We start from the raw sequence: 144,179 nt of genomic DNA, 5'->3' as shown, positions 1-144,179 counted from the left end.
TCCCAAAACAAAGTTTATCCGGGGACCGTACTTGAACTGAACAAGGAAGCAAGACAGCATTCATATTTATATCGCCACACAACTACGACATGGGTGGACTTACGCTTGTGGCAAGTGGTGATTTAATGTTGCTCAGTCAATGTTTTATGGAGGTGGAAGCGCTGCGTGCGTTTTTATATGACAGCAAGCAATGTGAAATTTGCAAACTGGCGCTTCCGAAGCGCCAGAATAAAAGGCGCACTAGAAAAAAAGAAAGGCTGCCAATTCTCTAGAAGGAGATGCCAGCAGTGGGGTTCACTCGACGCGTGGGCATATCTTCCAATTATCTCAGAGCCATCCTTACCTCTTGACCATGAGATACTCAAAAGGTTCAACCCAAATATAACAAAATAAATACGTTAAATGACGCAAGGAAAACAAGCATAACAGTCACTGAACGTTAGATATCTGATGGCCCAAGCAACTGGAGATTTAATTCCACTCGATTGAGTAACTTGTGTTTAACTGCAGAAAGTGCCAAATTCGCTGCTTTGTTGCTTTATTATTTTACATTGACTGTTTAACCATGTTTACGAAATGTACTTTATTACTTGAATGTATCTTTTCTTTCATATCGCCTCACGTTAACATTGTGGTCATTGGAGAATTCATTCTTTAAAGAGAACTCGGTGACACAATAGTTGCCAACATTTCCAACTTCACCCGAAGATATCATTCACTCCCTATATGCCGCTTTTCTACGGGACCGAAGACCTTGTCACTTAGAGAGTCTGAATGAATAATATTTCGCTCGTCTTGATAATACACTCTGACGTGGTGTCATCAGTGAGATGCACTAATTAGTGCACCTTCTTGCCGGCTTCTCGCGATTTAATCGAACTAAACTTAGTGGTAGCCAGATAACGTGGATGGATGTTAGCTTTTGTGTAAAAGGAGATAAATCCTTGTCGTAGTCGTTTACATTATGCTGGGCGTTGCGTCTAGAAGGTAAGCTTAAGAAGGCATATGTTAAGAAGGCACCCAGGTGACCTGTCTGCGTCTCCCTTATGAAACAGAAAATTGACACCCACCAAAGTTGCAGCATGAATCTACAGAGGAAGCCCAAACGGGTTTCTCCAAAAGAAAGCTTTGCAGCTGACAAAAAATTGGTCCTTGTTTGCGATTCGAACCCGGGACCAATACCTTTGAGGGAGGTAGCTCTACTACAGAATAATTATTTTTGGGCTAGTCGGTCTTGCTGACGAGGAAAACTAGCGCAAAAAAAGACACTTCACGCAGGCAGAAACGACAAAGACAAGCGCCACACTCACGCGGGTGAGTGTAGTGCTTATCTACGCTTGGCTACAATCAGTGTGAATGCAGCGCTCATCTTTGTCGCTTTACCATTTGAGCTAACCAGGAGGCCAGCCGATCGCAGAGTCAGGGCGAATTAATCGACGGCTCGAATCACCGGGAGACCGACTATAGCAGATGAAATCTTAGGAAGCCCGCGAAGTGGAATGAAATTCATGAAAAGGAAAATTGAAATACACCCGAATTGTTGCGCGAAGTTACAAATTGGTTGATTTCTCAATGCGCAAAGCAGAGTGCCTCTGATAGCAAAGAGTGGATTTCAGGCTGAACGACTGCAAAGTACTCCGTGTCGAAGCAAACTTACAACGTCAGTGGACAACCCGAATTGTTAATGCACGTTGTGTAAATTGTGCCCCCATCTTAATACAACACAGCCGAAACGCCATTTTACATAAAAAAAATGAGATTAACTTGTTCTTTATTTGTGGCCATGGAAAGTACATACTTAGAGAAAGAAAGCAATGGAACGTCACATGAGTAAAAATTAATTATTGTGATGAGTGAGTGAGTGAGTGAAAGAACTTTCTACGGTCCAGAGAAGAAGCAGGGGAGACCCCGCGCTATCCGTCTAGTCTCACGTAGGGACCGCCAAGCTGAGCTTGACGGCCCGATCGCGGGCGCTCTGGACGGTCATGGTTTGGTCGTTGAGTTCGGGGCTGCCCAAGAGCGCAGCGTACTTCCACAACACATATTCCAATGTACCCTTCGAATTTCACAAGCCCGTGCGTATCCTATATCCTTGCGGTTTTTCATGCAATATACCCTGAAACGTATCCCAGTCCGGACTGCTGTGCCTGTGTAATAACGGCAAAATTAACGTAGTAATTCATTATTAACTGTCTGGCGACCTATCCACAAATGTAAAGCCGCCCTAGCGCATAAAAACAATACTACGGGCTTTGCTCTTAAACCAAAACTTTGAGGTACCAAACTCAGCGTACCAAGTTGATACGTAGGGTTTTGTGGGGTTATGCAAAACAAAGTTGATCGCACTGCTGATGTAAGCGTTCCTAGTATAGGCTGGCCAATTGTGCTGGTAAACTGAACCACTGCACCGTGTCGTAATTTTAAATAAAGAATTTATTAGAGAAGCAGCCCGTCTGACTACAATTAGACTGTAGCATACGTTTGTATCACCATACTGCAAGCAATACCTCCGGGTGCATTTTACCATAGTCGACGCTCACATTTTCTGTGGCCTGATTATTTTCCAAGATGTCAATGAGCCGACGAGCGGAAAGCGACTTTTCTTTGTTCTTTAAAATTGTCCCGAGCAGTAAGTAAAGCATACTCTACTACGTAAGCAACGTCACCACGAATTCGTTTTTTTTCTCTGTAGTTTAATTAAAGTCAATCATTACGATCACAATGCCCGGTGATAAAAAGTACGAGCTTGTACGTGGTCAAGCAAGTATTATGAAAAGGGAAAGTGGAGGAAGGAATAAATGACGTCAAGCCAAACAAAAGCGGTCATCTCAGCAACGTGCGGGTTTAGTATACTTCGTTTATCGCTCAGCGTACGCCATCAGTGTTTACATTACCGTATATTCACTGAAGATTATACCGACCGGCATAATCCCGACACGGGGAACGGATTTAGGGTCGTTCAACTTTTTCTTCCATGCCAGTGTGACACAAAGAACACGCTAACGGAAGCAGCAGAAGTGGGAGCCATGCAAAGTAAAGTCAATATGTTGACATTTGTGCTTCAGAGGCTCGTGTCATGGAACATCATTTTCCACTGCACGCTTCAGAGATTGCCGAGCCCTGTGGTGACGCACAGAAGCGCAAAACTGAAACCCATTATTGCACTGAGCAAAGATAACGCTGTTGTTTACAGCGCGTTAGGTTTAAATATCAGAGGAGCGGGATTATACACGTATCACCGAACTTGTCGGCGAAAAATAAAGAAGCGTGTTCCAGCGTTCCGCTTCACTAAAAAGGTATTAAAGCGAAGCTAGGCCCTCCACGAGTACGAATGTCCACTGTATGCGGTTTTGAATAGACGCTCTCGTATGTGTGAACTTCGGGCGTTCTGACGCTGTCACAAACAGGATAGCAAGTAGACTTGAGTACATAACCCGTTAACTAAATTGCCGGACTGTTTGTTCATCTGAGAGGAGCTCTGAGAGTCAGGTGGCAGGTTAACCAGGTTTCCGAAGTCCCAGACCATGAAACCAGAGAACACGTAGACGAATAAGGCTGTGTTTCATTGAAATGGTCGTGGGTACAATTCGGGGGTTCGACGATAACATTCTAAGAGAAGTGGAATGCAAACACACGCGTGCACTTAGCTTCACGGACGCGTTAATGGGACACAATATTAACCCGGCGCGTGGCTACCTAGTAATTCCCTGAAAGATACATGCGCAAATGTCTGTGAGACTGCACAGTATCCAAGCGTAGCTCATGTGGACGAATTGCCATGATAACAATAAAGAAATAGGGGATATTTTTATCTTAATCGGCACACGATGTCACACTATCTGGCCTCGGTTCTTGTGTTACTCACTCTGGTATTTAATTTAATTTCATTTATGGGCAAATCTGCACGACACGGTTCTTAGAATCGCTGCGCGGCCGATGAACAAGAGACGACTAAGAAGACAGAAAAGTAGAACAAGAAAATGACAGAATAATTCATTAACTCATGTTTGTATAAAAAGACATTTGTGTTGTTTACACTAAGAGCTGATACAGGGTCGATTATTATATTTTTTTCATCTTCAACAAGCAATTACTCTTCTGCAACTATGCCATGTCATTACTAAGTTTGGTATTTCGAGTATGGAGTTGTTCTACATTTCTTATATGTAAGCCAATGGAGAATAACTTTGTAACTGCAATGTCTGTTAATTGTATGTATCTATTATGCTTTAGTAGTGTTTCATATTATTCATTTTTATCTATGCTGCTTTACCCCTCTTTGTGTGCTATGCATAATGTTTTTTTGCATGTTATGTGCAAATTCCTGTGTATACTGCCTTCTGTGCGGATTGCCATGCGCCCTGAGACTGAATTTGGCCGGTGGGTGGTGGTGGTGGTGGTGGTGTTGGTGGTGATGTTGAAGCAAGCGGGGTTAGCCTGGCATACATAGCCGGCGATTGTTCCGCCTGATCCTCCTTCGAGTTGAGATCAGGGGTGTGTCACCAGGTGTCGATGAGCCCCGTGTCTCGCAGGAAGGCTATCAGCAGTCGTTGCGCTCTCTTCCTGAATGCCGCGGGCCCTCCGGGGAAAACAACGTCTTCAAGGGTCCTGAGTGTAAGACCGCTCTTTTGTAGGTTGTAGACCATCGCTTTTCTTTCTCTGTCAAACTGCGGGCATAGCCAAATGAAATGTTCGATGTCGCCAATGTCACCACAGAAAACACAGAGTGGGGAAGCTCGAAGCCCAGTCTTGAATAACCAAGCTGGGGTGTACGTGGAGTCGGTCCTGATGCGGTATGAAAGCGTCGCTTGTTCGCGTGTAAATCCATGAGTCACACAGGATTCGTGTGGATTCTTGTGCATCTGTCTAAAGTGAAGGCGGATTGCATCCTTAGGATTTTGAAAAGCTTTTGGAGCTTTCACTTTTGGGACACATGTCAGCGCTCGGCGTGCAAGGGCGTCAGCTTCCTCGTTTCCATCAATTCCTACGTGTGATGGAATCCACTGAAACCTTGTGTTAAATCCTTTGCTCGTTAGGTCGTCAATCAGTGCCAGAGACTGCCTTGTAAATTTCTCTAGAGGTAGGCCCCGACGTAATCTTTGTAATGCTGACTTGGAATCCGTCAGCACCACGACATCTCGTGCAGAAAAGGCACGTAGTTTTCGCAAAGCCGCGGTGATTGCGGCGCTTTCTACTGTTGTAGAGGAAACTACGCGATCCAGTCGGCCAGACCATGACACATCAAGGGATGGTATGCAGAATGCCGCTGCACAGCTATCTGTTTGTGCGCACACCGAACCGTCTGTGTACACTTGTAGATGGCTTTCAAACACAGTGCTCAAGTGGTCCAGCACGATAAACTTTTAAAAGCTTAATAAAGCTTTTCTCTTGTGTTTGCCTCTAACAATGTTGCTGTAAACAAAATTGTGACTGACTGATTCATTGAGTGATTTCGCTTTCATAAAGAGCGAATACAACCGCAACTGCAAGCGTTTCAATGTAACGTTTGAAGTAGTTTTTCGAAAAACATTACACGTAACGAGAATGTAGACAAATAGTTTTGAACAAGTCCATCAAGCAGGCAAGGTATTCGTGGACCATTTAGTAAAATCGCGAGCATAATGCACAATAAAGAAAAAGAATACACACGCTAATTTCTATGAAACACTACACGGCAACCCCTCGAAACACTTAAAAAAATCAATAATCACTAAATAACAAAAAAAGCTGAATAATAAGTAACCTGCATGCTACCTCGAGTTCCCTATGTTGTGCTATAAGAATACAACGGATTGAAAACATGAGGCAAATCCTGCCTAAAGGTTTCAATTTCCTTGTTTACCTTACGTCGGAGGGCGGTGGGTGGTGGCCAATTGTCCTTGTCGGTACGTGCTATTGTCGCCCGACACAACTACGACAAATCTAACCGAAGGGCTTTCTGCCGGAAATCAATCAGCTAGCGTGTCCGAAGAACGAGGGGATTCACACAAAGGCGCATTCGCGACGTATACGGCTCGCGGCCTTTCCGGAAACGAGCAGAGAAGCCGTAGGCGACACAATTAGCGTATACGTTTAGTTGCACGCGTCAGGATCGCGCTTCGGTCTCACAACTGTTCTTTGTACAGTCGATCGAAAATGAGGTGCAATAACAATCAGCATCTTTGTCAGAAAGATCTTTAAAGCGCCGTAAGAGTGAGTGGTGCAGTTTGTGTCTCTTCAGAAAGTACTGTGTCCACAACATGTATCCCAACTGCTCGCGTTAGGGTAGCGACTGGCAGCGGCAAACATGCTAGGAATCGTCGAGTGTCACCACGTTTGTGCTCCGTTTGTACTCGAACTTAATTTCCTCCAGTTATCTGCAATTCCGCCGTCCTGCTTGTCCGTCGCTCAGAATGCACCTTTGCGCATACTTGGAATTTGCGACATACAGGTATTGTTGTGCAAACCTGTATAATTCCAAACCTGTATATTGTACAGTCCCCGTGGAACTGTACGCTTTGTCTACAGATATTCCGGTGAATCATCGAAACCGGAATTATCCTTAATGTTAGTTTTATCTCAACTATACAAAGGACTCTCCAGAATGACGCCAAGTTGGAGGTAAAAATGCCCTCTTGCTTCACTTACATTTTTTATGAAACGCTCCTTTACACATTGCGAAGAAAGGAGGTTAACCGAGCGGCTCAATATTGTTAGTCATATATTAGTCTTATGATATCCTTTACACATTGAAACACAAAAGTAACTGGAACGCGCATTTATTTCGTCTCACACTTTGGGAAATAACATATCGAAACTGGTAGCATCCTGAAAGCTCATTTCAAGTGGATACGTCCTGCAAGCCCAATAGCCATTTGAAAAGCTATTTCTCTAAAAAACAACTCGGTAGAAGAATATACTTGTTCCACAAAGCTTCTCTCACTCCAACGTTCCTGCTGAGTTCCCCGCAGATCGACGAAATATCGCCTCCCGCTTGCTTTCTTACGAGGATATGTCATGGGTACGTTACGGAATAGAATTTATCGACAAATATATGTTTCTAATGAAATTGAATTTCAGGGAACAGGTTAACCTTGCTAATTTCAATAAAAGACAAGACGCTCTGATACCACATTACTTTGTTACAAAAAGGCGCTCATACTCCCACGTAATATAGCCATGTTAATCTGAAAAAGACTTAGCGCTGCTAATCATCTGCAGAGCATGTGAATGTCTTGATGCTGCGCGACTAAGAAATGCAATGTATGCTGCTTATTTTGTAATATTAGCTTACTAAAACTGTTAACATATAAAACAAATATTTATACATTCAGGGTCACGTCGTTGTACGTGAGAGCTGTCTAGCTTTGAACTATTACAAAAGACCGCACACTGCATGTTGATATACGCCTACGGTGTTGAGCAAACTATAGAACATCTACTGTGCTACTGCCCATCTTTTGAAAATGAAAGACATGACCTCTGCACAGCTCTCAATCAATTTGATGGAGAGCCGTTCACCTTGAACAAGATCTTGGGACCATGGCCTCGCATATCGCAGCTACAAAAGGCCACAAAAGCACTGCTGCGATATTTGAAAGCTACCGGATTGAGTCACCGTCTGTGATCCGGACTGAGTGACGATATCCCCAGTGGACTTTCTCTGCATCTTTTAACTTTTCCCTCCCCTTTTCTGTTTCTTCAGTATAGGATAGCCAACCGGGCTCAGTCCTGGTTAACCTCCCTGCCTTTCATTTATTATTTGCTCTCTCTCTTTGATACCGAGCAAGCCATCCCCACAAGTTGTCACCGCATGAACATGATCGCGGAAGTCACCTTAACAGATTCTCTGTAAACAACGTGGGACTTCGACTCTGATACCCAAGGCAGCCCCGCGCCACCTTATAGTTTTGTGTTGGACAACGGTCGTGATAGCCTTCCAATACATTCAACGCACGCAGCACGATCCCAAGCGCGCATGCCGGACGTGTGCCATTGAAGGGACAGATTGCCCCAGGCTGGAAGGAATACAGCAAGATTCATTCCCGCGTCGAGTATGCTCCACCTTCGAATTGAAAAGCAGGCCTGAAAGAAAAAGGAACACAACGCGTTGCATCATCTCGCGTTGAATGTCCCTCCATTTTGTTTGCGGATTTGCGGAGGAGCTCCTATATATTTTAGCTGCAGCTTTCCCGACATCTGTTACTTTCGTTCAAGCCGCTGGACAGCCAGAGCCCTGAATGCATTTTTCAGGTTGCTCGCTCTCCTGTCTGTCACAAACAGCAAAGAAAGATGAAGGGAATTCACTATTGACGACGGAGAAAGAAGCGGTGGCACAAAAAGTGCGGGGCAGGGGCAGGAGCATCAGGGGACGTACTGAAGCCTGGCGACCTCGCCTGCATTTGGTCTCCATCCTTTGCATTGAAGCAATGACAAAGTCGAGAGGGTTGCGTCAATGAGCACAACTCCGTTTACATGGATCAAATATCTTAATAGTCGGTGCATTAAGGTTTGAGATTGCGTAAAACGTACATGGCCTGAGTAAATACTGCCTGTTATGCTGCGATGGCTTTGTTGCTAAAATACACGGGTGGCGTCTTATGTTACGCTAAAGGGATACTAAGTATATATATATATATATATATATATATATATATGGGTTTGTTGTAGTAGCAAAACATAAATACTTCAGAAAGTGGATGGGAAAACGGCGTCGCGGTAGCTCAGTTGGTAAGAGCATCGAACGCGTAATGCGCAGACGAGGGTTCATACCTCATCTTCGGCCATTTATTTTTCATCTACTTTCATTTCCAAAATGTATAATTTCATTAATTCAATTAAGTCCCAGTAATTTCCCCTATGTTGTCCTTGGTGTCTGTTTGTTGGCTACTCATAATAAAATGATATATATATATATATATATATATATATATATATATATATATATATATAGTAGAAATAGTTATCTTGGAGGGAAGGTGGCGGGAATGGAAGGCCACACCCTATTCGCTGCAGCGGATGCTCGAACTAGGAAAATGACCAGTAAATTAGATAGTACAAAAATTAAGTCATGAGGCAAGTAACGCTTCCAAGATATGCGCCTCATGTAATACCCCATCTCTGGGGCCTTTGAGGTATAATAAATAAATAAATTTGGCGTAAACACATTGTTGGTCCACTTATCACATAGGTTTTTTTTCTGCAATCCCTTCCTTACACATAATGTAATAAAAACACACTGCGAAAGTCTTTCGCATATTGGGGTGGATGTATATCGCAGAAGTGTGCACTTTATATTCCACTACAACTTTAAACACCAGATAATATCATGATGTTTTATACCAGCTGTCCGAGCTATATTTGTTAGACGTGAAGAAATTTAACGCGAAGAAGCAAGCACCCTGCTTTTTTTCAGTCAAGGAGCCGCGTTCAGAAAACATGGTCATGGAAAGAAAGGGTGCTCACTTCAATGACGCAGAAAACTCCGGCCACACAAGAACCCTGCTTCGAATCAAGCTACCGCTTGTAAAAGTGATGATTTAGAGGAAAGACTGCGTGGATATTATAGTTTCATAGCCCGATTTGCGTTCTGACAGTTCTGAATAAAGTAATGCAAAACTAACTTGAAACCTAATTACAAATGTCCGGAGTGATTTCTTCGGCAAACTCTTTTGTTAAACCCGTTAAATACGAATTTCAATGTCGGCAGATGGCGAAAGTATTTAGCGAGCACATAAATGAAGCTTTCCTTCTTTTTGTATGCATGTTTGTGTTTATGAATTCGGAAAACAAGGGTACAAATAAATCTAGGACAATCCCAGTTGCAGTTTATATGCTGGTGTATATATTTTAATACTCTTGCTTTAACCAAATTGTACAGCTCAGTTTCATTGTGAAATATTTATAAGTCTGTTGCGAAGACATGGCTTTTATCTATTCTACTCTTGCATTACATTGACTATACTAACACTGAACCCCTCTGTTTGTCTCGTAAAAAGACGGTCGCTTATGTAAATAAATAAAAAAAATACTATTTACAGAACGCAACGAAAAATGTGCATCAACATGCAGCCAAACAGCTTTATTTATGGAGATAAAAAAACTCCCGCAATAAAGCGTTAACGATGTATACACCCATGAACTGAGCGAAAAACTACAGAATGAAATAAAGAGAGACTGAACGGCACGTGAGCTTCGTAGACAGACATTACATGGCTTGCAGCATTGTCGCTTCACGTGAGGGCTCAGAAGAAAATGAATGAAAGAAAGACGTGTGAGGAGCCATTGCTTTTCGAAGTTCTTGAATTCTTCGTGCATGAAACTGCGAAACTGGGATAAGAAATGACAAATCAATTTCGGTCGCTCAAGCCGCTTTCGCTTTTTCTATTGTTAACATCATACGGTGGCTCAAGCAAAGGCTCTCCACGCTAATGTCGACCTTTGCCTGACAGGCAAATACAAGTGCCCTAATCTCCCATACAATTGCCTCCGACTGGTTCTTATATTGTGTGGTATTTATACCTGTCTTGCTTCGAAAAGCCTCGCTGGCTTCGGGAGTGTGTTTTGACAAACGCGATTTGTGGCGGGAGAAGACAGATAACGGACGATAGAGGGCCCTTACTATTAGTTCCGGAACAGTGGATTTCCTCGTGGGTTGCAGGGTCACAAAATCAATCTATTTAACAGTGCCGCTGGCTTAATCCACGAGGTGTTTCCTGGGAAGTTACCTTTTTCTGCTAGTGTCATGCAAGCACTGCCACAAGTTTTTTTGTGCAGCTCAAAAAAACAAAAGTCGGGAATACTTTCCTGGCTTCTCTAGCATTACTGCTGTGCCCTAGTGTTGGTATTTGAGCCGATGCCTCATTGAGATTATCTATCGTACATTACGTTCTTTATGGCACGATAGAGGCTTGATTTAGATGCGATTCATTTCTTGCGTAAAAACGAATAATTCTGAGTAAAATTTAAACAATGAAGGCGGAGGAAAAAAGAGAAGCCTTCTACTCAGAAGGCAACCAAAAATTGCACCAGTATTTTATTAATTTATTTTTATGCGAAAGCGTGAAGTGGCCCATTGATCGAAATAGCCGGTGTCTGTAGTCTGCAGCGATGAAACGGCAGATAAATTGCAAGTGGCTCTGAGGCCACGTCACGTGCGCGCCTCGACGGAGCACAGCGGGCGAAAGGAAACACCTGCTGCCGCAATAGCACGCCAGGTGTCACGTGAGGGGAGAGGGCATCGCCGCGACGCCACGTCACCCTCAATCTCGCTCTCGCAATCCCGTGATATCAGCGTGTTCCTTGGCCGCACGACAACTCTTGCCTGCGTTCTAACTGCACCTTGGCAAGACCAAATCAAAACGTGCCAAGCATATCAACGCGCTCGCTTGCCCACCAGTAGTTCATAACTCGAAGGACTGCTCTGCTGCAGTCAATTGGACATTACTGCTTTCGCATTCGACACTCATAAGAAGCGCTTAGGTATCCTCAGATTTTTTTTATCAATGCAGTTTCAATATGTTGGCACTATGACAGGAAAAGAAAGGGTGCGATTAAATGGGGAAAGTTTTAATATGGATGGCTTCTCCCCACGTATTTAACGGTGCAGCTTATTACAGACATTATTTCTGGGCATTTTTCATGCTGTGAGAAGTTGCTCTCGTTTTCATTTACAAAGTAAACCACGCGAAGGTGCTTGATTATAATCAAAGTAGGCCATGGTCTGGCACTATGCAGGATTTAAGGCGTTGGCGTCGAGTGCACGTTAAGAAAGAATGTCGAAGTATGTTGCTTAACTAGGAATCATATCTCGTCATTGCGCTAAAAAGCTTTTCTTGCGGTAGACCTGAAGTGTCCGTTGCGTGTGTTTTGGTTTCCTGAAGGTGAAAAATTCCGCTAGCATAATTTGTCTCATTTACATATGGCAGATGGTATGTTTTCAGCAGTGTGAGTCAAATAGGCGCGAGTTGTAGTACATATTGCTGCCACAATATATTTGAAGTTACTGCGCTACCAACCATTTCAGAAACGGAAAAAATAGAATACCTTATAAGCATTAGGTAAGAAATAGATATATGTATGTTTCACAAACGTCTATGCTGAAGTAAGCAACTACGTTTCTGTGCTTTTTTGTATCCTTAATTCAGTGAATACAGATTTTACTTCCAGAAATTCATCTACAGCACTAAAATCTATAGTCGCGATATCAAGCGAATTTCGTGACAAGGCGCACGTGTGATTTATGAATATAACATTAAGGTTCTTCATTATGAAATTGATGTGAAATTGTTACGCCTCTATGAGTGAGTGAATAAACTTTATTGTGGGTCCGGCGAGGACGCGAACTCGTCACGCACCCGGCTAGTCCCACGTCGGGACCGGCAGGTCTAGCCCACCGGCCCGGTCGCGGGCACGCCGGACGGCCAGGATTTGCTTTTCTAGAGCGGGGCTACGCAGAAGCCTCTATAAAAAATTCATTGGCTATTTAGCGTTAAATGCGACAGAAATGTGTAAGCATTGCGTCGCACCTCTTTGAGATACCTGAGTCATGATTTAAGCCGCGTGCGCTACATTGCAAAGTATTATATATATATATATATATATATATATATATATATATATATATGCACACATCTAGCACGTCACCTACCTCTACCGCTACCTCTGTCACGTGGCGGGCATCCGACATTTCAAATACACTTTTGTTATCACGTTGACACTTGATTGAAAATCTATGTACAACCATGAAATCGTAAAAGCCGCCACTTCTCCTTACATATTTTGCTGGCAGTCCTTGTTCACGAATGACATGCTAGCCTTGTATAACGCTGCGAGCAGGCTGGCCATTTATTAGGAGCAACGCTCTCGGCTGTTGTTAAAGAAAATAAGTCCACCGTAGTCAGCTGGAAAATTACGCTACCACTTACTCGTACTTGCTCCTACTAATTACTCGTATTTCCCAATCGTTTTTTGTCCTACTTGTGCATCTGACCTTGGCTCGGTTCTTTTAGGATTATAAGCTACCGGACCTGGGTTAGCCCACGCTTACTCAAAACATATTAAATCTGTAAGATGTCTTGCTGCCCCAGTTCTAAGCCACATTTTTAAACACTGTCTCAAAACTGACGTCTTCTCCGAAATAGTTAAGTTGGCAAAAGAAGTGCCTGTCTTTAAGAGAGATGATCCACTTAACAACGAAAATTATAGGCCCATATCTGTGCTTCCTTTTCTCGATAAACCTTGGAAAAACTCATTGAAGTAAGGCTATTTAAATGTTTTAGTAAATTTGACGTGCTCTCTTCATGTCAGTTTCGCTTTAGGGCTGGTCTGTCCACTGATACAGCAATTGCAGGTTTCAACGAAAAAGTGAGATCGTTCTTTCATATTGGTAACATCGCAGCATCTATTTTTATTGACTTTTCAAAAGCATTTGACAGCATTGACCATTTAGTTCCTTTTTTTTTGTGAAATAGAGTACTATGGAATAACGGGTCCTGCACTGACACTATTACAAAGCTTTCTTAATAGGTTTCGCGCCGTCTCTATGAACAACTATACATCTAGTCCTACCCCTATTAATAGAGGTGTTCCACAAAGTTTGATTTTAGGTTCCTTATTATTTTAGTATATATTAGCGACTTACATCTATGCCTTAACTTTTTTTCCTGTTTACGCTGATGACACGATTATCTTTTCTTATCATTTTGATTCTGCGACTCTCGTATCTAATCTTCAGGCTGACTTAACCTCGCTCGAAGAATGGCGCAACTCTAATAGACGCCCGATTAATCCCTCCAAAACAAGTTTTAGGCTTTTTCATACACACAACAAAAAAACTGCTAACTCCTCCCTGCCTTTATGTCAAATGTGTAGCGATTCCTTTAAGTGATCATACATCATATTTAGAAGGTATAGTTGACACCCATTTGAATTTTCACCAATACAGCAATCCCCTTTGTAAAAACATTTTATATGAAGTTAGGGCTTTGGTAAAATCAGGAAAGTGCTTTAGCATAAACACTCTTAAAGCGCTGTATTTAGGCATTTATACAGTTATCTAAGCTATTCTATTATATCATGGGGATAATTCATACTCACTTCAAATTTCCACTCTGAAGGTACTGCAAAAGCAAGTCGTACGACTTATTACTTCCGCTACTCGACTGACGCCATCACATCCTATTTTCTTCCAGCTTAACCTAATACCTATCTTTGAATGATATATTTACAGCATATGTGTTTTGTTTTTAAGGTTGTTTATCGAATGCTCAAAGTTGACATTTTTTCCCAGTCGTGTTATCTAATCCCAACAAAACTAGATTTGGAGACCATAACAACCTTCTGCTGCCTAAAATACATACTAATTATGGAAAAATGAGCATTGTTTTTTAATATATTTCTTTATAGAATTCACTCACATCTGAACTGAGAAATAATGTGTATTTATTTATTTAGGCGGAAGCTAAGAATGTTTTTATATGTGAAACGGTGGCGTTCCGCTAACTTTGTTGACTGTGTGTGTTTCATGACGATTTTCGACGTAATCAATTAGGTATTTGACGCTGTCTTCGTTAAGAGTAATTAAATTCATTTTATTATTATATGTTCGCTCTATCATTTCTCTAATGTACTAAACATAGGAGGTCCCCCTTGCGGTTTATAACCTACGGACCTCCTTCTGCATATTTATCTGTATGGTACGTATACTCTTATTTTTGCCCCTAATAAAGATTTATTTATTTATTTATTTATTTGACCGACCGACCGACCGACCGACCGATTCATTGATTGATTGATTGATTGATTGATTGATTGATTGATTGATTGATTGATTGATTGATTGATTGATTGATTGATTGATTGACTGACTGACTTAGCTGCAGCACTGCTCAAATAATTTCAGTATGCCAGCAGTCAATACACATAGGCCTATCAGTCAATTCGCTCGATCAACGCACTCATAGCGCAAAGCTACAACACTTGATGAGCTGATCGATAAGCGACTAATTATGAAAAACAGCTGAGTCATTCCATGTTTAAGCCAGCTAACAAAATTTGATGCATATAATTGACAGAGGCGACACAGCGTGCACAAGGAACGATAAAAGCTGAGAAGGACTGAAAACAAACAACTTCAATTCTTGTGAGACCTTCGTCCTTCACGTAGTCAGACAGCATGTGATTTAGCACGCCCTCCGTAATATAGTGGCGCGCGCTCGGCAACCAGTTTTGGAAGCCATGCATTTAGCAAATGAGTCCTGTGGGAGTCTGCAAGGGGGAGACATATTCACGAAAAAAAGAATATTGCTAACATGAAGCATGAAGCAACAAAGTAGCATGAAGTAACATGAAGCTACAAAGAAAACCCACAGAAATTCCTGAGAAACAAAGCTTCGCCGTTGAAGAAAAATCCGCCCTGGCCCGGGAATTGAACCCTCCCGGACTAACGCCTTTCTGGGGCCGTCGCCCTATCATCCAAGCTAATCGGCAGGCTAATAGATCGCAATATGAGGGCGAATCCATCCACAGCTTGAAGCGCAGTCGAAAGCCTTCGTACCATTCATGTGAATATCGGGCGAACGACGATTTTCACCTGTCATTTAACTGCACGTCATTTAGATCGAGCCTTGCTAGTTTGCTTACGTAATGTAGCGCGCAACTTAATAATCGTTAGCGTAGCTTTGCTCTTATCGTCAATTTTCTTATGGACTGCAAGCCCCTCCATCTCTTTTTTTGGACAAAGGCAAGTCGGTTCTATCTGCTGTACCGAGGTTGCACCCAAGGACAAAACGAAAACATTCAAGGTTGCGCTATAGTAGTGCTGCCTATGCCGATGAGCGTTATAGAAATACAGCAGCGTAATCAAATTCGAATACCGAAATCTAAAGCGTCGGTTCTTCGGATATCGACGCCCTTGGGTACTCGGTGCTGCTACGAGAACGTATAGGAAAGCCAGAGGCAAGCTGCAGGTAGCGCACGCGCATCCATGTGGAAGAGGCCGCTTTTACAATTGCAAATACACGCGCGCGTAGGCGCCCCGTTTTCGCATTCTGTCTTCCTAAGCTGCGGTCGCGCGCGAATTTCTTTCGGAAGAACAGAAGGGCGCGCAGTCGTGCCCCGCGGTCCTCCCCTTCCGAGCCAACGGGACGACGCGATCTCGTTCCGCTTCGTGGAGGAAAAGGGAGTAGGAGAGATGAATGCGCGTGTGATCAGGCGCCAACAACAAGTGATCGATGCCCCGCGTGCGAGGTGCCGCGGGGATGGACGAGCTTCAGGGCGGCTACACGAATCTGTCGCGTTGTGATCGCTCAGCCATTCGTCTTCCCGCGAGCCGCTCCGTTTTTATCCCCTCTCTCCAAACAAGGTTACAAAACTATTCCCACTGCCGGTTTCTACGATTTCACGCAACCGTGAGAAGCTGACAAAACGCAGTGGCCAGATGAGACCCGGTCACACGCGGTTGCCGACTGTCGTGGCATTGTTTTCTGGTGCCCGCCATCCAGTTGTTTCAGTCGGCATGCGTATGGAAAGAGCTCAAGTATGTGCGCGGACAAATGTGAAAGAATGGCAGGTTAAAAAGCCTACTTAACTGTGCATGTGCTTGCTCGTGACACTTCTGAGCACGTATCTTTGTGCTTGTACACAGTTTTTCCCTGTGGTTCTACGTGTGTTCAAACAGGCTGTACATCACGTGGGCTTCTACTTTTCTCTTTTTGGTCTCTTTTAGTCCGCAGTAAATGGCAGATTAAACGAGCTGACCACAGCAGTTCCTATACGCATTGCCCAATCAGCTAGCGGTTCGTAAATTCTGCTGCTGGTGCGAGTAGTTCTACAGACAAGTCACTCTTCAGATAGAATTCACATGCTATATAGCAAGTCGGTTCTAAATGGATCTAAAGAAATGCGGTTGGAAACTTAGGCACAGCACAGGAAAAAAAAATATACATAAGAATTTTTTTATAGAACATGAGAGAATCTGCAAGCAAAATATCTAAATATTGAGCATGAAGGGGTGACGAGAGTTATCTATTGCGATGGTTTGGGCCATCAGCTTTGATTGAAAAGAAGTATCGACATTTCGCGAATGTCGCGCACCGCAAGCTCTGGACCGTTTCGGAACCCGAAGATCGGGTACGTACTGTAATCACCTTCGTCCTGTCTTTGAGTAGGCTGATATACATATTTCGCAGCCTCGACCACCTAAACTGAAACCAAGTTCTCTACAGACATATTACCTCTATACCTACGTAATATCATTAATACCACCTTAATACTGATAGAAAACTCTCTCTTGCCGAATTACTTGCGCCTTAGCATTGTGTTCATACCATGGAAGAAGTACAGCCATCTTACACAATACAAATTTCACTGTGCACTCTGGGCTGAAGCTATAATTGGCGCGAGAGTACTCGATCAATGTTTCAGAAGTGCGAAGGTCTGACGAGTCCGCTCAAGAGTGCCACATTTCGAACTATCTTTTCGTGATGTGCGGATAAATGTAAAGAAAACAATGTGTACTACGAAGTCCCCGGAGACTGAGGAATAGCTGAACCTGCAGGTCCCGGAGGAAAGAAACGCAGTGCAACGCATACTAGAGCACAGTGTCGTCTACCACAGTGCTGAAAGCAGAGGCATGTCGGCGTGACAGCTGTCATTGTGTCGACGTGTGGATTTTCTTGCCTCAAGTGGCGGTGACAGTGGCAGCTAGACAGAATGGCAAATATCTTGGAAGTCTCGTCAAATCTAGGACTGTGGAAGCCACGTGGTTCTTTTTGTTCTCTCGTGTTCTTTTATGTGCAGCGGGAACTGCGGAATACCTCTGACGCACAAGAAACAGAAAACCTGGAAAATGACGTGCTGTGCAATAGGACTGCTACAAGGAATGGAGGAGTGGACGAAGGTTGCAGATGTGCCATGCAGCGTGGCCTCTCAACTAAGAGATAAAAGAAAAACGCTGCTTACGGGCATAGCGACGCGATGTATGCTTAACTAGACAAGCGAGCGTACTGACTGTCCCAGTTCTACCAAAACATGCGAGAATTCCGCTCTTGACGAGGAATATGTGTTAGCATCTCGAGGTCCTGACTAGGTCACCACAGTCGCCATTGTTTCTCTTTCGTTTAATCAACTTTTAGTTAAATGCAAGACAATGAAATTAATTAAACTATTGGGTTTTACGAGCCACAACCCCGATATTATCTACAGGCGTGCCTTAGAGGGGGACTCCGGATTAAGTTTGACCACCTATGGTTCTGTAGCGCGCACCCAACGAAATGAAAAGCAAACATGTAGGATCAAGGTTGCATACCCATGTTGTTTTAAGCTTCAAAAAAAAAAAAGTTAACGTGAGAATTGCACGTGAAGCGCCAGGGTAAGCGTAACTTGTTGTGCTTCCTTTCATATTTGCCTAAACCGAAAGGCAATTATTTATTTCTACGTGCGGCAGTTGTTATTTGAAGGAAAATTACTTTCGCGAGTTTGACGGGAGTAGTTTTATTTTTTGATGCACATCCAATTGTTGTAATAATAATCACTAGAATGACTTCTGATAACACCCGTACACGTATAAAAGTTATGGTTGTTAAAATGTCCATTATTGAGTCTCCTCACTTCGTGTGTTTGTGATCGGTGTGCACACCATAATTGCCCCTCTGCCCCTCGAGTACCATACGAGGCAATCAGACAGGCTCACATCTCCAGCTTATCATTAAAGTCGGCATTCTGTATATCTCCTTATTTTGATGATCAGATATAAGGCTCTAATATAAAAGCTGTTCGCCAGAGGAACTAAGCAGCCGACAAAGATAAAATAATTTTTCAGGTTTAAGTAAATGCATATGCGCTTTTTCCCCAGTTACAACCAAATTTTATTGCATCCATTGAAAACCGAGTGGCATGACAAATTCGGCTAAAATTACTGACGTGCATGAAGCGATATCGTTTAGCTTAGCATTTCAATCGCCTGAAGTGCTGTTACAGCATAGGCGCGTTAGCTGCAGAGCTCATTGTTTCTATCTTTGTTTATAATGGCTAAGTTGGCAACCCTTTGTACATCTATGATATCTTCAAAACTGGCACGGCAATGGAAGTCAAATGTATACGACAATGTTTGTCCACTGAACAACACAGTGCTCACGGAAAAAAAATATTTGCACAATGGCTTTGACCGTCATATGTACTGACAGCCACCATAGCCCTGCTCCACTTTTAAAAATTTACTGGGCTCAGCGAATGCCTTTGATTGCGCGGCGAACGCTGTTATGAGTTCACAGGTATCACTTGTTATTCATTTCGCTTCTCCTTCCTTTTTGCTTCCCCCTTCTCTTTCGTCCAGTGTAGACTCGAAAAATGGGTGTAGCCTGGTTAACCTTCCTTTTCAAGGCGACAGCCTTAAGTGGCTCGTTGCAATGGCTTATACGTACGCGACCAACGCGTACGTCTCGGCACCAGAAGAGATGGCCAAGGGGATAATCCGCAATATTCCCCTCAGTTACACACAAGACCAGCTCTTGCACGCACTGGTGAACGTGAGGAACCCTTCCCTGGCGTACGCCAAGAGACTGGGCAGCACGACCACCGTGATACTACTGTACGAGGGCAACAGGGTCCCCGCGTGGGCGCACTTCAACAGCATCATGATGAGAGTATCCCTCTATCGGAAACAAATAGACTTCTGCAAAGAGTGCGGCAGGCTCGGGCACAGACCCGATGTGTGCCCCAGACCGGACGACAAGCTGTGCCCGGCGTGCGGTAGCAAAAACCCGGACAAAGACCACGAATGCACACCTAAATGCAAGCTCTGCGGAGAAGCTCACCCCACGGCGGACCGGACTTGCAGGGCTAAATACAAGACGCCGTACATGGTAAAACTAAGAAGATGGACAGCGAGAAGAAACGAGGAAGAACTCTTGCGAGTAGCCGGCTCACAAGACCCTGACGGCGGGGAAAGCAACCACAGACAACCATCTCCCGCACCCAGATCCAAGTCCAGGTCCAGATCCAGATCCATGTCCAGGCCGGGTGCGCGGGGACGACCGATCTCGAGGTCCAGGGACAGATCCAGATCCAGGTCTAGGCCGGGAGCGCGGGGACGACCGACCTCGAGGTCCAGGTCCAGGAACAGGGACAGGACCGGGAGTGGGTCCATATCCACCTCAAGGGGGACGAAGCCCGACACGAAGGGGAAGAATCAAGAACAGACGACACCAGCAAAGGTGAGCTGGTCAGACGTAGTGGCCAATCGCGAATCGGGAAGGTCCGGCAATACCAGTAACGATAGGGGCAGGTACGATCACATAGAGGAACGCGTGAAGGAATATCGAACGGAAAACCAGCTACTCAGACAGGAGCTAGAAAAGGCAAAAAAACAAAACAGCGAATCAGCCAAAAAAATTGACGAACTACAGAAAACACTTAATGAAATACTTACCAAAATGCAGACACAATCGTCGCCCCCGTCAGCCGCCTTCGCCTCCCTCTCCACCCCATCCACTGAAGCCATGGTGGAGGAAGTGGATATCTTAGCAGATGTAGCACACCCACTGGGCGCCAAGCGTAAAATCCCGGAGACCAAGACCAACGAACAGGTCGCTTCGGTACAGGAGGTCAAGAGACCCCGACCTAGCACAAAAAAAACTGACGTGCTTGAGGACATGCTCAACAAACTCTCTGACAAAATGGAGAAAATGTTCGAGATGCTGGCGGCGCGCATTAGTGACAGCGAGGCAGAGAGGAAGGCGCAGGCCCTAAAGTACGACAGGCGGCTCGCAGAGCTGGAGAAGAAGCTCTCGTAAAGATGGCGGGCACCAAAAAGGGAAGACTCGTCATCTGGCAGTGGAACTGCCGCAGCTTCTCAAACAAAAAAGCAACAATGACACAACACATTAAATTGACCGCAAAAAGACAAAAGCCCGACGTAATCATTCTCCAGGAAACATTCGACCACGCCAAAATTGCCGGGTACGCCACCCACAAACAACGCACAAAAGGGACGGGGAGGGACATAGTCGTGACCACATTAGTCAAAAAAGGACTGGTCGCGATCCCGAGAATTATGAGAAACATTACGGACATTAGCCACATCCTCATAGAAGTCGTGCCACGCAGCAAGAAGGAGAGCAGCACTTTCGTCCTGAACGTCTACAGCAGCCCGTCCAAAAAGGGCCTAACACACAATTTCGAAGATTTAATAAACGAAACGTTGACCATCGCCGGCGACAACAGGCTCGTCATCGGTGGAGACTTCAACGCTCCACACACGCAATGGGGATATGGACACTCGTCCAAGAAGGGAAAAAATCTGGCCGACCTCATAGAAAAGGCCGGCCTAACCCTTCTCAACGAGCCGGCTTCACACACCAGAGTGGGTGCGGGCCCCCATAGGGACACCACACCAGACCTAACGCTATGCAGGAGAGCCGGGAGAATCACCTGGGAGAACACCTTCGAGGACCTGGGGAGCGATCACAGGATACTCAGCATAGCCCTAGGAGAGGCCCGCGTCACGAAGGGAATAAAACATAAGTTCCGGCTAGTAGACTGGGACAAATTCCGCAAAATCAGAGACGAAAAAGAACAGGGACCCATAAGAAACATAGAGGAATGGAACGGAGAGCTGCTACGAGACGTAGAAAAGGCCACGACCGAGATGGAGTGGGACGACTGGGAGGCTCGACGCGAACATGAAGACGACGACAGCGGTGGTGGTCACTCTCCGCGGATGGACAGCAGGCTCGCGCACCTCGTACAAGCCAAAAAATCCATCCAGAAACGGCTGCAAGGGCAAAAACACAATAGAAATCTAAGGCGCAAAATCGCGGAACTAAACAAGACCATCGAAGCACACTGTGCCCAGTTATGCAATCAGGATTGGGACGAGGTATGCGACGCCATGGACGGCAACATCAACACGGGCAAGACGTGGAAGATCCTCAAGCACCTGCTCGACCCGTCGGGAACGAAGACAGCGGCGAAAGCGGAAATGACCAAGCTCAGACACAAGTACAAAGGAAACATCCGTGAAATGGGTGATGAAATCGTCAAGCTCTACCTTGAGAGACCTCCAGCCGTTGAACACCGGAACTACTCGGGCTCTCCCAACGAAGACCTCGACAGAGATTTCTCCCAGCAAGAAATCAAGGCGGTCCTGCAGACCATCAAGACCAAGTCGGCTCCGGGCCCCGACAAAGTGACCAACAAGATGCTCCGGAATCTGGACGACCAGGCAACGAGCCGCTTGACAGACTACATCAACGAGTGCTGGCGGAACGGCAGGATACCCGACGAATGGAAGAGGTCCGACGTGATCCTCATCCCGAAGCCGGGTAAACCCTTAGAAATACAGAACATGCGGCCGATCTCTCTCACTTCCTGCGTTGGTAAAGTGATGGAGCACGCTTGCCTGAGTAGAGTTAACGGCTACCTGGAGTCAAACGACCTGTACCACAGCAACACGATTGGCTTCAGAAGAGGGCTCTCTACACAAGACGCCATGATACAACTAAAGGAGCAAGTCATAGATACCACGGGGCGGGGCTTGAGGGCAATACTTGGACTTGATCTAAAGAAGGCCTTCGACAGGGTCAAGCACACGGCCATACTCGACAGAATCGTGCAACTCGGCCTGGGCGAACGAACGTATAATTTTATCCGAAATTTCCTTACGGGAAGAACAGCCAGAATCAGACTGGACGAGGAGGAGAGTATCCAGGTGGACATGGGCAGCGCTGGCACGCCGCAAGGGTCCGTCGTGTCACCGATGCTCTTCAACCTCGTCATGATCGGACTATCAGAAAAACTGGACCGAATAGAAGGCATTAATCACACCGTTTATGCAGACGACATTACGATTTGGACCACGAAAGACGCAAGCGAGGGCGATATGGAGAACAGGCTTCAAGGGGCGGTGGAGGCAATCGAAAATCATCTAGAGGGCACCGGACTTGAATGCTCGCCGGAAAAATCGGAATTGCTGCTCTACCGCCCCAGGAGGTTCGGCAAACCGCCCAGAGACGTAGCGGAACTACACAAAAGGGGAATCAGATTAACCACGAGGAAAGGCATGGAGATACCCATGGTCCAAAAGATTAGAGTCCTGGGTCTCTGGATCGAAGCCAGGGGAACAAACACGGAAACTATAACACGCCTGGAAAAGAAAGTCACGGCGGCCATTCGGCTAATACAGAGAGTCTCCAACAACAGGAGGGGCATTAAAGAAAGAAACGTCGTACGGCTCGTTCAGGCCTTCGCGATCAGCCACGTCGCGTACGTGGCGGCATTCGTCCACTGGAACAAGGCCGAGAAAGACAGGATCGACGCGCTCATTAGAAAAGCGTACAGAACAGCTCTGGGTCTCCCCCAATACACAAGAAACGAAAGGTTACTACAACTCGGCGTGCATAACACGCTGGAGGAGATCGCAGAAGCACAGAGAATAGCGCAACTCGAAAGACTCTCCGGAACCAAGGCGGGCAGAGAAATCATGGAAAAGATCGGCATAAACTACCACGGAATGAACGGCCCCAAGATGCAGATTCACCCAGACGTCCGAGCCGCAATTAACACGGAAAATATCCCGAAGAACATGCACCCCGTGCACAATGTCGAGAGAAGGAAATGCCGCACGAAAACGATTCTCAAAAACCACGGCGCGCGGGAGGGGGTGCTCTTCGTAGACGCCGCGCGGTACCCCCGAAACAGGGACGACAATGGTGGTGTCGGCACTGACAAAGGTAACTCCCTCTTCGCAATGGCGGTCGTATGCACGAAAGGGAAGACCGTGACTGCGGGCTCCGTAAGGACTAGATCGTCGGAGGCAGCGGAAGAAACGGCAATCGCATTGGCTATAATCAGCGGTCGGCAACAATACAGAACAATAATCAGCGACTCCAAGACGGCTATTAGGAATTTCACAAAGGGCTGGGTCTCCACCGAGGCGGCCAAAATCCTGAACCACAGAGCAGAAGACTTTAGGAACGGCACAATTACACCCAAATACCTCAAATGGATCCCGGCACATATGGGAGAAGTTACCATGAGTGCCCCTCCCAACCTCAACGAGAAGGCCCACCGAGTCGCGCGAAAACTAACCCACCGCGGCACGGCCAGTGACGGCCCAACACCCCGCAACCCCCGGGGAAGGGGGAAGGTCTGCGGCGGAGGCGATGGAGAAGACGGAGGAGGCGACGACGACGAAGTAGCGATAAAAGACGACAGGGACAGACTGGTCACGTACCACGACATACTGACACACTACACGAAACAAAGAGAAGCATACCCACAACCCCACAAACAACTCGACAGTTCTCAAGAAACAGATTGGAGAAGATTGCAAACCAGAACGTTCCGAAACCCAGTACACTTAAACAGAATAAATTCAACACAATATCCAGACGCTAGCTGCAAGCTCTGCAAACACGAACACGCAGACATGGCACACATCTTGTGGAAGTGCACACAGATCAGTTCAGTATACGTAGAGGACAACATAGAACCGGACCTTCTCGAGGAGCGATGGCTAAGCGCTCTGACTAGCTCAGAACTAAACGACCAATTATGGGCTATCCAGCGGGCCCGGGCAGCGGTGGAAAGGCTATGCCTCACCGCACACAATGCCCGGGTGGCCTGAGCCCGGGCTGGCAACCTCGCAGGTCCTTTTTCCATTAAAGTTTTTTCCGTCCGTCCGTTATACCCAAAAAAGCGGCGTGTAGTCTAGTGAGACAAAAAAGTATCATCCGCAGGAACGGCTCATATCTCTGTAAGCAAGCAAAGACGCAATGAGTGAATATGAATGACGAAACAAATGAAAGAAAGAACGAAGCAAAGAAAAAAAAGAATGAATGCAAGAACAAAGAAAGAAAGAGTAAAAGAAAGCAACACGGAAAGAAAGAGAGATCGAAAGAAAGTAACACGGAAAGAAAGAGAGAACGAAAGGAAGAACGAAGTAACCTTTAGGCAGTGCATTAAAATTAGTGGCTAGCCGGCCACAGTTACTAGACGAGGAAATCGCGTATCTGCTAATTTAACTGATAACCGCCCACCTGCAATCTCAAGTCATTATTTCCGTGCTTTAATGCCATTTATGTTTTACTATTACTTCTCTGCATATATATTCTGCGCACACGCAATAAACATACTTGTTGGAAATCAGCGCCTGTGTCGTGTACCTTTTTTCTGTCTCCCATTATTCGCGCTGTTTGCCAAAGAAGGCACTGCATTAGGTGCTCGCATGTCTCGTTGATGAGGTCGACCTATACAGTGCCATATGTTTGCTTCCCACTGTGGCTCGTCATGTCTCACAAGAAGCCTGACCCCTCCGGTCGTATAACTTAATGCATTAAGCCACGTGTGCAGCAGGCTTTCGCCTTCACGTGTTACAGGAGTGTAACTTGCTGCCGAACTTTTTTTCTCGCTCTTTCTTTATTCGTAAAGGAGCGATATATTTTTGTGTCAGCACTCTATTAAACAGTGAAGGAAACAGAGATGTGAACACAAAGAAAAATTAAGATAAATAGAAAAAAAAGAGAAAAATAAGGAAATGAGAAAGAAATGACTAGAGCGGAAAGATTATGTGTGACTAATACGTATGTGCACTTGCTTTGTGAAACTTCACAGCACACCCTGAAGTGTGATTCGACACCACCCAAGCCATTTCCAAGTTCGATCCTTTTATTACAATACAGCTTTTCTATCAAGGGGAACGAACCGCCTCGGTTGTTTCGCAATACTACATACGTCTCTGGGAGATTACCAGACCGCTTCCTTGCTGCACGGGTCAATGGCCTCACTGCGAAGAATGACCCGCGCTACGGTGCGCGTGCAGGTGTTGTCAAAGGACGGCACGGAAGCAGCGCACGCAACCGTGGTCGGTCACCTTTTGTAGAGTGCCTCCCACACTGCGGGCTAATACAGCGTTAGACATCTCGGATTTCCTACAGCACAATGCATCTTATTTAACTTCATAAAATACGCATGAAAAAAAAAGAATGTTTTCAAAGCCTGGTGCCAGATAAATGTGTTTGGTGTGTCTTCGAGAGCGTGGTATTATTAAATCACGCAATTAAGCAGGGCAACTAACTCTGTGAGTCATGAACAGTGTGAGAGGGAACATCGAATCCGTTTTTAAGCGATGATTGCTCGTGATTCCTGGATTCAAATCTGGCAATCAGATATTGCAACGATGCCTGATTCCCGTCGCGTTAACTTGGGTTTCACTGTCGTGTAAGCTTTATCGCGACTAATTTTTTTTAGCTGACTTCTTCTCTTGCCCTGTACAGTCGCTGGGCACACCACCGTTTCTTTAGCGACGTGACTCGTAACAGTATCTAACAAGTGTAGCGGAGAATATGAATGTAGCGCTGCCGGCACTGTCATGAGACTACGCAGATAGCTTTTCCTTCAAGTATTTACTTTCACTGAGCAATTTTATGCAGGGCGTCTTTGTTTGGCAACTGCGTCCTTTATAAAGCAATTTAGGCGTTCCGTATTAAATTGCCAAAGATGGTACAAGGAACCATTTCTCCTTCTGAGGTACTTGCAAGGTCGTCTCTCAAGGCATACAGAAGGAAATCTCACTTAGACGTTGCAAAGGCTCCAGCGCACGCAAGGTAAGAAGCTGAATTACAAATATTACTTCCTACTTCTCGTTGAAACCGCAGTTTATTTGCTTATTCTCTTTTATTCACACGGCGAGCGCGTTAGCTTCAAGTTGGCGCTGAGCATCGAACGATTCGTATGCTTCTTAGACTTGTCATCGCTTCTGCCAATGGTGTTTAGCTATGGTGCAAGTCCACTACGGTCGTCGCGTTAAAAATTAGGTCACTAGAGACAATAAAATCAAAGGAATTGATAAATAAATATGCGGAATAACGCAACAAGTTAAAGACGTGACCAGTAACAATGAAAATTCAGCTGTAGCCTCTTTAAGTTCTTTGGAGTGGTTCCGTTGGCGGTTCCGCAATGCACATTATTTTCCTCCTGCTAAACTTTCCTGGATTTCAGTGTAATTTATGCAGTTTCATTAAAGAAAGTTATTCATTCAGGCGGACACACTGCACAAAATTATGACCTGCAGAGCACTTCAGGTTGGGTGGGCCAGCACAGAATCATTCCTACGGTTTTTTTGCTTTTGTTAAAGAGGTTTTTCGCAGGTGAAGACAGACCAAAAATAACTCACCATCGGCAACTTTTTTTCCGCTACTTTTCAGAAATAGAAGAGACAACGATCTATTTGTACGACATAAGTTTGCGTATCTATACGTCAGGAGTCGTGGAGCTGCTTCACGAATATGCCGTGCATCCCGCGGAAGAATTTTCTCACTTCTAGTTTCTATGCCTTTTCCACACCGCGGCCACGACGGGCAAGGGTGGCTAGAAGGGGGCGCCTTCGAGGAATCCCAGACTCTGCGAAATTCCAGCGACCAAAAAATGCTGAACCCAGCAGCGCGCCCGCCTCGAAAAGGCAGAGGAGGCCTTTGCCGCATTAGGCGACACTAGCGTCTTTCCGTCCAGACTCAGTTTCCTCTCTCTACATAGTACTGCAGCCCGGAAGCTAGTTGGCTTCTTGTTCAGACGTCTGAAACAGTTACGATCGAACGCTCATGCGTTTTTAGTATCATTGATTTGGTGCCTTGCGCGTTTTTCTATTAAGGTACACGAGTCAAGTTATACCAGTCAACATTCGAGCGGCAAACACACGAACACTTGTAGCTATTAGAAGTGACGAGGCTAGTACAACAGCCCTCTTAATCGTTCCCTATAGGGCACGCACTATAGTTGGCACGCACGCACGCACGCACACACACACACGCGCACACACACACACACACGCACACACACGCACGCACAGACACACGCTCACACAAACACAAACACACACACACACACACACAAACACAAACACACACGCGCGCGCACGGACGCACGCATACACACACACACTCACACACACGCGCCCACACACGATCGCGCACGCACGCGCACATACACACACACGCACGCAAACGCACACACACACACACACGGACGGACGGACGGGCGGACGTACCCACGCACACATACACACACGCACCCACACACGCACCCACACACGCACACACGCGCACACACGCACATGTACGCGCACGCACAGACACACACTTGACTAAGGCTAGTGCATCTTTCGCATCATGCCTTCCTCATTCCGACAAACATTTCTATCACAGTTAACACAACACAATTTATACGCTTTCAGCAACAAGTATTACTCGGTAAACGTGCAAATTCAAGAACTAAAAGTGATAATCATGCTTGTGGCTTGCATGAATTCCTACGGTAATTCACGCCTGGAAAAATGGACAATATCTAAGGAACAGGGATTATTTTATCCCATATTTTACTTACAAAAACAAAAACAAATCGTAATTGTCTGCGGATCAGCCAGATTATCTAGCAAGAGCAGCTCCTACTCAAAAAATTTCCTATTTATAGCGTCGCCGCCTCAGTGTGAAGAACGTCAAATAACATACCTAAATATTGTCACCACACATACCTAAACATACATCTTTAAGCAGTGAGCATATAAGCTCCCAGCCTTGACTCTGCTATATACAACTGTGGATAACGTAATCACAGTGTTTCACAGAGCTTATCAAGCTGTCGCAATGACCCTTGGAAACTTGCGATGGCTGAGGCTCAATAAAACGAAGTTCGTTAGTGACGCGGACACAAGTGCTGACGCAAGGGAGTATACACGAACTATAAAAATAAAAGACTTAAATATGAAACAAGCCGTCACCACTTTAAGGAGCCGTTTCCAGCACTTCATGTCTTCGTAGAGTGTATACCGGTCTGTCACTTTTTCCCAGGAAATACTATTCGACACTTTTAAGCAATGTGGAGATGTAAGGTCGCGCTGAGGTAGAACACCATTAGAGAATCTTAACTTGCACATTTACTCATTTATATTTCCGGAATACTGGAATTCTGGAGCTACCGATGTGGAGCTACCAATAAGGTTATGTCGGTTACACTCCAAGACATAATTTAAGTTTACTTCGTTATATCCGACAATAATTAAAAAAATTGTGTTCGTCGTATTGAAGTGCTACACATAACCCTTAGGCTAAACGAGCAATCATGCTCGAGTGGATATTCAACGTACCACGTTCCGTGAGCAATGGTGAAGGAATAGTGTTTCCCTGCTGGCGATACCTGCAGCCAATATTGACTTGTGCAAGCGGTTTGAGCTGGCGACCCAAATCTTTTTATGAAAGAAATGCGACATGACCAACTGTTTACTAAGAGGAAATGTATATACTCTGTAGTCACGCTCACGAATAAACACACAAAGGATCGTCATACCATCCTGACTTTCATTCGAGGGAGTCTGTAGCACGCTGATACAAAATTATGTAACCTGAAAGCACTTACTTGACAGCGCATCGACATTAGCATCTTAAGTGAATAACGCTAATGTAAATGTTTGGATGGAGATGTTAAACCCCTCTAACGTACTGCAGGCGCACTAACTTGCATCTTAGGACACGGATGCGGCGACTAACTTACCCAGGCGCCGGCAGTATAACACGCAGAACTAAAGAGCAGGGGGTTGCGGGAAACCTATACTCGGCGAAATGGCCACGGCGTCTGGACGTCTCATGTCATCCGGCTTTTATTCGTTAGCTTCCAAAACGCGCATACAAGCGCCGACGCTCCGGACAGAGTGATTGCGAACCACGCCACGCAGTCCCACTCTCGCTGTTTCTTCATCGACAACGTCCTTCTCAGAGAGGCCGCCATCCAGTTCAAGGCCAGTCAACGTCCTTCCGACCGGGTTTCTTCGTTGGCGGGACGCCAGGCTCTCGCCGTGGCCCCGCCAGACCGGCGCCTTCCGCGACCCGCATTTCCCCTTCAGCCCTTCCTGCCCTCTTATATACCAGCCTCTCTATCGTCGTCGCGCAAGTGCCGCTGCTCGATGACGCTTCCACTGAGCCTCGGACGCGGTCTCTTCTACAGTTTTCTCGGCTGTTGCGTGACTCTGCGTGCGCAACTTTGCGGCCACTTCCTTTTGATTTCGGTGCCACCATTTCCCCAACGAAGCGGCCGAAATGACAAGTTGTAAAAGCGCAATTGAGAAGTGCTGACAACTAGCACCCATGAACAGAATAAATAAAAAAGAAAGCTCCTGTTCAGAGACTGAACCGACGGCTTTTCATTCTTGTGAAGGCAGCAAACTCTACCGCGCTTCGATTCCAGATCGTGTGTTCGAGCTAACGTGAATCTTTGTGGTGCTCAGAAAAACGGACACAAGAAACGAAAATATATTTGTTGACGTACCTTGACACGTACTTAGGACGCGGGAAAACTGTCAAATGCACGTAAAAACGAGTGTTTTGAGATAGGTGTACTTCCGTGTTTGCCCTCATTCCATGTGCGCTGTGCCTAAAATATATGTATCATGCATCCTTGTTGAATCCTAATCAATGTCTCCTGGTGCTTGCTCTTGCTTATATATTTAATAGTAACGATATTGTGCTATGTCAGCCGTTTTGTTTTACATTGTTTTGTATTACAACCTTGTATTGTAGTATATGTACAAGTTTATATTAATTTAGGCTGCCACTCTTGTAATACTAGCTAGATGCTTGATTATATTAGTTTCCTTAGTTCTGGGCTTGTTATGGTACCACGATGATTTTCAGTATCGGAATTGATACTGGTACCAGTTTTGTTAACGTATCATGTAGTTATGCGATGCTATTATGCGAGTTCTGCAAAGCCAAGAAGTATATTTCTTTCTTGCCTCAAGGATAAATACGCGTGTTTATTAAGCATCACTTCCAGAAGATAGATAGATACCACTACTGAACCACAAATCGTCGAGGTGTCATGCGCTCCTCAGTACATAGGTTCGCTGGGGTGCTCTGCCACGTAGGAATAGATGTGCTCTAGCTGTCATCATGAGCACGTCTGGGAGATAGCATCTGTAAGCCACCGAGGGGAATGGGGCGGGGAGATGCTGGTGGGGATAGGAAGGGAGGTAATGGTTTGTTAATTACGAAGGGACGCATTCAAACAGAGTACCAACATAAAGAATTAGATGCTGGTTTATTCCTTCAGTCAATAACAAGCGCAAAAATAATTAAAACATGTAAGCAGCAGCCACAGCTACGTCTCGGCGATCCGTGACAGTGTTATTGCCACAGGTTTAGGAGAACATTTCCAAGGTATTTGGGAGTGATTCTGTTAGGGCGGCATTGTGGTGGGTCACCAGCAGTGGCGCGTGTAGGGCGCAGCTTTTGCACAATGGCCCCGTCCACGTTCACACAAATGAACTTATCAATCAATCAATCAATCAATCAATCAATCAATCAATCAATCAATCAATCAATCAATCAATCAATCAATCAATCAATCAATCAATCAATCAATCAATCAATCAATCAATCAATCAATCAATCAAAAGCTTTATTCTATCCTCAAATATGTTCTTTTGTGGAAGACGAGGGCTCGAAAAAAGTGGATCTATCCACTTGAGAAGCTTCCAGCCCCCGTTTACATGGCATACAGTGAGAGCGTGGAAATATAAAAATGTGTGTACACGTTGAACGATGATAATTCCCTAAGGCATTCATGACAATAAATTCATCGATGCTTTATACAATTGTAACACTGCGAAAAAATCGGAAATCTGGAATAAAATTGTACATAATGTGTAGCTTTCACATAAAATAAATGGATCAATCTTTCGCAACAAAAATGCCTTGATTGCAAGATGGTGGACCCAGTTAAACTCGGACTAAGAGTCGTTAAGAAGCAAAGTTCTCGCTCTCTACGGAATAGTGGTACGTAGGCATCTGGATGTAGTGATCCCGTGTGTAGTATTAACCGAAAAAGAACGCTTTCTCAATAGGCCAGCACCTAATAATAAAATTAGATTCACTACATGCTTAAACAAGAAATCTATTAAAGTTTGTTGTGTATAAACGCCTTCTATGTACTTAGTGCTACTTTCTACGAGCCTCTCATTTGTTGTTCCTCGACAACATCGTTTTCTCTCCGGATTTAGTTAGAAGATGCGTGCATGCAAACGCTCGTAAATATTCATCATATTGCGCAGCACACCTACACAGTCTGTGGTATAAGCTATGACTTCAATATTGGGGGAGGCTACGATCCCATTTTTTGAACACACAGGAAAGAACTCGTTGCGCTTAACTCTCTCTCTCTCCATCTCTCCTCTCTCTCTGTGCAGTTGCTAGCTGTCTATAAAGTAATAGCAACCACTTTTTCTAATTATCACAGTGGACAAAAGCAACAGACAACTAAGGCAAAAATTGCTGTCTAGAAAACAATCACGCAGTAAATTTATTAAAAATGGAGCTAACCCTGGTCTCGACAACTGAAATTGCCCCCCGAGCTAGTTGCACACAATCATTTCTTAAGGTATTTCGGAACAAAGAAAACGGATCATTTGCCAGCTGGAGCAATAGACAGGAAAGAACGACAGGTCCCTAGCCAAATGCAGGGTAAAGCGTACGTTCTCAAAGCCACCTCATCTATATCCCACAGTGGGCGCAGACAAACCACGTGCCACCAGGGCATCAATGTGCTGCCGACGCCATCCTCGACCCGTATTCTAGACGCGCACCCACTTCACACGCACGTAGAATGTGCTCTTCTCTTTGCGAGAGTGCGCTGTGCGTTCTGCCTGTTTACGCGCATGATTGATTTCGCTCTCGGGAAAGCCGTAAGGATACAGCGCTAGAGTGCGAGCCATCGCCGAAGCAATTTAGAGCTTGACCGTTCTGCTTTGCCTCAAAACAAAAAGGCCCGCGCAAACAAGACGGGGTAGAAAAGGAGACAGGCAGACGACGCAGAAGTGAAGGAAACAAACACCGCGGAAAGGAAAAGGCAAAGCCATGGGCGAGGAAATCGTTCTCCTCCATCAGCGAAACAATTCGTTTTGTGTACCGCGGCATGTGGAACAGAATACCGCTAGAACGCGGAATAAAAGTTGTTGCAAACGCTTATATCGTCGTGGCCGTGCATGCATAAAAGGAAGGCAAGAAGGCTTCGTATACTGGGGCATCGATCTAGGATAGAGCATGCAGTGGTGCGAAAAAAGAAAAATTCTAGCTCCACCAGAGGGATAGCAGCCGGAACGACTTGGGACGCGTATGAGAGGCCGCTTACCACGTGTTTTGCGGGAAAGCTAGTTGCTGCATTGCTGACGCCATGAGCACGAATTCGAAAAGAGCAGGGGAGCAGACGTCGCGGAGAACCAAGATGTGATCCTCCGTACGCCAACCTGGATAGGCACAAATCGCGGAATCGTGGTGGCAAATACCAAACAAGGGCGTCGATTGTAAGGCGATCATGGAGAGAAAAAAGAGCGTGGAACGAGGCAAGTATTCGCAGCTTATGAGGAGGAGGAGGAAAATGAAGGAAAGGTAGAGAGGTCAACCAGACGCACATCCGGTTTGCTACCCTACACAGGGGAAAGGGTTTAAGGGAAGAAAAAGCTTAGAATCGCAAGGCTAAGGGGCTCTTCGAATCGCAATTCGCGTAGTCTGGATCTGTACGTTTGCCCGGTGATCGGTTGTCAAGGAATAAAAAAAAAAACATGAACGGCGAACACAAGCGTCACAAAATTTTACTTCCACTGCTTAAAAGGACGAACGCAAAGAGAGAGAGAGAGCGAGAGAAACCTTAATGAAGTAGCTTGAACTGGCCCGAAAAGTCTGTTGACAGTGCTGAATATAGTAACACACCTATCCGTAGTGCGGAGGAGAGGAAAACTGTTTTATTGAATACGTGAAAAGTGTCAGTCAGCGATCAATAGTACCAAGATGTCGTTGCATGCAGTTGGAGCAGGTTTTACAGGATTGTAACGAGTTTTCTGCGAGGTTAGAGGTTGAGCAGTTAAGGGAGTGTTTTTTGTCGTAATGTATCAATTAGAAGCTGGAAGAACTGTGGACGTCTTTTGATTTTTGCGCCATGGGATAATACAAGTACATGTTAACGTACTATGACAACATTTAGTGGACCATTACACGAGCCCGACAATCGAAATGGCGCCGACAGCACGTTGGCGAATGGCGCTCCCTTTATGGGGACAATGTGTGCGATTACTGAACCAGTGCCTTTTGCATGACACAGACTCGTGAATCTAGTACGCACGTACACATCGTTGCATAGATCTGAGAATGTTCGTGCTCAGTAGATTTCCTTACTTTCGCTTTAACACTGGCTTGCAAAAAAAGCTCACATGTAGAATGTTCTCCAGATATCATTAAACTCTCTCTCTCCCTCTCCCTCTCCCTCTCTCTCTCTCTCTCTCTCAAAATTATGTAAATTAGAATCACAACAGTCAAATACGAGCACGGGATATTCATGACTACTTAGTGCCGAGAACAATTATTGACTGAACTATACAAAAAAGCAGCAACAATTTCACAATCTGCACCAGAATGGGCGCTGAACAAAGTGTACATTCTATTGCCTTCAACGTTCTACAATTCCGTTTATATAAAGGCAGCAAGAAGCAACGGCAACGTAAGAAATGACTGTAAAAAGGAAGGATAGACACGTGCCTAAATCGTGCCCACTGATCACTGAAATATGGAAATTTAAAGAGTCCGTCCACAATTTATTTTGCGCACGACCGAGCATAGGTACATGATCCTTTCGGTGCTGAAATCGATATGAAGTATAATAGGAAAAATAATAGAGCCAATTTAAAAACCATGTACGATTTGTATTGTGTATCACAAACGGATGTGTTCGCACTGCTCTATGCTCCTGCTCGTGCCCGCTGATTTTCCGGCTTAAGCGTTCTCACTTATGCGCCCTCTCAAATTGCCACTCAGTGCGCATGCTCACACACGCATAGAAAAGCGCAATGCTCGTGCTGTTAGTCTGCGCACTCAGAGGCTGCCTTTGTTCAAGCAAGCTTCCTGTAGAACCGAGAAAGGGGAACTTGTTGTAGCTGGCGCCAAGCAAATAGACGGAGAAAGAAATTGGCCGCTGAAGACAAGAATCTAGGCGCACGAGACTAGATGAGAGGTACCAAAGAGCTTAGGCTTCATTGAACGGTGCATTAAAGGTTCCAGAAGTCACAACATTCGCGAGTTACACGTGCAAAGCATGCGTCTTTTTTTTTCTCTATCGGTTAGATTTCAAGTCTACAATGTGCCCTGTTATTTACCGCGCATGCTCACAATCCTTTTTCAAGCAATTTGAGCCCCCCCTCCCCCTTTTTTTTGGCTTTTGTTTAGTTGGTTTAGTCAACGTAGACCGAAAACGCAAAACAAGACGCATAAAAAAGGCTGCCTCTCTTACCCAAACTGAGGCCACGCTGCGCAACAGCCCGTAACAGCCCCTTGTCGCTGAAGTATAATTGCGGATACTACGAAAAGGTGGGGCTTGATGGAGCCAACAATCTGCCTTACGTTGAAGAACTCTGTTTCTTGCTGCAGCCGTTGAAAACAAGCAGAAGTGGAAGCGCTTCTATAGCCGCTTGAAACCGGGAAAGAGGTTCACGCCTTCCGTAAAGTGAACTAGTTGTCACTTTTTGTTCGATCTCCTAAGAATTTGTACGTTGTACTGAAATGTAAAAAATAAATAATTTGTCATTTCTGGCTGAAATTGAAACACGCGTCTCACGTCGCAGAGTATTTCAGCCAATCAGGTGGCAGTTCGCACCGCATCTTTCACTGAGCTTTCCTCCTTTTTTACTGCAGATCACGTGCAGGGTAGCATATCAGTTACTCAAATCTTTATAGCCTTCTTGACTTACCTCTCGACTCTTTCTGATTCTCACACATCATGTTATAATCAGTAATTTTGATTAGTAATCAGTAATTTCCTCATGAGTAATCTGTAGCGAATATTTAACGTCATCAGCGACATTATAAGTGGAAGTTACATCGGGTATCGAACAATGTGGAACGCGATTATGTCAATGGGCGCATACCTACATCATATGCCCTTCCACGTCTGAGCGCCTTCACAGATACACTTTTTGCACCAGTCAGCGGCGCTGCAGCCCGTTTTGTAGCTTCATATATAACATCAGATTTTGTTTTAATAAAGTGCATATTCTTTCAGTATGATGGAAGCTGGGGCACTCAGGCTGAATGCGACGCCATACAACTGACGTCAGTAGACATGGAATTTCACCGGCGTTCTTTTACGAAAATCTTCGCAGATGCAATGCTACAAAATGAAAACTGCCTAAAGCCCTGTCCCCTGCGTTTTGCCTGCTACATAATGCTAGTGTAATATAACAGCACCAATTCCTTCTAAACAGAATAATAAGTTAAGAAAGAGCACCGTCTTCTTTCTTTACTTCTGTATTTAAGCTTTACTGCATGTCCATGAGCCATGCGGCTTCCGCACGTAAACTCCTGCTCTTCTACGCTCGTAACAAGCGTGGTCGATCGGTCAGCTGGAGCCTGAGCTTCGAAGCGGGTGCACTTTAATTGGATTCTCGTTCGACTCTACGTAAAACTGTCCTCTCTAAAGGATCTTCGCTAAGTTTTCTGGTTTTATGAACCGAAAACTGCGTGCTATAAGCATAGCATCCAATGGTTGTCCTTGGCTCTACTTTCGTTTTACTGCTGTCGCAACATTTCCTGCTTTTCTTTTGTGTCTTCCTGAAAAATACAGAATGCCGCAAGGCATGGTGCACAATGTCTTGATTGACTAAATATGAAATGGAAATATTGGAAATGAGTGACACGTCAGCGAACTCCCTCACGTTAAATTTCCTACAATTCTTTTGTTGCATTCATAAATGTTTCATTCATGTGCTCCTTGGTGTGGGCTTTTGATTTGTCTTACCTACATTTCTATGTTAATTTTTGCTATTTGCTATTGGCGACATGCAATTTGGATTTGCTACTCGTTTTATATTATGTACAGCTACTGTCGCGCTCTGTATGAGCTACAATGCGAAAGAGCATCAAACCGGTCTCACGTTGTAGCTCATGGACAGTGCAATAGTACATTCTCATATAATATACCACTATTTTCGCTTTTATTTTCATTTCTGCCTTTCTCGTTATTTTTTCCTTTTTAATTTTTTTTGTGGCGCTTTTTTTGTGCCAGTAAAGAGGGGCCCACGGCTTCATGCCGCTGTAATTTATGGGAGAATTTACCGCTCGGCTTCCCATACCGTGTAAAGTGATACTTGATGTGAATAAAGTTAAAGCTCAAGTCGGCTATCCCAGACTCGCATAAACCGGCGAGTCTGATTTCAGTGAGCCGGAGTTTAAGTCAACCTTAAGTTAAATATTTTGCGAGTGAGCCTGAGTTCTGTTTATTTTGCCCACAACTGCAACAACTATATAGTATGTCGCCATCCCTGTACAGAGTAGCATGCCACCGGTTGTATACGCGCCGGCAAAAATCTGTTTTTGTAATAAATATCTTCTCACTCTCTCTCTCTCTCATGATGAAGTGAAAGGTGTGAAACAAGTGAAACATGATAAGTGGAGTGAAGTGATTTGTATCCAAACGCGGGGCAGGTAACTAAAATAAAAAAAAGCGCAAGAATAAATTATATCCCATTCCTCATAGTCCGACATATATATTGCAAAGAACAGTTATATAAAAGTGCATTCATACAAAAATGAATGCAGTTAAAGTAGGAATTACAAAAAATAAACATTTGTTATTTATTCAAAAGGTAAATATATTTCTGCGAATATAAAAAAAATTGCCTAAATTAGGTAAATAAGTTCCACTTTATCTTCATTTTGATGTGCACAACTTTCTTTCTGTATGACGTAGTAATGCATTTTGGGAATTTTAACTACGTACATGGAGAGACCTTAGCACTGTTGGACTCCCTCTAAGTAGTCGAGAGTTATTTAGCACGAACGTATAGCTTTATGAAACCTTTGATTCGTAGCTGTTAGGCCAAAAGCTTATGCTAGTGCTTTCTTTTAATCGAGGCGGTACAATATTTTACTATTTTAATGTATTTGAGTCAGGTAACCTTGGTGCACCATGTTTATTTACGCTGTTTTGTTTGTGTGTATGTGTGTTACGAAGGTGAATGGCGTCGTGGTCAGTGTAACAAATTTCGAGAACTTGTGTAAAACAGTCACTTTTTTAGTGTCTATTGTTGAGTATAGGACAACTTCCAAGCAACCTGCCAGTCGTAACTGCAGCATGGCATTTGAAGTGACCTGAAAATTTCAAGCTTCCTTACACAATATTTTACACCATTCAGTTTTTTTTCTATAAAATAACCTTAAGACCATAGGCGCGGAAGCATTTACTATGTTAAAAGCTTCATGTTTTTCAGGCTCGTAGTCTTTCTGAAAGTCCCGCACGGAAAAAAAATCAACTCTGAGGCGGAAGCTTCTGCTACATTTGCTGCATGAGCGAAATAACAGAGCACCACCGACAAGATTTGAGGGATTTCATTTTCCCTGTACATTTGCAGTGCTGATGCATTTCTAAGCTTAATGTCATTTTTAAAAAAGATCTCCTGTGGCAGATAGCATAATTCTTGATCTTGAGCTGAATTAATTGAAGAGGCGGACACCACTCGCGCGAGAAATCGAAACGCATATTAAAGTGATTAAAAATTTTAACCAATTATCTTATTAATTAATTACTTTGCGGCGCATATTGCAATTTACAAATTGTACCCGGTGAGCTTGCAAGACGTATCTACTTGAAAGGAATTTCGAGGACAACACCAGTTTGGAGATATTATTTCCCAAAATAGGGAACAAAACATATAGCCGTTTCAGTTATTTCCTACTTCAATGTGGGAAGGAGCGCTTTGTTAAAAAAGTCATGCATAAAAAAAGAGAGCGTTCTTACGGATTATTTGATGACGCATATCTTCCAACTGGCGCCAATCTGGAAATTCAAGTGGATACGCCTTGCAAGTTCACCACCTACAATTCGTAACTTGCAATATTGGCCATAAAGTAATAATTTAAAATATAATTAGTGGGTTGTTATTAATTAGTTGAGCATCTGCTTAGATTTATCGTGCAAGTATTGTACACGTCTATCTGAATAGTCCAGCTCAAGGACTAGAATTATGTTATTTCAACAGGCTATCTTTTTGAAAAATTCATAAAGCTTAAAAAAAAGGTCACTCGTATGGTGGCTGTGTATCCTGTGGGCTTCTGTGTAAACCGCGTGGCGTTGTCGTTGGGACGTTGCCGATGGCATTTACGTTGTCGATACGTTAGACGTACTTTTACTTTGAATGCAATTACACTTCAGGCGCGTTTCTACCGTCGGCGTCACCGTCGCCGTGAGGTTCCGTATGAATTGCAAGGGGAATGAAATCGTCACCACGCGCCGTATACTGTATGTGCGAGCGAAAGCGTGCGAGGATCAGCCGGCGCTCGCGGTTCAATCTCGCCCACGCAAGGGAGGAAAGCGGGGAGGAAGCGCGCCGCCTCCGTCGCGCGCAAGGCTTTGGGGAAAGGGTACGGGGAAGAGGGGGAGGGCGGCCGCTCGCGTACAGCCGTGCCGCTGTATCTTGAAAGCCATCTGCGACCAGTACAGAGTCCACGCTGCGCTGGTTTCGCGGCTTAGTTCGCATCGATGCGAGCGGTAGCCCGAAGGTTCATTCGCTCGCTGCTGCTTTAAGAGCTTTGAGAGCGAGTTTTCGTGGTCATCGAGTGAGATGTGTTCATGTTTGCCTGTGCGCGCGTGACACCATGCTTGTTAATTGAGTTAGTATGCCTATGTTTACAACATTATACGGCCAATAAAACTACTACGCTTCTATAGAACTACTATCAGTGCTTCGCCTTTCGGGCGAAACTGCCACTATTTTTTACCAACTATCTTATTCTTTCTGCATCTTCTATTGTGGGTATCTGTCATGTTTGAAGCTTATCATCGTCGTTGTCGTGTGCGCCTCGGTTGTGCCGCCGACACTGTTTTCGCGAGCATGACAACAAAGAATTGCACGCATACAGTGCATTCTTGACAAGAACAATTTCTACCCGATGAATATAATATAATCCACGTCCACTATAATGTTACTCGTTCCGGCGTCCAAAATACTTGCACAGAGGGCACTACTGTCGGAATCTGTGTGGAACGCAATGCGTTGCATTGACTTTTGATACGTTTAGCGCAAGTGCTACGTTTTTGTTTCCTTGTTTAAAAGAAGTCGCAGTTGCGCCCGAAAGGCGAAGCATCGATTGCGATAGCAAATTAGTAGACAGATATGCTTACTACCTAAATTAACAAGCATGCCAAGTATGGTGTTAGGAGCGCACAAGTAAATATGAACACATCTCACTCAATGACCGCAGAAACACGCTTTCAAAGCGATTGACTGAGGAAGCGCGGCAGCAGCCGCGACCGAATTGACCTTCGTGTTGCCTCTCGCTTCAATGCAAACTAAGCAGCGAAAACACAAGCGTGCACGCAGCTATCGGCAGTCGGCGCCCTGTGTACTCACCGCAGATCGCTTTCAAGATAGGGCCTGCGGGGCCGCGCCATACGCTGCAGCCGATGGAGTTGAACGCCCCCCCCCCCTCCCCCACTTTCCCATCCCCTCCCCTGGTGCCTTGCGCGCGACGGAAGACGGCGCGCATTCTCCCCGCTTTCCTCCCTTTTGCGCGCCAGATTGAGCCGCTATCGTCGGCTAACCCTTGCATGCTTTCACTGGAATATTCAGCATACTGCACGCGTCGACGAGGCTATGGCCTTTGGACTTGATACGGAACATCACGGTGACGGCGACGCCAGAAATGCGCCTGGAGTGTCCATACAATTGCTATAGCAATAAATAAACTTGCGCGAGAGCTCAGTGGTTATCACACTCGGCTCCCAAATGCACACTGCTTCATTGCCATGTATATGCTCGTGCAGGTGGAGGCGGTTGTGGAGAAGCTTTCTTTTTAGTTATGCTGTAGCAAAAGCGAAGCTGGGGATGACCAGATGCCTTAACGCCGACAAAGATCGTCGTTGTGTTCCGTCGACGATGGCAACGGTCGTCGTCAGTGTAACGAATTGGTCAGACAAGGCAAAGTCAATTACGAGAACTTAAGGGCAGTGGCAGCAATAACTTGATATTTCCTACAAATGTTTTCTTACCGACTCCTGGAGAACATTATAACTACTTTTACTGGTGCTGAATCATCGGTTAAGCAAGGAAGAAACCAGGAGGAAGAAATCGTTACGATAGTACAAAGAGTAGTGCCTTGCTGCTTGAGGCCCAAGCTGCTTGCCTGAGTATATAAAAAAAAACATACAGAAGCAAATATTCACCGCAGGATGTGGTATGAGTCTGCTGCTGGGAAATTCTGGAGACTGATTAGCACACATCACAAGGGAATGCCAAGATATTCACACTGCAAGACCCGTAGGTAACGTAAGCACTGGGATTAAAAGAAAAAAGCTCGAAGGATTAACTGGCTAGGAGTCTAGATAAACAAGAGACGTTTAGAGTGTAGGGGGAGAAAGGCAGGGAAGATATTTATAAAACCGGAGTCGTTACAGGCATAGGTAACTACGCAGTATAGAGATACAAGTCTTAATGAAGAAAGAAAAGATCAAGGAGAGACAGGCAGAATGTTAGCCTGCAATATGTACAGTAAAGCCTGATTTGATTAAGCATCATAGGTCACTACATATTTGTCATCGCCTCGTTTACAAGGAGATGCCAATAAATATTATAAAATCATCATTATAAGCAAACACGTCTCGCTCTGGTATCCCGATATCTGAAAAAAATTTTTGTAAGGAGTATTTGCTTTAGCTTCTAACTTTATTTAATGTAGAAATGATGCAGCAGTTAAGACACAAACAGACTATTACTTAAATAACCATGTGAGCCGAAATGAAACATGATGGGAAGATCTTCAGCTTCCTATGTGCGATATATCTGGCAGAGCATTGCCACTGTGCGATACAACAACGCTGAAGCAATGCACGAAGCGTTCGAAATAAGCTTGTAAAAGTGAGGACTTCATTCTGATTGGCGATTTAGAAAGAAGTGATAAATGCCCGCAGTAGAAAGTTGTGCTCCCAATTTAACACATTATTTTATCATCACAATCTCGCCCAGCCCCCCTCCCACCTACAAACAAATGACAAGATATAGTGCGAAAAACGTGTTTGCATTTGTAGAAGCAGCGCATTTAATGTAGTTGTTATCCGAAGAATAATTTAAAAAGGGAATTATAAGACACAATTCCGCAGGTTGCGGAATTGTTTACAGCGAAGCTGTTAAGGGCCACTTTCTCCACTATTGTGTCCGCGTGTAGGAAAAAATCCCGAGGATAGTGCAATGGCGGGCCGACCCGTGGTGGAGGTGAAGCAGGCGTTAAGCACTCCCCATTTGTGAGCCGATCCAAAAGACAGTGCAATACCGGGCCGACCCGCGGTGGAGGTGCAGTTCGCCATTAGGGGCCCACATACAGAGCATCGCTGGTCATTCTTCTTCACAGAGTGGAAGGGCACTGAGTTTTTGTTATGATATCATTGTTGATTATGGTTTACTGCACATGATATGATGACACGCATTTTTTGGTATTCAAGTATAGTCTCCAAATGCAAGCTTGCCGGGTTAAACTCATTATATTTACTTCATCGGAGAAAACAATTCAGCGATTGTTACGCCGTTTGCGCTTCGCATGGCTCAGCTGGTGTCCTCTTGACCCGTGTGTAATGGATACAGGCTGGCCATCAGTGATAAGTTCGCCTAACGAGATAACAACTAGCGAGATAACTAACGGTTAACTCTATCTAAGAAGGCGCTCGTGAATATGGCGTGCAATAAAACAAGGCCTTGCATTTCAGTCATTGGAAGATCGCCGCGTCATTGCTCTTTTATGTCTGTTTCACAGGCTCATTTATGGTAATAAATTTGATTGTTTGCCACTTCATGCTCCTGTGCGCACATCTCGACGGATTCACAAAGCACTTAGTTTCATGCGCATTCATGGTGAAACGCAAGCATTTAACTCATCACTACTACCTAGAGCTATTGCACATTGGAACGGTGTTCCGGATCGCATTTCATCCATAACTAATTGTGAAGAATTCTGCGATAACCTGATTTCGTTGCGTGGTAATATTGTATAACGATGTTGCACTTAGCTATTTTTTTATCATTTAAATACTGTTGCCCCCCTTACTCAATGCCCTTCAATGGTCTGTAAGGTATTGTGAATAAATAAATAAATTTGTCACGATTATCATTAATCTTAGCATTGAAAAGGATTGCGGGTAACTTCATTTCGCCATCACGATTGAATCTTGAAGGAGGACAGAAGTCGCCTTTTGTTTAATGGAGAATAACTAGCGAGAACTGCAATCGGCCATTATGTGCCACGTGTCGTAATTGTTACTTCCTAATCCAACAAACCAAATGCGTACTGCATTTGTTCTACGTTGGAACATTCGGAAATATAGATTCAAGTCCTTTTCATCGTTGTTTATAATAAAAACAATAGCGACTTGGTAGATTTAGTTTACTTTTACCGATGACAAAATTTGAAGTAGCCAAATACACAAGGAGAGTACCAACACCTACAAAACGCTAGGGTTCCCATTGATTAATTGATTGACTGTTTTAACCGTTTAAAAACACTGTATTAGTTGTTGGGAAAGCCGTTACAGAGGTCTTGAAATAATTTTGACCTTCCGCATTTTTTTAATGTGTGTCTTCATGAAAGTATAGGAGGCGTCCTTTGCATTGCGCCTACATCGTATTATAGGCACCGTGACCCTGAATCGTACTCGCGACGTCGTGTTTAACAGTAAATCGCGGTAGCGATTGAGTTAACGCGGCGGTTCGCTAGAGCTTTGTTCGTCCTACTCACGTTTTCATCTCACCGGACTTTTCTCCTTCGAAATCGCCTCGCATGGTCGCGTGCGGGAAAAACAAGAGAGCAAGAAAAAAAACACAGAAAAAAGAAAATGCCAAGGAGTAGGGGGGGGCTGGCGAGCGAGAGAAGCCGAGCGTCCCGTTTTCGGCCGGCTTGTTGCCGCTGCGTCGAACCCAACCGCCGCTACCGCACGCCGGCGCCACTGGCGCCGACGCCAACGCGCCTGACCCGCGTCTCGGGCTCTTCGGAACCCGCGACGACTTGGGCGTCCCGAGCGCGCCACACGCGCCGGAACCGGGAGCGGAGAGCGTACTGGCCCGGCCCGCCTTTTTTCTCCTTCGCTCCCCCGCCGGCCACACTCCCGTTGCCGCTGCGCCGTTTCGGGAGAAAAGGAACGCCGCCGGGAAGAGAGGCGAAAACGAAGCGGTCGCTGCGCGGCTTGAAGCGCGCGCGCTCTTCGACACACCCGCCGGCGTTGTCCACGCGTGGAGCCCGCTCGGAGACGTGAGCTTCGGTGGCACCGGAGAGAGCGAAAGAAAACAAATAGAGTGCTGTTTGTAATGATTAGACCGGACTACTGCTTCGGGACTGCCCGTCGGCGCGTGCCCACGTTGGGGGGATTTCTCTGCTGCCGGCTGCTGTGGATAACCGCCCTCGTCGAAGGTGAGTCAGACGCACGAGGGGGCAGCGTGGTCCGACGGGTGTTGCCGGGTGGTTTAATGTGCCCGTCGTGGACAGTGTTGAGTCTGGTTTGCCCCTGGTTCGCACTGGGCCATTACGCGCAGATAACGTCACTGTCGTCTCGCCCACTGGCGCGCCTTTAGCCAGGCACAAACAATTCGCATCGAGATATACGTGAAGGGGACATTCGTCGCAACGGGAAAAACACTTCAGTGCTCTCAGATTACCCGGGGGTACTGGAATAAGATATCTGGCAGAATTAAGGCGCTTAAACTGCGCGGAAGTCAGGAAGAAGATAGTGAAACACTCAAATATACTGTACATAACAATACTGCAATTATATAGTGCGGCGCAAAATTACACGGTCTGATAAGATGAGCAGCATTGCAGAAATTCAGTACGTTTGTTTGAAGTAGAACAGGAGTAATTGGACATCTCTGGTAGCTGCCTTGTTGTGCAGCACGCGTGATCAAAACGCTCAATAAAGTACTCGTGAAGCAAATCGAAATACATGTTTTACCCATGAGACATATAAAAGTGGCATAGTACACCTGCTATAGACGTGTCTGATTACAACCATTACTCGGTGTCGCCACACCGCTCAAGATGAAGTCACCACTTGAAGCAAGAGTGGACGGAAAAAATAGTTAGATGGCACTGTAAATTGGAAGCTCCTCTTGTAGGTCTGGGTGGTCAACTCAGACTACGAGATGCGTTGTTAGAAGTGCAGTACATTGCCCTGCCCTTTCATAGATCTCGAGGCTATTCTTGCGTAAACAAAGACACTCTTCTTATTGGTGCTATATACCGTTTGGCTGCTCCTAACAGAAGAACGTTAACTGGGGCTGAAAGACCAGCGTCTAAAGATTTCAAGGCGCAAGTGCTTTACCTACAGCATCACTGCACATAGGGTGGTGAAAGGCTTTTGTATATTTCACTACACGTTAATTAGGTTTTTTTCAGTATTTCAGCCATTTTTACTAAGACCTGTCATTTCATTATGGTCTTACGAATTAGACATGCGGTGTTTATGTCGCGCTAGACCAAGAAAAACTGAATTTCCTGTGCAGGATGCTCAACATTTGCCTCGCACCAGTAGAATGTGATGGTGTCCAATGGCAGTATGCAAATGCAAAATTGGCGTCCTTGTTTTGGAATCAGAACCTCTTCCACATATTGCATGAATTACACTGGCGATGAGACGCGCTTAGTCTTGAAACTACGGTAAAGAGTTAGTCAAGGAGAACCTATCATGCAATTTTCCAGTATGTGATGAGTGTAAGTATAAGCACCTCGTCAGGAAAAGAAAGCAACCGGTGCAGTTTACACCTGAAGTATCATAGACAGCTCAGGCAACAACTTAATCTTTTTTTAAATAAACTTAGTAAGCACATCCTGCTTTTTGCGAAGGTGTCCACTACTATATGCAAGAGCAGAATGGAAATGTTTGTGGCTAGAATATTCTGGTCAAGGGTAAAAACGGACCCCGACCAATAACATTAAAAGAAAAGAAACCAAGACGTTTCGGCTCCCATACGGGGGCCTTGTTATGGCCTTGTTATACAAGGCCATAACTCCCCGTATGGGAGCTGAAACGTCTTGGTTTCTTTTCTTTTAATGTTTTCGATCGGCGTCCATTTTTACCCTTCACTATGAGCAATCCCAACCAGACGAGCTTTTGTCGAACTCTTGATTTCATTAAAATATTCTGTATCAGAAGTATACGTTTAAGATAGCATAAGCATAAGATGGTAGCGCTTGCAAAAGGCACGTTTAAGAGGAAACGACAATGGTTTGCTTCTTGTAGTTTTTCTGGCTTCAAAATCCACTCACATTTCTAGTTTACTAACTGGGTGTGGTTTTCATTAAGCTGTGTGTCCTCTGTCCAACACACGACGAGGGTGTTTGGGCAGGTGGTTCTAGAACCACGTGCCTACTAGCTGCTTCTCCGGTTCGGTTCTGCTTTCTGCAAGACAATTCCACACATAGGTGATACTTCGAGTACATGGCCATGGTTCGGTAACTTCTAGAAGGGTACGTCATATATTCATGAAATACTTTTCGTTTCTATTTATTTCATGTTTCATTAACTTTCTTTTGTGCCTCATGTTTTCGGCAGTTTATTTCACTTACAGCTTTATTTCTCAGTTCTCAGACCTCCGGTCTCATTTTTGGGCTATTCGTCAAACATATAGCAATGCGTTTCAGTATTATTTTGTGCTCAGAAGTGGTGCCTTCTGTCATATCAAAAATCGAAACACCATGAGGAATAAGAAGTTGTACCTGCGTTTATTGATGTGTTTCTTTTGAGTCTTTAAATGACAAATAAAATTTGCACTGCATTCTTCAATGTTGCTAAACTAAATACCAAACCTATTCAAATAAGTTTAGAATTTAACGCAGCTGTAACAAGTAAGCGTAACAAATCATTTATCACTTTGGTAACATAGCAGCTGCCAAGCAGGCACTTTAGAACCATCTGCATGCACAGAACAATGGCGCGGTTCATCGCACATCATTGCTTAGACACCTTCGCATTTTTAAAATTTGTGGTTGCACCAGAAACAAATAAGCAAGTGAGCTTAACAAAGATTACATTAGCTCAAAACACTCTAAGCATAACCTCATTAACGAACTTATCTATATTGCCAGATAAAATGGGTAAATCCTTGAGTTTAATTTTTACTTTCAGGTTGCATGTGATGGCTCATAGTGTTCAAAGTATTCAATGAAGTTAATTCAGAATACCTAGCCCTAATGTTGCTTGGTAACATTCCACATTTTTTAAGGATACCAATGACACTTCGTTGAAGTAATAATGAGATCCATTGTAACAGAGATTTTAAGGCATGAATCCCCGTTCAATTTTTCGAATATCTGCGCGCCATACAATGAGGCCATGCCTACTAAATTATTTCTCAACACTGCAGCGCCACTTACATAGTATTCTGTAACACCGTTGGCCTAGGTTGACTTTCTCTACGATGATTACATTCATTGCTCTAGTAATCGGGAAAAATAGCCGTTACGGAAATTAACGGAAATGAAACACGAACCATTTCGGGCTGTCTTCACATTGCCATAATATGGCACTGAAAGACAAGAAATACGGTAATTTAGGAACGTAACACCCCTATCGATTCGACAGAGAACTTCTACATGTTGATAATATTTATTATTCACAACGCGAATACAGCACAGAATTACGCACCTAAAAAGCCGGCCATTCGGTATAAAAAACGTTGTTATTTTCGCTGCTCCGGACGCTTTCCCCCCGCTTTTTTTTTTTTTGACGCGGAAGATTTTCTCTCACTGTCGCACATGCGCAGCACGTGTGCAATGTAGCGACCGCATGCGTTAAACCAGTTGGTAAGCGGGCAAAAACAGATACACAATCTGTCACACGCATACCTGCAGCAAGGATGGCTATTTTAATCGTTCACTACCGACTTTACACTCCTTCGCATTGCAGTAGATGCGCGTTTATTATGTCATTTACAAATCGAGCAGACGGATGTGATGGAGTGTAGGATAACCTATCCGGTAAGACATAGAACACACAGAACAGGAAAACATGAACCCACGAGCTTGTGTCGAGCATATATCGACGCAGCTGGAGCGGTTGCCCATGAACAGTTGTTTCCAGTCGTATCCGACGGCTGAAGCCCTGTAGCCAGTTACCTAGCCTTTCACCAAGCACAAAAATGCAAACTCACTGGCGTTGGTTCAGAAGGCGCGTCATCAAAAATCGGGGATCAGCCCAGCGAAGTGCGTGCGAGCCATCGCCCGGCCGTCTTCACAGATGCTTCGCCAATCAAGCGTGTTCGGCGCTTTCGAAGCTGCCCGGCTCAGCAATATTTCACCTCCGCAGTGTACGGGAGCTCTGCTGCAGCTGACACAAGTGAAGCTACGTTGTTCAAGGGAACGATAGAGTAAGCCAGCTAGTCGGAGAGCGCCTCTGGCGATTCGCCGCCGCATCTAATAATGAGCGGAACTGGAGGTAACGAAAAACCAGGAAAGTTCTTGCCCGCAAGCTGGCTTTTTCTGCGACACCGAAGCGTTAGAAGAAGCCACCTAGTGCACATCTTGTCGAATCCCGGAAGAAAGTTACGTGTAGAAAAGGGACGGTAAAGGAATAACGACCGAGTTTTCGGCTTACTAGCCAAATATCGCCCAGCTTTCTGCCCTCTTTTCGTCTCACTCACTTGAGCATCTTTCCTCAGTGCAATATCGACCGCGAACACGTTCGAAGAAGCGGCGACTCAGCCGTAAGCGTTGGCCATAGCTCCGCCAATGCGATTCGCACCTCGGTGAGCCGATAAGCCGCCTGATGCCGAGGCGAATTGAACTCCCGGCTAATTGAGCTCCCACGAGGGCTCCGGTGGTTGGGGAGGCGGCGAACCACAGGGCTTCGTTTGTTTGGACTCCCTCCGCGAAACAGGAAGAGTTCGTGGGTTTCCGCCACCAGCGTTTGTTTCTTCGTTTCTGCACGCTTCAGGCCACTTTGGCTAACACACAATCAGCTATAAGCAAAAGGAAACAAAGAGGCCATGTCAAATGGTTGCAAGCAGGCATGAAAGTAGTTGTCGCAAAGCGGAGAATAACAGTACAAGGTGGCGCTTGGCTTTGTTTCTATATATCCCCAACGTGCAGTTATTGAGTTGTATACCGCTAAGGCACTTCCTTTTTCAGTTCTTTACTCTCTTGTTTTAAGAACATCGGAAGCCATCTACCAATACGGACGCAGTGGCACCGTGAATCATTTACAAGAGTTGACCGAATGATTCAAATGAAAATGCTTACAGAATTCATAGCCTTCATGCGTGAATTGTTTACTACTCTCTGCATCTAACGCCTCGCGGCTAGCATTACTCGTGCACTGCTGCGAATGCCTTTCTGACAGCCGCGGCTGCTCGAAAAGAGTGAGCCATGTTATTATAAACCATGTCCCTACTATCGCTATTACTCATTTATCCGCATTCGGAGTGATGCTGCTGGTTCTTTCCATGCTTGTTTTCGCGCTTTAACGCGACGTGATTCACGATAATTGCCTCCGTCATGTTGGGAAAGTTGCTATTGCGAACGCGCTATAGCGAGCTCTCTGTGAGAGTAATCATTTTAGAGCACCAAAGACTAACATACTGACGTGAAGCTTTTATCGTTGCAACGTGATGCAGCCCGTCTACATTGTAAAACGTAAATTGTCAACATTGTACAGGCGCACGCACTTAGAATGCACTTCTAACACTTTAGAGAATGCACTTTAGAGAATGTAAGCGTCAAGTTAAAAATACGTTTACGTCATTTTAAAGCAGCTGCTGATTTAGAAGAGTAGGTACACGCAGAGATAGGCAGCTTAATGCACGGACAACAGAACAACACAGAAACAAGCGTTCTTCTTTAAATCCAGCGGATGTCTTCGTTATTTCTTTCTCCTTTATTTTCTTTGCTGGGTATAGGTACTGCAAGGCCCTGCAGACCAAATTGTGGACGGCAGTACAGTAGTATTTTTTCTTTCATAATAAATATTTCACAGCTCTAAGCAAAACTTTCGTCATGAGCGCTAAGGACTGTACAGTCGCAAGCAATGAAAAAAAAAAATGCAGTGCTTAAAGTTTTCCACCGGCATCATCCTTCGTTACACACTGTCAAAGACTGATATGGATCGTCAGTGTGTGCTGTACTTTCACCACCAGCTACATGCGCGTCTAGTTCATCAAATCTCTTGACGCTCTTCTGCTAGAAGACAGCGCCTTGTTCACACTGTCAGAGAAGCCCCTCGGCATTCCTGCGGGTGGGTAAGAGTTTCTCTTGCGGAAAACTCAAAATATCGTCTGCGCTAGAGCCACGCATTTTCACTTGGAAAAGACACCACAAAAAACGCGTTCCTAATTCTTAACAACGTTTTGCACTCCGGCACTTGAGAGACTTAGAAACTGCGCAGATATTATTGACGTTTAAACCATGTCAGTGATCTGTCAACACCCAGAGGGCGCTTTTCTCCATGATTCCATTTAAGTGAAAGCACCAAAGGTAGTTTTAGCTTCCAAGAAACAAAAACAAATCAGTACAAGCTACCGCTTCTCGTTATTTTGACAAGGCTTCGTGAACATTGGGAGAGCATTTTCCCGAGAAGTTCCACGCAGAAGTCTTGAATAAGATGGTGCTAAAAATAGCCTCATCGCACGGAAAACCAGAAATATAATGTAATTAGTCAGTTATTTCTTGCTGCTTTCACAAAAAGAACGAATTGCGAAAGTTGTTTACAAAATATGTATTCAAAAAGATAAATATAAAGCACATGCCCATATCGAAGCAGATATTATAGCTTACCTGAGTATCCCAGGTGTGCGCCTTTATTTATGCACAATATTTCGAACTTATTAAGGTATTCAGGAAACCGTTATTACCTCAGATTTCTGTGAGTTTTATACAAAGACGAGAAGCGTGCAAGAATCATTGATTTCAGGTTTCCTGGGGTACTGAAGGTATGTCTGCCATGAAATTTTGCGTGATACAGCGTAAACCTTTTACAATGCTGCAATTGCAACTCACGGAAAAAAAAGAGAAAACAAAAGAAAACAAGGACTAACACACAATTTGTTTATGCAGTAGGTAATTATCACATATTACCAAACATACATGAAAAGAGGGAGGGGGGTTGTAGGAACACAGAGACTTCTATTGATCAACAGTTGGCGACCAACGGTAGCAGCTGCGAGGCAACGTTTCGACAAACAAGGCGACTTGCCTTCCTCTCGATCACATTGACCTGTCGAAGAGAGTTGTCGAAACGTCTGCTTCGTGCTGGCGCTTTTCCTTGTTCGCCGGCTGTTGATCAAGTCTAGCCTAACTGAGTCGTATGAAGTGCGAAATTACCAGTGCGAGAGAAACTCCAATAAATTTAAACAAGAACAACGACCAGAAAAAAATACATTATGGGTAATTTGTGTACAAATAAAAAAGCTACATCTCAGGTGCGCGCTACGCAAGTGTAGATAAGTATATCCACACTAAATTGATTTATAAACTGCTGATTTGTAGGGAACGAGCCAGATTGGTCCCCCAGTTTTGCCATCCTAACGTCTCACAACGCGTGAAAAAAAAAAAAAATAAAACAACTAGTTGGCGATTTTCAGCGCCGCAGCATGTGACTCGGGTGGAGAAGTAATAGTATGGAGAGTAAACTGATCAACGCACGTGCAGTTAACCATACGCGAGTTGCCCTACAGCGGTGACAGCAGTCGGAACTGCACGGTGATAGCAGTGGTCATGGGGTGTCTCAGCAGATGTCATTATTTGAGCTACGCGTACATACATCGCGCGGTCACTGTTGCCACACGGTCACTACGTTGATGGGGGGATGCCATCTAGAGTGCACTCGACGATTGAAAGGAAATAAGTGACATATACAGGAGTTCCCTAGATAATACTTGAAAAATCGTTCTCCTCTCACATGTTCTCTTTTCTTGTACTATCTTAAGTCCAGTGAGAATAGAGAAAATGAGTTTTCTTGTATAACAAGCAGGTTATTCATTTAATATTGGTTTCCGCTGTTGCACCACCGTAGGCTGAAAAATAAGTAAGAGAGGAGGAATCGCCTTTGTTTCCGCCTTTTCACATCTGACAACATTTTTGACGTTGCCGTGGTTTCGGTTCCGACACCAGCACTTGGGACCAAGGGCCCTTAGAAACAGCCTGCGCGTCTACTGCACATCGTATTCCTATATAATCTCACCTAAGACGTCTTCAGGCATGTTTTACAGCGAGAGCTGTTATGTGCTCACTCGTCTGCTCTCTTTGATGTCCACCGGTGCCGCCGGTGTCTACCACCGTCCATCACCCTAATTCCTAGATATTTTCCGAGAAAACTACGAAGAAAGAAAAATTCCCAATCTGCCACGGGGACTCGAACTTACAACTAACCGATAGGCAGTCCAGCATTGTCGCTCTCAGTCACTCTGCCTATTCTCACAGCAATGGAGAATACTGATTCTGGAGAGCACGATCACGCCAGCAGCTGCCAATGATTGGCTAACACACTCTCATTATCTGTGTACTGGGCAGAGCTGGCGTCTGCACCTTCTTCGTGTTGTTATTGTTCTCCCGGGCAGCTGTGGCGCACAGCCACAGCGGGGGATCGACCATGAATCGGGTGGTTAAATTATATATATATATATATATATATATATATATATATATATATATATATATATATATATACAAACAAGGGAGATAACAATTTGATCGCTGGAGCTTAAGAAGTAAAATTTATGTATGCGGTAGAAAAGCAATCAGAAGAAATCCGTGCCTAAGAATCTAATAAACAAAATAAATAAATAAATAAATAAATAAATAAATAAATGCTATGGCGAGGAGGGAGGACGATCAGTCTAACATGGTAATCGATTGGTTTCAATTAGGTAGTTTTGGATCGTCAAGCAAACGTTACTGTGGCTATATATATATATATATATATATATATATATATATATATATATATATATATATATATACGCTTTGCTACTCAGGCTCGACAATATGCATTTTGGCATGGCAACACTGCGCTGAAACACACATTATTTGCGGAATGTAGCCAAGAGGGATGTACACTGCCGCTAGTATGGCTCAACGTGTGATCAGTCTCTTACTCAAGTTGGTGTGCCCAAGATTAAAGCAGCCGCAGCACATCGTAAATACATATTTGCGTGCCACCCATTTCAAAGTAAAAGCCCTTTAAAAGTAATTTAGTGCGCTAATGTACATCTAGAAAGACCACTAAAATCTTACGTGCTAGGGGATAGGGTGTACCTTACAAAAAAAAAAAAAAAAAAAAAAACAGATGGCAGATGATGAATGCTCTTATTATCGGCACAAGTACCATCGCGGAGCGTATCATGACAACGAGACACTTTTACAAAGAGGCATGCTGACTGATGCGGCGCACTTACCAGTGAAGTCACTATGCATACTGTGTAAACCACGCATAAATTCCGCATCAAGAATATACCGTGAAATTTCATTCTCTTTACACCTAACATTTCTTAAGAAATGAGCCATCCACATTTCACTCTCATTCGTCGTATCGACGGGCCAGCCGCGGTTGCCTCAAGATCCTTCAATCTTGCCCTCAAGCAGCGTTGAAGGCGAGCTATGCTTCAGCGTACTCAAGCGCGGTGCTGCTGAAGTAAAAAGGAAACTGTTTATGGAAAGGAAACTGTTTTATGGCCGGCAATTCGCAGCCCCGACGTGTCGACGGCGGGAGAGATACGCGCACCGCCGCCTGACTGCCGGACGCTCCTTCTTTCCGCGCAGGCGCGAGGCCCATTTGAAAACGAGCCACCACCGACGGCATCAACAAGACATCTGTGTGCTTGTGGCCCCCGTTGACTGTTCGAGGCTCAAGCCTTTTTCACTTTCCCATGGTGCTCTGCAGTTCGCCCCCGTTTTCCCTCCTTCCTTTTCACTTATTATCGCCCGTGTGCTTTTTGCAGGCCTCTCTCAGAAATAGTGATGAAATATGTATATAAAGAAGACGATAAGGGCTTTTCAAATGTATCGCTGAAGAGCAGCTCATTCTGAGTGCGAAAAATCAATGTCCCCGTGCTGGTGCCCTCGGGCACTGCCAGCGTCCACTATGCTAGCTTGTTCGCTGTCGCTTGACTCGCGTCGAAATTGTCAATGCAATGCGCATGTGTACACTTTGATAAGGGTGTGTATGTGTGCGTGCGCAAGCAAGCGTGTGTGTGTGTGTGTGTGTGTGTGTGTGTGTGTGTGTGTGTGTGTGTGTGTGTGTGTGTGTGTGTGTGTGTGTGTGTGTGTGTGTGTGTGTGTGTGTGTGTGTGTGTGTGTGTGTGTGTGTGTGTGTGTGTGTGTGTGTGTGTGTGTGTGCGTGCGTGCGTGCGTGCGTGCGTGCGTGCGTGCGTGCGTGCGTGCGTGTGTGTGTGTGTGTGTGTGTGTGTGTGTGTGTGTGTGTGTGTGTGTGTGTGTGTGTGTGTGTGTGTGTGTGTGTGTGTATGTTAACTGCGCTACATCGCGAACCATGCTATGAAAACAATAAGTGATAATGTATTCAGTGGGTGCATTAAAAATTGAATTATGAGGTTTTACGTGCCAAAACCACTCTCTGATTATGAGGCACGCCGTAGTGGAGGGCTCCGGAAATTTCGACGACCTGGGGTTCTTTAACGTGCACTTAAATCTAAGTACACGGGTGTTTTCGCATTTAGCCCCCATCAAAATGCGGCCGCCGTGGCCGGGATTCAATCCCGCGACCTCGTGCTCAGCAGCCCAACACCATAGCTACTGAGCAACCAAGGCGGGTAGCGGGTGCATGTGTCCATGTTCAATGTATGTTTCCGGTTGCTCAGCGGATCGCATCAAGTGACAAACGTAACAGAAGACGGGGTCTTATTTTCGCACTGCCTGTATTTCATTTGAGATCTTAGACATTATATACAGAATAAATATATATGAACCCCTTTGTAAGCTTCTAAATGAAGCAACTTGAATAATTCTGTATAATATTTCCAGTCGCCCCCTGAGTAGTACAATTGACAGATAACGTGCCCCTGGAATCTTCGCAGTTGACGTGCAAATTTCATCGAAAGAATTTAATATAAATTCAAAACGGAACAACTGAAGTATAATTGAAGCCGTACGTCTTGATGACTGTCCACTTATAGCCGCAAAATGTGCACTGTGTTTATTGCTCTGATGTACTCGTATATATGGACAACCTTATGGAAGGCAAACAGAGATCTTCAGTTACCCTAGCCTGTCCGTAAAGTTCGGTAAAAGGTTGCCCTGAACAAAAATAAGATAAATAAAAACCAATGCACTATCTAGCAGCCAAAAGATGGAAACAGATTTTTCGAGAATCCGCCGGCTCTTACGGTATCATCACCAGGATATGCAGACATTTTCTTTAGTGTTTCTTTAATTTCTCTAGAGCTTTCAATTGAAATGCCCTTTTCGGTTCATTTTCTCAATATTTTACCGTTGCGCATTAAATACAACCATTCGCAACGATACCTTTACGTCGCATATTAACGCCTTCAAGGAGTTTCTTAAAGAAATCACCGACGATTACGATACTCCCTAATGCGAAATTTGAGCGCAGCTATATACGTGTTTTCATTTCGCGATATATTGGCTAGCGTGGACTATCTGTGTCATGCGGCAGGTTCTACACGGAGCGAAGTGCGGCGCGACTGCCTTTCCAATCGGGAGATCGTGAGCGGCAGCGCGTGGCTGACGCGTGGTGTGACGCCTAACACAGCAGCCCGCGCAGACAGACCTCCGCTCATGCAGCGCTTTGGTGAGCAGACTACGCGTAGAGTGCCTCGATGCGTGCGCCTCTGCGAACGGAGCGGAAGCGAGTGACCGCATCGGGGCCCCCTAAGGACACGCGCTTCTCTGGTGCCATCTCGTAGCCATCGTCGCCATTTTACGTCTTGCGCGGCACTACGCCTTTTTTCTCACGCTTTCGCCATACTTTCCTCCTCTGCTTGCCGATTCTTCATTCCGCTGCACTCTTCTCCTCAGCTCTCATCCTCGCGCTCTCTTCGCTGTCGCTATCTTTCATAGCCTGCTGTGCCCCGCGTTCGCTTTCATCTTTCGCTGTGCTCGTTGGCTCGGCGACGAGGTACGACGTCGACGTTCGCCACAGGAACGGCCGCCTAAAAGTTGTGCTTTAAATATCTGCATTGTTGTGTTAGGTCACAGAAGATAGCGCTGTGGGACGGTATATCTATATCAGCTCCGAGTTTCAGATACCGTAGCATCTTGACTTCAACTGGCGTGAAAGGCATCGTTACGTTTTCGGCACCTAAAACTTCCACTGTCATTTTTCAGGCCTCTACTTACGAATATGTAGGTCAAATGGGCGTTACAAACTGCATTTTCACAAAGCTAAAGAAAGCTCCCAAGAAAAAAAGGATCTAACTTCATGAGGTGCATTCCGGAAAGTTGTAAAATCACGTGGCCAATTCATACGAGAACGCACAGTGCGTGTGTGACATTGTCGGACGTCGCATTTTACGGAATCCAGGTTTCGGAATTATTTTCGATAACACACACACACACACACGCACACGCACACGCGCACACACGCACACGCGCACACGCGCACACACCCACACACACGCACACACACACACACACACACACACACACACACACACACACACACACACACACACACACACACACACACACACACGCACACACACACGCACGCACACACGCACACACACACACACACACACGCACACGCACACGCACACGCACGCACACACACACACACACACACACACACACACACACACACACACACACACATCAGGGACATAAACGATGTGTTTGGCCTTTCTCTCAAAACCTCAAAACAAAAGACATCAAATGAACAATATGGGACAGAACAGACTTTGCCGTCCATTTTCTTCTGCTTGTTGCAATACGAAACCGACAAAGTATATTAAAGCTTTGGCTAAAAGCTTTGTGTTTTCACTACAGTGGAACTATGAAGACGGTGAAACAGAAATCGAACGCTATATCGAACCCGCGCGTAGGTGTCGTTCTAATACAAGCGCCGAAGCTCCACCCTCATAGACTCGACCAAATTAGACGCATAAAGTTGTGCACGGATTAGTTAACCAGTTCGTAGTGCACTTTATCGAGTGAAAACAATAGGCTTACAGTACAATGCTCATCCCCTTGCCAGCGTCCTAGCTGTGACCAGGTGAGATCTATTTTGCATGGTGCTCGAAATGTGTGCGTAGCCGCATTGTGGCGTCTAAAAACAATATACTGATAACATGGCCCAAACAGGCTATTTATTGCAAAGGTGTGTTCTCAGCGATTTTAACCGCTGGTAAACGGGAGCTTCAATTATGAACTGGTTAACGATGACATGGCAGTCAGCAGTACAAGGTGCAGAGCGCAGAGGCAGAACGGTTCCCTTCCAGTGCCAGCCAGCGAGATAGTAGCAGGGGGCAAAGGTTGCCGCGCGGAGGACTTGCAATTCGAGACGGTGAAGAGATTACGCTGCTCAAATGCCGATTTTCTTAGCCCGACACAATGAGGCGTGCAGAAGCGGTCGGGTACGAAGCAATTTTAACAGACACGCTGAGCTTCTAAACGCTCCATCCTTATAATAAGAGCTTACAGGAGAAGCCTGGCCTCCGTGATTACGGCAGAAAGAACATGTTTAGCGAGACGCAGAGAAATGGAATTTCATGCACATAGACATACAAAAGGAAGACTCGTTGGATTAAGCTCCGGAAGAGGAAATGTGAGCCTCTTCATGCACGTAAGGCGTGCAGCGCTTCATCGAACCCATGCGAAGAATTTCAACTCGACCCCGTCGCGTGGCGCAAATTCAAAGCTTTTCCAACGCTCTGAAAGCGTTCGCACGCGTCGATGAGTGCATGTACATTGCCTTTTTTTTTTTTTAGTTTACATTACTTGTTGTGTTGGCTGAAAATTCTTTTCACGCAAGAACAAAGCTACAAATGACCGAGAAAAATGACACGATCTTTGTATAATCACTTCCTCACCCCAAGCAAGTCAGTGACCCATTCACATTAGTATGAAATGTCATCATCAGCATCGCCACCAAATAAAGCCATTATTAAGACCCCTGAATAATTGAGGTTTCCTGCATAAACTTGAATGCATTGACGTATGAGACGAGACACAAACGATGGAGAATAAAAAATAAAGCTAAGAAAGAACAGCTTTTCTACACTGTGTCTTACTCAGACGAAGCTTTCACATTTCTTCAGAAGAAAAAGCTATCAGCGAATGCATTGCTAAAGTCCTTGCAGCAGATTTCGCGAATATATTCGCACTTTCCCATCCAGTCCTCAGTCAATGTCTTTCCCTTGGCCGCTAACCTGCGGTGGCGATGTGGTCAATGCTATTCCCATTTTGCAGTAATTACTTCTGTCTCGCAGAATGGAACAAAATAACTCGTCTGCAGTCTGCAGAGTTGAGCAGACACTATAGCGTAATTAATCCCTTCGCAACAACATTTTATTCAGCCAAATCAGACTCGCTATAGGCGTAAGTCTTCGTTTTTCTGATGCAAATACTTGCATAAAGGATGCGGATCACTGGAATCATGCTCATGCCATGGAAAAATAAATGTAGTAGTATTTTGTACAAGGAAATAATCTGATTATACTAATCATCACCATCAAAATTTAAGCCCTTTCGTGGCCAATCATCAGCATGGTGTACTTTGAGCTTACATGTTGACAATACAACCGGAGTTTATTTGCGTCGTCCTCTGAGCTGAAATTAGAAATCGCCGCCAAGCAGCGTAAAAAGAACGAACAATTAATTACATAATAAACTTACGTTGACCCGCAGCACTAATTAATTTTTCTAAGGCCTTCAAAAATAACAAAAGTGGAACACGACAGCGTAGAAACCTGCCCCTTAGTTATGTAGAATACATTGCGACCCGTCGGTGGGTATACCAATGAAGAATGGGAGTACCACAAAATACAAAACGATGAGAAATGTGTCACTCTGGTGAATATGGGTTCGCAAAAAAAAAAGAAGGAAATGTTGCTGGAATTTGGATCTCCTGACTCGTCTTTATACTCTTACACGTTTTACCACTGTTCAAGAAGACTAGTGCTACCTATAGTGTCCGAATCGCTTCTCACCTCTCGATTCGCGAGACAACAAGGTAACGCTAAACGTCCACTACCAGCTAAGAAAGAACAGTGATGACGTCTTTCTAGAAGCCGGCCGCAATGTAGTAGATCTCTTACTCTTTTTTTTTTTTTTTGAAGCCGTTCCTGCTGAAAGTGGAAACGGCAAAGCGCACTCTTGAAGACGGAATAATTTAAAAAAATAAAAAGGGGCACTAGCTGTACGTTAAATCAGCGTGTCAAGGAAAACAGGCGGGAAGGAGAACACGACAAAGCATAGTGACCCGCTGGTAGCGCACTCAGGATGATGAATGGTGGGGCGGTCACATCGTCGCTGACTCACTCCCCCTCGAAGGCATTGATCACTTGTTGGCTCGGGCCTGCGCAATAATTCCTCAGCGTTCACCGTAGCCGCGTCCAAGGCGGCAGTTGCACTTTGCGGGGGGAGAGAGGCTTCCTCGTTTTCCCAAATCGCCGCATGGGAAAAGGCGCGCGTATCCCGGCTTCTTCTAGAGAAAATTTAAAGACAAAGAATAAAACAAAATTAGAACTGGGTGCAGTGATGGAAAAGGAAGGCGGTAGTCCCTCGTGTCTCGATTTGCATTGGAAACTGGGCTTGCTGCGTCTTGATGAGCTTCTGCCGTTTTCCCAGCGCTGCCCTCGGGCTCCATATTTGGCCCGCACAGGCACAGCTCGCTAGTAGACATCAGCAGTGACAGCTTTCAGTCAAATTCAAAATTTATTCCAGATTCCTAGTTTTCTCCTGCCATCTGCTTACTGTTTGTACCTCGTACTTGGCATTTCGTATCAGGCTTCGTATTTGTTTATTTTGTCTTATTGTTGTCTAGCTAATGTAATGTGTATACTTTCCTGGTACTTTCGGGCTATTTATTATGTGATTTTTCTTTTCGATTGAGTAGAATCAGTTTCTGTTTTAGTTTTCCCCACTTTTGCGAAAAGGGTGTTGCAGCAATATACAATCCTGTAGCCAGAGAGCGCGATACACAATAATAATTCCAAAAGGTGGGTACATGTGAACGGTATGAACGCTGGGCATCACTCTAATGCCCCTATTTAGAGCTTTATCCCCACACAACTACTTAAGCAGCTCTTCTAACAGGTGTCTGACAAGGCTGAAGCTGTTTGACATATGCAATATGTCAATGAATGCTTTTATACATGCGCAAGTTCATCTGTCCTGTTTTCATTTTGCGCTTAAGCAAGGCACTCATTTTACGCCCAGGCGCCATGAAACACTTGCCGTGGCTGAGAGTATGTGTAAAAATTTCTTGTTCTGAGATTCGTATCACTAGACATTGATGTCCTACTTTCCCGCTTCGACGACACTGTTATCCTGCATTATTTCGCTTAATGCAAACTGGACCAAAATGCATACAGGTTACGCAAAGAGCGATAACTACAAAGTCGATACCAGCAGTGGAAGTCCAAATATTTAATAAATACCTGTTTATTTCTGCCCGCGATGTAAGCTTTGTTTCGAGATGCCACGCTTACTCGCATCTGCTCTCCTGATGCACGTGGCAAATAATTCTGACGCTGTCAGCACCTAAACGTCCATATTTTGCGGCATCAAAGCTTAGAAAATCTGCACCAATTCAGGATTATTTAGCCTGCTTTCTTGTCCTTTCAATTAGTTACTAACGCACTAATGCACTAATTTTTCTATGGTAAAAAGAGTACCTCGCGTATACCGTGATAAACTGAGTTTTCAGTGGCTACGTCTTATATTTATTCTAGGCTACTGGCTTCGGATGTATAGAGGGTAGCAAAGACACTACCGGACATCTGCGAGTCGCAACAATAGCATAACCTGCATTTAAAGAAGCTGATTTTGCAGCGTCATTCCACGGCACATCCCTTCCATTTCTTTGACCGGTGATCCTCTTCGGTGTCAATCGCTACAGCGTCAGCGAAGGGCTGTCTTGAGGGATGCGCCTAGCCCAACTAAAGGGAGAAAGGAAATGAAGTCTAGCAGTGAAAGGTCGCCCGGTCCCCTATCGGGGAGTGCATGAAAAATGTATACGGGAACCGGAATGAAACATGAGCACGAGATGCTTCAAAATTTCTTTTCTTTCAGCCCAGGCACTAAGCCTTACCCGGGCTCAAGTCTGCGCGGATGCTGCTCAAGCAACAGCCGCCGCCTACACTGTTTAGCTCTTTGGGGAAGGAAATGCGAGGGTGGGGGGAGAGGGGGGGTGAGGCCTTTGCAGCCGACCCATCGTAGCAATCCGAACAGCATCATCCCGTTGTTCTGCTTCAACGACGTGTTTTCAATGTCCGAGCGAACGCCAGAAAAGCCGCGGAAATGCGCAACAAAAATATAATTTCATCCCACGACGCCGCGCAGTGTCTCAAAGCAGTGTCACTGCGGATCCATGTTTCTGTCCAGTAAGGCGACACAGGAAGCAGGAAAGAAAGGAAGAGTACTTAATCGCAAATTTTTATTCTGCCTTCATGAAATGTCCGAAACAAATCTATCGAGTGGCTGTTTCTTTCTTCGTTTCTTTTTTCTATTTTTTTTTGCAGTAGTACGAGTTTGAAACACGATAATTTTTTTTCCTTGGGATGTCGTTTCGTCCAGCCGACGGCGTAATCAACGATCACGCTATATTTGACCAAGTGCAGTAGACATAGCAAGAACGCTGAAAATACTACCTCGACATCAGGAAGCCGCCACCCGATACATTTAGAAATGACAAAATGCACGCGCTTCCTTGCGACGCACTGATGACACTTCCGCAATCGACTTTAGTTACGGGACGTGTTCTTTGCTGTTTGAAAGGTAAAAAAAAAGCAAAGCTGGGCTTATTTTCGCACAACCATCAGCTCGGAAGTAAAGCCTGTATCAGTGCTCTGACACTTTCAAAATATACGGGAGATTCGGCACGGCTATCTCTCATTAAATCCATGACCCGTAGTGATAAGCAGCCTCGGAAGATGCGGCCCACGGTTAGTATTTTCACTTTGTCAAGAACTCGTCCGACAGGCTTTGTTAACTCTTGCAGTAAACTAGACTTCTAGAATGTCTTTGTCGCGTCACTTCCGTGAATTTCCTTTTTCATAACTGCACGAAGGCCACGTGAATGTTGTTCTGACTCACGAACCACATTACTACTTAATACAAGGAGAATAGAATAAGCTTGGGCGAATAAGTTTTAAACTATTGGCAGGCATAAAGTGGGGACGGGAATTACCTTCGTGCGATGGAACATTTACCGCATTACGCAATGTGTGTGGTCTCCCTTCTGCTTATAGCAAGACGTATGTACGGAGACAAAAAAAGAAATACTTATATTTACTGTGACACACTTAAGGCGAAGTATCTAGTACCATCAGTATAACTATTGTACGTGTTCAGTGACATTGATTTCCCCTAAACTAATATTTTTATTCATGCCTCTAGGACAACAAATTTACAATGAATAAACAAGATTGCGAAGCAGCTTGCGCACAGCAATCACAGACGCGTACTTAGCCTTTACTTAAATACTCTTAGGGCCTTTTGGGCGTTGTAGAGAGGAGCGCTTATGCATTATAATTTTTATGAAGGGGAGAATATCAATATTTCATAGGCTCGAACCGGATGTATATACCTGTAGAGTAGTGTCAATGAAAGAACTTTCAATATCAAGCTTGATGGACTAATTCTGCTTAATTTTATTGCCTAAACAACAGTTAAAGCTCTTAGGCATCTTTTTAGTGAGAACCGCTCACTTCTAAAAGAGTTCCAAAATGCTTGCGAACAAGCGAAGCCTATCGAAGGCTGCTTGTACCACGCATGTCAGAAAATTTATTGATTAATAATTTGTTGCTTATCACAAAACGTAATTTCAAGCCACTTCATAAAATATTTCAATCGAATATAAACACTATCCCACCATTGCAAAATGGCAGGTACTTATAGTTTAACAAACCCGCGTCTTGTTTATGTCTGACACAAAATAGGACAATTTTTTAAAGTGATCATTTGATTTCACCTTCTCGCGTAAGATATGGAGAACAAGTGCGGTGTCCTTGCGCTCATCAGAAAAGTAAAAATGCTTTATTCATGATATATTCTGTAAGCGTTACAACGTAACAGACCCTAGCAGATGTAATGCATGCCACACACATGCATATGCACTCGGAAGAATCAATGTTGCAAGGACCACAGAGAAAATAAAGTAAAAAATATTATTCGTTTCATCACTGCTTGTCACACTATTTCACACAAGATTAAGCAAAATGGCAAACACGAACTTCGCTTTCTTTTAATTGATGCAGAAACCATCGTAAATGATTATTTAAGCAAGGGATTGCTCGAGCCTACTGTCGACGGGCGTATAACACGTTATCTTCCCTTGACGATGTTCTCTTTTGTCCGCCTAGCACTAGGCACGAAAGTCGCACAATCGTCACTTCCGACTTGGTGCTAAACCACGTGACCTCGCACGACTGGCTTGCAGTATCGGTAATCTTCGCTTTGTACCAGGAAGGATTGCTAGTTACTTTGGTATCTGCTTTAGTCAACAGGAGGTTTCTGCAAATGCCACCACAGCGTTTCGGGAAAGCACCCCAATGCTATACGCTCTGCAAAGTGGTGTGTTGGAACGAAATGTTTTTCGTGCTGCTTCAAGTTTCGTTCCACTGAAAAACGCTCCGCTCCGGTTCTTCTCCGCAACGAAAAAAAAAAGTCATCTATAATAGTTCAGAACTATTTTGGTTGGCATGCAAAAAGTTTCGAAGCGAAGTAACGATAAAAACATAATATTTATTTCTCCCAATAAGGGAATTATCACTTTTGAGATCATGCTCAGTGCCACGAGCCAAGGCACTGAGCACAGAAGCAGCCCGTCATCGAGTGTACTCTCCGAAATGCGAGGCCGCTGTTCTGATAAAACGAACTTAAACGAACATAAGCGAAAGAGAAAAGAAAGCGATGCACCCGTAGAAAATGAAGCGATAAGTTTTTCAGTGCGCAAGCCCTGGGTTTTGCTACTATGCCGATCTGCTTGTGCACCAAGTGGCAGGCTTAGATTAGTGCACTGCTCGACCGGCTATCACTCGCGCTATCCCTGCCTGAGATACGCGCTAATTGTGGCGTTGCCTGACGTCGGTTGTTTCGGATCGCCATCTTTTCCCTTGAATCGAGAACCGATCAAAAATATTTCAATTTCGCTCCGAAACGAAATAATGAGCAATGTTTCGGTTAAGTATTCGTATTGGTCAAAAATATGATTGTTTTCTTTCTCATTTTTTGTCTTTCTTTCCATTTCATTCCGACATACTCGCCCAAATTACTGCTCGTCGCCCGCGAGTTCTGTTACACTCAGTGATAAACCGCCTGACCTTTGCATGCGCTTCAACTGGGGAGAAGGAGAGCAGCGGAGAACAAGGAATACGTTGTCTCCGCGCCACGTGACGTTAGGCGTGGAAAGACGAAAAATGAATCCCAGTTTCTCGCTTAGTGGTGACTTCGTTCGGTCAGATTCAGAAAAGTGCTATTGTAGCCAAAGAAATTTATTCGCTTTAAAATGCAGACGTTATTCTTCAAACTATACTTGCAAATATAGTGTAATGCCGAAAAGTAGCCCGATTCATAAGGAGGAAAAAATAGAAGAGGAAAAGAGAGAGAGAGAACTAAACTTTTATTTTCCGAAACGGTAAACCGAGCCAGAACCCGGTTCACCCTAGGTGGGAGGATAAAGCGATAAAAAAAAGAACAGCCTTACGTGGATTCTACGCTATACGGGACTGAATGTTATGAGAACCATTCTGTAGGAAATTAACTATCAAACAGTGTAAAAATTTTTATACCCTTCACGGTGTTTTCTTGTCGCACTGGTAACATCCATATCGTTAGCGCCCACAAAAATTTATGGAGGACGACAACGGAGCTATATTTAGACGTGCGATGACAAAACACGTAGTTGAAAACTATGTAATCATTCGTACAGCCTTAGGCGCACAGAAATATCCGACAGGAGAGTTTCATATCTCTCCCTGTGAAGTTCTCTTGTCGAATATTTGTGTGCGCCCAAGGCTGTCGCAAAATGTGTAGTTTTGAACTACGCGCGTACATTACTGCGACCAGCTACATCTCCAATATCAGCTACTCCAGTTTTATGCGCAAACGGAAATAGACTATTGTAATCCTTATAGCTCCATCGTTATTTGATGGGGTAGCAGTGACAGATGATTGTTAACGCAGTCACCTTCAAGGAAGAAGTACTTTGCAAGTATAACTTGTAGGGAAGTCTAAGATACACTAAAGCGTCAGTGACACCATGTTGGACAGAAGAGATAAAATCTCAGCGTACGATAATAAAACTTCACCCCTTCAAAGCGAATGGTTACTAAAGGATGACACCCTAACAATGCAGCAATAAAATTCAGCCTATGCAGTTAGCTATCTGTAATTTGAATACTAATAATAACGTGTTTCATAAAATTTCTGACAAGTACTTGTTAAAAAAGTGCAACTGTTGCCTTTCTTAGGAGAGTTTCGTTATCGGCATAGAACACGAGCAGCTGTAGTCTGTATGAACATAGCTACGTAAGTTTTACTTCTGTACCGGGCGTGGCTGTTACGAACTAAGTGCTGGTTGTAGGGACAGAAGCTGTTAACAGTAGTATTAGCAATCGTCAATACTACAGAATACAGTTTGTGTTTGCAAGGTGCACCTCGAAATTAATAAAAAATAAAGCTAAAGCAGTGCCCAGTGAATGTGTCGGCCAAGCCCTTCCGCGCTCGGTGTTCCTCTTGTTGGGTGCCCTGGCTGTCGCAGCATCGTTGTCAATCTCACGTTCGACTTTCTTCGGGAAGACGGGGACAGCTGGACGTGGAATCCAGGACCCAGCTGGTGTGACCGTTACAAATAGTTGCGGCGAAAGCCTCTTTCCTGCGGAAAACGCACTGAAACGACGTCGGGAGATTGTTCCCCATCTTGCGGCCGCTTTCTTCAAGGAATTTGTCTTTAAATGGCGTCTTTCAAAGAACTTTGAGGACATGACCACCATGCCAGTTACCGGTTCTTCTCCCCATCCCCCCTTCTTTCAATCCTCGGTTGTCATTATCTTGATGCCACTGTCGAACACTTAGAACATTAGGGTAGATATCTCCATTTCATCTATTTTTCTTACGTGTTCATTTATCAAAGCGATCGTGTTTTTGGAAAAGGAAAATGACGACCCCTCATGATTTACGCCCTGCGCTTACCATTCGAAGAAGTGTTATGTCGACGCTCTAGCCGTGTCTTTTATTTAGTATCTGCATGCTCTTTGCCTCTTATTTGTATGTAGGTGTATGAAAGAAATATATTTGTTGTAATTGTTTATTTTACCTGTTTAGAGGTATATCACAGGATCCGGTCGGAGCATTGAGTGATGGGGAATCATATAACAATTACATGATGACGATGAACAAAAACAAACAAAAATAACGGTAAGCACAAAAGAAAGCCATCATTATACATTCTCAGCTCGTAAACTGTGCATACAAATGCTCACGATAAAAGTTCACGGTTAGCGATTGAAACAACGCTATATGGAAGCTCGTACCGAAGTACGATGACTTGTGGCGAAGCCGAAGAATTAAAAGCTTTACTTTTATCAAACGTGCGTTTGCTACTGAGGTGATGACAAAGGCGCCTGCATGTGCGTAATGGTTGTCAAGTAAACATAATATAGTAACGGAACGACAACTACTTAACGTCTGACCTGGACTGTCTAGCTTAATTTTGTTATACTAGAATGGTGGTCATAGTTACATGAAATGAATCGAGCGGTTATATTTTGTACGGCTTCCAGCATTGAAAATTATTTTTTGATGAGGCGACCAGATGGACGAAGCAAATTCAAGGTGTCGGCCGGCAAAGGTTCAATAGACCATTTTGCGTGCATGAGCGAGGAATGGGGTGAACCTCAACGTAATTAATCAAGTGTTTGTGTCGATTTAGCACATATGTTAGTGATATGTAATTTCCATGAAAGGGCGGATGTGAGATGCAAGCCTAACTAGTTAAATGAAACCGAACGAGGCAGTGAAACGCTAGTTATTGAATAAGTGAAGTTTGAAAGTGGCAAGAAAATTGTTTTGCACTTAGTCGAGTTCAGCGTAATTAGCAAGTTACCACACCAGGTATAGACATGGCCAAGATCCTTTTGGAAGACGAGGGGGTCATCATGACTTTGAGTAGTGCGGTATATGATGCAGTCGTCAGCAAATAGTCGCACGCAAGAGGAAATTTTCGGAGGTAGACCATTAATGTAAATTAGAAAATGTAAAGGGCCTAGCAAGCTGCCCTGCGGTACACCGGATGTGACGTCAGAAAAAGAAGATGCAAAGTTATTGGCGATTGTGACCTACTTGTGAAACAATAGAAAGTGACGAAGCCAAGGTAGCGTTAGTAAGTCTAAACTAAGAGAAGATAGCTTTGTAATGAGGCGGCAGAGAGCAACACGATCAAATGCTTTTAAGTAGTCAAGAAAGATGCAATCAGTGTGAAGAGTATTATTCATGTTAAAGTACAAGTCAGAGGCGAATTACAGCAAATGCGTAGCGCCCGAAAAAGATTTTCATAACCCATGATGATTAAGAATTCAGGTAGTTCTATAAAAAAAAGAAAAAAAAAACCGAACCCCGGATCTGCGAAAGTGCATGCGCAGCTAAGCTGTTGAAAACCACCACTACAACTGCTGAGGCTTTACGGCCTTAGATTAATGGCAGTAGTGCTATTTTAGCGTAATGGTAGGAATAGGAGTAATAGTAATTTTGACAACACGCCGTCGCCCGTAATGGTGCTGCAACAACATTGAAATCAGTTGCTAGGCTCGTAATTTTATATACGAAAGGCTAGAGACGTCGCACCTCATATCGCAAGCTATTATATATATCGCATATTCCACCTCGCGCCTGCAAATTTGCTAATTTCATCACCCCACCTAGTTTCCTGCTGTCCTCAACTAAACTTTCCTTCCTTTACCACTCATTTCGTAACTGTAATGGTGCACCGGTTATCTAACCTGTGCATTACATGGCCTATTCTTTCTTTTAATGTCAGCCAGGATATCGGCCTTGTCCGTTTGCTCTCTTATCCGTACTGCTCTCTTCCTGTCCCTTAACGTTACGCCTAACATTTTTTGTCCCATCGCTCTTTGCGCGGTCCTTAACTTGTTATGGACATTCTTTCTTAACCTCCAAGTTTCTGCCCATGTGCTAGCAACGGAAACTGACTGCCAAACCTGAATTCTTCTTCCCATGCCAACCTACTGAAAATTATATCCGTCTTTTGTATATTAATCTTCAACGCCACTATTACACTTTCTCGGTTAAGGTCTTCAATCATTTGCTGTTTTCATCCGCAATGTTGCTGAGCAGGACAACGCCATTTGTAAACCCAAGGTTGCTGAGATATTCGCAGTTGATCTTCACTCCTAAGCATTCCCAGTTTAATAGCTTGAATACTTCTTCCAAGCACGCCGTGAATAGCATTGGAGAGATTGAGTCTTCTTGTCTGACCAGTTTCTTGATAAGTAACTTTCTACTTATCCTGTGGAGAATCAAGGCAGCTGTGCAATCTTTGTAGATACTTCCCAAAATATATAGCCAAAACCATATAGAGAGCTTGATTATATGGCTTTCATAGATTACGAAAAGGCAAGACATGCAGGTCACGACAAATACGTCAAGTTTCAGTTTACGAGCGCCTCCACTAAGCCTAAATTCTTACTGTCCTAAATCGCGCGACTTCTTAAATTTTTTTAAAAGTCAACAGTGCAAGTTGCAAGCAGCTAGCGCTTAGACGTAGCAGGGTTTTCATTTCTCTTTATTTTCTGCTATGTAAGACCAGCCCAGCAGACATGCATTGGCAGATGCCACGACATATATCTATACGTCCAGAACGTTCCTTCACCGTTCGTCAACGTAGACATTGCTGGGTCCTTTTTACTATCTATATCGTGTTTGCCTACTTACAGTATCGAAAGCGCCTGCCCATCCAAGAAGCAGGAAGGCACCAGGCGACACTTTGCGGGGCGAGAATCGTCGCGTAGCGGCTGCGAAGGGGATCGCCACAAAAGACGCCCGAGGAGTAAACAGAAAGGTTGCCATAGCTCGATCGCTGATGAGCTTTTGATGGGAGCTTACGAGCGTCCCGCATGACAGCGGTAGCATTGGGCCAAGAAATAACGCGACACGACAAGGCGTGCAGCAGCAAAGGCAAAGCGTGCCGTGTGTATTGATTCAGAAACCTTTCGGGGGGAGTGGGGGGCTACACGAGAACAGGCTGGGTGGAGAGTCTCGAGGCAGGCGACAAACAGCAAGTGAGAACGCTATGCTGAAGAGCAACGGCGATGGATTCGGTAGGCAAGGCAAAGGGCTCATCGTGCGGCTCACACGTCTTGGTATCGCAGACGCGCCCTGTAGAAGTGACAGTTGTTGGTGTCGTTCACATACATGTCGTGCCCTTTCTTTCCTGTTCGTAATGTTCACGTAGGGAGATAAAACATTACCGCCAGCTGCTGGGCGAGGAGGAGTGGTTATTTGCGAGGTGACGGCAGCCTTTTCGTTGCGGTACTGCACTACTGCGGCCGGAACTAATTAGGCACTTGTGACTGACATTCTTTTCTGCGTCTTTGGCCACTATTGTCAAAATTATTTGCAATTCCTTCATAATGCTAGAGCTCCGCACGTGGTGTTGTCGAAGCATTTACCCGAGGTCGGGGTTTTGATTTCCGGTCGCAGCGGCCGTATATAAAATGGAAGGGTTGCCAAAACGAGATTGCAGTGAAACTTTGCAGCGCGACAACGAAATCAAAGTAATGCTAATTAATCCGGATTATTTGACTAAGACGAAATACATCATATAGTAAGTGAATGTTTGGGGCGTACAACGTCATTATGAGTTAATTCATGTTGATGTGCACATTTTTATTATCTCTTTCTTCTAACATATCTCCCGTTCTTCACTCGCTATTCTTTTTTCTATGTACATTTTCGCTTCTAGAACTGGCACGCATTGTGCCCCTCCTTGTGGCAGTTGCCAGCTAGCTATCTTCCTATTCTCTGTGATTGCTTTTACGAGTGCAAACCAAACAATAATAATACAGTTTATTCGACAGGCTAGGACTAGCTCCATTGTTAACCGTGGAATCCCAATAAACGCATTGGAGTCACGCAAATGATATGATAAATATTATACAGATGGATACAACAACGAAAACATACCATACCTTCTGGGCAGTACCATACGTACTTCTTTATTCGTGTGAATACGTATAATTCATGCCACCAGCGAAATTGGAGAGCAGCGATGTGGTTTCTCCCCTGATATTTCAAGCCCTCAATCCTGGAGATTAGTTGCATGTTAATAAAGTTGGAATGCATAAACATAAAGCCCACATAAACCCCTCATACCCGGAAACTCTTAAACAGTGACAGTGGCAGCGACAACGAAATTTCGATTAAGCTGTGTTCGAGTTATCTTTTAGTTCGTCTTAGCCTATGAAAGCTTGAAGCTTGTGTATTGCATGTGCTCTGTCTTCGCTCTGAAACTTTTATTACAAATCATCATCATCATCATCATCATCATCATCATAATCATCTTCGTCGTCGTCGTCATCGCCGTACTTTATGTCCACTGCAGGACGAAGGCCTCCCCCTGCGATCTCCAATTACCCCTGTCATGCGCCAACCGATTCCAACCACCGTCTGCGAATTTTTTTAATTTACTCCCCCCACCTAGTATTCTGTCGTCCTCGACTGCGTTTCCCTACTCTGGCACCCCTTCTGTAATCTTAATGGTCCACCCATAGGAGCCGACTACGGAGAGGGGCTTCGGGGCTCGAACCCCCTCCGGATTTTTCCGGGGGGAGGGGGGCTGAGCTCCTTCCCCCCAACCAACGTGTCATTGCCAGAGTTTTGTAACCCACATCATTTGAGGTTTGTTTTGAATTGCCTCGACTTTTTCACTTACAGAGAGAGAGAGAGGAAAGGGGAAAGGCAGGGAGGTTAACCAGAGAAAAAGATCCGGTTGGCTACCCTACGCTGGGGAGAGAGGGGAGGGGGAGGTAAAGTGGTAACAAAGTAGAGATAAGGAAAGGAAGGAGCATAGACACACAATCACAATCGGTCACTGTCACCAAATACTGTCATCGCACAGCACAGTGACACTTGCAGCGCTATCAACATCTGTTCAGGCTACAGCCGCCTGTCCAATTCTGTCGCCCTCAAAAACCGCAACAGTGCCCTCGTCGCCCTCTGCTGCGATGGCTTATGATGGCGGTATTTTAAAATAAGTTCCTCTGTGAGAGGTCTTTGGTCAAAGCGCGCTATCGCGGTTGCGAGTGATTGTCTCTGTAAATTATATCGAGGACAGTCACAAAGAAGGTGTTGAAAAGTCTCCTCGTTACCACAGTCCTCACACGAGGCGTCGTCGGCCCACCCAATTCGGTAAGCAAAAGACTTGGTGAAAGCCACCCCTAGCCATAGTCGACAAAGTAGGGTGGCTTCGCGACGGCAGAGTCCAGCTGGAATACAAAGGCGTAGAGAGGAGTCAAGATTGTGGAGTCGGTAATCGTGAAAACTTCCAGCGTTTTATTGTGGCTAATAGCTTACTGAATCATTGTAGGCATGAACTCGTGCACGTATTTTAATTCATACATTGCTTTATTTCTGCAAATCCTGACAATAGGAGAACAAGCGCACAAGTACCAGCGATGGCTGCCACATCCGTATTTTCTCACTTCAACGTTGTCTTAAATTTCTACCATTACCACCATGCAGATGCACAGTATATTTAAATATGTACACTGGCAAATTTAATTATATTTTGAAAGAGAAGGAGGTAGCCAATTAACAAATATTTCTAAAGGTATAGATAGCCTAAGCCTAGAGAATGAATATGTTGTGGTATGTTCTCCTCGCTTGAAAATGCATTGCGGGCATTTTTGACCCTGAAAAAAATCTGTAGACTTTAGTGACCCCTTAAAATTATGAGGTTTTACGTGCCAAAACCACTTTCTGATTATGAGGCACGCCGTAGTGGTGGCCTCCGGAAATTTCGACCACCTGGGGATCTTTAACGTGCGCCTAAATCTAAGTACACGGGTGTTTTCGCATTTCGCCTCCATCGAAATGCGGCCGCCATGGCCGGGATTCGATCCCGCGATCTCGTGCTCAGCAGCCCAACACCATAGCCACTGAGCAACCACGGCGGGTTTAGTGACCCCTTCGGCAGAGTCTTTATCAGCGGCGTGTGAAATGCACGTAAATGATATGTGTCTCAGTGACGCTCCTCTCTCTAACTGTAAATAATCTAAAAAAATGCCGCTGAATCACTGGACTTTGTGAGCAACATCATGTGCACAGATGAAGCCAATTTTCCCCAAAATGCCAGGTAAATTTGCATAATGCCCACTATTGAAGTGACTGCAATGTACACTGGGCAAAGCGCAATCGGCACCAGTACCAGTGGTCCTTCAATGTGTGGCGTGTAATTTACGCCGGTAGTATAATCATCCCAACTTCTTCGATCACACGCTGACTGGACAGCGTTACCCGGACGAAATCCTTGAACGAGTGGTGGATTAGTTTTTAAGCCAACTCCCACGGTCACGTTTTCTACTTCTGTGGCATTAGCAAGATGGAGCACCGGCACACAGCAGCAGCCGAGCACGAAACTGGCTGGATGCGACTTTTCATGCTCAATACCTTGGAAGGTACGGGATTATAAACTGGCTGGCTAGGTCACCTGACCTCTCTCTACTCGATTTCTTTCTTTGGGGTTATGTGAAAGATCCTGCTTACATGATCGAGACAGACGTCAGATTAGCTCAAGACAAGTATAATGGATGTCTGCCGTAGAATTCGAGCGTCGGTAATCAAGAAAGCCACTGAAGATGTGATGAAGCGGACTCACCACTGCTTCGCTGCAGAAGAAGACCTATTCGAACACGTCCTCTATGCAGCTGGTGTTCAACGGTGCTTACAAATTCATAGATAATAAGGGCACACGGAAATTTGATGTATTTTTTGTTTGTTTTTTGTTCAGGCGTCCCGACTGCTAATTGGGCTCATTTAGATGTGGTTGGAGAAGTATGGGAGAGGCCTTTGCCCTGCAGTGGGCGTAACTAGGCTGATGATGATGATAATGATGATGATGATGATGATGATGATGATGATGATGATGATTTAATTTTTGAACGCATCAGTTTTACATTTTATCTACAGATGGGTCGCTTGCCGGTGTCTTTATTTTGCTTTTATTTTATGCCATGAACCTGTTCTTGCAGCGCATGAAAATGCAGCGCACTCTCATGAAAATTAAAACCGTCCCCTTAATGTGGCTTTGGTCCGAAGCAAGTTTCTGGTGCGAAATATCTCTGCGCGCGCTCTCTGTCGACGCGGTGCGAGCAAAGCCGGGAAATTGAAACATGCTATGCCTCTTGGAAAATGGAATGGAAAAACTTTATTTCTCTATATGTCAGAGAGATTGGCGGTGGGCCGGTGTCTTCATGTCTTGTGTCCTGGCCGCTTCACAAGGTCGGCGCCCCTATTCCAGGGCACCGCTGAGTCTTGCTGCCTCGCAGGCGTGCTGCACAATTGCCCGTTGGGCTGCGAGCTCGCTGCTGGTGAGCAGACCCTGCCATTGTTCCGCACTTGGGTTATTTACTTTATGGAATGCGAAATTACGCTTGCATTCCCACGTGATGTGATATAACGTGGGGGTTGTCCCGCACCACGGAAATGTATCCCTGCACTGGGTAGGGAACATTTTGTGTAATGTGTGCAGGTTGAAGAACGTACCTGTTTGTAGTCTTCGCCACCTTACTGCCTCATGTTGTGTGAGCGATGTGTGGGGTGGGGGGTATTTAAGTCTCCTTCCTCTGTAGTGGTTAAGTATTTCTGCATACGTCGGCTCCACCGTTAAGGGGGCCTCTAGGGTTTCCGACTGCCCTGCTCGGTGCGTGAGTTCGCGAACTAGGCGGTCCACCCTTGAGTTGCCCTCTATCCCGGTGTGTGCCGGTATCCAGAAGATCCTATGTTTTATGTTTTTGTTAGGAGGCTCTGCTTTGAGGAGGATTCTCAGTGCTTCCTTACTAACTCTGCCTTGTATGTAGTTCCTGCATGTTGCTTTGGAGTCAGTTAGAATTATCAGAGATTTGTTCCTGCGGTAACCTTCAGCCGCCGCTAGAGCTACGGCGACTTCCTTCCCCTCCGTTACCGCGCAGTTTCTCAGGGTCGCGCAGCTAATTGGTTCTCCCGTGTGGTTTACCACTGCTGCCGCGACTCTAAACATTCCAGTGTTGCGGTCCCATGGGTATACGGCCGCGTCTGTGTATACTGTGTTTTCTAGTGCGGCTAGGTTTCGTTCCACGAAATCTGCTCGTGCCTGCCTTCTGGCGGCGTGGAGATTCGGGTCCATGTTTCTCGATAGCTGGCTAATCTCCAGTGTCTGGCGAACGCTGTCTGGGATGCTAGCTGCCCGATCCTCTATTCCGTCTCTGTTATGCCCTATTCTTTTTAGGAGCTTGCGGCCGGTGGCAGTCTGCCGGAGCCTGGCGATCTGTGCAATGAGCTGCGCTTCCGCGAGTTCTTCGAAGGTGTTGCTTAGGCCCATCTGTAGCAGTTTATCGTTGGGCGTGTTTCTAGGCAGATGTAGCGCCGTCTTATATGCTTTCCTTAGTAGCGTTTCCGTCTGTTCTTTTTCGTGCTTGGTCATGTTGTGGTACGGGAGCGAGTACGTGACTCTGCTGACCACTAGGCTTGTGACCAGCTTGATTGTGTCTTCTTCTCTCATTCCGCTTCTTCTTTGAGATACCCTCGTTATCATTCGGCTTACTTCTGTCGATTTTTTGCCTCTTACATTCCCTTTCGAGTTTCGTGCGTGGTCAGAGAGGCGCTTCGGCCGCGTTATCAAAGGGCCTTTTTATCAATGCGATCAGTCGGCTTTGAGAGACTGATAGCAAGTGTGACGTAGAGAGGAAGGAATAGCTGCAAAGCCGCGAAACCTGCTGTTGGTGCTCCTTCCGTACCACTATCAAGGTGACGTGCTGTCTCTTCGGCTTTGCGACAGGCAGTGCAGTTGCTATCAGCTTATTTAAGGGCACTGCTTTATGATGCGGGTGGGAGAGGACTCAGGCTGTGGAACTGAACTGTCTCCTAATATGAGGTCTTGTAAATTCTCATATAGGGCCGTCACTTCAGTGAACAATTCTTCGCGGTCACACGGAGTCTCTTCAAGCGCAAGAATATATATATATATATATATATATATATATATATATATATATATATATATATATATATATATATATATATATATATATATATATATATTATGGGGTTCGGACACCAGCCCCCTTCCCCCACCCCCCCGGAAAGATCAAAACGTTCCGCTTATGGGCCCCCGGTTATCTAAACTACGCATTACGTGACCTGCCCAGGTCTATTTTTTATCTCAATGTCAATTAGAATGTTGGCAATCCCAGTTTGCTCTGTGATCCGCACCACTTTCTTGCTGTCATTACCCTTACGCCTAACATCCTTCGTTGCATCGCTGCTTGCGCGGTCCTTAACTTCTTTTCGAGCTTCTTCGTCAATCTCCGAATTTCTGCCCTACATGTTAGCACCAATAGAATTCATTTATACTACACCTTTCTTTTTAATGATAATGGTAAGCTTCCAGTCAGGAGATGACAATGTCTACCCTATACGCTCCAACCCATTTTTATTCTTCTGTAAGTTTTCTTCTCATGATCAGGGTTCCCTGAGTAATTGACCTAGGTAAACGTACTCCTTGACAGACTCTAGTGGCTGACTGGCGATTGCGAACTCTTGTTCCTTTGCTCGGCTATTTACCATTATCTTTATCTTCTGCATAATAATATTCAACCCCACTCTTACACTCTCTCTGTTAAGGTCCTCAATCATTTGTTGTAGCTCGTCCCCCATGTTGCTGAACAGGGCCGTGTCATCAGAAAATTGAAGGTTGCTGAGATATTCGCCGTTGATCGTCACTCCTAAGCATTTCCAGTTTAATAGCTTGAATACTTCTTCCAAGCACGCCATGAATAGCATTGAAGATATTGTGTCTCCTTGTCTGACCCATTTTTATAGCTATCTCCCTACTTTTCTTGTGGAAAATTAAGGTAGCTGTAGAATCATAATTTAAAATCAGTACAGCTGTCCAGGAACAATACTCGTGTATGTGTCGTGGCTTCAGGTTAATTTTTCCTGCCCTTGTTGAATGTAATGTTCTCTCACTTGCAAGGGACCACTTGTGTAAGATTTGTATTTGGCAGGTAAGCATTAGTTTTTCAATAACTTTTATGCATAATCATAGGCAGTTAAATTTTATTATCTATAAAGACTGTAATGGGCCTGATCACGGTTGAATGATAGGTTCCGGAGCATTTGTATTCATGAGCGGTGGAGTTGTTTTCACAGTTTATGGAGGCTGGGAGGGCAAACATTGTGCAGACAATGCTGTTAACCCTTATGTTAGAAACTTATGCGCAAGTTGATGTAACACATGCAAGTATCTTTTCTATTGTCGTGCATTTTAAGTCTACTCTGTTAAGCCTTTTACCGCGTGTAAACGGAACCTTAGATGCACGCGTTCCCTTGCCTGCAGTACGACCACATGGCACACAGGTTCGATGAATTCTTTATTGGCAATCCACTGATTTCACTCGGAAGACAGCGAAAGGCATTCGAGCAAACTAAGAGAGGCGGGAAAACGAACAACCGCACATGACTTCTGGAGTCAGGGCAGTTAAGTCCGAATAGATTAAAACCGGAAGTTAATAAAAGTAAGCAAGCCAATAAAGAGAGCCTTTTTGTCCTTTACTCAATCTGCTTATCTCCCATGTCCAAACAATTAAAACAGCATTGCATTTATAAATTTATGTTCCTGTCCTCTCATCAGTAGCAAAACAAAAGAAAGAAAAAGAAAAAAAGAGGGAAAAGAAAAGAGGGAGAACAAAACGTGCATGAGCTTTTTCTTATGGTTATATGTTTCTGACTGTCCTTTTTTATGCCCGTGCGTGTACTCTAAGGATTAAATAGGCAACGTAAACGACAACATGAGTAAGCAAGTAAGCGAGAACGTTGCGTTGTTTGCCTAACAACTTTCTTTCCTGTCCTGTCCTGTCTTCTTACATGTGATTGTCTAGAAAGCGCAACCAATGTTTCCTATTACAATGAACCAACTTGCCCAACAACGCATCCTGCTAAACTTTCTTTTCGACTACCTCTTTACAACATTACAATCTAGGATAGGAATAAACTTTATTTGTCCAACGGTTATTGATGTTGGTGCCCGGGGCTAAGAGCGCTCAATATTGCTGTTCTTCCGAAATACGAGCAACAGAAGAGAATAAGACGTGCATTAAATTATCAGAGCGTAAAATTTATGTTTCGATACAAACTCTAGAAATCTGTCTCGAAGTTAATAGAACATTTTTAAGCATAACAATAAGCAAATGTGGAATAGCTGATCATAGGAGAGGTGAATTCCAGGGTATGACTTCTTTTTAAAGCGCTGTGTTAAACTGGTCGTGTCGTTACTGCTTTAAAGACATTAAATATGCCAGGATAATCCTCTCAACAGCCATTCAGATTAGCTATCGGTGAATTATTTAAAACGCTGATTTCCTTCCGGAAATTTTGTGTGAATGTATCATATGTACCGATTACATTGATAGCATTATGCAGCTTTATGATACTGTAGAGGTACTATACTGACAATCTTATTTTTTTGTTTATTTATGTTACCCTCAAAGCCATACGGAAGTAAAGAGGGGTTGCACGGCAATAAGAAAGAAAAGAACAATGACAGCAGTAAATTAGTGTATGACAAAGAAAGGCGCGTAATTATGCAATGTACAATAATTATACAATATTATCAGTGATTCGTAAGAAAGTACAAAAAATACAAAAAATGGAAATGGGCAACCGTTCCAACACAAAATTTCACCTAGTTACACAATACTAACTGAAGTACCATGAACTATAGTTGGTTATCCTTGATAGTTATGATGTCCTCGAGATGTTGGTTCCAATCTAAAATTCTCCGAGGCAAAAAAGACCGCTAAGATGACCTAGTGTTACAAGATGCGATGCCAACTTTAAGACAGTGGTCGACCCGATAGGAGAAATTCTGAGGTCTACAAAGCAAACGTATTATGCAGTGAGCAAAACATTAAAAAGTTTCCCCAAGGGCTTTTAAACCGTCATGTATTTGCTTTATAGTTAAGATTAACATCCTTGAAATTCTAGTCCACGTCGCTCATTAGCCACGCACTGGTACACTGACCAGCTCAAACATTCAAAAAAAGAAAAGAAAACTTCACCACAGCTCAAAAAAAGCTGTTTCTTTGCAGTTGGGGATTCAATCTTTCTGTTTTAACGCACCGAACAAACGAGTAACAAGAGCAATTTTTTTTTCTGCTTCTGTTTTTTTAGGCCGGTGTTATTTATTATACGTGCATATTTTGTCTGTGGCATTCGCACAATTTAGCGTACGGCCCAGTTGCATTAACTAAATATAGTACTCCACCTTGGGCAAATGCAGATGCAAATTAAGAATGAACAATCGAAACAGGTGAACATAGAGAATGAAATGGAACGATGGCGGATATAATTGAAACACTAAGTACGAGATTAAATGAATCGCAGGAGATAAACAGTTTAGGAAAAGGATCACCGAGATGTAAACATTTTGCTAAACGCTTTCGCGCAGTTTGTGTCAAACTGGGTTTTTTAGGGCTCTGCTAACGTTCTAGTGAGCGGGCGAGATAGAGACACTGCATCGGCGGGAGATTATTTTCACTTTTCAAAGGTTCTTTATAGAGTGCTGCTATAAAAGAGCGTTAAGTGAAAAGTTAAGCTTAAATTGGGACGCAATTATTGCGGAGTATTGATTATGCACTTGTTACTGAAACCCGAGGCAGAGTAAACGAAAATCTAGTGCTCACGAATTGCATAATGGGGGCACTACCATTCATTGTGCCTGCAGAGGGATTGGTTGGTTTATTGTTTGACTTATCGGCCTATCGACTGATTGACTTATTGAAGCATTGTTTTACAGGAAATGTTGGAAACTCATTTCGTTTGTTTTTTGTACAAGAGATAACCGTTGGATAAACAAATAATCAGATGCGATAGATATGGTGTACGTTAACTCCATCACCTGCTAGTCAAGATGTGTAGGTTCGGAACGCTCTTAAGACATTTGAACATGTCGTTAAATTTCAAGCAATGAAACTCAGAGAGCTAGAAAATCAATATAGAAGGTCAAACCTAATTATAGACGGATTGCCTGAAGGTCCTGATCAAACAGAAGCCGATCTGAAGAAAAAGTTGTTTCTGATATTTTTAAATATACACTGAGCGTGAGCTGTGCATCGATCGGACGCACTCGGACCGTAAAGATAGGCTTCAACAGGAGGGCGTGTTGCTGTGCTCATTAAAAGTAACGTCGAATCAACCTTATTGGGCGATATTACTGATATTGGTGGCTTATGTATTAAGCTCTCCTGCTTATCTTGTACGAGTTATATAGACCCCCTGATATATCTGCTGATTACTTGAGAAGATTAGAAGCTCATATGACACGATACTTAAAATCTAAAATATTAATCATTGGTGATTTTAACCTACCCGGTGTTTACTTGAATGGACTACAGGCCCTTGAAAGTTATAACAGTAATCTTAACATTTTTTCTAACATTATGCTAGCACACAGCTTAATCCATGTTGTTCGTGAGCCAAATCAAGATCAGGGAGCATGTAAATCAGTTTTAAATTTAGTATTTCTTCCAATAAACTTTTCTAATTTTACTGTTTATGTATAGCAGTGGCTGTCCGACCACCACTTTGTTAGTGTTGTCTTGTCACTTAGCTCCCACACTAAGCAAACGAAGTCATTCTGCTTATTAAGGATCATTCACGTGCTGATGACGCTAGCATTTTGGAACACATAGATAGTTGCCTTGTTGATTTCAATAACAATGACGTCGATAGTCATTGGTGTCAGTTTCGAGATATCTGCCTTCGTTGTTTAGATTCTTTTGTGCCGAATAAAAAGAAAAGATTTCATAAGCAGACGCCCTGGATAACACGTAACCCCATACGACGAGGTGCAAGCTTAAGCGTTAAAAAAGCGACATGCGCAGTCACCTTCAGTGAGTGCACAGCGTGATCAGGTAATGCACGCTCTACGAACATCAAAAGATAATTATTTTCAAACGGTATTGCCAAACTTCAAAACAGATGACTCAACGAAGTTCTGGACCTTCATAAGTGAGCAAAAGAAACCTGTCACGCAGCTTAAATTTCATGGTCATATAACTTCAGACTCAAGAGAAATTGCATATTTTAGCACATATGTTCATAGTCGGTTCTCGCGAGCTATCCCCTGCCCGTCCACGGTTTCTGCTTCAACATCTGACGTATTATTTATATCATATCCCGGTGTACTATCGCTTTTGGTAAATCTGAATGTCAAAAAGTCATCAGGTTGTGGTAATATTTCTAACACCTTTCTCAAGCGATATGCAGAAACTGTTATATTTTCTTGTTAAATAATTTCGTACGTCGATGGAAACTGGCAAATTACCGGATCCTGAATCATTCCTGTATTTAGGAAAATACACCCTCTTCTTGTACAAAATTATCGTCCTATTTTTATAATATCAGCTTTTTTTGAATTAATTGAACATTTCACTGCTAAACAAATGAACGAGTTTCTCGAAAAAAACTCAACTTTAACACGTCACCAGCATGGTTTCAGAAAAGGATGACCAACGGTAAGCCAGCTAATTATGGTGATCTACTCAATAATGGCTCTCTTAGATTTTAGCAAAGCATTCGACCGCGTACCTCATGATTCACTGATAACAAAATTTAAAAATACCATGCTTCCACCTATTATTATATATTGGATTACTGATTACTCGTGCAATCGTAAACAGTATGTTGTGACTGACGGACAACAGTCGGACTGTCTGCTGGTAACATCGGGAGTACCGCAAGGTAAAGTGCTTGGACTGTTACATTGCATTTTGTACAATAATGATCTTGTGAATGCAGTTGACTCAAACATTAACATCAGACTATTCACTGACGATTGCGTTTTGTACAGAGGTATAACTTCCCATAACGATCAACTTGAACTTAACAACTGAACATTTCAGATTGGTGCAGCATGAGGGGAATGCTTCTGAACAGGGAAAAAAGTGTTATATTGCGTATTACACGTAAAATAAACCCACTAATGCACACTTATGAGCTAGGTTCGTAAGTCTTACAAGAGGTTACTAATTACAAATACTTGGGAGTCACAATACGTATCCGCATCAGCATTTCGTAAACGCTGTCTACTCTGGCATAGATTAAGAAACGCCCCGGCTAGTGCAAAAGTTCTTCGCTAAAAATGCTTTATTCGGCCGATACTTGAGTACGCATGTATAGTCTGGGATCTCTACAGTGAAGTTAACATTGAAAAACTAGAAAGAATACAAAGAAAGGCATTTCGATTTATTTTTTTCTAAATTTTCGCAGGATGATTCTCCCACGGAACTTATGGTAACAAGTGGTATACATTTACTAGCTTTACGAAGAAAAAAATGCGCCTTGACTTCTTATTAGCACTTATTAGTAATACATTAATCATTGAGCCATCAATATATATTAAACTCTTAACAACTATACACACCAGGAATCACTAAGATCACACATTAACCCCATGTTTTGTGCGTTTCCGAACTCGATTCCGTCCCCAATTGTACCTACTACTGATGGACATATGTTACTTTTTTTTTCTGTCTATGGAAATGCTTCTGTACAGACCCTGCTTGGACCTGTGCAAGGTTCGCAGTATTGTATGAATAAATAAAGAATAATTTTTAACAGAATCTTGTCCCAACTTCAGCTTCAAGCAAATATTAATTAAGGTTGAACTTACATAAGAAAACGTCACTTCAGCGTTGCAACACATGGCATAACAGAAAAATAGAGAACGTCTTGTTCTTATCATATTGCTTAGAATAAGATTGAACCTATAATTAACAATAATCTGACGCTAATATTTTTCCGGTTTTGACAATAAATTCGCATTTTGATAAAGAAAGAAAAGATATCTAACATGACATGTGCTATACGGCTGTATATAGCGGCGAAGTTATTCAGTGGCCAAGGCAGAAATCTGAAATAGTTGGTTTGAGCATTGTGATATGATTACAGCGCTAGAAAACGTGCAGACCACATGAAGACAAGTCAAGTTCTCTCAAGATCAGATGGTTTGATGAATATCATCTCAACAGAGCAGTTGATGTTCAATTCACGCCTAATCATATTGTGGTGTGTCCGTCTTCTAATGCTGGAAATAAGTTAGAATTATGCAGTGGCTTTTATATGTATCCACGTCTCCATTCCGCGGGTCGGCTATACTGGCTTAGTGCGCAGCGCTGACGCCCTTCAATGGAACACCAGCAATCTGCCTCATCCTTACCATATGGCTTGGCTTACTTGCAGTAAGAGTGTTGTGGTGGCAGAGCCTTCCTTACAAACCCCTAAGCAAATAAAAACAATTGTCCAGCTGGACGAGTTCCATTTGATTTGAACAGAACATTTTTACGCCAATTTAGCTTGCTCTGGACAAGGAGGATAGCAAGAGAAGAGATTGAAATAATATTGATGAATGTTATTTTACCGTAGTGCCAATACAGCGCAGGTTCACGATAAGCTCCTTCGGCGCTGTGTTCAAAAGTGTAACTTTTTGCTTAATGAAGATATTTATTCCAAAATGTCTGTCGTATTTTTAAAGTGAAGCTGGTAACCGCTTGTTAGTCGGCATTTTTCGTGTCCGCGTCTGGGGGCAAAAATGTGGGCCGATCTCGGAAGCAGTGCAATACCTGGCCGACCCGCGGCAGAGGTGAGGCAGGCTTCAAACGCTCTGAAAAGTGAAGTGAAAAGTGCGTATATTCTTTGGAATCACGCATACAACATGCAGAGCAGCATTCGTTTTAACAAAGGACACGCACACAACAAGCATCCAAACACACATAACTGGTGATAAGTCGCTCAGTCGCTCAGGTAAGCACGCAGCGCTCCGCTCCCCGCATTCGTTTCCAGGTGAAGATTATTGTTGCGCGCGCAAGCTGCCGTGGTGACGTATACGTATATATATATATATATATATATATATATATATATATATATATATATATATATATATATATTGGATTGAACACAATTGCTAGCAATCTTTAAACGGATATTGTTATATATTGCTGCAGTATTTCTCTTTCCGTCTGATTTCTAACAGTAATAATTATCTTGGGACAACAAATTATATCATCGCGTTAGTTCTTCTTTAATTAGATACCTCATTCTGCCGCTTATGCTACTTCACGACCTACTGAAGTTGAATGTCTTTACGGAAGGAAAGGTCCTATTATGGGATTGTTTGGCGTCGCAAGTCATTAAGAAGTGACTTCGAAGTAAGAACTGCGCGCAGTGCAACCACTAGGGCTAGTGTGGACACATCACTGGAGTCAGATCGATGTCTTCTTGAGGATGTCTCACAAAACACGGTAGTTCCTCATAAACCCACACATTTTATGGCTGCTTGCGGTTTACAAAAGGTGGCTTAACAGTTAAAATAAAGGGTTTACTACACTTACTATCATCCCGCAGCAACGTCAACACAGCGTCCCTCTTGAAGCACGGCGTCATTATAATGAAAGATACCAATGAGCTTCTGCCCCAATCACCAGCTACTTTCCTTTATCTCGTGGTACTATTCAAGCCTCTTTCTTCACGATCGTTCTTGAATCTCGAAAACTCAATAATCCTCCCTTTCTCGGAATCCATTGTAGTCCGTTCGCACAGCGGGCGCAACTGTACGGGCCAGCTTTGCGTGACGAAAGAACCAACTCGCAACAAGGGAATAAAAAGACGACGACGACGACGACGACGAAGGGCAGGACCGAAACGACCAACAGTCGCAGGCGCAATGACTAGCGGCCCCTACCCGGGTCGGGAGCAGCCGATTCCCGAAGCGGGACGTCGGGAACGATAAAGAACAAGACCAAGAAATAAGGAAGGCGCAAACAGTTGGCACGCGGGCCCTCGCGTCCTTTTCGTGCGCGGGAAGGGAGGGGGGGCAAGCTGCGCCGCTGCCAATCGAGAAACGGGCTCGGACGAGTGCGAGAGGGGGTGCTTCGTCTTTCTTTCGGCTTCGCCTTGTAGCGGCATCTTCTTGGCGCCAGCGCCACCACTACTGGCGCCGCGAACCACAATGAAGCCCCTCCGCTGGAACGCTCGGCCACAGCCTCCGCACTTCCCGCCGCCCGAACGGCGCCCTTGCAAGAAAGAGGGAGAGAGCGCCGGCCCCGTTCGGTCGGCGGGACGCAACAGCGCCGACCCGTTTTTACGCCGCGACCCGTCACGGCGCCGAAACTTTGGCTAACAGACTCCGGCCGTCTGGTATGACTTCTTTTTTTTTACTTTCAATTAGGTTTCGTGCAAAGTTTCGGCACACTTTGGCGAGCCTTGTAGGCAGTAGGGCTGGCGAAAGCGTTCGAAAAGACACTCTGGACAAAAACAAAAGAAACACGGGACTTAAAATATTGAAGGCGAAAAGCGCAGAACAGAGAAGAAATGTAAGTTTATGGCCCGCTATACAAAGCTAAAAGGATTACGCGGACTTTCCAAGAACAAACAATGATTACAACATATAGGCTGTTGTCTGTCGCAGTAATAAAGTTGATACAGAAACAGGAGATACGCAGTTCGGGATAACGTGCAAGTAGATCGAATGATGCACTGGACGATACGCATGTATAGTGCGGTTTACTGTGAGGTATAATATGGAAGCCCGTGACCTACGCTTCGTGTACCCATATCTACGAGTGACCACATGCCGAGGGTGGGCATTGAGGGCATTCACAGAACGTTCGCACATCTTGCTGTGAGTGTTCTCCATCCTCTTTGGGCGAAGTCGAGTGTGCGTTAAAGGAACTGCTTAGCGTTTACGGTAAAGTCTGATCCTCAGGCCTGCCTTGATCGAAACTTGAGTCAAAGCTCGCCTGTTGCTTTCCCTATTGGACCGTGGGCGGTGCGCAGTTTCCACAATCAGCGTGGGACTGCAATGCTAAAGAGGGAGAGATTTTCAGCATAGCGGAATATTCTGTTTGCTGTCCTGCGCTAAGGAGTGGGTGAGTGATATTATGTAGGTTACCAGCATTCGGCCTCAGCCTGGACGTATGGCTTACTTGCAGTAAGAGTACCGTGGTGGCTGAGCTTTCTTTACAAATTCACGAGCAAAGAAACAAATGTTCCTCTCGAAGAGACATACTCGAAAATACGCTAATGTAAGGTTGAGTAGCACGTAGTACTGCCCAGCTAGGGCAATCAGAACACATGCTGGAAATAAACAACACGATAACTTTGTAAACTTTCGCTCAGGCCAGTTCTTCCAGGAAGAATGGAAGAGCCATTTGTAACGATTTCTGTCCTACAGTGGCGCTAGTTTGTAGACGTTGTGGACATCTTTCGCAAAGTCGGTTATTGACGCAAGGTCCTTAGTGTCGTAGTAGGGAAATTTCATTACAGTGCTCCTCCACACAACTTCCGCTTAGATTAAGATCTCATCACCTATTATAGTTGACACAGATACCGTTGAACTAAGTGCACACGTATTGAGGTATCCCCCAGTTCAACCACACTACATCTAAAAAAGGCAGTGGCATAGCGATATAACCGGTGCGTAAGTAGACACGGAACGCAAGAAGAAGCGACAACTAAAATAGCTGACTTCTGACGCGTTTCTTACAAAGAAGCATGAATATATAACATCTCGTACGTGATCACTACCTGTCCCCGCTGCTATCCCCGCTGCTATCGCCGCTGCCGTATTGTTTCTGTTTCAGAGACGCTGCGTAAGAAGTCGCAAAATTGTGACTTCCGTCCTCATACACGAGCAACTGTTCGCAGGAAGACAGCGGTAATCCTTTACATTTACGCTATCTCGCACGAACTCAATAAAATAGGCCAAGCGGTGGTAGTTCCTGTCTTTCCCGCGCCCCCAAATTATCGCATTCCTGCATTAGAACTAACCTTGTGAGCAGACAATCGAACTTATGCAATGCTACGCACAGAAAGAAGCTGGTCGACTGCTCAAGAGGTGTTATCTATAGCATACCCCTTTCTTGCGAGCAGCACTACGTGGGACGGAAGGGCAGATGCCTAAATGTGAGATTGCAGGAGCATAGCCAGAAATTGCAAAAAGGGAGAGAGATCTTTCTTGGAATACATTGCTATCAATGCAGATGTCCAGGTTCTGACAAGACATGAATACTAGCTAGAAATTCACATGACAATACGAGACTTACCACTGATGCAGCGGCTATTGCAGGTGGCAACTGTATCAGTAAACGTTCCATAGCGTTTACGCATTAAGAATTTGCCCATTTAGGGTCATCAGTACGTGGGGAGCCGCCTAACGCTTTAATGTGTTCTTGTTGATTTGTGGTTGTCTTGATAGCTTGCACAAATATGTGTGGCTGTGATCACGTTCGCGAGGTTATATATTTATGCTTCTTTCTAATAAACGCCAGTTGGAAGTCAGCGCTTATCTTTGTCGCTTCTTTTTGTGTTCCGTGTCTACTTCCGCGCTGGTTATATGATTATGGGGTATCAACCAGCACGTTTGCACACCTTGCTTCAGTAGCATAGCAACAGTTTAGCCGCCAATAGAATCTGATTCCCTCCTCGTTAGAGTTTCACTGTGTAAAACGTTCTTGTGCGAGCGAAGTAGGCGCGCTTATTTCTTATTAGTAAAAGCTTGTTTTTCTAACGGATGCAGTGACCTTTTTATACCGAACCAGTCTTTATGTGTCAGTTTCTGTTGTTGCAAACTAGTCGGCATAAATGGGTTGCCGTACATGCAGTACAACTTCGTCACTTAAGCATGTATCTTATTCTCAAGATTTCACTAGAAACCAGTATTACGGCACTGCAAATACCAGATGCGACATTCTCTTATCAGCTACAGCACACCAAAGCTAGTTGATGTTATTTCGCACAAAGCTGATACATCAACATAAGGGTTGAAACATTGTCTAGCGCTCCAAAAATCCGCTAAGAAAATATTGCCTTTATTAAGTTTCAATCACTCTTCGTGCAAACTAATCCCCAGAGCAGGTGTCGTGGAAAAATACGATGCTGTTTTCTGATAAGTCTCATGATTAACGTTTACCTACACAAATGTCTTTGTTCTTCCACTGCTAAATAGCGAAGCCTTGATAAACTGTGATTTTACCATGATTCATAACTTTTAACTCAATAGTTTACAGTTATGATTTCTTTATTGCCGCTAGCTTCAATGGGTTGTACTTTAAGCGCACACGTCGGTCGCATTGCTTCATGGCATGACACATAGAAGTAGCGCCTTCAATCCAAAGTAAAAAAAACAGCTCTTTACATATTTTCGCTGATCTGTATCCGGCATGTGTCACCGCCCATACCACAGGGTTTTGCCACGGCGATTTGAACGATGTGTTCAAGTCAAACCACAGTATTTCAGCCATAGGAAGACGTGATGAACGAAATATACACTCGTCTCAAAAGATTTGACCTTGCCGTAACTGTTTTGACTCCACGAAACATCTTTACGCGCATGCTTTACAAAGCATGCGGTGTAGCTGAATTTCCTATGGTGCATACGCACAAAGAAGTTTTAATTGAGGAAAAAAAAGTCTACACATTTTCTGTGGATAGGGACCAGTGAATGTAAAAATTCCTAAAAGCTTCGCAAAAATGCCACCCGCAATGCTCAGATTTATGTAACAGGATCTGTTCTTCTCATTTGAGAATCAATGGTTCTGGGGTCTTGATAACATTACTTCTTAAAAGGGAGCACGGGCTAGAGAAACAAATTGAAAAGTTATTACTTTTCTTGCTGATCCTGAAGTATAACGAAAAACTGATGAAAAAAGAAATAATTTGCTATGTGTGCTCTTCAATGTTCCTTCAAGCTCATAAAAATCGGCTGCAATAATCTAAGCATATAAGAATGAAGAGTACATTATGCGTTCCGTTCTTACGCGAGCTTTCGCGCTCTGGAATAATTTGAACACCTAGGGGTTCTTCTTATCGTGCACTCAAAGCTCGCTACACCAGCGTTCTTGTTTTCCGCTGCCGTCAAGATGCAGCTATCGTGGCTGGGAATCAAATACCCGAGTACGTGTTCCGCGTATTCGACTTATCGTAGAAATCCTTCGTAAAATTTCTAGCTTCCCCAATTGATCCCATAGCTTTCTAACAGCAGCTGCGTTATTCGAACAGTATTACAGCTACCCTTTTCACTCTTGCATAAGCCAAGTCTCCTCCACACAACTAGCCCCTACCGTGGCAAACGTGGCCGTAAGACAGCTGCATTCGCAACACTAACCCTTAGCGACAGCGCCGGCAAGCAGGGCAGCCACCACGCCATGTCTACAAATGCAGGGTCACGGCGTCGCGTAGTAGGGGCGAGGGAAGGAGAGGCGCAAGATCGTCGGCAAGCCGTTTCCCCGTCCCAGTTTAATGGTGGCGGCGTCCGCCCGCGTACACCTTGGCGATATTAAAACCGCCCTTGGAGCACACGCACACCAAATGTTACAGCCAACACGGAGAGTCGCAGAAAGCTGTGCAGGAGAGGAGAGAGGAGGGGGGTAGGGGTGGCAGGGAAGGGGCACGCTTAATCATGGCCGCTGTCAGCAAACGCCAACGTCGGCGCTGGACATGGGTGCAATTAGGTGGCTCCATTTCTTAGCCGACTAATAAGACCTCCCGGCGGCGGCGGCGCCTCAATTTGCGGTTGCAAACGAGGGCCGAGCTAGCACTGATGGGCGCGCGACGCACCGCGTTCGTAACCTGCACCGTCGGTCGCAGTTCATCTCGGAGCAGCGCGTGCCGCTCGCGTCGGTTTGATAGCGCGGAGTCCCCTTTGTGGCTCGGTGTCTTGTGCGAGAAACGATGACGTCGGGAAGATGCTGACGCATTAATTAGTTCCACCGACCGAGTTCTGCCCCGCCGCCTTACCGGTTTCTTGGTTCAATAATACCGCGGCCAGCCATCGCTTATCTATAACTCCTCCATCACCTATCCAGCGCTCCGCGGCCAGATCATTTTGTGGCCACTAATCATGCTATCTACCAGGAACGAGTTGCGGCCTCGAAGACGAACTGACCGCAGAGAATTGGTAGGGAGCAGTCCCCTAATTTGTGGCAACCACATGAACAGGCAGCTGTTCCGATGTTTTGATCGGCACGAACCATTTCGGCGATTATGAAACATGCTCTACATACTAAATCCGCCCTAGCTGCGTTTAGAGTAGGCAATGCACGTTAGAGATTGCAGAAGTGTACTAAAACGAGATGTTTGGCTTACGCTGATATTTCTTTCCACTGGAAATTGCTTACGAAGGCTTGCATATTCAAATTACGCATTTGATGATAAAAGATACTATAGCGGTATGATCTGAAGCTTCGGGGATACTTGTTCCTTTGATCACGAAAGCAGCAAACATGAAAAAAAAGGATACCATATTGTTTATATCTCCAAGCCCAACATACTCCTCAAATACTTTGCAAAAAGGCGACTGCATCTTATTGTGCCTATCAGTTTCTAGTTTAAAAAGAAGAATGTTTAGTTTTGCAAGACATTTACACACATATGTGCGTATGTTCAGAAGGAGTTACGATCAGATAAACAAACAGACAAAGAAACTAAAAAATAAAGCGTAGGAGAAGTATGCACTGTGATTTTTATTTGGAGTTACCTAGACGGTCCACGCCCCACCAGCGCCCCCCCAGGCCCGCGCCCCGCAAAAAGCCACGAGTGCCGTCTCCGCTGCCTTCTTATCGGGCAGCCGCCTTCCCGGCAGTCTCCGCGCGAGTTCTTACGATACCGCGATCGATGCGCATGCTCCATGCGACGAGTGCCGTTGTGGCGCGCGTTTCAAAGGCTTCCCCCGTGCGCGCTGCAGAGAGGGCCAAGGGCCCGACAGAGTATAGAAACAATAATCTAGAATCCACATCTTCCGCACTGCGCGTGCAGTGTTTCACCGTTAAGATACCGCGGCGCCATCTTCCCGCCCACGTTCGTGGGTACTTGCGTACGTGTACTGCATCTAGCCCTGGGAGTGTTACCAGCGCAACTCACGGCCATGACAGCGATGTTAGAACAACCTTTTAAACGCGGGCGTCCCATGGTATGTGAACTTAGAAGCTGTAGCAACTGGTGAATAAACCTTCGTATTGTGATTAATTTCGTTCTCCATTTCCATTTTTTTCCCAGCCCCCTTGCGTCTCCCCCAGTGTAGAGTAGCAAGCCAGGTGTGACCTGGGCAACTTCTTCCCTGTGTTTTATTTTATTTTCTGTCTCCCTCTGTCGTATACTACCTCACGGTATTAAGGCTGCCAAATTCAAGGCCCTCGGTATGCAATGCGCGGGAAGAATAAATATAATTGGAGGGGGGTGGGGGCGGGGGTTACAACTATAGAAGCAAACAGACAATGAAACCAGAGAAGGCATGGGTGATATTAACTGGCGCAACAATATAGAACTCCGACTCAATGGAGATTACTCAGAATGGGGTCATCGGCACCAACGTAGTTAACACTATTAACAGTTAAGACTATTAAACTAGTTAAGATGAGTCCACCTTCCTATTGCAACATTGTTTCCATCCGTAGGAAACCGAAATCATTCGTAAACTGCTCTTGCTGCCGTGCAAACAGCGAGCATTTAGGTAACGGCGCTTATGTTACAATACATTTCCTGGTATAAGTGAAAGTATTTTTATCGAACAACCTTTTTATGAGTCCCATACGTCCGACTTCTAATAGTCTCTTAATGATTATAGTTGTTGTTTATATGATATCTCGTGAAATATATATATATTATATATATATATATATATATATATATATAAACGAGAAGAAAGGGGGTTAACCGAGGGGCCCGATTTTTAGTAGTCATATCATAAGAAGCCATGCGATTGGCACGTTAGCTTCTTCTGATATGACTATATATATATATATATATATATATACATATATATGAAGCCGCAATTACAAGTAACAACTGCGGCTCCTTTACCAAGTCGGGTTGAAAAAATAGCAACCTGCGCTTCAAACTTTTCCACGCATAATCGGTTCTCAGCCATCTGCCTTAACTGATGCATGCAAGCTGCGGAATTACTTTTGCTCCAGCGGCTTCCCCGTGAGCAACCTGCCTCAGTAGCTCAGTGGTTAGCGCGTTACGCTGGTGAGGTAGAGGTCACGGGTTTGATCCTGGGCGCGGCAGCTGTCTTTGGGTGCACGTTAAGCCCCCCGTGCACTTGCTGTGCCTTTGGGTGCTCGCTAAAGAACCGCAGGTAGTCACAGTAATTAATCCGGGGCCCCCGCTACGGCATCCATCATAATCAGATTATGCTTTTGGCACGTGAAGCTCCGCGCATTTAGTTTTTCTCCCGTGGGCTTACGCAAAAGACAGTGCAGCCAATCCTGTGCACACTTTGCGAATGGTGACACAAAACAGGTGCGTTGAGAGGTCACCCGGTAGTGGCGCACGAGAGAAATTACTCGAAGCCTTGCCACGGAAGCACCATGTTCCTGGACAGTGTCAAACCTATATATTCCACTGCCTCATAGGAGAAACAAACAGACTATCGGCTCCACTGTTTATTACGTGAAATTAGCGGTTTTGCTGGCACCACTAAACTGAGCACAGCGCGACATGGGGAAGGGGGCAGGGGAGCGATACTATACGAGGGGTGGCAGACAAGTAATGAGACTGGCAACGCTGGGAGCAATCCCCCCCCCCAACGCTGGAGTCCTCTCCCTTCACATAGTTTGTGTATCAGACACTCCCAGACGCTCAGTGAAAGTGCCAATCTCGTGTGGTAAACACACGACCCTAGAGAGCGTGATAAGTGAAGCTGTGTTTTTGTATAGCGCTACAAAAATGGAACAGCGAAATTTGGAGCAATGGTGCGCCACAAAATTTTTTGTCAGAACTGGTGAACGCGCGAGTCCAAGGGAGCGTAACCAAGGAGCTGAAGGCAATTCCAGTTGAAGCCTTCTGGCACTGTTACGGTGAGTGAAAACAACGCCTCCGCCGTAGTATAGCTGCCCAAGGATACCATTTTGATGGGGATAACATTTATGTGCAAAAATAAAACAAATTTTGTTCAAAAGAATCAGTCTCATTACTTTCCTGCCATACCTCATATGTCCGAGGAAACGAAGCAGCGTTCTGTAATGGCCTACCCGGAAATGTTATGAACCGTGTTTTATAATGTTTCATTACAGTGGAAGCTATGACGTGTTCTGTGGCACTCGGGATTGCGATCAATATCGACCGGGCGAAGCTTTGACGCAAAAAGTTGTGGGTGAAAGGACACATGCAAAAACGATCGCTTGCCATGATTTGAATGCTCGGTAAAGAAACGCAGGCGGTAAAAATTAATCCAAACTCCTCTACTATGCCGTCTTTTAGAAGCCACTGTGACGGTTTAGGAACTTTAAACTCGACAATTTGTCAGACTCGTCTCCAATATTAGGCGTGCGGGGTAATGAGTTGTTCTCGAAGCAATTGTCACACTACTGCAAATACTTTATGGTCTAAACACGGGGAGGCTTACCAACCGCGCTCGAAACATTCCGCGGTACGCGCGGAACTTCCCGCATTGGCTGTTTAGGAGCGTTCTAAACAAATAAAAAGAAAAATACGCAGATTTAATTCGCTATGGGAGTCCATACAGTGCGATGAAATTTGCAGGTGGCGGGATATTCAGTGCCGTTTGGGGTCCCACAAACTCTTACCAGATGGGCGAACGTATTTGTGTAAGGGGAATTATGCGGGCGCGTTTGTTGGCGCCAGCAGCGAACAACAATAGCAAGGCTGACGACGATCGTATGATGGTGCTGGAATGATTTCTACTCCGGTCGTTCGACGAGAGTTCACGACATGCCGATTCTTGAGTCTTACATAGTCGTAAGTCCTGGACGTGCGTAAGCGAGGGAAGCATGAATGGTGACGTCATCTACGACGAAGTGCTATAAAAATCGTGAGGCCTATATCTGTGTTATGTTGTGAAGGTTAAAACTGCAAATATGGTTAACTCGTCCTCCGATGAAGACGCCAAGTTCTACGTGGGCCGACCATGAAAGTGGTACAACGCCACACAGCTTCTACGTAGCTTTACCGAGGGAAGGACCGGGTAATGTGGGCCGAACCCGAAGGTGGTGCAGTCCAACAAGACGTTTCGAAGCGCTAGCTATCACGAGAAAAGAATGCGAAAAAGTGTCTAAAAGAACTAATTTGCCTTGGTACAGGATAACTAAACATGCATACGATGGTGGCCTAGTGGTTAGAGCCTCGGGCTACCGTTCTGGAAGTCAGAGATTCAATCTCTCCGCCGGCCGCGCATTTCTGTTTATTCACGAGGTCCGAAAAGAGGCAAGACAGGAACCGATATACCCATTTCCAGCAATATGCTTAGAATTAGACAAATATTTTCTCAACAACGCCACCACCACCACCACCACCACCACCACCACCAACAACAACAACAACAACAACAACAATACTACTACTACTACTACTGCTACTACTACTACTAATAATAATAATAATAATAACAATAATAATAATAATAATATTGTAGATACCACCAACTGTGACACTCTGTGTAAGTGGTAAACCGGCAAGGCGAAACGAAGAATTTCGATATATTATGCATAGCGGACTTCGGCAAACAATGCGCGCCAACGACCGCCAATCGAAACGGCTGGAAAACAATGCACAGCGCCACCGCCGACCATGGCATTTCAACCTTCGAGTGCCATGTAGCTCTATCGCGAGAGTGGCCCGCGGATTCTCTTTTTGCGCGCTTGTGCTCTCGCACGAACGTGATGCGAAACGTGGCGCCTGTCGAAGAGCTGCCTGGCGTTGGAACGAGAGGCGTGTTGTTGCAGCTTAGCGGTTAGAGCATTGAGCTGTTGTGCTGAGAGAACGAGATTCGATCCCCTCGTCAGATATGTAATCATTTTACATCTTTCCTCTTTGCGAGTGATTCGGCAATACATAAGCAGGCACATTCAGCAAAGTCGGTAGTGGTGTGATAAAAAAGCTTTACTTTGCTTTAATAATAATAATGTAATATAACGATGGAATCAATAACGCAGCAGCAGTACCTTCAATTTACGAAAGTCACAACACCGCTGCAACAACTTCCCAGTATTTCCGATTGGTTTCTTCATAACCTCTGCTTGTTTGGTGGTTAGTATTTACAGAGGCAGTGGTTCTCAACCTCCTAAGCAGCGAGGTAAGAGCTTTAATGTCGTTAAAGCTAAAACATGACTGTGCCATAGTTGCTCAACGATAAGCGCCTCTTAGGTGTTGAAGGTGCACCTATAGATGCACGAACGAATAGCGCAAGTCCGAGACGGGGCTCGTGGACGTTGTCCCTCCATGGTGCCCAAGCGAGCAGTTCGATTAAAAAGGCAGGAGTGGACGCCATGTGCCAGACCCTTTCTTGCTCACCAGGACGTTTCAACAAAATGAGCCGCGTCATCACTAATTCAGCTCTTCGGCAGCGGCAGCACCAGCGCGGCAATTCTCGTTAACCCCCCGCCGTCGTCTCTTTCTGCGCTTTCTTTTTTTCTTTTGTGTTCGCGTGCCGCTCACTAAAACAAACAGTATTATACATCGCACGAAGCCACGAAAAAAATGTGCGTGAAGCGGGCGATGGCGGTTCTGCACAGGCCTGGGTTTTTGGCCCTTTTGTCTGATGTATTTGTTAGCTTCGCTTTAGTAATCTTTTTTTTTCTTCCTTCCCCAATTATCACTGTCTACCAAGTAAAGCAATGACATCAACTATTCAATATTGAACACAGAACCGCAATTCGGTGCTCCTGACTATCACCCAATGGACTTGTGCAACTTAAACTCGTTTCGAAGGCAAACTAATGACGCAAAATACCTGATAACAAATATGCAAACAAGACGGCGGCAGGAAGGAACATGGGGACCTGAAATCATCTGCAATGGTCAATCAAGAAACGTCTCCGGGTCTCTGAGATCAACATTTTGACAAGGGTATTTTTCTTCGACAAAGCAGCAAATGCTTTCCCTTGACAGCGTTTCATAGCTCACTTTCCCCCACCCAAAATGGCTGAGGGGAACAAGAGGTGCGTATAAAGTAGGAAGAGCGCAGTCGAAGTTTTCAAAACTTATGGGGTCGGGGAGCAGTGAGTTTGAGGGGGCGAGATGAAATTAAGCTGTAGGTTCTTTTTTAAGGCAGTCTTCCAAATCGACTATTTGAGACGTCGGCTCCATAGACATATATTGTTCGACTACTGTTGATTGCTGATGAAAAATAGGGTTCTCTCGATCGATGTTCTTTAAATATTGTTGAATGAAGCCGTCCCGTAATATAAAGCTGGTAGAGTGCGTTTGCTACGTACTTTCTGTAAACTGCCTGTCATGACGTGTGAATCGCTGCCAGGTCATGAACAGCAACTCACCGCGACAATGTACAGTGTGGCCTGGGTTCACGGCATATGACTGTGCTTAGTGGAGCTGGCACCTTTCCTTACAATTGTGCAATGCGTTGACATAGCTTCAGTCGGTGTTTACCACTGGAGCCCCAGCAGAGTGAGAGCGGGGAATTAGAGTGCTCCCTTGAGCAGTAGACCACACTTCGCATATTTAAAATTCGACTAAATTCATTATTATGCCATAAAGAAATGAAGTTCCGTACATCACAAAGAAGATAAACTCACAACTTGCTTATCTAAACAACAAAAGTTTCTTGCGTCTAAATACTAAGTAGATGTAGATCAGCGCTCATTATGTAGATCAGCGCTCGTCTGTTTCTTCGTGTTCCTCATCCTTCGTCTCGTTTTCTTTGCGCTGATAAATGCTTGCTTCAAGATACTTTAATCCTTCTCTCACGGCAACTCGGACCTCGTTGGTTCAAGAACGTGTCGGTGCCCAGAATGACGGCTCTTGCTCCGCCACAATAAAGGGGCATTCAACAAGCTTTGGAATCTTTGGCAGTCGACTCCTACAACGAACGAGAGAAATAGACAAATTAGATGGAAAAGACAGGGATGACAACCAGAAGAGAGGCATGTGGTTTGCTAGCCTACACTGGAAAGGGGTATAGGGGGAAGAAAGATGAGTCTACTAACAGATAAAGAAAGCAAACGCGTGATAGGAAGAAAGCGAGGGGGCGGTGAACACGGGAATATCAGAGTCTCTCTTACCCTTGAGCATCCCTACCTCTACCTCTTTCAATCGAACGTTGTAAATGCGATGAAGTCTTGAATACGTTTTCATGGATTGCAATGCAAAACAACACGTATAGGGCCCAAAACTCGTGTATGTACTTAGTGTTCTACATGATTCAAAGTATAACAACGCTACCTTTCACTAGGACAAAACCGAAGAACAGAGAAGGACAAGTGCTGTTTTGTCCTCTTCAAAAATTTGGGCCCACTCTCTGACGTTACTTAGTATTTTACGGGGAGAACCTTCTGAAGTATGAACACTGTACGTATTCGTTTCATTACTCGATTATAACGTTCGAATTGATTCCTTTCTTGTTGTCCACCGCTCTCGACAGTACGATCCTTGTCATGAAATAGGCGGAGCTCGAAAACGAAAACATTTGGAATAGAAGCATTACTTTGTCCTTGAGTTGGTTGACACGATTCAAGTTGCGGGATTGAACGAGAAAAACGAAAGAGGGAGGTGACACTGCCAGCACTTAGTTCCGTTCGGCACTATTTTATGGCAGAGCTTGAAATTGCATCTGGCACAGCAGAACCACTCTTTAGCTCCAAGCCCTTTGCAAGGGGCCCCTCTCACCAGGCTATGTAGCAAATTTTAGCCATACGCTGGAAGTTGTTACGTGCCCTGTAGGAGTGTTCTACCGTAAGAATTTTTTCAAATTAGTTCATTAATAGCAGACATAGAAATATTTGAAGTGCCCGAACCCACAATTTGAGGAGGCGAGCGTCACCGCCAACATAACACTCTCTCCACTTGCGCCGTCTAGCCTCCGCAAGCGAAATTCCTTCCCTGCGTTCTCCCATGCCGGAGCGGGAAGATCGCGTGACGAATACATCATGAGCCCCACCTCTTTTTTTTTTTGCAGCTTAAGCTGTTATGGGCTCATTCTAATAGCCGTTTCAGTTGGCGATGCTGTCTGCCGCCGCTGGTGTCCATCGCAGCTATCGGGGGGAATGAGAAAAAGAATCACCGTTCCCACCGGGACTTAACCGATGCCCGTTGCGCGGAAGTTAGCTACTCTATCACTGAGGCACGCTAGTTCTTGCTAGCTCGAAGTGGAAAAATGCCCTTTGCACGCGTCCTCGCGTGCGAGGAGAAACGCGATGTGAGATGTGTGCCACGTAGCGTCGATACGTGTACAGTTTGCATTGCAGTTGCATAATACTACACCAGGTGGCACGCCTTGCAGCAATTGCATAGACAGCGATACCAGATAAATAGAATGGTCTCGAGCATGAAAAAGAAGATTAAGGAGATGTATTCAAATCTTAGTATGAAAAACATGTATGGCAGGCCTGGTTTAAACCATGCAGTCTGGGTAATTGTTTGTCACCGCACCCTTTCAAAGCGGATGCCAATAAACAATCCTCATAATTATCATGATTAGCAGCATATCGCGCCAACTGTTTGTATACGAGAAGTCGCAGTTTCGCCCGAAAGGCGAAGCATCGATTGCGATAGCATATTAGTAAACCGCTATAAGATGTAAGGATAGTAGTTTTACGGACAGTAATGACTTGTAAACATGTACTAACTAAACCACCAAGCATTGTGTCAGCACCCACAGGAAAACATGAACACATCACACTCAATAACCTCGGACACTCGCTGTCAAAACAATAGCGTCAGGAAGCGTGGCAGCACCACCGAGCGAAGCGACTTTCGTGCTGTCTATGGCTTCAACGCAAACTGAACGGCGAGAACACGGCACACACAAAGCTACGAGCCGTCGGCCCGCCTAGACTGTGCTCCCAAAGCAGATCGCTTTAAAATAATGATCAATTAAAGATTGCTTTCGAATAAATCATCATCATCTTCATCAACAGAATCGTACTCTACCACGGTTCAAGGGATGGGACATATGCGCCGCGTACTCTGAATACCTGTGTTTACTCTTCCGTGCAAGTTATAGCGCTTTCTCATAAGACACGAATCTTCTAGGGCGTGCTGCCGAAAATGGAGCTCATATGGAAGCACTCCTGCGGCTTGCGTTGCGACTGTGCTGCATATGCCAAGCAGGCCTGTGACCTTTTTCCTCTTCCTCGCGTTTTTGCTGAGCGTTGTACTACTGGTGGCGGTCTCGCGTGCGAAACGGGTGCGTTTGTCTGGTTTCACGCAGCGAAACATTTTGCGCGCTCTGCACGAGAACACCTCATTAGCGGTAGAAGTCAGTGTCCCAGTCATAAGCCCTAAGGCAGACGTGAGAGGATGAAAGAGCATGATCGCGGCGCTGGAATGCGGTAGAAAATGATATAATTTCGTTCTGTACGCGCGCGACTGCACGACGTGGCAACAAGCTGACGAAACGAAAGTACATATCTCTTGCTTGCAGAAAAAACGTGCAGACATTTAGTTTGTACTTTATTATTATTTCTCTGAACTTTATTTCGTCTATTGAAGCAACAGATTAAACAAATAACTGACGTTACCTTGAACAGTCCTTGAAGTAGCGTGCCACTGTGAGTGAAGTCACAGCACTACGGTGCACGTAGGCGCACTTTTGCGATTGATGTCGACTCTCCGGCTGGGAGCGCGGCACCCAAGAGGAGAAGGGCAAAGGTCGTTCCGTTTGAAATTGAAGCTCTTTCCTCCACTCGTATAGATGTAATACTTAGGCGACACGATCGTTAGCGCACGCTGTATGCACTGCGCCTGTCAGCTCAAAATGGTCAGACCTGGTGAGCAAGTAATTTCACGCAGCGAAAAGCGGGAAAAGACTACAAACCTTTTGCTCATAACACACTGCTTGCTGCCTTTGCTTCGGAAAAACAAGTGACACTCCTCCGACATGCTTCTTCGCGTACTGTATTTTATTGTACTTATTTTTCTATCAGGCAATTTGCCACTCTGGGATAAAATAAAGGCTACCGTGCAGCCATAGTCGCCGCTGTGCCATGTTCATTGAAAGGTTTTTGGAAGTTTCAATAATCTTCCGCAAGAAAAACGTCAATGAAAATTACCTCGCAAATCTGCCACGCACCAATGACTACGCTGGCTTCACGCAATTAGTGTCGCGTTTGCAATAATTAATTTTCTGTCGCCGGCAGGCACCTCAATTTTCTCCTTCCCAACGCCAAGCAGGAAGGCATGTAAGAACGTTTATCGAATATAAAGCGACTGATATCACCAGCAGCAACGCGACGACCTACATCGCGAGCTTATTTATTTTCAATAGTACCGCTCACACGGCGACGTCCCGCTTCGTTGGGAACACATGCGTTTAGAAAATGCGGGTGTTGGTGGCAAGATGGAGCGGTGTGAGAATTGACAAATGCGACCACAAAGTAGCTGACTAATTGGACAATTCATGGAGTGTTCGCTTAAAGAGTATCTGAGAGAAAAGAACCGTGCGCCGCTAAGGTCGTGTTTTTTTTGTTATATTGTGTTTATAACGTATTCTTGCAGCGTAGTGGTGCTGGCACCACTGAAAATTTGCTCATCAATTTTTCTAGAATGTAATGTTTTGAGAAGAGCCTAATACTTTTGCTGAAAGCAAGGAAGCGAAATAACACAAGCTTCTAACAGTTCATCCAAAATCATCGCTAAGTCCTTTGCTGCTATGAGCCGGTATGTTCCCGTTGCCAACCGGAATTGGAAAATTTTTTAATGCCACCATCACTAAGCTGAGAGAAAAAACATGCCACAACCCCCATGCTGCAAAATATACAATCGATTCATCAAGTGCTGGTTTTCATCTTAATCTGTGCTAGTCATTTGCCAATTGTTTTCCATTATTTTATCTCAATATTGTCAATAATACACATTTCATCATTTTCTAAACGACTTATATGTTCTATCAAACACTGTTCGTGTTTTACCTGCATCGCTACATTGAGCTTTTGATTCAGTATATGCAAAATTTTGATCGCAGCATCATGACTTGTTTGTCAGCTTTAATTTTTGTAGGCTGTCAGTGTTTTAGCTTCAGCATTAGTCAATCTTTTTTTACTGTTGTCCGAGATACAATAATGTATCTACAGTATCTGTTAGTATTTCTAGAAAGTACCTGATGTAACTTGAGTCTCTGCTTGCTGCATATCATTTCCATTTCTTCATTTTTACTGATACGAAGGTACGAGGGCAAATCAGAAAGTATTTGCCCCTATTTTTATTTGCCAAAATAAAGTCGACACAGGTAATTACAAACATAGGTACTATTGTACGTACCTTACACTATTTTTTCACATCCTAACCACACCAGTTGAGACATATTTTCCATCGCAGCACTGAATTTGATATGCCCCTGTTGTCAGTCAGCGATGCACGCAGCTTTCCCGAACGCTCATTGTCATGCAAGTCTTCACGGCCTTTTGCGGACTCACAATACCACCACCTCACACTTCTCAAAGCGAGACACCTTTCCCACACGTGGGCTGCATTTCCCTGCAGATTTCGATGGGCGTTCGTCCCTTGCTCCACAGAAAACGAGTCACACTTCGTAGCTCGTACGCCGTGTACGTGTGAAGCACAACCACCATCTCCGCATGGATGGACGGAAGGTAGGAGCGTCCCCTTTGAAACAGGGTGATGGCAGTTGCCACCATGCGCAATTTTTTATTTTTGTTTAACTGTGTTGTAAGTTATTAAAATTCGCCATTTTCTTTAAATACGTCTTCCTACACTTTTAATTTTGGGTCAGCTCTCTGCTTTTGAGCCACCAATCTTCCAATCACTTTTCCAACAACTGACAGCAGCGCCGTGCCACGGAGCTACCGGCAGATAAGGCCGGGCCGGTCCAAGAGAGGTCCACCTCTGGTAATGGATATGTTGACTTCGCATTTACAGCCGTAACTTGGCTAAGGAAATGGGGGCAACAACTTTATATGCAAGTTTTCTTATAGCATTACTTCTAGTTGCGTCAGCTTGCTGGCACTGTTTGATGTAGTGTCCTTGCATTATATTTGTGTGTTTTATGTGCATCGGCACTATCTGTGGAGCAGCCAAACCACCCGCCATGGTATCGCAATAGCTATGACGTTAGGCTGCAGAGCATTAGGTCACGGGTTCGATTCCGGTCAGGCAGTCACATTCCGATGGGTTCGGAATGAAACCGACGCTCGTCCACCATGCACTGGGTGCAAGATAAGGACCCATGATGATAAAAATCATTACGGACCTCGCCCTCTACGGCATGCCTTATAATCAGATCCTTACTATGGCGACTAACACTCCAGCTTTCTTCCTTTTTTTCAGCCACTCCTTCTGGCTTCTTGGCACAATAGCTGCTCGTCCCTTTGTAATAAAAAACGTATAAACTAAGTGAAACAAGTGATTCCGAGGAGCTATGGTCATAATAGTTAAGAAAGCGCGTCCATCATGGCAACGTCGTCATTATCATCATTATTAACTTATTTTATTTCCACTGCAGGACAAAGACCTCTCCCTGCGATCTCCAAATACCCCTGTCCTGCGCGAACCAATTCCAGCTCGCGCCTGTGAATTTCTTAATTACGTCACCCCACCTAGTCTTCTGCCATCCTCGACTGCGCTTCCCTTCTTTTGGCACCTATTCTGTAACCCTAATGGTCCACCGGTTATCTAACCTACGCATTACATGACCTGCAAAGCTCCATTTCTTTCTCTTAATTTCAATTAGAATATCGGATATTCGTGTTTGCTCTCTGGTCCTCAGTGCTCTCTTCCTGTCTCTTTAACGTTACGCCTAACATTCTTCGTTCCAGCGCTCTCTGCGTGGTCCTTAACTTCTTTTCGACCTTCTTTGTCAGTCTCCAAGTTTCTGCCCCATATGTCAGCACTGGTAGAATGGATTCATTGTACACCTTTCTTTTTAATGATAATGGTAAGCTTCAAGTCAGAATCTGTCAATGTCTGCCGAATGCGCTCCAACTCATGTTTAGTCTTCTGTAAGTTTCCTTCTCATGAACAGGGTTCCATGTGAGTAATTGACCTAGGTAAACGTACTCCTTCAGAGACTCTAGAGGATGACTGGCGATCCTGAACTCTTCTTACCTTACCCGGCTATTGATCATCTTTGTTTTCTGCATAATAATCTTCAACCACACTCCTATACTCTCTCTGTTAAGGTCCTCAATCATTTGTTGTAATTCATCCCCAGCGTTGCTGCACATGACAATGTCATCTGCAAATCGAAGGTTGCAGAGATATACGCCGTTGATTGTTACTCCTAAGGCATCCCAGTTTAATAGATTGACTACTTCTTCCAAGCACGCAGTGAATAGCATGAGAGAGATTGTGTCTCCTTGTCTGATCCCTTTCTTTATATGTATTTTCCTACTTTTCTTGTGGGGAAATGAGAAAGCTGTGGAATATCTGCAGATAGTTTCCAAGATATTTGCGTAAGCGTCCTGTATCCCTTGATTTCTTAAAACCTCTATGACTGCTGGTATCTCTACTGAATCAAATGCCATTTCGTAATCTATGAAAGCCATATAGAGAGGCTGATTGTACTCTGTGGATTTCTCGATTACCTGATCGATGACATAGATGTGATCCATTGTAGCATATCCCTTCCTGAAACCTGCATGTTCCCTTGGTTGACTAAAGTCCAGTGTTGCCCTTATTCTACTGGAGATTATCTTGGTGAATATTTGATATAATATTGGAAGTAAGCTAATGGGCCTATAATTTTTCACTTCTTTAACGTATCCCTTCTTGTGGATTAATAAAATGTTGGGTTCTTCCATTTCTCTGGGACCCTTGAAGTCGAAGACAGTTCCTGTAAAGGGCCGCTAGTTTTTCAAGCATGGCGTCTCCTCCATCTTCGATTAAATCGCCTGGTAGTCCACCTTTTCCTGCCACTTTTCCTCGTTTCATGTCTTGCAAGGCCCTTCTAATTTCATCGTTAGTTATAGAAGGAGCCTCTGTAACCTGTTCATTACTACTTCAAATAGAGGTATTATGGCAGATTTGGGTACTCTACAAGTCAGTATAGAATTATTGCGCCGCTTTTACTATATCTTCGAGGTTGCTCATGATATTACCTTGCGTATCTTTCAGTGCATCAATCTTGGTTTGTCCGATGCCAATTTTCCTTCTCACTGATTTAAGGCTGCGTCTATTTTTTACTGTTTCCTCAGTCTTTCTCACGTTATAATTTCGAATATCCCTTATTTTATCCTTGATTAGTTTTGACGGTTCCGCGAATTGAATTTGATCTCTTGAGTTGGGCACTTTCATTCTTTGTCATTTCTTTATTAGGTCGTTTGTTACGTGGGAGAGCTTATCTACTGGTTTCCTTGGCGCCTTATCTCCCACTTCAATTGCTGCTTCTGAAGCCAGCCTAGTTATGGTTTCCTTCATTGCATCTATGTTATCTTCATCTATCTCTTCTAAGGCTGCATATCGGTTCGCAAGTGCCAACCTGAATTGATCTGCTTTCACCCTTACTGCGTCTAGGTTGGCCTAATTCTTCTGGACCAATTTTACTATTTCTCTCTTCAAATTGAAGTGAATCCTAGCCCTCACTAACCTATGATCACTGCACTTTACCCTACCTAACACTTCTACATCCTGCACTATGCTGGGATCGACACAAAGTATGAAATCAATTTCGTTTCTTGTTTCACCATCAGGGCTTTTACAGGTCAACTTTTTGTTCCAACGTTTCCTGAAAAAGGTGTTCATTATTCGCAGCTTATTCCTTTTCGCGAATCTACCAACATCTCCCCTCGAGTGCTCCTAGAATGCAAGCCGTAGTTGCCAATTGCTTGTTCACCAGCCTGCTTTTTTCTCACTTTTGCATTGAAGTCGTCCATGACTACAGTATACTGGATTTGCACTTTTGGCATCGCTAATGCAACACCTTCATAAAACTGTTGTATTTCTTCATCATCGTGACTGGAGGTCGGAGCGTAGGTTTGTACTACCTTTATGCTATACCTCCTATTCAGCTTTATTACGACTACTGCTACCCTCTCATGACTGCTGTAGAATTCGTCAATGTTGCCCGCTATGTCTTTATGGATTAGGAATGCTACTCCGAGCTGCTTCTTATATGGTAGTCCTCTATACCAGAGGATGTGGCCATATGTCAACAGTGTATAAGCCTCACCAGTTCTTCTAACCTAATGCCAGTGATATCCCAAACTACGCCTGACAGTCCTTCAAAGAGTCCTGCTAGGCTAGCTTCACTCGAGAGGGTTCGGGTGTTAAACGTTGCAAGGGTCAGTTTCCATTGGCGGCCTGTCCGGGGTGTTAATGGCCCAATAACATGACGAGAATATTCTTGCGCTCCTAAGGGACTAATATAGTGGCCATAAGAAGGCTTGAAGTTTTTCTATCAAACAGTCGCCGCAGATTCTTTTTCTTCTTCTGCATTTCTAGATTCACAACACCGCATATAAAGAAAACACGCCACTTAGCTCTCTCGGTCATTACCGATCTGGTAAACTGAAGCCTCTTCAGCCTAACATGAAGCAACGCCAGATAAAAAACAAAGAAAGAAATACAGAAAAACCGCAAGCTAAACTGCTTTAAAGAGAAGCGAAGGCTGGATATCCCCGTAGACGCCCTCTTTTTCAACACATCGTCGGCTTCACAGGTGATCGGGCTGTATTTGAGGCTTGTACGCGACGCGAGGGACGGCACCACACTCGGCGACGCGGTCGCACATGCTCGCTCGAGACTGCAGCGCACAAAACAAAGCCATAAGAAGCAGCAGCAGCACGACAATGACGAGAGCTCGCACATCCGGGCAGGCCAGGTGGGCCGAGCGCGTCATGACGACGCCCGGCGAATCCCGCGCCGGACCCCGAGGACATGGGCGGGGTCCGGCGCTTCGTCGAGCCGCCTTGCGAAACGCTGGGCGAGGAAAAAGAAAGGGGGGTGCGGGGGGGGGGGGGGGAGCGCGGCTCCTTGTTCTCTACTCCGCGGCCGCGCCTCCCAGGCTGACGCGGAACAACGCTTCGAGCACACGCGCCGACAACGATGCCATCGAGCAACGCTATCAAGTCAGGTTGTCGCCGACAACCCGGCACGGGCCTTGCTCCACCGGCACCTGAAACCCTCGCAGCCCCAACGCACCGCTGCACCTTTCCCCTCCTGTTCCCTTTCTCGTCTCCTTCTTAGCATTCTATCAGGGATGCCAGAGTGATTCGGGCCGACGAGCGATAGCCATGCGAAGGTATGCTCTAACAAGCATCTCCAGATGTAAAAATTGCTCGGACTCTTTTTCTTTCCCTCTTCCCCTTCCCTTACGTAGAGTAGCAGGCCAGATGCTCCATTATCCGGCCGACCTCTCTACATTTTCCAGTTATTAAAATACTTCATCGTTCTTGCTCGGAGGCAAAAAGGGAAGGAGAAGACCGAAAGACCGACCAATCGAAAAATTTTGTCGAAAAACTATGTGTAGGCTGTCCTTAACGTGTTCCAGCTAGAAACATATCTTTTTCACGAAGGTGCGAGAATGGTGTCTCTGCTTTTAAATCGTGCAATTATGAAAAAGAAACACATCGTACGGTAGACTGCACAGAGTGGTCTGTTGGTGCTAATAAAGAACTGCAGAAAGGACGAGGTACTTGGGTGAGGAGAAAAATAATAATCAAATCTGTCAGCGCACTGACAGGGATGTGTTGAGGAGAGAACAAAAACAACAATAGCAACATTCCTTGTAGTTAGCTGCTCCCGTGACAACCGCTGCCGATAAACCTCTAGCTGATAAATTGAATTCGCCTGTTTATGCAAGATACAACTCCTGTGCCTTCTCCAACGAGTCACAGCGTTGCACAGTAGAATAATTTGTCTTTATCGGTGGAACAGTCCGTTAGAATGTAATGACTTCTGTGACCGCAAGGAATATTAATAGAACATTCGACCTCAGCTTTGCACCTTGTTGAAAACACAGCAGAACTCTATACCTTTAGTCGCGCTTGTAGAAGTTTATATCGCTGTCTCTTTTCGTAATTGTTTACTTGGCCTGATGGCGTAGTGATACGGCGTAATTGTGTCATACCTTTAGACGCAGTTGCCTAAAGATTCCTTGCAATCCTTGATGTGTTCCGACAGTCTCTTACATGACACTTGCACCAGGTAGGAATGCCTCTTTGCTATAGTTGATATGTTTTTGCGTTGAAGATTTTCTTAGAAGATTTTATCAAGATACTCAGAAATGTTTAGTGGATTAAGAGTTTTGAATGCCGTTTCAATGATGTCATTTTGTTGTTGTTTTTCTGCAAGAAATGAGAACGGTATACGCTTCCTGTTTCGTCATTTATTCCGCGGGCCAGAACTTCCAAATATGAAAATATGATTCGTCCATGCGCTATGCAACTTCATACGCTTTAATATCTTGTCATTCACAAGAACCCAAAACGCTGAGAGACACCGCCTCTTCATCGAGCAAGATATGGATAAATTTTATACCATTTTCTGCATCTTCATATCACCCTATCGTTATAGATGGTTCTACTTTCTTCGCCAGCAGTGCTGCGTAAGGCTTTGCTTGTAGCATGGTCCAACGTTCCATAGAAGCATCGCCTGTCTTGCCATATTCGTTTTATACCAATGTCGCAAAGCTTCCCACATGATTAAACGTAGCACTCACAGCTCGCGGAATTTTAGCATTCGATGAAGGTTCCGTTGTGCCAGGTCGAAGCTAGGAAAAACTGACAACTTCACGGCGCCATGAACTATACATTGCTGCAGTTGCTGCATTGCTTCCAACTGTAAGCAATGCAATAGGTTGGACGCGAACGCAGTAAGCCACTTACTTGCTCACCCTGATATTTTTCCTTCGTTCACAATGTGCCGCGCTAGGGTGTGGTGCTCTAGTATTCATCGGGGCGAGAAGCTTTCGGAACAAAGCGTCAGAAAATCCTAGAGCGCGTGCGCTATTGACCGCAAGCTGCATGCTGCGGTTGGTGTCTCAATACTTCCAAGGGGATGTTTCTTCACTCCGGAGAAGGCCGCACGCTTCCATAGATGGCATGGTGACGCGCAGGAATAAGCAGCACATAAGTTTGAGCCGATGGGGTGGGTGTTCCCTGCTGCCTCGTGAGCGATGCCTGAGTGATGCGAAGGAACAGGCGTGACTTCATACCATACGACTCAAAGAAGGGGGAGCGACGAGGATAGTCCGATGGATGTGCAGACGCTACAATGCCCGACGCTCCTAGGAGGGTAACGCGGGCAAGCTGGTGAGCTCTGCCACGGTGTGGCAGTGTAGTGTGGTCATGTTATTCATATTATCTTGGTGCGATATGATAAGTGCGCAGTGATGGCTGATGTCATGGGGGGTCGTTAGGTGTCAGATCGGTGACGTCTGTCCGCCTCCATGCAGTCAATCAAAATTATAGGAAGAAGTGTTCTCCTCCGAGATAAAGAGACTGCGGCGCCCTCCTTGTCGGAGCCGGGACATGTTTTCACTGCAAATGAGGCGCTTCGGCTTTCTGTGTAACATATTCACAGCCCTTCCTCGCCGTCGCCACGTGCCACGGCAAGCAGAAGTAGCCACAGCTGGGCCAAAGGCGCTGAACACGAAACTTGAAATTAACGCTCTTAAATTATCGCTTTTGTACCTATATAGTTACAATAAATATGTTTGCGCCAAGCGTAGAGGGTCATCCGTATGCGTGTGCGAAGTTTCATGTGTCAGCGTTGAGCCGCTCGATGAAATCGAAATTGTGTTCGCTGTTCGAAAGAGCGTTTTAAGGTCTCTGAAAGTAGTATGAGAATTCACTGCGGCGCCCTCAAGACACTGACGTCAGCATTGCTCCAGCATAGTTCTATAAATGACTAGTTTATCCCTTGAACGAGAAGAAAGGGGTTAACCGAGGGGCCCGATTTTCATTAGTCATATAATAGGAAGCCAGCAAACAAAGACACCAATGACAACACAGGGCAAATTACTTGTGCTGACTAATTGCAATAAAGAAATAATAAATTAATGTAATTGAAAGTGGGTGAAAAGACAACTCGCCGCAGGTGGCGAACGATCCCACGTATTCGCATTACGCGAAGACCTCGCACGCGTAATGCGAAAATGTGGGATCATTCCCCACCTGCGACAAGTTGTTTTTTCATCAACTTTCAATTCCATAAATAATTATCTATTTATTTCAATGAGTCTATACAAGTAATTTCCCCTGAGTTGTCATTGGTGAGTTTATCCCATGGCTTATTGACCAGGCTATCCACTATAAGCTTAGTAGCTAACAAGCAGCAAGCATTTGAGCCCCGGGCTAGCGCCAAGAACTCAAAAGAGCACAAATATGATTGTTCACTACAAATTTGCTGCTGCTTCCTGCTGCTTGCTTCCTACTGTTGTTGTTGTGATGAATAGCTCACACAATGGCCAGCCCTCATGTAACGAATTGACTTGAATGTAGCCCTATATGTACAACCCTTTCAGACGTGCCGGTGACCGGCTCTGTTCTCCAGGTAATTACGCGACGAAACAAGAAACGCTACCTAAACATCCTCAGCGCAACAAGTAAGCCTTCAAGCTCATAATTCTTTTACTGAGTCAGAGCATTCTGTGCCTTCTTTCTCGCAGTTTGGCGCGTGTTCTCTGTCAGCTTCTTGCCGATTAAAGTGAGCTAGTGCTAAACATAGTAAAATAGCAAACTGGGCAGATTCCGGAGATGGCGTGATTAAAAGTGCAGTAATCCTGAAGACAGTGGTGGTGGTAGTGGTCGCGGCGGTGGGTTGTAGCAACAGGCGGGTTTAGCCTGGTGATCAAGGTCAGCAATTTCTCTGCCTGAGCGTCTCTTACAATATCACTGTGGTGTTTCACCCCATGTCCATCAAACCAGCCTCTCTTAAGAATGGAATAAGGAGACGAAGTTTCTTTGCTGGCTATAACTGATCCTTCGGGGAACACAAGGGGTTGCAGGCACGCAAGCGGCACGTTCTTTTGTTTGCAGATTCTGTAGTAGAGCGTCCCTTTCATGTTGGCATTTCGGGCACGCCCACAGAAAATGTTCAGTGTCTGCTGTCTCGTCGAATGCCGTACAGTTAAGAAAATTGATACGCCCGGTCTTGCATAACGGATGGAAACAACTTTACTGTAAATCCGGCATAGTTTAACGACCCGGACTCAAGTCTCCCATGAGGGGACTTCGAGGCCTTGTCACATCGCCGCCTCTCGGGCCCGCTGGACTGCCCAATCTTGTGCCTTGATATAACTGTCACTAATACATCGGTAACACAGTTCAGAAAACGGGTCCAAACTGTGTTGGTGACACATCGGTTTTCCTTTACGAGGCTGAGCTGAAGTTTCTATTGCGCCTACTCTGATAAGACTTTTTACTCCATGTTGCCTTGTACGCGTGCGCGATCGCAGTGTTTTGGAGGGCTATATATGTCGAGTGTTTTCACCCTCATTAAACAGGTGAAGTAACCCGTGGTTTCGTCGTCTTTCTTGTGTGTGTTGTTTTGGCGCAAAAGATTTTTAGTGTGTGTTGAATCTGCTTAACCCTTTGCTACGTGGGCAATAAATCTGTAATTGCTCCTACCTTTCCCGCAGGCATATCGTGTCTTCGGTTACTAGAGATGTCGGCACCATCCGCGGCGATCCACGGCCGCGGCATGTGGCTCAACTGCAGCTTCGACCTCGAGTCCGATGAGCTGTACTCGGTCAAGTGGTACAAGAACGACACCGAGTTCTACCGGTACATCCCCCGGGACAGACCGCCCGCGCAGAACTACGACCTGCCGGGTGTGGTGGTCGACGTGAGTTATCGTCACCCGACGTTGCTCCTCATCTTGCATGCTTGAGCCTTTCTTTCCAGATGAGTGCAACATAGAGGCAGGAGTAAAGTCATTTCACGTTTTTTTTAGTGCTCAGCTGTACGATATTTTACTATGATCGATCATTTATGGGCGCACAAGCATTCGTGCATCTACGATGTGTAGAATTTTGACTTTCAGTCATACATTTCGAGGAGCTGACCAGACCGACAGCCAGGCTGTCATTTCCGGCTTTTTTTATCAAAGTAAAATCTCGCTCTGAATAATTCGTGGTGCCTTAAACGTTTACCTGTATTCAGTGCTATAAAGTCAATAATATTTTTTCGCACAGCATCGCCATGAAAGCATATGCGTGACGCTTTTTTTAGCACCACTGCGTGGCGAACAAAAAAGAAAAAGAAACGAAGAAGCTCACTTTTCCCTTCCACAGATGTCCCGGTCTCGTGAGGGTCACGTGTTCATTTCATCAGTGAACTTGTCCACCGAGGGGAACTACCGCTGTGAGGCGTCGGCAGAGGCGCCTTCCTTCCAGACTGTAGTCCAAGAGAAGGAAGTCAAGGTCTTCGGTGAGTGCAAAGACCCGGCCTCGGGTTTTTTTTTTTTGAACAGTAAGACAGAAAATAGTAATTAGCGTTTTCCTGATATTCTCTGTGAAAGAGTCGCTGCAATATGCGACATTTAACAGTAACGTTTGCTATCTAGGTGGGAAGTCTGCAATTGAGTGTTGAGTTCTGCCGAGTCGGAGGCTAGAAAAACAGGCACATACCTCTATTTTTCATTGAATGCGTAGACTGCGCAGACATTCAAGTTTTTTAAGCTAAAAACATGTGTTAAATCTAGTCCAGCGACCGTGGACGACGGTACGAATTATCATTTCAGAAGCCTGTGACGCACCTGCTAAAGTTCTGCGTGTGCTCATAGTCGCGTAGGTATGCAAATTTATAAGCTAGTACTAAGAACTGGTTACTTCTATTTTTCGTCTGAATTTAAACTGACAAAACGATAATGGAAGCAGTCCACTCACGAAAGTTGAAAAGTCATCTATGCAGGAGAGAGATACAAGCTTTAATGATATGGTTGATGTGTTAGCCTGGCTGATCACCTGACATGCTATTCTATGCTGGGTGACGGTTATGATATGCACAGTGAAAAACACCTAAACAGCACATACAGTCACACACACACGCACACACGAGGCGCATAAAGAGAGGATTGTGGTGATCTATATACGAAACATTCCCACTTTTTAAATCTTTATTGTTTTTACTTGCCTGTTTGCCTCAAGGTAACCATTGTCATTCCCTCCCTTTCTTTAATTTCCCTCACTTTCTTTTCACGTGAGTGCTAAGCCCCTTGATGGAAAGCCATGATTCAGCGAGAATTGTCGGCTGCAGTTTGTTTCTAAATAGCAAGTCAGAATAACTAATGTTCTGCCTACTTTTTTTTTCGACGTCGTCGCTGTTTCGTAAGGCTTTGGCGCATTCCAACTGTTGGCGTCTTCCATATTTCTTTGCAAGTCATTTTATAATGACGACGTTTACTTGCGCCTCTACAAAGCAAAACGAATTCCTCTATCTAGCACCGCGTGAGCTTATGGCCATATACTATACCAATGTCGAAAGAGAAATAGAAGCCAGAGTTCTCACTTTATGGGAAGCAAACTGACTACCCGCGTCGCGGATTTTGCACACAGAATGTTTGAATTAGTATTTTAGCTTGACGCGCATGAACACGTGTGATTACGCTGCGTGTTCAGCGAATAAGTACCTGAATCACTCATGAAGATATTTCCAGGTACCAGGAGACGATGACGCGTTTCTCCTTTTCGTGAAGTAAGCTGGTATCAGTTTCTTTTACATACATGCAGCGGTGGCTTTGCGTTTGCCAAACGACTCTTCTATTGACTGCATGCATAGGCACACTTGAAGAGGACAGCGCCCGAAAATGTGCTGACACCCTGCTGCACTTCTAGCTGTCTATGGCTTTAAAGATCGAAGACAATTCTTCAGACTGTATTGAGCTTTTGGATTTCAGACTTGCTACGGGAACCCAATGACCTAAGGGCTCCACGACAACTCTAATCTCCCTGTTGTAATGTTTTTTAAAATATTTTTAGCAAACTTTGTACCATGTTACTTCGAATCAGAATATCCACTGGAAAGTGTTCTCTTCCTGCATCAATTTCGTTTTCAATATCCGATTTTCTATTTTCCTTCAGAGGTACTTTCGAGGTTTTCGCTTTAGTTCTATGCTTGCCTTGCTCAGAGAGGAAAAAAAATTGTGGATCCTCCGCTACCAGTGATATGAATCGGCGTAGCCTCCCTGTTTGAAGTCATACGTCCGGAATAGGGTGGGCAACATCGCTTCCATTTGAGTAAATATGCGGCTTAGGTTCGAAATTGTGTTCTTTTCGGCGCCACAACAATATAGACTTTGTGGAAATGTAAAGAAATACCCGGCTCTATCTCGGCTGTGTTTATCTATATTGTTGCTTCTTACACTACTCTAGAATTATTTTTTTTTGCGTTAGTCTGTTTGTTTCGAATTATGTTCTTTTTTTGCGTTCTCTTAGAGCGTACCCTAAAAGCTCAAATTTAGGCCGCCTGAGCATGACGTTACGCCCGGAAGAAAACCTGTTGGAGAGAAATAAAAAACGCGTTCGGCACACCTTGGTGTTAAAGACGTTCTTTTGAAGTCAGGGATTGAGTACAACCAGAGTAGATTATACTTTTTGGTACCACTATTCCACTAATGTATGAAAATATAGCACTGAAGTTTTTGAAACTGTTACCGAGCACACTTTTTATTCCACCTCTTTCTTCCTGACCGAATGCTGTGTTTGCTTCTTTCATATTTAGATTCCAACTCTTCTGTCAACATTGATTCAAACTAACAGAGTGTTTAAATATTGAGGAAGATAGATGAGTGTCTCAATATGAATAAGATGATGGCGACACTTTGCGTGTCTCAGCGAGACATCAAGCACCACGACAATTTTTGTGCCGAACATACTCTTTATTTTCAACTCCATATTATTGTTCCTGGTTACTTTTGTCAGTTTCCCGTCGCACTTTTACTCTTTATCTAACTATTGCAGCGACCCCTTTTATGTAATTTCCTTGACCAGCAATCATAGAGGTAACGAAAGTGAAGCAAAGTTAAAAAAAAATGGCAGTATCAAAAGTAGCAGGTAACGAAGCAGCATTGCTGCTAGTGAAAGCCATATGTTTTTGTTACCTGCCCTGCCATTTCCTGAAGAGCGCGCTGGACCAACGCATGTCAGAGCGCTTCATGAAGTCTACTGCCAAGCGAACACGCATGGTGCCAATTTACAAAACTCGCTCTTGAAAATACTGGCTCCGTATTCGACCAGAAATAAAGGTTTACCAGCTGCCCTTGCTTGTCAAGTTTGTCACACCTTTTTGCATTCAATGTACTTGCAGATGCACGCACCTGTTCTAATCGTGTGGCATATGGCGCAGTGACATCTTTCAAATGTTCACAACTTTTTATTTGGTGGCTTCATCATTTTCGGGTCGGGAACTAACGCCTAAGCAACGGAATTTTCAAACATTTAAACCTTATAATATACTGGAAAATCCTAACACTACGTCTTTCTCCCTCACGCGTTTCCCGCTCACTGTAAGTGCATGTTCCATGCAGAGTTATCAGGCAACCACTTGTATACCGACGTCAGCACCGGTCTCTCCCGTATAGTATCAGCCTAGTTTCGCCGCATGTGTATGTGCCACCGCATCTGTTGGGACCGCTGCTACTAGTCGTGCTATGCAATCTCAGAGACATCGCGGTTGGACGAGGAAGTCGATGGACGCGCTACAGCTGTGGCCTACTTGCTCGCGCTTAGGCGCCACGAATTCTCACACTAGGGCCGAATGCGGGGTCTGGATTACTTTGAGAAGGACCCCGAACAATGGAAAAGTTGTGCCAGCAGGCTCCGGCCATGCCCGGAACAGTATGCTCTAACGCTCTCGAACGTTCCAAACGTTATCATTTTGCTGGGAGGTTGTAGTTTAGAGAAGTTCGTGACAGTTGCAAAATCATAAAGCTCCGAGTGTGTAACATTTTGTGCATCTAGTCAGCGCTTGCGTTTATCAAAATATTTTCGAGTTAAAAATGCTTTACGAAGATTGAGTTGCACAGGCCTGCTAACATCAGGGCGAAGATTTTGTCCCGTTATCTTATCGTCCTGTAGTGCCGGAAAGTTTTTTTCGTGGCTGGATTTTTCTCTTTCTTTGTCAACCTGCATCTTCGGTAGTTGGACGTGGTTTCTACTTTAGCTGCAGTTCTAATCTATGCTCCGTTCAGTCTCCATCCAGCTCCTTAAGGGCCACGGTCCCCAAATCTCTCACGATCCATCATGATCGCAGGAATGGGTCGGCCGATAAAAAGGCGAGCACCTGTTTCTCATCATCAAAATAAATGACATAAGGCAATCAAACTAGCATGAAAAATGTTCTACTTCATTTTCATAAGCTGCGACAGAAATTCGAAGTAGACTTATAAAAATGCAAATATGTGTCTTTTCTTTTTTTTTTTTCTGAGCATGATGTCGCTTTCAGAAAAGCAAGGAGCCGGGAAAGAGCGACGAAGGCGCTGAGAACAATTTAGGCAGGCAAACAAACAAAAATAAATTTCGTGGTACATGTATCCTTAGAAGTTTGGATTCCGCCTGTGCCCTTAAACGTAGATTTTCTGAAGCGAAGGAATTATGCATCATGCATTTTTGTTACGTGCAAGCCCCTTGAAATTTGTGTAAGCAGTGTCCTGGTAAGCGTACAGTGATAGTGCCGCGGCGCAAGAGTTTTTAGACGGATTGTATATGCAGTTTATTTGTTTCTGTTTGCATTCAGAAAAAATTTTTCAATTGTCGCTTATGACAGATAGCGCGTCGAACTTACATGAAGCCGTGTACTTGAAAAGATTTTCGCTACTTGCGCGACAAATCCAATGTGTAATAAAGTAATCAGCAAGATCATATTGCATAACTTCTTTAATACTGTACTTCAGGTGACGTGCTGCAATTTTGCGAATTGAAGTGAAATGGTGTACACTTAGCCGAAATCCTCACATTATAGGCCTTGCCTCAACGTCTCCCGCCCCCCTCCCCCCCCACCACCAAAGTTAAAGGGAAAATATCAGCGTTCCACATTTTCCCTAAGGCCTCCCCTCGCATGCTGCATAATTTTCTGCACATTTAGAATGAAAGAATTCCGCTTTGAGATGTCATCGAGTGCAGCCTTTTGTGAACTCACTCAGATTTCGGCTATCAAGAAGAAAATCAACTTGCCCGAAATCGTAATAAGAATCTCACCGCTTGCTTGAACTTCAATGCATCGACTCCAGCACTAAAAAGAAAATTCATTTTCTATTTATTTACGTTTGCATATTTTTCTTTGCTTTCGTTGGACATCCTAATATGAAGAAAGCAAGTAGTTCGTTTTTTGTTCTAGCTTTTAATACATACACTAAGCACAGTACACGCTCCCAACAGCTGCTTTTTGTTTTGAGATGTCCGAGGTGGTATACAATACGGCACCTGCTCGGGGAACATCCGGGCGCGTTTTCTTCGCACTCTTGTGCTTGCTAGCGTCAACCGGGCGTGAAATGAGCTCGCGCTTCGTGTTTACCTTGCTGCTTACGCTTCCAGCTAAAGCCTTCGTAAAGTGTGTGAAAGAGAGAACGCTCTTCGCACCGATGGGAGTTTTATTTTTAATTCATCCGTACTCTTTCGGTGCTAACAAACGTGCTTGGTCCCGACACCACACGCAACGAGAGGCTCGGACTGTGCCGGCTCAGGAGATGCACAGGCAGCGCTTCACTGACAATACGCATGCCAGCAGTTGCACGTTTGTGCACCTCTCAGCGCAGATTGCAGGCAAAGTGGAATCCTGTACCCCATTTTGCTTTCCTGTATGATCCTCGCAGTTCTTATTTACTCTAACTGCTGTATTCTTGATCAAAAATAACGGACTTTCCCATGTTTTTAACCTTCCAAAGCATCTATCGGACTTTACTTCTCGCGATTTCTTTTTCGGGTTTCTTCATCCAATTTCTGTAGAATGCGTCATATCTTCTTACCGATTTAGCCTTTATGCGTTTTGTTGTTTGGCCTAGTTTCGGATAATGCTATGCGTGAAGGGTATCGTAGGAGTCGTCGAAGAACAAATTGCTCCGTATTTTCTCCGGAATGTTTTCACCATAATATCAGCCTCGATTGCGTTACAAAACACGTGTCTGGTTGTGGTAAACAGTCACTATGTGCACTCGTCGAATTGCTCAGTGTGCATATCAGCGCTTTCGCATGCACACGTTGGTGTGTTGTTTCGCTTTATTTTATTTTTATTACTTTAACGGGGAAGGAGGCGGGAGGTTGTTTTTGTCATCTTTTATTACGCTGAAATAGTCCACATCAAATGCGTTCTACGAGAAATGACAAGCACAAGCGCCTGTGCTGTAGTTTCTCGTAGTACACATTTCGTGTGCGCCGTTTTAACATAAATAAATACTGACTCGTCAGTACTACAAGCCGAGTACTGATGCTCTAAGGGATGGAGGCAATTCATGCTCGTGTGGAGTAGCGTGTAAGTCCCGTGCATTACCTAACCTCTCCAGTTGCAATAAACAATCTCTCTCTCCCTGTTTATGTCTCTGTAACGCCGTACTTCACATCTTCATTTCGTAATTTCTTACACCGCAAACATGTAGAAGGGAGGATGCGACTCGATGGTTTATTTTTAATCCTAAGAGAACCGTTAGCGATGATAGTGCAACTGAGACGTACATTAAACGATAATTTCACGACTGCGGTTAGTTCAGCCACCTAGCTTCTGTGATCAGTACGAGCAAGCAGAAAAGCTAATGCGGTCATTGCACTTCCAGCCTGGGGCCGCCCATTTGTAACAAGATTTTGGGAGTACTTTAGAAACACGCATTCGGGCAACATTCGAAAGCTTGCTATGTTCTTATCACCCTGCAATCGTTGTGAACGCTAGGTTCTCTGGACGATGACTTTGCACCGTGCCTATCTGTCTGCCCCCACATTTCCTGACGCCGAGTCATTTATCATCCGCTTCAGTTTTCGCAGCCGCCGCAGACTGACTCTGAGAGTCGTTGTGGTTAGCGGTGCGGTCATTTGAATATGTCCATTTTTCTGGCCTCTCCGCAAATTTGCTTCATTTCGCTGCACGAATCATTACCACGCAGTACCACACATATAGCGAGACACCGAAGAGAGAAGCGCAGGTCAAGCGCGCACATAAAAACAAGAAAAAAGAAAGTAGCACAAGTGCATTCAAAGCTACAGTTCAGTTCTGGTGCGGGCACGCGAATTCTTGCTCGCGGAGATTGCCCGGAACTTCGCCGCTATGACCGCTCGGCTTTTGCGCATTCATTTTTGTTTATTATAACTGAACGCTTTGCCGGGAGTGATTCCGCTGGCGTTATTTGATTATTCGGGGGGGGGGGGGGGGTGCCGCAGAAAAGCACGGCTGCGGAAAAACCAAGAAAGTTGAAATGCGTCCTCGTATTCCCCAAGAAAAATGAAAGAAAATTCGCTTTTGGATGAATACCGGAAGTATAGCCGCCGAGTATGAAAAAAGTACGCAAATCTTCAGCTTCACTCTTCTTTCCTTTCCCTTGCACACCCTTTTCCACATTTCTTTCATCAATGCCGCAGAAGACCTCTCGACCCAGAAAAGTTGTCTTTATTTTTCTTTTCTTCCTTAGCACAAGGGCGACGTTCAAAGCTGCCGCCCTGGTCCTCTTCCGTCCTAATAACTGCTGATTTTTGCATGTCACTTTGGCGCTCAGTACGTCGGTTGTCTCCACCCTCTCTCTCACTCTCTTATAACGGAATTCACGTTTGTACTACATCTCCTGGATCCCGGAATTTGCATCTGAACGCAAGACCACGCTGCTACGACAAAGTTCGGCACCCGTGGAAAGAAAAAGAATAAAGCGAAATTCCAGTGCACTCGTATATGTGCTCTTCTAGCACTCTTCCGGGCTAAGTCGCTCGAACGAGTTTTCTTGGACGGGCACTTTGCTTAATCGCGATCGCGAAACTTAATGTAGCGTGTGGAAATTGAGTTTTGAGCCGCTGCGCTTTACATGTACTTTTATCATTGTTCCTTGTTTTGTTGCTCAATGGTGTGAAGTTTGCGTTCGGCAGCTCACTTCTTCGCTGCCTTTTATTTTCATGTTCGAGTGCATCATGCCCACGTGATAGACTAAGCTTGTCTTTTCATAGAACTATGCTCCTACCGTTGTCCATTCAGTCAGCAATAAATGCACTAACATTTCGGAGCGAACTTTCTTACCCATCGCTAATATTTAAACTTGCAGCAGAGATAAAAATTTTTAAAGAAAATAAACAGTAGTGAAAGCTGAATATCTATGGCTTCTCATGGTAGCCCAGAATAGACGTTGATGCTTGAATCTGTATATTATACTAGGAATAAAATGTTAAAGTATTGGACGAGCCCGTTCAAACCTGAGTGCTGGGTAGGATGATCATGCCATGGGAAGTTCATTGTTGATGGAGGCAGACACGCTACCGTATAGTGAACCGAGCTTCACGCTAGTCGAAACTTTCTATGTACACATTCAACTTTGCTTTCACATGGACACATAATAAGTTACAGCAAATCGCTTTCGGGTATTCTACTGCTGGCGAGGCACATTGCAATACTAACAGATTACCGAGGGATTCCGCGAGAGACTGCCAATAGCTCGGATATCGTTATAATACTGGTCTTGTGGAGAACAAAACTGGCAGCAACAATGGCGCTCACGTATTCTAGAATGAGAAAGGAACGCGAACATTGCTGCAACTTTTGAGCTTTTCTGTCCTCAGTTAGCGATCCTAAAGGTGTGATGTGTAGTACCATGTATGCGCAGCCTAATGTTCTTTTTTTTATTATGCATACTATACCCAAAACAGATACACGTGAATTGTTTGGACCCATAACCAGAAGGCTCCCCCTTCATCCTTTTGTCTACCGCTTCCTGGGAAGGGTAGCAAAGCGGGCGTGTGTCTGGCGGGCATCTCTGCATTTCCCTTTTTGTCTAATTCTCAATATTTCTCCTTTTTTTTTTTGCTACAGTGATCCCCGAGCGTCCACCAACCATACGAGGTACGCGAGCCAAATACGGTGTCGGGGAGCGTGTTGATGTCTCTTGCCGAGCCCCGTACTCACTTCCGACCGCCAAGCTGGTCTGGCTCGTCAATGAACAAGAGGTAGGTGGCAAAATAGGTGCGCGCCTCTGCTAGTGGTGCATATCACAAGAATTCTTAGCTCAAATCTTCCTAAAAACGCGATTCACTGAGAAAGAGAGAGAAATGAACTTTTTTGATTGACCAGGCTTCTTCGTCTTGAGCCCAAAGGTGGGTGTCCTACTCAGTCCAGATAGCCGTGGCTCGCTGCCACCACCCGAGCCCCGTTCACCCTATTCACCAACTGCAGCTCGTTTCCAGGGTCTTGCGTCACCAGCAGAGCCTTCCGATGGTTGCGTTGAATGAATGAATGAATGAATGAATGAATGAATGAATGAAATCAATGAAAATGAATTAAGTGGCTGCGGTAAATGAATGCGATTGAGTTTAGACAGACAGACAGACAGACAGACAGACAGACAGACAGACAGACAGACAGACAGACAGACAGACAGACAGACAGACAGACAGACAGGGGAACAGACAGACAGACAGACAGACAGACAGACAGACAGACAGACAGACAGACAGACAGACAGACAGACAGACAGACAGAGAGACAGACAGACAGACAGACAGACAGACAGACAAGCAAGCGACTGAAAGCACAGACACAATAAGTAAGCATGATGCGAAGAGCCGGCCTTGCAATGGCCGAATTGTATAGCAAAAATTGCGAGAGAAAGTGATCTGTTTTACAGGGGAACAAAAATGTTCGGGAATGTAGCTTTTTTTAAAAGTGAGCGTTTGCGGTCACGAAACGTTGTGAAACTATGGATGGATGGACACAGCTTTATTGAACGTCCGGCAAGGTTTAACGCGACCCGCGCTTAGGTCTCCCGCGGGAGAACGTCAAGACAGACAGACAGACAGACAGACAGACAGACAGACAGACAGACAGACAGACAGACAGACAGACAGACAGACAGACAGACAGACAGACAGACAGACAGACAGACAGACAGACAGACAGACAGACAGACAGACAGACAGACAGACAGACAGACAGACAGACAGACAGACAGACAGACAGACAGACAGACAGACAGACAGACAGACAGACAGACAGACAGACAGACAGACAGACAGACAGACAGACAGACAGACAGACAGACAGACAGACAGACAGACAGACAGACAGACAGACAGACAGACAGACAGACAGACAGACAGACAGACAGACAGACAGACAGACAGACAGACAGACAGACAGACAGACAGACAGACAGACAGACAGACAGACAGACAGACAGACAGACAGACAGACAGACAGACAGACAGACAGACAGACAGACAGACAGACAGACAGACAGACAGACAGACAGACAGACAGACAGACAGACAGACAGACAGACAGACAGACAGACAGACAGACAGACAGACAGACAGACAGACAGACAGACAGACAGACAGACAGACAGACAGACAGACAGACAGACAGACAGACAGACAGACAGACAGACAGACAGACAGACAGACAGACAGACAGACAGACAGACAGACAGACAGACAGACAGACAGACAGACAGACAGACAGACAGACAGACAGACAGACAGACAGACAGACAGACAGACAGACAGACAGACAGACAGACAGACAGACAGACAGACAGACAGACAGACAGACAGACAGACAGACAGACAGACAGACAGACAGACAGACAGACAGACAGACAGACAGACAGACAGACAGACAGACAGACAGACAGACAGACAGACAGACAGACAGACAGACAGACAGACAGACAGACAGACAGACAGACAGACAGACAGACAGACAGACAGACAGACAGACAGACAGACAGACAGACAGACAGACAGACAGACAGACAGACAGACAGACAGACAGACAGACAGACAGACAGACAGACAGACAGACAGACAGACAGACAGACAGACAGACAGACAGACAGACAGACAGACAGACAGACAGACAGACAGACAGACAGACAGACAGACAGACAGACAGACAGACAGACAGACAGACAGACAGACAGACAGACAGACAGACAGACAGACAGACAGACAGACAGACAGACAGACAGACAGACAGACAGACAGACAGACAGACAGACAGACAGACAGACAGACAGACAGACAGACAGACAGACAGACAGACAGACAGACAGACAAGCAAGCGACTGAAAGCACAGACACAATAAGTAAGCATGATGCGAAGAGCCGGCCTTGCAATGGCCGAATTGTATAGCAAAAATTGCGAGAGAAAGTGATCTGTTTTACAGGGGAACAGACAGACAGACAGACAGACAGACAGACAGACAGACAGACAGACAGACAGACAGACAGACAGACAGACAGACAGACAGACAGACAGACAGACAGACAGACAGACAGACAGACAGACAGACAGACAGACAGACAGACAGACAGACAGACAGACAGACAGACAGACAGACAGACAGACAGACAGACAGACAGACAGACAGACAGACAGACAGACAGACAGACAGACAGACAGACAGACAGACAGACAGACAGACAGACAGACAGACAGACAGACAGACAGACAGACAGACAGACAGACAGACAGACAGACAGACAGACAGACAGACAGACAGACAGACAGACAGACAGACAGACAGACAGACAGACAGACAGACAGACAGACAGACAGACAGACAGACAGACAGACAGACAGACAGACAGACAGACAGACAGACAGACAGACAGACAGACAGACAGACAGACAGACAGACAGACAGACAGACAGACAGACAGACAGACAGACAGACAGACAGACAGACAGACAGACAGACAGACAGACAGACAGACAGACAGACAGACAGACAGACAGACAGACAGACAGACAGATAGATAGATAGATAGATAGATAGATAGATAGATAGATAGATAGATAGATAGATAGATAGATAGATAGATAGATAGATAGATAGATAGATAGATAGATAGATAGATAGATAGATAGATAGATAGATAGATAGATAGATAGATAGATAGATAGATAGATAGATAGATAGATAGATAGATAGATAGATAGATAGATAGATAGATAGACAGACAGACAGACAGACAGACAGACAGACAGACAGACAGACAGACAGACAGATAGACAGACAGATAGATAGATAGATAGATAGATAGATAGATAGATAGATAGATAGATAGATAGATAGATAGATAGATAGATAGATAGATAGATAGATAGATAGATAGATAGATAGATAGATAGATAGAAATTACAAGGTCGCACAAGTTATACAAGAGCAAGTCCTAAGCGGTATCACTGGCCCTAAGCAGTTGAAACCGTTTAAAAGCTTCATAAGTAAAATATATTGGCCGCCATGCGACTGACATATTGCTTGACTTCAACCGCACGAAAAGAAATTCTCCACCTAGCACAATACTAAAAATTATGTGATGTATTGTAACAGAGGAGAGGTAACTAAGCTCTTCCAACCCGCAAGGAATAACTACAAAAGCAGCTATCATGAACCTTCCGTTGGACGGAGTGAAAAGCCGATCGGTTGCATCTAAGAACATGAATGACATTTCGCTGCTCACTTTTTTCGCTACGGAGGGAAGCTATGGTTCTAAATCGCAGCCGTATTTTGAGACATAGCGAGCATTTCCGTTCTTTTGTCGCCTACGCCTCAGCACATGCGTGCACCGGTGGTCGTCGCAGGTTCCGTTCACGGACGTGCGCGAGCTGGAGACCCTGTACGACTCCGAAGGGCTGCAGAGTTCGGGCACAGCGCTCTCGTTCACCCTGCGACCGCACCACATGGCGGGAAGCTGGCTGCGACTGAAGTGTGTGAGCGTCATCTCCGAGGTGTACCTCACGTCCAGCGAAGAGCTCATTGTCGGTGACACGGTGCCATCTATACCGTACCCAGGTAAGAGATGAAGACCCTCACTAGCATCTCGGTGGCGCACAGTGTGGAACGTTGGAGAGTTTTCATGGCAGATGATGATCGCACGAGTAATTGCAGATTCTTCCGGATACGAAATAACGTTTCTTCTGACGTGTGCGCCAAATAAACCAACTGCAAGTCCATCAGGCGTGAAGCGATTGTGGCACTTTTCAATGGTTTTATTCAGCAGCACTTCGAAATTATTCAGCTTAGCCATCTGGACTGTTCACGTAGTTAAACTACGCTCTTTGTGAGTTCCGAGAAAATCTTAAAGACAAAGCGCGAATCTCTTTTGTTAAGTGTTAACTACGCACATGTAAGAGTTACCTTCATATATTTGTTTTACCATGATTCAGAATCTGCAAAGCCAGCCGCGCAGGCATTGTGTATACTGTTTTTACGGGTTATCATAATAGTTAGAAATGTTTCGCTGCAACATTCTGCAATAAACCTTCATTTATTTTGTCTGCACCATCACATGCTTCCTGGGAATGATGACCGCAGAAACGAGCCCTGACAGCCCAGTTATCGAAGGCGGCCAGCATAAGTACCGGATCAACGACCTCGTCAATTTGACCTGCCGGTCTGCAGAGTACGACACACCGCCGGAGCTCACGTGGTTCATAAACGACAAAGAGGTCAGTTCAACCTCAGACGTTACATTTCTGTTATGTCTGGCAGATGAATTAAATTTAAGAACATCCACTGTGCAAGCAAACATGTTTTACGCTGGGAGATGTTCGGGAAGCATTAAAAAAATATAAGCTGCATATCTGTAACGCTATCGTCACGAACTGTGCATGTAACCCTCTCTTTACAGAGAAATCAAGGAGAGGAAAAGTAAAATTCCGCAGTTGGCTAGTTGGTTCGGCATAATTAACACTGTTGCACAGAGCGGCGAAGAGACTAGACTTAAGCGAGAAAACAACACACGACACCAGACGAGCTTCCGTTTTACTACCCTATCCTAGCCCTCTGCAGTCCATTTCATGACGAATGCTAATGGCGTTAATAGCACGGTTAGTTAACATATTTAACTTGATTTAAATTACATAGAGTATGGAACAGCATAGAATTTCATGGATAGGTTCCAACCTATAGTCCCGTATATTCCTCGACATTTACTGATAGACGAAAGACAGCTTCCAGGGACGGACTTTGACACTATAGGGGTGGTGCTCAAACTTGTCGCGCTACGGATTCATATGAACACTGCAAACTTCATTCTGCTTCATATGAACAAGTTCTGTCCGCTTTCGCACTTTTCATGCAATAAGCGAATTCGCCATCTGAGTTTGTTGAAGATACTTCGCTGGCCATGATTTGTGCTATTAGCTCGATCCACGAAGAGTTCTGACCAGCCGGGGAGGTGCAGTAGCTTCGATGTTGCGGTGCTGAGCCCGAGGGCGCGGGATGAAATGCGGGCCATGGCGGCTGCATTTGGACCATGTAGGCGAGATGTAAATACGTCCACGCACCGTGCGCTGGATGCACGGTCAAGAACCCGAGGCGGTGAAAATTAATCCGGAGTCCCCCACTACAGCATAACTCATAATCATATCGTGGCTACGGTATGTAAAAGCGAATAATTTTAAACAGTTCTATCTGGCTTCTACTGGAGTGCTACTAAGTCAAAAATTAGGGTTGCTTACCATTCTTTATTCATTTGGTAGTTATTTCGCCATACCCTTCTGCTATTATGATCTAATTTGATGACATTGTTCATAATGTAGAAACATTATTTCCGCATCGCATGTTAGATGGTTTATCACAAGATCTCACAGACTCTTCCAGCAAACATCATTATTGCTACAGATGCTTCAGGGTATGAAGTGTAGGGGACACTACTCATAGAGCCCCGCGGAAGGAGAATAGACTGGACTAGCGATATCAGGCATATAGGCTCGACGATGGTAACCGCGACACCAACGCAGTCACCTGATAAGTAAATGGCAATTCTTTGTGGGCCTTCTGATCCTTCAAAAGAAACGCAAGGTGTTCGTATTTCTTGCACAACTCTTGAGTGGACTTTCTCTGTACGGTCACTGATTTTATACCTATGTATTGATTGAGTTAATGGAACTGAGTGCTTGCCTTGTGCGAATTAAATCCACAAATTACATCGGCTGTGATAATTACTGAGTCTTCACCTTTGTGTTCTGTTACTGCTTCTGGTGACGATCATGTTGTGCAGACGGAAATTCAGTGATACCTGAGAAGCGTACGTTTAGTTTGGGTAACTGGCAATGAAGGAGTATTTCTTAACTAAATTGCAGATTTTTTTAGCTAAGGCTTTCAAAGGCAGACTATTTCAGCCCTAGTATCCTTCTTCCTTGTGTGATGGCAGTTCGGTTTGGTAGGCGTGTCATCATGCAAGCAGTGTCAGACTTCGTAGTGACTAACTCTACCGCTTACTGACATCTTTTATACCTCTGCGCAGAGAATTTCGCCAAACACGGAAACTCGAAGTGTCCATCACGAGGCTGAGCTGTCGTATACCGACGCTAAATTTCTAACAACGCAGGTCCGGACTGGTTTCCTCACTTTTGTACTCATCTTATGGCAAAGCAGAGACAACAGATCATTTTTTTTCTTGTAATCATTTCCTTAAAGTAAGATATCTCAGAACTCCACTGCGCAGTCTTAAAAATTAGATTATCGGGTTTAACGCGCCAAAACCACTTTCTGATTATGAGGCACGCCGTAGTGGAGACTCCGGAAATTTCAACCACCTGAGGTTCTTTCACGTGCACCTAAATCTAAGTACACGGGTGTTTTCGCATTTCGCCCCCATCGAAATGCGGCCGCCGTGGGCGGGATTCAATCCCGCGACCTCGTGCTCAGCAGCCCAACACCATAGCCACTGAGCAACCACGGCGGGTGACTGCGCAGTCTTCGTTTCGATTTTTATGTGTCCGTAATTCTATTTTTTGGAGCTTCTGTATTTGGTATTCAGCAAAATAAAGGCAGTCCAGCAAATAAAGGCTTGGCAATCCAAAATTAACCTATTGAATTCAATCGATAATCCTGCTACATGATACCTCTTCATTCTTTTTTTAATTCCGCGTTTTCTGTTAACTTCCTTTTCGCTATTTCCTTTCGCACACTAGAATTTTCATCCAACTTAAATTTGTTCATTCCCCTCTTATTGTCCATTTCTCTTAACCACTAAATTTGTGGCCAATTTGGTATGCGTCACAATCATTCTTGACAACAACAAAGTCTGCGCTTGGTTGTTATACACTCAGTCCACACCGAATGCGGGATTATTAATAATCGCCACTTCTTGCTGCGCTCGCGCGGAGGTGATGCTATCCAGTCAGTCTTCCACATGCCACCGGCGAGCTGCCCGCACACGCACGCACACACGCACACGCACACACGCACACACACACACACACACACACACACACACACACACACACACACACACACACACACACACACACACACACACACACACACACACACACAGCCTCTACTTGATACTCCACTCTGAGCTAGGTAATGTTACAAATTACGATTCTCATGTCTGGCACTGCACAATACTCATTGTAACTGTAATCATGCGTTTGTGTGTACCTCTATATATCTATGTATTTTTGACCCTTGAATTGTTACGTTCTGTTTTGTCCACCCACTGCTGTCCGACCCATGACCGGAGTGCAGGCCTCTTCAGGTTGCATGCATTGCCTGTCTCCTTTTACCTAACTTTCTTGGTCTGTCGCACTGCTTTGTATACATGGCTGAATAAAGTCAACGTAAAAGTAAAAGTAAAAGAAAATGACGCAAGAGTTGCTACTCGCAGGCCCGTCCCGAGTACTTGGTGAGGTACGAGCTGCAGAGATACCCGAGGTACGCCGGGTCACTGGGCTTACGCTTCAGGGTACGACCAGAGCACTTCGAGGAGGAACGCATGCACCTGCGCTGTACGGTCACCTTATCGCACGTCCTCAACACCAGCAGCGCAGAAGCCAGCATCAAGAACAAGCACCGAACCATGTCGGGACTCAGGGCACCCACGGACGATGGTGTGTTTTTTTGCATAATCTGTTTTAACTTACGCTCTTTCTCAAGTCTCTTGGCAACCGAGGCAGCTGTCAAAGTTTCCGGGGTAAAAAAACTTGGTATTAAATATATTAACTTATTTTGTGTACTGCAGCGCTACGTGAGCAATTACAGCAGTAGCATTGTTTAAGGTATCGAAAATACGAAAAGGAAGGAGAAAAGGTATAAGATTAGCAGGTTGACAAAAAAGCAAGGAAAGAAACAGAAGGAACAGGCACAATAATACGATTTGAAAGAACATCCTTCCAGATGATGAATTAACTGCTCAATCGGTCTAAAAGCTCATTCAGTTGTAACCCACGGAGATTGGCAAGATTTGCATTATTGACAGCGTTCCCGCAAGAGAGCAAAATAAAACACCGGGGTGAAAATTGCAGGAGATTGAGAAAATTTTGTGTACATACTTATAAAATCCACAAACGTTATGTATTTAGGTTCTGAAAGTCACTGTAAAATGCCCAAGCTCAATAAAGCGAATAACTAGCGTTTTATCAGCTGTTTTAGCGGATGTATAAGCAAGTACTCTACTTCAAAGGCAACACCTACATGTATGGAACTCAGCTGGTACATAAGGTTGCTCTTCAGGATCAACAGCTGTAAAGCAAAGAAGGCCGATTTAGTAGTGGTTTATCTGAACATGGCGGACCGCAGTCAACAAAGATTGAAGGAGTGCACCGCAGATACAAGCAGCAGCCGGCAAACCAGAACGCCTGATATTATGCCATGCTAAAGTAGGCGGGGTCAAGATGATACAACTAAACAGCGTGCTCTTTTCGGGCATCATTGTTCGTCATGGCTGCGAGGAAAACAGTCGCGCCCGTGTAACAAAAGATCAGGAGGACTGTCTGTGTATCTGTTTCTTTCTACGTCCTCGTCCAGTCGCGCTTATACACTCTACCAAGGAGGACTGCGTCATTTTTTTTTACGGTGCGGTGCGCACACCGTAGTTCTGCGAGCTAAGAGGAAACGCAGGTAGTTTTAGGAGAGTTGCACACCAGTGTAGCTGTTTTAGGTAGCTACTTACTAAAGGTTACCACATCTGGTAGTGTTTGGTTCTGTTGATGTAAAAACATGCGAAATATTGGTATTTGATGTTTTAGGCGTTGTAAAGCGCACAACTTGTTTTCTGCAATATAGTATTGAGCATTTGAAAGGGGGCATAGTTATGATGACTTTCCACATCAGTGACTTTTGATGCGCTTTACTGCGAACTCAACATTTCAGCATAATTATACACTACTCATGCTTGTCAGTGGTCATGTACGCCCTCATGCATATTTACCAAAATATCCGCGTTCGCTGCACTGACGCGCAGGTTGAGGCTGCTTAATACACGTGCACTTTCTATACCGTGCCTTTTCGCGAGTTCACATAATAACCAGATAACCTTACAAAAACGTGGGCAGGATCGCTGGAGACGTGTGACATGCATCATGTTCATCCCGCTTGAAATACAGTAAGATGACGGTATGTTTCCTTCATTGGAAATTTGAGTGCTGGATACTAGACAAAAACGACCTTGATATAGAGAGCTTGATCAACATAAACGATAGCATCACAAATGCTAGCATGTATACATGGAGGGAGGGGCCTTCGTCAACGAGTTCAATGTACTTTTAGCCCCTTCATTCCAGACAGTAAATAAATAAATAAATAAATAGCTTATTAATTAATTAATTTGAGACTTAATTGCTTTACTTTGCATTTTCTACATTCACTTTAGATAAGGGATACATTAAATGTACAATGCACCGTACTTAACACTTGTCAATTACTTGTACAACTACGTTTTAAATTACGTAAAATCGTAGAACGCACCCAAGGTACGTGGCTATTTCTCTTTCACCTCTACTCGCGTTCTCATTACGTCAGTCTCAGAACTTATACGAGCATTCAATCATGTTACGTTGAGTTTTTTCGCTATATAAAACCACCAAACTGTTTCTTTTTTCTTGCTCTCTGAAGAATTGCAAATGCATTGAATCATTATCAACAATTTCAAGTTGTCTTCAATGGTCGGACAGCTGTTGACGAAAAGTTGACTGCTTCGAAAAATAGAAAAATAAGATTCGAAAGGCGCCACCTCACATGCGTTGTTTTCTTTCTCGGATTCACGCCCTTCTTCAGATAAAGATGGGCCGAAAGAAATAAAATTCTACTACATAGTAGACATAAATTATTACTTTGCGCCTTGCCACATTTGCTGACTGAGCTTGCGTGACATGATTTTAGAGGTAAACTGAGTGCTTTGTTGAGAACGACACGGCTATTACCTCCAGAATGCAAATCGTAATGACGTTTTCTCTTTCGTGCTTCCTCCCCTCCTCCCACGTCTGTTTCCCTCCCGGACTCCATAATGTGCGCAGCGACCAACGAAGGGATGTCCGTGCTGGCTCCCTTCCTGTCCAGCCTACTCATCTGCTTCGCCCTCCTGGAGCTATGATGGACATCGCTGCGATGGCTGGATTCGAGATGTACAAGCAGCAACTCGCCGCGTGCAATAGCCCTGGTTCTTCTTCTGCTGAGACCTTGCGGGTTTCCCTATACGACCGTTTCATGCCTCTCCATTCGAGCCAACTAGTATGGGACGCAGCCCACAAGGGTGCGCCGTCTGTCGTGATGAAATGCTACCATGCGCCACCGAGTGCGGGAATCGTACGTTTTGCGTGCGCGAGGCCACGTCATGTTGGAAGTCAGTTGCATAATGCCAGTATCGTATCTCTCATTTTCCAATTCCTGACGCTCAAAGATTGGAAGAACTTGGGCTACCGTTACGAGTAACGCAACACGCTGCGCAAATGGTCCAGTCCTAAAGAACATTACGTTCAAGAGTCAACGGTAAAGCGGACGCCGACCAAAAACATTAAAAGAAAAGGAAACCAGGACATTTCGGCTGCCATACGGGGGCCTTGTTCACAATCTTCACTGTGAGCAAGGCCCCCGTGTGGGACCCGGTACGTCCTGGTTTCCCTTTCGTTTTATGTTTTTGGTCAGCGTCCGTTTTATCCTTGACTTTGAGCAATACTGACCAGACGAGTTTTCGCCGAACTCTTGATTTCACTAGGTTCAATATTTTGCTAGAATGTTATAGAAGCGGCGCTGTAAGCTTTAACACTATGGTAGTACAAAAAAAGTCGTAAATTATCTGAACAGGGATGTCAGAGTTGGATGCGTTATGGTTTCTTCCTGAATATGCGAAAATATATGACGTACAATACAGGTGGTTCAAAAAGTGCGCGCACGTAATATTCACCCATGAATCGCAACAACGCATCGTTATAAAATTTAGGTCTCTAAAATTTGCAGCTTGGGGACATTGCAGCTTGCAATCTAGTTGCTATGAAAGTCTCAGTAAAGTATTTGGACGGCTACTTCAATTTGCTTCACATGAAATAAAATGCAACACTTCAGTGACCCCAAAACACACAGGTGAAACATCGACATGCTCCGCTTCGCGGACATTCAATGAGGGCGATAACGTGTTCAACACACAGCTGCATTATTATCGCATGGCTTAATGTCATTGAAAAGCACAATAAACCATCCCCGTGATAGCTAATGGCGGTAAGATTGTGTTAACACGACAAATGGAAGCTAAAGTGTGGGGTCCTGGGTACCACCTAGCTCCTGCGGCCACCTAGCTCCTGCGGTTCTGATTATTCTTCATTTACAGTTTCAAATCCAATGTGTCATGCCACGAAAGGAATGAATTATTGACTTTTTGTAGCTTTCGAAAGCCAGAATGAGTATCCTTTAATATAAAAACGTTTACTCACTTGTACATTCAACCAGATACAGCCTGCGGCGCTACAGCAGCCTCGGGTTCTACTGTTTCACATAGCAGGTCGAAAGGGTGTCGTGTGACACAGTCAGCTCTGCTCATTCAGGAGGAAGGCCTATCTCAAACAAAAACTCCGCGCTTCAGTCTGAATACATTGGGACTGCAAAAATGCGTTCCCTGCATCTGAATTCCTGCGTCATTTTGGATGAAGATTGTTTAAAAAATAGTTTAGAGGCTTACAAAAATGCCACGCTAACTTGTGTTCAATATCTTCCGGACGTTTCTATTCAAACGTCATGTAAAGAATAACTACCTCGGCAGGAAGGACATGTGTGGAAAGTGAATTCGTTGCGTCTGCTGGAGCCTCCAAACTGGTTCAAATTAATGCCGTGACAATTGCAGCATGGCCAGAATTATGACGCTCGCTGCGGAAAATTTACAAGATAACATTTCAGGTAAAAAGAAATATTGTTTGACGTTCTGACGTGAAACAATTTCTGACCGGTTGTATTGTTGAATTGTGTGACAGGCAGGAAGACAGACTACACCAAATAGATAGCTGTCCTTACAAAAGGATTAGCAAAACGAGAACAAGGTGAAAGCAGGAGCCAACATTTCGACAAGTGGACTTGCTTTCTTCCGCCTTGACGAAGACAAATCCACTTGTCGAAACGTTGTCTCCCGCTTTCACCTTGTTCTAGTTTTGCTCATTGTCTTCAATTTCCATCTCCCGCCTTCGCCATGTTGTCCTTACAAGGGGGAAATTATCTTCTGTTGTATTTTGCGCAGGGTTAAGTAAACACGGTCAAGTCTACTTTAAGCTGTTCCCCGGGGAACCATCTCTGCGTCCCCATGAATTTAGAGGGCAGTGCCTAAGGAGATGCTTCTTCTTACACCATGTTTCTCCCCTTTTCGATCACAATAACGCTGAGACGGTAAAGCTACCAGCCTGCTACGGAAGGCTAGTTCCGCCTGAATACTGTAACGCTCGCCGTAAAAGGCATGTATGCCGAGCCGCTGCTTAGAGTGTCGCGCTACGTGTGTGCTTTCGAAGTGTTTTCAAATCAACAAGAGTGATTGCACGACATTGAACGAGAAAAGCGCAAGTAAATACTGCGAAGCCCGATGCCGTGTACTCTGTGTTTGCAGCTTGCTTTGTTTTCCTTGATTGTCTCAGGATTTTGTGCCATCAGCACAAAATTTTCATTCAAATTTATCCCGTGCCCCGACACAAGCAGAGAATCTGATTCGGAAAGAAGCGATGAGGTAGCAGAAGCTGTTAGCGTTATAAGGATGTACGGAGAGAATGCATTAGCGTGTATGTGATTATGTAAATATGGTTACGAAAAATTAAGAACTGTCCTTCTCACAAATATCGCATCATTTTGTGGTTTCTCTGTTTGAAAACTACATGCCAAACGTAAGAGCCCGACGACGATTGTTGCGAGACGATGTTGCCAAGTATTACACAGCGAGTTATTTTTGTTAAGAAACTGCGCTCCTTTCCTTTTCCGTCTGAAGGATCTGTGCTTTCCCTCACTTACGCGAAAGCGTTTTCATTTCATTTGATTGACCTTGTAAATTTAGAAAGGCGGAATGACTCCTCGCTAAATTACAGCTTTAAGATTGAAATTTTATTTGCGTGTCTTATCTTTCACGTTTGTATGCTGTGTGGGTGCCTGTACAAGTGTAAAAATGCGTCATTACGTCTGAACAATAAACAAATAAGCTGTTATGTTTCTCCAGCGTCTATACGAATATTTGTCGTCTTTCGGCTCTGTGTTTTTTATACTGGGACACTCTTGCACATCTCGCTTGTTAGAAAGCAGTGTCACGGATAAGTGAAGGAAGCATAGTCACTGTTGGTTTATTCAAAGCCGTTGGCCACGAGATTTTTCTGTTTACAAATTCATGCATAATTTGCGTAACATGTCAGTGTTGAGACAAAGGACCGCATCACATGAAGCTCACAAGACAAGTGCTGCAAATAAATTGCGTTCCTTTACAGGGAAAAGTTTACGAGGGTATTAATGAAAATTGCAACAGAATGGAGCAACACATTTGTTCATAGAGCATTAACAACATCCATCTTATGTGCTTCGAGTGCTGTGTCCGTTATTCTAAGACGTCAATTTTTGTTCCATAATTCTTGGAAACAACTTGCCTAAGCTTTTAAAGATACCCTAGGAAAGCATAACACTTTAACACCTAAGAACGTTTTTTTATTGTTTATCTGATGTTCATCGAGGGAATGAGTTGGAGGAAAATACCGTCGCAAGTGGTGACAACACAGAAATTGGTCAACACAGCAGTAGGCCTAAATTTAGGCCTCCTAATTTCAAAGCCGCAAGAAGACGGCTGCAGAGGGTGTTCTCTCTGCGAACCGAAAAGCCGTGGCATTCAACGAAATGGCTCCTAGCCACTCCCTCCTCCAGCGGGCACCATTACTGGCGCGTGCAGCTGGCGCCACCAGCGCCGCGCAGTGGTGGGATCCTGCGACGACGGCGAAGGCTTTAAACAATCATCGCGGCTTGTTAAAGACAAAACCGCGACAGTCTTTTAGCTGCAAAAGAGGTGCCCTCTGGTTCGCTCCTTCGCGTTCTCCCTACGGCACAATTTCGAGCCAACTGCCCTCCCCACCATCTTTTTTTTTCTTTTGCCCCATTTCCTTTTCCTTCCTTTCGATATCAGGCTCTCTGGACACTGGAGCTTTCTTTTCATTGCCGAGTGGCCGAGAAAGAAAACCTGAAAACAGCGACAGTGGCGTGCAGGCCTGTTTAGCGAGACCACTTTTTTTTTTGTTCAACTCTCGCTCACTGCGCAGCCTGTGAGCGCAGTATTGTCGTCATCATTGTCGCCTTCGTCGGCCTCTGCGGGTTTCTTATTAGACACCCTTGCACGGAAGGGAATGGGTGATGTGCTTCAGGGCCAGAGCGAGCGCGTCTTTTCAGCTCGAAAAGTCGACCGACAACTATGACGAAATAGGCAGTAGAACAAGGAGAGAAGGTTAGAGGAGAAGGGAGGAGGGAAAGGGGAGATGTCAATTGGAGAGGCAGGAGAGACTTCGGAACATACCAGAGGTTCTCCGAAAAAGGCAGTTATCGACGAGAAGAAAAGTACGTAAGTGCTAGTGCCTCCGTGTAACTGTCGGAAAAGGAGCGAGGGAGCAAAATGTCATTTGCATACTTCCCCGGTCCTCCGAGGTTATTCGGTGGCAGGAACCTGAAAAAAAAAACACAGGAAAAAAAAAAAGAAAAAAACGAGGACGTGCGGGGGGGACAAAGTAGCACGCAGAACATTTTCCTACGAAGCTACTGCTGCACCACCTCTTTATATGTTCACACAGTGTGGCTTCGAGATATTCAAGCTTTCTATTGCAGCGTGATAATAGCAAAAAGTAAGCTAACTAATGCTACTAACGCCCTTCTTCGGCGGAGCATTCTCTTCGGTGGCAGACAGAGCTGAATAGACGATAGTCGGAGCGTGGTTCACGGGGGCGGATCCTCCGCATTGTCAGAGCGAGCCGATGGCGCCGCTGCATCGCTCGTACCAAATCACCTCGGCTGGGTTTTTATGGGGCCCCTGAGAAATCTCCGCTGCTGCCGTTGTGCCGCTCCGGCCTTCGACTCTGCGTTTCCTTTCTGCTTATCGTCTTGCCTCGCTCGCGCGCTCATTCGCTGCCGTACGGGTCGAGTTCATCTGCGAAGATCGCGCAAGTTTGTCCATATGTAGTGTGAACAGGCGTGTTTAAATGTACACTCTCTATTTCTTTTGTCCTTGGTATATGCCTTTCGCAGTAACTGGTGGTTTCTTAGTTAAGCTTTACACTTGAAAAAGCGCAGTATGTCCACTCTTTCATGCTGTCTGAACTAGTGTTCTTACTGCCTAAAGTTCGAGGAGAACGAGGCTGTGCCATGCAAGCGCTGTCCACAGGCGTGAGACATAGGTAGGCTGCCACGCTTAAGGAAATTCTAATAGCGTACGTGTAAGGCATTTGACAAGTTAACGCACCGCTTGTGATACGACGCGTTCCAAATTAGCGCATGCCACATCGAGGCTTTGCCGGCAGTGGCGCCATATCGCACCACGTGTTTGAAACAAAGTCTTCGTGCTTGGGCATGCGCAGGCGGTGAGCGTCACCGCCTGCGCGTCAGGCCTTTCCGATTAAAAAATAGTGATCCGCACAGCTCGAAGCCATCAGGTAATGACTGGTATTTATTTATTATTGCTTGACAATCTTCACTTCTACATATCCGACCATCCGCTCGATATCTGAACCCCACAAAGCACATCATATGATCTCTCTACGTTGAGTTTGACACCTCCAAATTCTTATTTAAGTGCGGGCAACACGACGCAAAACCCATAGTAGCGCTTTTCATATGCCGGATCAACTTTTCATTTGTTGATCGTTCAGCAAACAAATCCATAAATTAGGAATTTCGATAATAACATTCTACGCACTTAACATTTTATTTGTAGTATCTTTCTACGAATGTACTCTCCATGGTCATGAAGTAAAGGTGAACAAGTTCTATTTTTTCTTGACGTGGAATGATGTACAGGTCTTGTGGGTCTAAATAGATGGATTTGAGCTACCAGCTCTTCTGTTATCTTGGGAAGATTGCTTTACCCTCTTTTACCATGGATCTTGCACACTGTTATGCCGAAAGAGACGTCTACTTAAGGTTATGTCGCTCCATGGCATACATCAAATAGACACACAAAAAAATAGACAAGAGAGAAGGTGTCCACCTAGTGGACATGTTCATTTCGTCTTCGGCAGATGTTCTTATTGGCTGGGCTCGGGTACACGTCAGAAGTAGACAGGCGCCCCCTGCCAATCGGCATTTTAGCAACAGACGAAATGGACATGTCCACTAGGTGGACACTTACCGAATTCCCCGCAGGTTGCGAGCACGGCTGTGGAAGAGGGGGCGAGGATGTAAGATATTTTTCTGAAGACGGTACTGAAATGCACCTACGAGGCAAACACGACACACACAGAAGGCGAAAAAAACTAAGCCAGGACTGTTGGCTGGCGCATTGACACACCCTGCTTTTTGTAAACGACTGCGGCTCTATTTGTTCATTAAATTATGGGATTTTACGTGCCAAAACCACTCTCTGATTATGAGGCATGCCGTAGTGGGGGACTCTGGAAATTTGGGATACCTGGGGTTCTTTAACGTGCACCTAAATCTAAGTACATGGGTGTTTTCACATTCGCCCCCCATCGAAATGCGGCCGCCGTGGCCGGGATTCGATCTCGCAAACTCGTGCTTAGCAGCCCACCACCATAGCCACTAAGCAACCACGGCTAGTCACAGCTCAATTTGTAGCAGGTAAACTACATACAGGTTGTTTCAGCGAACAGTACATTTTTTTTTAATTTGCCTGTGGCAGATAGCAGAATTCCAGTCTATTAGCTGGTCTACTCGAAGAAGCGGACGTTACGTGCACAATATTTCGAATGCCTAATCGACTAATTAACAGAAATTCACTCATTACGTTTTTAATTAATTACCTTATGGCACATATAGCTGTTTACAAATTCTAGCGGGTGAGACGGCAAGGCACATGCACTTGAAAAGAATTGTGTCGATGACACCATTTACAAGATATCGCCGCCAAACTTGTAGTAAAATTGCACTGTTGTTCCACTATTTTTTTCAACGAAAGGTCGTTTTATGTAGTGAAGCACAAAACTAACTGAACTACCAATGCATTTCTCCGCAATGTTTCGAATAAATATCTCGAAACTGCGGTCATCCTAAGAATTCGGCCCAAGTGGACCTCCCTCGGCAACTACCCGGTTAGAATTTGTAAATTGCAACATGTGCCATAAGGTAATTTGTTAACCCGGCCACGGCGGCCGCATTTCGATGGGGGCGAAATGCGAAAACACCCGTGTACTTAGATTTAGGTGCACGTTAAAGAACCCCAGGTGGTCGAAATTTCCGGAGTCCTCCACTACGGCGTGCCTCATAATCAGAAAGTGGTTTTGGCACGTAAAACCCCATAATTTATTTTAAGGTAATTTGTTAATTTGTCGATTATGCATTTCAATTTTTTTTTTTGCAAGCAATGTCCGCCTCCTCGCGTAGACTAGCTCATGGACGAGGATCGTGCTATCTGCCACAGCCAATTAAAGAAAAGTTATGAAAGAGTTCGCTGAAACACTCGGTATGTTCATTATTGTAGGCTGCATGCACAAGGCACCGTTCTAGTGCACGCTACTCGTACGCAGCATTTCGTGCAGATACTGCACTTTTATTGCGATGGCAATTGCAAGGACGCTCGAGACACATTTGCGCCGTCGCCGTGCTGTCACAATATCGAATTCCACGCGCAGCCTGCGCGCGGAAGTTCGAAAAGTCTCCAAGGAGCGCAGCACGTCTGGCCGCAAAAGCGATGACGCCAAGCGGATGCACCATCGCGCTCCGCCCAGTAAGCCCTACCAGAGCCAGGACGCCATTTTGGCTGCAGCGGCCAGCGTTAGCCATTTGCGCTCACTCATTATCGTATCCTGTTGAGCGCGCGCGTGCAAACCCCACCGTGGTGCACACACTGGTCTGAGTGCAACGGACAGTTAACGTCACGCTAAATCTGCTTAATCTTTTCTTTTGGCGCTTCGAACGCCGACAGTCTTCCTTCGGTCTCATCTCGCGCACGATCGAGGCGCCCACGCCTGCAACGCCCCTGGCGGTGCTCGTCATCACGGCAGCTTTCCGAGACGCCTTCATCGCAACGCTAAAAATTACTGTCGCTTTCCGCGGTTCACCTTCGGTCGAAATTGACAATTTTTGTGTTTTTAAAAAATTCCTAGGCAAGTGGAGCTTTGACAAAGTTTTACCGTTAGCATAAATGAAGCACGTGCACCTGAGGTCTTAACGAAACCGCTGACCCACGAGAAATTGTTTCACTAAAATGCGCAGTTTGAAGGCTGAACTCACAATAAAGAAAAGGCTTGTATAAAACCCTCGAGGCGTTTTTAGCGTGCTAGCAGCTAGAAAAAAGGAAGACCAAGTTGAAATATAACGTATAATTTTTGTGGGCACCTGTGTGACCCGTGCGGAAGGGGGGGGGGGGGGGGAGGTGCGGGAGGAGTGATATGCATTTCGTGCATTTCAAGCTAGGTTGATTGCGTGTGTTATCTCTCTCTCAACTTTTTTTTTTTTTTTTTTTTTGCTACGTCTGCCCTAATACGCTTAGAGCACAATTGTGCTCCATTAGCGGCAATATTTGCTTGAAGGAACACAGAAACACAGACGTAACGCAGCACAGCCTGAACATTCATCGCCACATGTCCTGTAGACGGAATAAAAAAAAAATGCATTCCTGCCGTCTAAGCCAAGCAATCACCGCAGCTCAAGAACGATGAATTGAGGATGAGCCGCACAGCAGAGACCATACGATGGAACATAAACCCGGCAAATGAAAACAACTGGAAATTTGCAGGCTGCTCGTCCTGTCAGAAACACATTCTCCATCTCGTTCAGCTTGCGCTGAAAGTGCGGCTTGCATAGAAGCATCAAATGTGAAAAACTGCAGTAGCAGACTCGCTGGCCGTAGAGTAGTGTTTGAACGTCTTTTTCTTTTTTTCTTTTTTTAGTCTGCTCTGTTGGTTGTTATGTGCTCGCTGTGATCGACATTTGAAGTAGAAATGAATCATGTCGCACGTAAACTCTATATATGTTGGTATTTTCCTACAAAAAGTATTTCATGCTCTGATGCACAGAGGAGTGAATTAGAATTTTGAGAATATGAGTTATGATATACTAAAAAAAACTCTTTGGATGCCGCCGGGTAATCAAAAAGTGGCGAACCCCTAGAACACCCATGGTACCTACATCGCTTTCCATTCGGGGAACTCTTTGCCTCGAACTGCTTTTTCCAGCTTCCTTTAGAACCTCAGAATTATGAAGCCAGTCATGTTGCTGAAAGACAGACATGCAAACGTGAACACGAAGAAAAACAGACAAGACAAGAGAAAGGGAAGTGGAGGGTCGCACAGTGGCGGAAAAGAAAGAAGACGCAAATGTTATGTGCACATGCTCAAGGTAAAATAGTTTGAACCAGTCATTCGTGGACACATCGGGCACTCGCAAAAGACAAATGTTTACGTGTGGTGCTATTAATCGCATGACTTCAACACCTCGTCGTTGTGATAGTTTCATTGGTGTCTCGACATTCCTCACCCTTCTTAGGCACAATCGCTACCGCGAAACCTAATTAAGTGTTACGAAAGCGTTGTTGAGTAACAAAAAACTATCACTTCCCGACGTTTGGTTTAGAATTCCCTATGATAACAGCATTATTCAGATGAACCTACATTGTTCTGTAGCACATACGTAACGACAAGGCTGTCGGTGTCGAATACCTTTAGTACGAAGAGACCTTTAAAAAATTATCTCCGATTAGGACACAGCGATATGTGTAATCACCGGTGTACCAGGATTTGAGCACACTGTGAAAAGCATATTGTGTTACCTTGTCAAACGTCCTTACAAATCATGCATAGACATTGTTACAGTTTCACATTCTAAAGGCTGAGTAACATCCTACTTTCAGCAGCGTTTACTACAAACACTAATTTCAGGAAAAGATGCTTACGTGTTAGATACAATAACAACCAAAATGTTTGCGGCCAGGAATATTAGACATATATTTGCATTTCTTGCAGACCGTCTCCTTCTCCACGTAGCTATCTCTTCGATTTTTCTGCATTGACCATGCAACCACATATATAGCTTGCCTTGCTACCTTCAAGCTGACCAGACATCCGTTCACTGTGCGGCTTCACCAAAACCAACAAATTCTCCTCTCAAAGCCTTAATAGAAAGTAACTCAAGGCCAAAATGCGAACATGTTAGCTAGATGATTACTTCCTAACTATCTACAGCGCTTGTAGAGAATATCTAACAGCCGTCGCAGAATCGACCTCGCCCGTATAGGGCAATGCTTAAGAAAGTCACTTGTCGTTTGTTAACGTGCTTCAGTTCTTGAACAACCCTATTTTTTACCTGATTCATATCGAAGAAGCTTTTCTCAACTAAAACTACTCAGACATGGTGCTTCGCTTTGTTAGCCTCAGTCATATTAAGTAGCAACAAGAAGTGTCCCACAGAGACTTGGAAAATCCTATTCTGAATGCAGGGCTAGCGGCCCGAGTCATTCCATTTGCTCACTAAGAACCCGTAACGCAAATAAGTGATTGGAATGTTCTGCGTCGAAAGTAGTATTCAGCGCGGAGGTATGGGGAGCAGAGCGAAGAATAAGATAACTAAATAAAACGTATAAAGCAGAGATAGGGAAGCGGAGCGAATAGGATGGCGATAATAAAGACGCGCGAAGCATTCCCGGGCGACTGGTCGTAAAAGCGGTTACTCGCAGAGGGGCGACGCTCAAAAGGTGTCTCCGTCGTCACTCTACTAATAAAATGGTCAATAAAGAGTCCACATCCTCGATACTCTCTTTTTATCTCACCCTACACGCCTTTGCTTTCTACATTGCTTCTGTCTGCAGATGCGAATGCAAAACGCCAAAGTACGCAAAGTAAGAATGTCAAAGGAAAACGCCTTGAGTAATACACGCCTTGTTCTTTCCCAAGCTTTAACCTTGTAACGCCCACGATAGTTCCACGTCAGGGAAAATTAGAACAGTTTGCTCTCCTTTATTTTTGGTCAGGGAGAGTAAGCTTGTACAAAAAATTATGCGTGGCCCTGCTATCGCAAACACCAGAGACCAGCGGAACTGGGGGAAGGCCAGCAAAGTAGTGCGAAACCACAAACTTAGTCCACAAACCACAAAAGTTTGTGCGAAACCACAAACTTTTGCTGGGCTTCCCCCAGTTCCGCTGGTCTCTGGTGTCTGTGATAGCAGAGCCACGTTTAATTTTTTTCCACTGCGAGAAAGAGGGCCGCCGAAGCGAGCGCGCGGGTTTTATCGGAGAGCAATGACGTCACACGACCTGTGTCCCCGCAGCGCCGCTCCTTCTCCCCCGCTAGGCTTCACCCACCCTCGCGGCGTCGCTATGCTGCGCGATGCTATTTTGATACTCTGCTTTCACTCTCTCTCAGCTATCTCTCCCTTAGCTAGGCGAAGCTGCGGACGTCAAGAGAAACCCAGCGAGGTTCTAAGAGCTCCACTGTAAAAAAGAAAGAAAGATCGTCATCATCAGCAGCACAAGCACCCTGCCTACGCCCACTGCAGGGCAAAGGCCTCTCCCATACTTCTCCAACTACCCCGGTCATGTGCTAATTGTGGCCATGTTGTCCCTGCAAACTTCTTAATCTCATAGGCCCGCCTAACTTTCTGCCGCCCCCTGCTACGCTTCCCTTCTCTTGGAATCCAGTCAGTAACCCTTAATTACCATCAATTATCTTCCCTCCTCATTACGTGTCCTGCCCATGCCCATTTATTTTTCTTAATTTCAACTAAAATGTCATTAACTCACGTTTGTTCCCTCACCCAATCTGCTCTTTCTTATCCCTTAACTTTACACCCATCCTTGTTTCCATAGCTCGTTGCGTCGTCCTCAATTTAAGTAGAGCGTAAGCCACCGTTTAAGTAAGCCACCACATTTCTTCCCCGTAGGTGAGTAAGACACAGCTGTTATACACTTTTCTTTTGAGGGATAATGGCGACCTGCTGTTCATGATCTGAGAATCCCTGCCAAACGCAGCCCAGCCCAGATAGTGCAATTTAATTTGAGTTAAAAGCAATTATTATAGTAATATATTAGTAATTGATCTACTAAACTATCCAAAACTTGGGGGGAGGGGAGGAGAATTGACTCCAGTGATATGCTGGAGTGAATTCGCTACGACACGTTACGAAAGGCTATGATTTAAGTTTCCCGTGATTTAACCAAAATATTGAGGAATCAGACTCAATGTAGCGAATATCCTACTTTGGGCATTAGAGGTTATTTGCTTACAGTTCCGACAGAGCGCACACGGTGCAGATGGTGCTCTGTTTTGTGTTGGGTGCCTATACTACGCTATTTATTGACCGAGCATGGTATACCAAAGCGCTCAGTCTTCCACACTGGCATCACAGGGTTAGCACAGAACTAAAGTGTTACACGTAAGACCATCATTAAAAATGTACAAACCATTGGATCATAAAAAAACTAACATTTTTGCAACCTGGGCATGTTGCCTAGTATTTAAGCTGTACTTAAAGAAACTAGAAAGCTGTACTTGCATTGTAAAAAGCATATTTGTTGTGCTGTATGCTGCTGGAAAATTTAGCGTTTCCTCAGATCCCGCGGTCCCTTAACTTTTCATGTCCGCTATACAATACGCACATTAACTCATACACACCCACTCATACACCAAGCTTAAACCCACAAATATACCTATAGAAAGAGAGAGAGAGAGAGAGAGGCATGCACATTTATTAAATGTGCAAATGTCCAAAAAGCAAAGGCAAGGAAAGGCGGTGCAGTGGTTTCATCACATGGGTCAGTGACGAAGGTCTAAGGTACATGAAAATGACAAGCCAACCACGTAGAACACTTGACTTCTGAAGCAATCTCGATGTTCAAAGTGCTCCGAGCGCTTCTCACGGTGCGTCTTTCAGATCACTCCGGTCGCTGTCTTGCCTCGTCACAAACAGGCGCTTCCTGGGGCAGTTGGCAAAGCCGCAAGATGTGGGAACTCAAGCGAGGGTCTTGCTTCTTCCTGGGGGACTTCTGCTTGCACTAAGTTTGTCTTTCCTCTCTCTCTTTCGTTTTATCTTATGCTATTTTTCTATTCGAAGAAACCGACTGATGATATTATCGTCTCTTTCAGCGCTTGTAAGTAGAAAATACCTTGGGGCACAAGGATGCGGCAGGTCAGCTACGTGAGCTGGTTGATTTATTTTTAGGCTTAGTTGTTCCTAAAATACTAAATTTGCTTCTGAGCTTTTTGTGCAAACATTGTTTAAATTTTGGTGACAGTACTGCCACTGCAATGTTATGCTTGCCCACACATGACTAGTTTGCTCCTTATTTACCTTCGTAATTACTCTATGTCCGCCGTTTGTTACTTTGGCCGTTCAGTGCGCAAAGCATATAGCTCCCTTCCTTAGCAACGTAGTAAGCATGCTATGCTCAAAAAAGAAATCTTGAAAACATGTGGCTACATTGCCTTTTTCGTGCAACAAAATCCACTTATGAGTAAACACGTTCGGGATACGACGAGTGCAATGGTCAATGCACGGCGTGTCCCAGCTATCATGAACCGCATTCTTAAAAAAAGACGGGAGGTACTACGCGAAGATAGGCAAGTGCGTATTATTCACAGTCGAGTAGAGTAGCCGCAAGCAATTTTTGTTGATACCGTTCAAGATAATATTTAACTGCAATTAGCTATTTTTAATTACTGCTCTGAATACTGAGCTGTCAATGAAGAATTTGTAGGAAAATGGAAAGAAACTTAAAGTTGGCATGTTTTAATCCAGGCAATCTTTCCCCTTTCATATTTACCCGGCTGGTAAAGAAAGAACGAGAAATGAAAAATATCGAGTGGCTAACCGTCAGCCCGCATTAAAAAGCAACGCGCTCAAACAAGCTCCCTTGCAGATATAGTGGCAGAGCTGGCGCCTTATCTGGCGCGCCCTGCCCACGACAGCGATGCGCCTTGGCGTTGGTTTAAGGAAAGAGTGCCGATAACTGGTGGCTGATGCGCCGTGGAAAGTGTGAGCTTACTAACTAGCGCTGGTTTGAGGGCGCTGCTTTCTGATGTCGGCGGACGGTTAGTCAGGTGATATTTTTTTTTTTCATTTCTCGCACACTTCCTTTAGCAGCCGGAAGAAAATAAAATGGCAGAAAAGTACCTGGCTGAAAACAAGCCAGCTTCAAGTTTCTTTCAGTTTCCTACAAATTCTTCATTGGCGCAGTATAGTAATGAAAATATAGCAAACAGCAAATAATGAATAAATTGAATGTACTCGACAAAAATAATACTGGCAGCTGCTGTACTCGACTGCAAACAATATGCACTTGGTTATCTTCGCGTAGAATGGCCCGCTTTCTTTAAAAACGTGAT

At 44.7% G+C, this 144,179-nt stretch overlaps 1 protein-coding gene and 1 long non-coding RNA gene across 3 annotated transcripts; both read left to right on the top strand.

Moving 5' to 3' along the window:
- Positions 1 to 44,036: 44,036 nt before the first annotated feature.
- Positions 44,037 to 132,889, top strand: LOC126531693 (uncharacterized). Of its 2 annotated transcripts, XM_055071386.2 has the most exons (9): positions 44,037 to 44,450; positions 108,823 to 108,903; positions 109,939 to 110,144; positions 110,593 to 110,728; positions 119,288 to 119,421; positions 123,062 to 123,272; positions 123,795 to 123,928; positions 127,099 to 127,321; positions 129,725 to 132,889. In XM_055071386.2, exons 1-9 carry the CDS (start codon positions 44,348 to 44,350, stop codon positions 129,799 to 129,801), a joined length of 1,305 nt encoding a protein of 434 aa, XP_054927361.1. In that variant the 5' UTR covers positions 44,037 to 44,347; the 3' UTR covers positions 129,802 to 132,889. The 2 variants fall into 2 exon arrangements, with proteins under 2 accessions (XP_054927361.1, XP_050035317.1); XM_050179360.3 differs by lacking the exon at positions 108,823 to 108,903 and having other exon boundaries at positions 44,039 to 44,450.
- Positions 132,890 to 136,375: 3,486 nt separating this feature from the next.
- Positions 136,376 to 137,351, top strand: LOC129384840 (uncharacterized). The gene is made up of 2 exons (XR_008612467.2): positions 136,376 to 136,988; positions 137,176 to 137,351. It is a non-coding gene; the product is annotated as an uncharacterized lncRNA (long non-coding RNA).
- Positions 137,352 to 144,179: the final 6,828 nt, after the last annotated feature.

The sequence above is a fragment of the Dermacentor andersoni genome, chromosome 5 (genome assembly GCF_023375885.2).
Source record: "Dermacentor andersoni chromosome 5, qqDerAnde1_hic_scaffold, whole genome shotgun sequence".
Taxonomy (NCBI): domain Eukaryota; kingdom Metazoa; phylum Arthropoda; class Arachnida; order Ixodida; family Ixodidae; genus Dermacentor; species Dermacentor andersoni.
Note: the sequence above shows the minus strand (reverse complement) of the source record. Positions and strands in the feature narration are given on the sequence as shown.

What these genes read in the sequence shown, in the direction of transcription:
- LOC126531693 (XM_055071386.2), top strand. Translation starts at nt 44,348, where the DNA reads ATGATTAGACCGGACTACTGCTTCGGGACTGCCCGTCGGCGCGTGCCC. An exon ending in AAACATCCTCAGCGCAACAA is followed by an intron (nt 108,904 to 109,938) that starts GTAAGCCTTCAA and finishes CCTTTCCCGCAG; the next exon opens with GCATATCGTGTCTTCGGTTA. An exon ending in GAAGGAAGTCAAGGTCTTCG is followed by an intron (nt 110,729 to 119,287) that starts GTGAGTGCAAAG and finishes TTTTTGCTACAG; the next exon opens with TGATCCCCGAGCGTCCACCA.